This window comes from Ursus americanus, chromosome 12 (assembly GCF_024610735.1).
Source record: "Ursus americanus isolate L20-20 chromosome 12, mUrsAme1.1.p, whole genome shotgun sequence".
Taxonomy (NCBI): Eukaryota; Metazoa; Chordata; class Mammalia; order Carnivora; family Ursidae; genus Ursus; species Ursus americanus.
This window is the reverse complement of record NC_142138.1, coordinates 44,796,839-44,902,055: the sequence shown is the minus strand read 5'-3', so window position 1 is coordinate 44,902,055 and position 105,217 is coordinate 44,796,839. Positions and strand designations below refer to the sequence as shown.

Sequence of the window (105,217 nt, the reverse complement as noted above, 5' to 3'; positions counted from 1 at the left end):
CTGTAACTAGATTTAAAGAGATAGCCACCTAGATTTAAAACAAAACCCACCTGGGGCGCCTGTGTGGCTCAGTCAGTTAAGCGTCCAGCTCTTGATTTCAACTCAGGTCATGATCTCTGGGTTGCAAGATCAAGCCCCACATTGGACCCCGTGCTGGGCATGAGCCGGCTTAAGATTCTCTCTCCTTCCCCACCCCCTTTGCGTTTTCTCTCCCCTCCCCAATAAAAAATAAAACCTATACTAAAAGAACCAAAGTATAAAAACACATAAAAATTTAAAGTCCACATAAAAAGGTCAGGAGAATTATGAGGGAACAGGGTGTGATTAGGGGGATGCAGTGTGTGTCTGGAGTGCTGGTAATGCTTTATTTCTTGACTCAAGTGTTGACTTTCTAGTAACTTAAACATACATTTATGTTTCATGCATTTCTCTGAATGTGTATTTTATAATGAGTTAAAACATTCGTAAAAATATGTGATACCTAGGAATGTTTTCAAAACATGTACAAGAATTTGGTGAAGACTTTAAAAATCTGAAAAGCACTTTAGAAAAACAGGAACATCATGTTCCTAGATTTTAAGACTTGGTATCAGAGATACTACTTCTTAAAATTAGACCTATATGCTCAATGCAATCCTCAAATCCAACAGGATTGTTCAAACTAACTTGGTTAAGATTTTCCTAAAAGTTACATGGCTAGAAACAGTCAAGACCATCGTAGGAAGATAAGATGGGGCGGGGGGGATCTGTTCTACCAAATATAAAATTTCATTATTAAGCTATGGTAATTAAATTGTCATTGGAAATCTGGTATGACAGATGTAACATTGCCATTCAGTGGGAAAAGGGTAACTTTTTAAATAAATAACTCTTGGACAATTGGTTAAGCAAATGAAAGGGAGGGAAAATGGCCCCTTGCCCCCTATCATACACCAAAATAAAATCTAGATGAATTAAGAACTTTCATGTGAAAGGCAAAATCATAACACGTTTAGAAGGAAATCCAGAATATCCTTTTTACTTTGAATCAAGGAAGAATTTTTTTAAAACTGGACAGAAAAAGCATTAACTATAAAAGATTGATCAGTCTACATTAAAACAAACTTCTATTCATCAAAGGATATCGAATCATAATGCAGCCTCCACATTGGCTACTACTGTTCCCTGCCACCTAATATTCACACCCTTCTGTTGTCCCCTCCTCCACTGCACCAGGTTTGCTCTGCCTCACTAAGCACATATGGCAGAAGTCATGGTATGTCTGAGATTAGGTTATAAAAAAATATGGCCTCTGGCTTGAATTTTTTTTCTTGGATACCTCACTGAGGGAAGAAGATGCCATGTTCTGAGCATCCCTATGAAGATGTCCACATGACAAAGTCCTGAGACCTGCCAACAATCATGGGAACGATCCTGGAAGTAGACTCTCCAGGTCCATATGAAGCCTTGAGATGACTGCAAACTTGACCAACAGCTTGACTGCAACCTCCTTAGAAATTGAGCCAGTCACCAGCAATTAGCATCTTTAATGCATACAGAATTCCCATGAATGAATATGGAAAGGTAATCACCAACAAGAAAAATGGGCAAAAGATATAAACTGACTTTTTGCAGAAAAGGAAACACAAAAGATTTTCAACTTCATCAATATACAGGGAAAAGCAAATTAGGACTACAACGAAATATCATTTTCATTCACTGAATTGATAAAAATGGAAAAGTCTAACTCCTAAGTGTTGGCCAGGATATGGAGCATAAGTAACCCTTATACACAAGTGGTAGTTGTGTAAAACTGTTACAATCACTGAAGGAAAATGTGGCATTTTTTAAAAAATTGAAGATAAATATAACTCACAAACTAGCAACACAGAACTCTTATCATCAGTAAACATGCACATGGATGTACATAGCAGCACAAGCAAGAATCAAGAAAAAGTGCAAATGTCCATAAACAGGAGGATGGTGTTAGGTGTAGGGTACAGGGTGATGTAAAGTTATACTACACATACTAAAATGAACTATTCACAAACATGGATAAATTTTAAGAGCATTGAGTGAAAAAGCAAGTCTCAGAAGAAGATACCATGCAATATTTAAAATACTTAAAAGTGAGATGCCAATAATATATAAATCATATATGAACCAATAAGTTAATATACATCAATGTGCAAATCAAGTAAAACAATCCCTTTGATTCTTTAAATAAACTACATAATAAAACCTTAAGTGATGAAAGCATAAATCATTCAGCAACCACTAATAATTTCCAAATTATTTCCGAACAGCTGGGCTGATATAATTTTTTGTTTCCCATGGCTCTCACCAGCTAACTGATAGCCTCATTATCTGACATAGAGCTGCAAACTCTTCCAGTGACTTTCCCCCATTCAACTAATAGTCATTAATTTACTAATGTGCTGTTTGGCACCTGAAGGGACATGCGGCTGATCCCCATCTTACCTCATCAGACAGGATAGTGCCATCTGGGTGCTGGCTACATGCCAAGAGCCAGTGGTAGGAGGTCCCAGCTAGAGGAAGAATGGTGGGGTGGAGGGAGGGAGGAAGTACTAGTTGGGTGGGGATTGATGATCTTGGTTGCCAGAACTGGGAACTTGTGTTTTACGTCTGTCTCATTCCATACCCAGAACTGGGTCCCACGTTGGCCAAACAAGAATGAACCAATGACTGGTGAGATGCCAGTTATGATTCAGGACAAAGAAGGGGAGAGCAGAGAATAAATAACTGGGCAAGTCTGCCAGAGCTTCTGCTGGCCCTGAGACAGAGCAGCTTGGTCAGGCCAGTGAGTGTAAACTTGCAGAGATGAAGAGGGCAGACAAACACGATACTCCTCTCTGGAGACCAGCCAAGGGAAGATGGGGGAGAAAAGAGCAGGAGTTGTGCTATCACCTGGGGAGAGCACACCCTTCTGGGTATAAGAATCCTGGTACAGTCACTCTCCTCACACCTCTTCAGTGCACAAGGCAGGTCACCCTCCACCACAAAATAAGCTGTCAAAATGTTAAAAAAAACAAAAAACAAAAAACTAAAGGGCTATCACTGCACCACAAAAGGCTAAGTCCCTAACACTTGTGCCTACCCACACTCCCAATCTTACCAGCTGCTAGCAGAGCTTAGCCACATCTCCCCTTGAGCAGGATGAGGCACATCTTTGGGAGGATGAACAGAAGAGATCTTCAGCTTGGTTACGCAGGTTCCTCTTCCACTCAAGGGCTTACAAAACCAGAAAAGACTTCCCCAAACCTGAAATAATAGTAAATCTATAGCAAGCCCTTCAGCTTTGTCTCCATTGCTCAAACCAGAAATACATCACAAAGTATCATGTGTGGTTTCTGAGAAACCACATGTACTGGAACTTGATTTTACTAGTTTCTCGAATTACCGTTTACCAATCGGTATGGAAATATTTCAGTATTTAGCATTAACCATGGTTTTATCAGTGTGCACTGGCTGAATATCAGGCCTGCACATACAGAGTATGACAACATCTTTACTCAAAAACATGGAAAGCTAATCAGGTTCAGGAAAAAATACCCCCGTGGTAACATAAAGAGAAACTAAGAAAACAAAAACTAAGAAATTCAGGATAGTGGTTATCCTTGAAGGAGAGGATGATGGTAATTTTCTATTTAAATTGGGTGATAGACTTACATTTATTATGTATGGTTCATAACATACACATACTTTCCACAAGTAGTTTTCCTCAGGGTTGACATTCTGGGTTTACCGTATCAGCTCGTTGCATGCTCCCATTTTCTACAATGCCATCACCATCTTCCAAAAATGAGTAAGAAATCCTGTCAAGTCCTGAAATTGTGCTGAAATAAAGACATTTATGTCTCCTGAGTTTCCCAATTGTACCTAAAGAAAGGAATGAGGCCTATTTGATGTGGCTTGTTCTTAGGATCTAGGTCAGTTGCCCATTACATTTTCTCTTAAATGCTGACAAAATTACCCAGTACTTTTAAGAGTTGTCAAACTTCTCAGAATTTACCGTTTTGTATTTTCAAATGTGTAATTACACATTTTGTATTTTCCCACTCCTAATCTTTTGGCACCTCTTATATTTTCTACAGTTTCTTACTCATAGTAACTATACTCGGGAATATATTTGACCCCAGGTATATGAGCTCATTAAAACAGGTTTGGTGTTTCTTTAGTATTTTTTCATCTAAACGAATACCTTCTCACAAAGAAAATCTATCCTTTTCAACAAGTCTGGAGATCCTTTCTCTCGTTAATATTGTTATAAGGATGTTATCTTTCCCTAGCAAGTAGGCTTTGACTTCCCTGATCTCAATTCAGATAGTAAAAGCCCTTTTCATTGTTCTGAGTTTTTGTTGTTGACACTGTTTTCCTGCTATTTTGTATATGTCCCTACTTCCAAGCTTGGCATGGATCTCTAAATTTTAATCACAACAAATGCAACCCCTCATTGTTCAGGATCAACCCAGAGTTTTAGTATCTTCTGGGGTTTCTAGAAGTTAATAGTCATGGTTTCATATGTGCCCTTTTAAAAAGCTGAGCCTTCTGAAATGAAGACTTCCTAAAATGACAGATGTGGACATTATTGCGACAAACATTGCCTTTCCATGCTTTGAAATGCCAGGAAGACACAGGTGCTCTCTGAACAGGAATTCAAGCAGAAGCACACTAAATGCTGACCAGCACGTGGGTAGCTATGTGGTATAGGGACACTTTTTATGGATGCAGAGGATAAGATGGTGTAAAAGGAAAGTGAGCAACACAGCTATGGTAAAATAAAGATTAAAAAATCCAAATTATTACACTCAATTTAAAATTAAAGAAACAGTTAACTTTTCTTACCTTTAGGAAAGACTGAAAGAAACTGAAACTAGAATAAAATTTCCAAAACTGCTTTGCAAAAAAGGTCACCTGACACAGATGCTTCCACTTAACGGAACTTGTCAGCTACTCTGTATCATCAGGAATTCAGCACATCCAAGAACAAAATCATTACAACTCTTTAGTTCACATAGGAATAAGAGATAACACACTATACACCTTAACTGACCATGAAAAGATTGTTTTATTCCATGAAAATATTCTCAACAGAGAACACGATCTTAAACAAAGCATTTACCATTAAATCAACATGTGCACAAAAAGAGTAAAAATTACTGAAAAATTAAAGACTTCTTTTGGACGATTCACATGTTCAAAATTGAAGAATGATTTAAGAATGATTTAAACTGTGCAAGTACAAATGTCTGTCCTATTGTAATAACCCATGTACAGGTTGCACTATTTCACATGAAGGACCTTGCCTCCTACGGAAGCAAATCCTGCTTTGAGAAAAACAAACAGTAGCTTGAAAAGAACAGTTAGTCCTTACAAGAAAACCTTAAACTTTGCCCTCTGTGGCTGTCAGCCAAAAAAACACAAGCACTTCAGGCTTTGTACAGAGGACAAACACAGCCAGATCACATTTCCTCCTCACTGCTAACCTTTAAAATAAAAATAGCACTAGATTTTAAAACTACTTTATGTAGTCTGTCAGTATTGAATAATGTCACATTATATAAATAACCCTGTAAAGAGATTCAAAGTCTAAACTTTATAGTTACTAGCCTCAAAGGTAATACACTATATGTCAGCTGTGAAACAGGGGTGTACTTGATCTTATGAAGGCATTAACTTCCACACAATTGTCATTCAGCTTTAGTATAACTGGTAGTACGATTCAAATAACACTGGGGAAAAATTATTAAAGCAGTCACACAGCTTCTAAAATATTGCTTAAAATCCAATTAATACACAGACCATTTCACGTTGTCTTCCCTCAAAACAGTAACGAACAAAATTAATGAAGCTTCTGTAGTACAAATACCTCCCCCCACCAACCCATGCCCATCTCCCTATTAAACACCACTAAGAAATTAGTTAAGATACAAGTCATTAACAGAATCACAAATGCGAGGCAGGACAACATGAGCAACAGGGGCACTAAAGACAATTATATTTACAAGTATAAACATACAGAAATTTCCATTTTACAAGTAAAAGTGCACATAGATCATTACAAAGTTTCACTAAATTGTATCTGGTTCAAACAAAAGCATCACTTGGAAACAGACTATCGTTGTAATAATCAAATAAGAACATGGTCACCCCAAATTAAAACACAATGGGGGGGTCCATAAAACTTCTCATAAAAACACTGAGTAAAGTAAAATGGACTTGGACATTTCTTTAGCTTGATGCATAAATTTGAAGATGCACCATCCAACATGGTAGAGCTCTAAAAGCCACCTACCAAGGCTACATCGGCATCCGCAGCAGCGCTGCCGAGTTAAAGGAGGTCGCACTGAGCTGACACATAAAGCCCTTTGTGGGATACTGTAGCGGTAGTGTTGGCAATCAACAGATTTAGGCACTCTAGTTTAAGGCAGCATTTGAATGGAAGCAGCTGACTTCTGACAACAGTTCTTTGTCTTGAGGTGGTGAGTATCTTGTGTGTTTATTATGCCAGGATTTCAGTGCTGACTATAGATTCTTCTCAGACTGAGGTGAAGATGTATCACGTTTCAGAGTTCTTTCAACTGGGCTGTAGGCTAGAGCAGAGATGTTTTCTTTTTCTTATCATAAATACTTCAGGTTCACAAACTACTTCTTCATAATGCCAAAACTGGAATGTTTGCAGTGGGGAAGTTATAGCAGCGTACACGAATACTAGGATGGAAACATTAGTGCTGGAGATGTCTGACAAAGTGACTCGCACTACAAATGTAAAACAAAACAAAGACTTTGACAAGAACAAGGGATTATAAAGACATGCCTGAAAAATCTAGCCCAATCGCTCGAGACATGCAACAGGATGTTAAGCAAGCACAGAGGTGGCGCAGGCAGACGCTGACAAATGGCAAGGGTTCTAACAGACAACGGGTCTAAAAGCCAATTAAAACAGAGCTGGGATAGACGGTCCTGTTGGGACAGCCAAATGTAAGACAAATGTCGTGACAGCTCTGCATTCTTTCTGATTTAGACATCAGTAAAAGAAATGGAAAAAAAGTTAGCCACTTTGGGCTTTTTTCCCTTTATGTGAATAATTGTGAATGAAGAATTTAAGGACTCGTATTACAATGATTCTTTAAAACAATGTATGGAAATGATAATGAAGTTAGTAAAAAAAAAAAAAGTCTGCATGCACTCATGCAACTTGCTTCTCTCTCTCTCTGTTTGAGCCTGACAACTCTAATACCCTCCCCCCTAAAAGCAGCTGCATGTAACCTCCTTCAACATCTTGCCCATTTCCTCAGAAACCCTCTTCAGGAACCTGTAGTCCAGGAGGAAAAAGAAAAGAACAATTACTGAAGACCTTTGGTAAGACCAAAAGGGATGTTCAGTTTAAAGTGTCTGTCCCAAATGTCTAAAATCATTTTAATAGTCAGCTATGTGAGAACACCAGAAAAATCTGGACATGAGCAAAATTAAGGACCAGTCTCTCAATTGCTTCCTCACTTCACTTCCCCACACGACCAGCACTGCACAATCCTAATTATGTAGTATTTTCTAACAAATGCTTATTGAACTTAATTGGAAAAAATAATTTTGAATTGATGATTGAGCTAAAATGAGAAAATGTCCTAAATGGTGATACAGATATAGTCCTGCAACCCAGTTAGTCAAAAAAGTTTCTTCTTTTCAAGGCAAAATTTGCCAGAACTTCCCTTCAAGATTTCCTCTCGGTTTATTTAGAATCTATTTTTCCTATGTATAATTGCTAAATGCTAAATATCACGAAAGTGGCTATTTCCCAAAAGACATTTTCAAGATAAAAAAAATACAAGTGGTAATCTGGAAGGAAGTCTGTACGTCATTGAAAATTACTAGTATACTAGATGAAAATATTTTCAGGTCTCAAAAAAAACCCATTTTATTCATATAAGAGCTAGACCAGGTTGACTTATTTTACAGGTCTCTCGATTAGCCTACTACTAAAATAGATTTATGTTCGAGGTGTTTGTTTTCTTCAAGAAACCAAAGCTAAGAATAGGGAGAAAAATGAAAATAATTGTATTTCCTTTTTCAATTAGCGAACTGTTACTTTTCTTCCTGGAAACTGTAGCTACAAAAATTCAAACTCCTAGGCCAAACCACTCTTTTGGGAGTTAGCTTTCAGAGCAGTTTTACTTATTTGAATTCACTTACAGTCACTGTGTTTTCTGAAGCAAATTGTGTGTGTTGAGGGAGAAGAGCTTCCTATATCTGGATTCCTGCCCAACAGATCAAATTCTATGATTTATAAGGCAGAAAAACACAAATCTTTCACAGAGACTTAAGCAGGACATAAAGCAAAAGGCATCAATTAAGCTTCACACCGACGTCACTCAAATGGTAAAACATCAAGAGAACAGCTTCTTGTGGTAATATTCACATCTTTTAAGATCGAGCCTACACTCAGCTCACATAGTGAACAACGTATCTTGGATGCCTTTAAGTTTTCTTATGTTTTCCCACCCGTTGAGTGTGTTTCCGTTTTGTGTTATCATTCCTATGTCATACACGTCACAAAGCTGCCTGGTTAGTTTAGATGTAAGTTACTGCACCTTTACTGTTTTTCTCTAGAGTTACATCTATGTATGATGTGGGAACGTAGCCTTCTTCACCGTTCTGTCTCCGAGCTCTTGTCCATCCATCACCTTTGTCTTCCTCAATAATGTATAGAACTTCACCTTCTTTCATTGCCAGGGTACCTTCATTATGTCCTAAATGAGAGTTTTCATAGCACAAGCATAATTAAGTGATAATTTCAAATAAATGTTACAAATACAACACAAAAAACATGAAACCCTACCAGATTTCAATGTACCTAGAACCAAGAGCCCATTGACTCTATAGACACTATAGAGCAACAGCTCTATAATGCTTTTGTAGTTTACCCAACACTTTCACATACATTACGTCACTGGAAATGCATAACCACCCCAGGAAACTGGCATTAATATCACTCCCTATGTAAAAGATGAAGTATCTGAGCTACAGTGACATTATATGACTTGACAGGATACTCTCTTATTTCACTACTTCAGCTCTTTTCACAAATTTGAGTGGTGTTGCTATCTAGAAAATTCATGAGATGTGGATCAGGAAAATATTTCTAGACTGTGGGAGGGTGGGAATAAAGAAGAAAAGAATATAGTTTGGAGAGGGAATAGAGAAAAACACAGGTTCAACTCTGGTGATGGTGGATAGTCAAAACCGCAAAGCACAAACTCTTTCTTCGAAATCTCATCGGACTCAGGGCTATCTTTCTTCTCCACTGCCAACCACTTCCAACCTGATTAGCAGTAACAGTTTTCACAAATGAATCTTCATTTAACATATGCTAAATTCTCTAGATAACATTATAGCAAGATCTTATTTAATACTATTTTCTCAGAATGAGGAGTAACTAAAAACTTAACTTTAAAACCAACACAATGGATGGATGGAGAAGGTCCTTAAATCATATACCATTTTATAACAAATGATTTGTAAAAGTGTTACTCTGCTCCTCTGTGAATTGAGGAAAAGGATTTTTCACAGTCCAAGAGAGGAAGGGCAACAAAAAATCTGCGAGAACCACAATGTCTTCAACCATCACAGCGGAAGGCAGTCAGAAGTGACAACATTCTCTCCTTCTCTCACTTGAAAACACGGCCTATAGAGTCTGGATATAGTAGGGACATTCAACTATGCCATGTACCTTGTACCTGGTCTCTCAACAACAGCAAGTCACAAGGAAGAGCTTCAAGTGGCATCTACCAGCTTCCACTTCCTAGGTTGAGCTACATGCTCAAGCCGCTTCAACTATGATGAGTATACGTAGTATTAGTAAGATCTCTGGGGGCAATTAAATTCTGTATTGACCAAAGCTGATAACTAAAATTTGTACTAGGATGCTGATAACACAATTTTCTTTCAGTGTCACGCACAGAAGAAAAACCTCTATTTGCAATACAGTTAAAACAAAAATATTCATACTAATGAGCTGGGATTACAATTTGCTGACAATGAATTATATAACTAAGGACACTAAAGTGCATGATTCAATGCACGTAGACTTTAAGGAACCAGTTTTATCAAATACAAAAGAAAATCATACCATCAAAAGGGTAGATAGCTTTGCAGTGTCCAATAGCAGGCAAGGGATCATCGTCTTCAAATTCATCATCAAACTCATTGTGGTGACCATGTTGTTGGGGTGGCCCACGGACTTCTTGGTTTGCATCATCAGTGTAACTTCCCTCGGGACTATAAAACATAAAAGTATACCTCATCAAGTATCACAAACATGGGAACTTTTTATGCTATCTACAAGTTGAACTCCTCAGAATCAATTCCGAGAACTAATGACACATTTATTTTCTTAAATCTTGATGACACTCATAAATTGCTGGTAATACAAAATGCTTCTCTGTTGAATTTCCTGAAATTAAAAAATTACAATGTTCTAGGCATACGGCATGCATTCAATAAATATGTCTCCCTATCACTGGGTCCAGAGATAAAATGGGAGAAATGTAGGGGTCACTCGTCTTTCATCATCCCAGATTTATCACCTCCTCTTTTGGCAAAAGAACCTTAAAATTCCATAGTGGACCCACCCAGACCCATGTTCAGTTCCCAGGCTTCAGGCAGAGTTTTGTCCTGGCTCCAGAGGGCCCATCTCAGCACAGCACTTGTATGGTCAGAGTGAACAGTTCACAAGTAGGCTTATAACCTGATCAAGTGGAATAGATTCACAGAGACTTTTCTTTAGGACGGAAGAGAAGCTCCCTCCCTGCCTTCTCCCCTGGACTTGAACCTGGAGAAATATGAGACCACAACTTTGGAAGATCATTCTATGAAGCCCTCAAATGAAGCCAACATAGTGGAAGGCAGAACTGTGAGGTGGAGAGAAAGTTCTATTGAGTTTCTAGATCAAGCTCTCCCTAAAGCAAGACAATAAAATCCCTTCTTAGTTTAAGCCAGTAGGGATAGAGTAAAAGCAAAAAGATTTCTAATAAAGTTAACTTCCAATTAATCATGCTAACAAGGAAGTTAATAAAACTCAGAAAATTCAAAAGAGCAGGTAATCCAAAGGTTTTTTTTTCTTTAAAATATTTTTAAAGACAGAAAAATGTTAATTTTGCTAAAGAATCAAATGACTGAATAAGATAATGGGAAAATCGGTATGATTAGAAATTAAAAGCACTTTCAGTATGCCTAGAAGCCATGTTCTTAAATAACACAAACCAGAGATTAGATTACTTTAATCTAGGTTTTACCTAATAATAAAAACCAGTATATTTGTATCTCTTGATATACTAAAGATAGGTACTCTTTCAAAAAGTGATAACATAAGAAAAGAGAAGGAAGAACTAACATTTGTCAAGCACATACTATTCCGAGGTATTTTACTACGAGGTGCTTTATGTACATTATTTCATTTACTACTAATAACCCTGTATGAGAGGTATTTTAATCTCTATTTTATACTTTAAGAAACTGAGGCACAGAGATTATTAAAAATGAACTTATTCAAATTACATTGCAATTAAGTAGTAAACCAAAATTTGACACTAGATCTCTCAAAGTCTCTCTAAGGAATATCTTAATTTGTTAGATGTTAGTGGGGGAGGGGGAAGACATATACACAGAGGGGGAAATGTCACAAATGGTATGGAAACTTAGCAAAATGCCTTTTAGAAGCTCTGATTCAAACAAACAATACAGATTTCTTTTTTCCTTCACAAAATTTGGGCAACTTAACAGTTAAATTCTTCCTTGGCATAAGCCACCCAACTCCCAACTAAACGTTGGAATCTTCCCAGCTCGGAGGAGCCTATGCCTCCAGACTGTAGCTCCATGAATTTTCTGTTCCTACCTCTGTTTTTGGATGCATGACAATCTAGAACAGACCGTCAATAGGAAATTTCGTATTTTACCTGTAGCTACTACAAAGAAACAGAAAATCATTTAGGGTCATAAGACTAATATTATTAAAAGCCAAACCTGTTAAATCAGGGAAGAAGTGTATGAAGTTTAGGACAAAAAGGTGAGAAAACTTTGAGGGAAAAGAAGAAATACAAATAGAATGCAAAAAGTGACCTTTCTCGTCCCTGTGTTACAAGATGATTTATGTCACTGCTATGTCTTCTGTCTCCTCTCCCACCTGTTTTGCCTTCAACTTCAGAGAGCCAAGCCTTAGGAAAAAAATAAGTAAAACTGAGCTCAATAAATATTTGCAAAAGCTCTTGAGATAGTCTACATTTAATATGTGCTTTAAGTTTTCATAATTATGTAATTCTTAGAGAAGAGAAACCTTTATTCCAGTTTGATCAATGATCAACTTTACAGCTGGTAAGAAAGGCATGTTTAGTTTTACATAGTTTTAATTAGGAAAACTTGAATGAGGAACTAATCCCAAAGATTATATACCATAATGATTCCTTTTAGATCATAAACCCTAAAATTAAATAAAAATTTGAAGACGAAATTGTAGCAAAAACCAATCCATCATAATGAAGTTTGTAAAACTGATTTTACCTTAGACAACTGCAAAACAACAAACCTACCTCATTCTTGTGGATTTCCATTCGCAGGCGGTCAATGTTATTCATGGTCTCTGCTAATTTAGGCTGCAAACTCCCTGGATCCCCCATTTGTGGATTTTTCTCATACACATCTTTCATTTTGTTGAGCGCTTCTCTGGAAATGGGAAGGAAGTCACAGAATTAAATATTCACTTTATATGTTCCCAGATAGAAGAGTTTCATTTAATTCTGGGGACTCTCATGTAGCCTAATCTTAAAAGAGTCCTATTTCTTTAAATTTAGTCAAACGTTACCTGCTTAAAGATAATCTGCATAAAAATGATAATGTATACAGAGTTAGTAATATATGAAGACAAGTCTTTTCTCACAGCATCTTTGTCCTCCCACTCAACCATGACAGAAACAGGAATGCCATCTTTCACTTGCCCCTCTCTCAGTTCATTCACCTATCTCTTCTTCATTTCTCTAATCACATCACTGCTGGTTATACCTCAATCAGCACTCCGTGACTCCCTCTAACATCTGACATTATTGACTAACACTCTAATAGTTTTTCCATCTTAATTTTCTGGAGGTTACATTTCCTTTTCCCTTATCACCTCTACAGTCTCATCTCTTTCCCTGAATCCTTCTTTACCTCTGCTCAAATTTTAAATGTGTGTTATATAAAATGACAAAAGGTTTCTTCTCACCTCATCCTACACTCATTTTTGAGAATGATCTTTTTTCTAGTTTTATTGAGATATAATTGACTCTCATTATCTTCAGAGGATACTCAAATATCTCCAGTCTTCTTTCTTTCCTAAGTTCTAGACACCCTGAACAAGTATCTTTTTGTGGTCTGTCTAGTGCTGTGTTTTTTTTTAATTTTGTGCTCTTTGTTGATTTTTCTTTTTAAAATAAGCCCTTAAGTGTAGTGAAGTATCGTCTAGTGTTTCTAAGGGCAAGAAGGGTGTGAGGTGCCTTATGGAGAAAATACATGTAGTTAGATAGGCTTTGTTCATGCACTGAGTTACAGTGCTATTGGCCCTGAGTCAAAGTTAATGAATCAACAATATATATTAAATTGTCTTCAAACAGAAACACACATAAAACAAGGTCAAAATCTGGGCACCTGGGTGGCTCAGTGGGTTAAGCATCCAACTCTTGATTTCAGCTCAGGTCATGATCTCAGGGTCCTGGGATCAAGCCCTGTGTTGGGCTCCATGCTCAGCCGGGAGTCTGCTTGAGATTTCTCTCTCCCTCCCCCTCGGCCCCTCCCCCCAACTCATTCTCTCAAATAAATAAAATCTTAAAAAAAAAAAAAAAGGTTATAATCAATCAGTTGATGAAAATGTGACCAGAGGCTAAATGGAGCCTAAACCTGTATTTTCCATTTTAGTATTCACTAATTCGGTGTTCACAGTGACTTTACAGAACATCACTACAAATAATGAGAATCGACTACATTATAATATTTAAGATTAAACATCCTATCATACCTGATGTACAATTCTTAAGATCAAAATTTCAATCACTTCTACACCTGAAACTAAAGTGACATTGTGTGTCAACTATACTTCAATAACAAGAAAAACAAAACAAAACACTAAATCTGGAATAAAACTGCCTGAGCTGCGAAAAAAACAAACACAAACCCCCAAAAAACCTTCAATCACTGATGCTATAGTTTAAGCTCCAATTTTATCTTCACTATAAAAGCAGATAGTAAGGCACCAATTCACTGTAATAACCCTTTGTTCATCATAACTATGCGTTCATGAAAACAAAATAGAACTAGAGGGAACTTTTTATAAAACTGAAAAAAAAATTACAGCTAAGAATCAATGAATCTGAAGCTGTTAAGTAATCAAGTATTGTCTGCCAACACATTTGCTGCAAACAAAATAATTAAGCTTTAGGTTTCTATTGAACTCAATTTATATATCGAAGCAAAATGAAATGTATCGAAGTATAAGAGACGGTTAGTGTTGGTGAAACTATTCTTGATAATGAATCATCAATCTATTTTGCAATATTATGGAAAGCATAAATATAGACTATTGGCATCCAACAGGTAAGCTGCAACCTAAGAAGCTAACATTTCTTTTTTATGTGTGACACAGCAACCATAAAATTTTTCAAAGTTTAGGAGTTTATTTTTCCCTCAAAAGATATTTCAATTAGGATATATGATTTTTAAACCTTTTATACATCACATTTAAACACATCATTCAAAGTTGACCCCTTAAGGAATAATATGGTAGAAAAGACTTAATGGAAAAATACTTTTGGTCTGATTCTTTTTGTAGTTCTCTGTTAAGTTCATCGATGCGCTGCTGCAGCTTTTTACGTCTCTGTTCTGGTGGAAGATGACTGAAATCTTCTAGTGCTGGGCCCTGAAAAGGGAATCTAAATTATTATAAAAGACATCTTCAGGAAATTTTATTTTTTAAATATACCCACTATAAAATAAAAATACATACCAATTTTAAGTTTACTTTCAAATTAGCCCCCAAACAACCCTTTTTAAGGAGAAATCTAAACAGATTATGTATGTTAATTAAAACTGTATTGAAGAAAGAGCTTGAATTCCAGTCAGTTTATAAAATCATGAAATAAGTAGAAATATAACCAGATAAAGAATATTGATAATGACCACTATCACATTATTTTCAGGTCTTGGCAGTTAAATAAATACATATGAACCTTCTTACAGCAACAACAACAAAATGGAAACACATAACATTTCTCACCTATACAAATTATTCTTTTATAGATAACATCACATTGCCAAATCAAATACTGCGAATGTTGACTGCAAATATGAGTTTATACAAATAAGCAACTTACCTCATGAAGATAATCTAATTGGTGAAATATATTATAATATTGCATAGTCTTTCAATGATTACATTTATTAAGCCACTCTTTAGAACCAAAACATACCTGATTATTACAAAATGTAGAACTATCCACTGTGTGAAATGTAAGTAAGCAATTATTCTAATAAGGAGTTTATTTTCAATTATCCTCTTGTATAACCTAATAATATCCTTCAGTTATTCCTGAAAGAAAGATAATATCCAAAAAAAGATGGGATCCTTCTTTAAGAAAGATGCTTGATGTTTGAAAATTTTTTAATGTTTTAATATACAAGAAACTACCATTTAAGAAAAAGTACTAGTATTTAGATGTAAACTTCTGATTCAAAATATGTCTTTCTCATCTTAAATGTTAATCAGGTCAGTCTTATTTATCTTATTAGAGCTTACACAACAGAGCCAATATTAGCAACTATTGATTCCATTTACTATAAACCCATATTTACATAAGTGTTTATACACTTCAAAAACTGATGACATTTTTCTTTTGGTGATTTTAGGAATATGCCAGTTCATTTTTTCAAGTATTGTTGAAATGAAACACATCCTTGCTCTTTGGACCACTTATGCCTATAACATATGCTAAGTAGCTTTTATTTCACTCTCTCTAAAAATGCTTCCCTGACTTTTAAAAAAACTCACTTTTAGGATGGAGCCATGATCAAAGGTAACATTTAATTAATAAACAATCTCCAGAATTATCCACAAGTTGCCTACACATTATGGATATTTAACAAGCTTGCCTTAAAAAAAGTAGGGCATCTTGTCTAAGTGGCTTTTGTTTTTAATCTACCAGGTAGCAGAAATAAGAATCTGTCAATCAACTAAATCTGACCTAAATAAATGAATGGCAGAATTTCCTATACAAGGTGCCTTTAAATTTAGTGGTCAATTATTAATGTAAGTTGTCAGATTTAATTTAATTTCAGGTACAGGTTTTGAAAACTATTATATATGCGCCAAAGATAAAACTTCATAATTTGTATTTTTAAGAGTATTTCTTAAAATTCTGAAAAACTATTTAATGAAACAAAGAAATATATTTCAACGTGGGTTTTCTGATAGTATTACAATAAACTCATAATTATCTATAAGTAAACCTTCCAGATTTCCACTTATCCCTAATTAAACTTTGTTCTCAAATTTATTAACAGTGGATACCTAGGCATTTCTGATATCCAATTTTGACATATTAATCTGTTCTTTTACAGAATATGAGAACACTATACTTCCTATGGATATAAAGACCTCTGAGCATTTAACAACTTTTCCTACTACAAGGAAAATAATTTCTAAAAGGCCAGACTGCAAGTCTGAAAGAAAGTAGTCTAAAAGAGAGTGGTCTATTTTCCAAAAAATAAGAAACTATGCAAGTACCCAAAGATATGGGGGTTAGGTCTTCACAATGTAGTTTCATTAATGTGTTTAAAATATATAAAGGACCATCACACACATACACACACACACACACACACACACACACACACAATATTTAGGTTATGTGTGCTTTTATTCCCATTCAGTAGGACAGAAGAAGAAAGCACTAACTCTCCAATGAAATCAGTAGGAAATTTTTCTTACTGTTTTGAAAATCTAATGATTCTTGTGATAAATTACAAATAGAAATTAATACAATCTTTTTAAAAGATGTTAAGAAAAATCATTTTTAATTTTCCTTCTGTAAAAATGTGAATTTTGTTCTATCATGTAACTTTTTAAAATAATGATTAACTATAATTTTATGATCTGTAACATGACAAGGACTCCACTCAATAACATTTAAGAACTTAATGGGTTGATTACAGTTAATCACATTATTTTTGAATTTTATGACATCAAGAAGTACTGGCATATATTGGACTATGGAACAAATTATAAAAAGAAAAGACGTATACAAGGTGAAAATGTGGGGTTGTACCTTACCACTTATTTTGAATTTTTAAAAAACAATATTTTGAGATTATTTAATGTTGGCACAGTACATAGATCAGCACATAAGGCTTACCATCTTCACCGACCACTGAATAGTTCAATGGAAAACAGAAAGAAATGGTAAATTATTCACATGAAATCATAATACAGAAGATACAGTAACTTATACTTTTTTGTTACAATATTAAAATAAATCATGAACATTTCACAATCCGAACAATTTTGCCAGAAAAACAATTTTAAGCACATTCTGGGGAAAGTAAATTACTTGCAAAAAAAAAAATACACTGACGATAATGGGCAGATATTTTCTAAATGCAACTAAAACTCAGAAGAAAATGGAAATCATTTGATCAATAATCATTTATTTTCTTCTTTAAAAGATAATTTTTTAGGGGCGCCTGGGTGGCTCAGTCGTTAAGCGTCTGCCTTCAGCCCAGGGCATGATCCCAGAGTCCTGGGATCGAGTCCCACATCAGGCTCCTCTGCTGGAAGCCTGCTTCTTCCTCTCCCACTCCCCCTGCTTGTGTTCCCTCTCTCGTTGGCTGCCTCTCTGTCAAATAAATAAAATCTTTTTTAAAAAAAGAAGTAAATAAAAAATAAAAGATAATTTTTTCAATAAGTGGATTCACTTATATAGCCCTTTATTCGCAAAATACTAATATTCAAAGAGCTGAATATAAAGATCTAATATTAGCCATTTAAAAGATATATGAAGTATTAAAAAATGAAAGGCTCTTCTCAATGCATTAAACAAAACACCACCACAGGAATTTTTATAGTTCAAAATACTATTTTGAATTTAAATATGTTAAGGGTAACATTTCTAAGTTTTTTTAAGAAAATGTACACACACATTAAAAATACATTATCAAAATAATAACTGAGTTACCCAGATTCAAGTTTCCCACACATATTTCCTAATCGACACAACTATATGGGGTCAATGTTGCTTTGAAGATACAGCTTCTATTTTTCAAATTTTATTCTGAAATCCATAGGCTCAATAAGCAACACTAAAAATATAATGGCAATTTTTAGAAAACTGGATAAAATCTCTTTCTGAAAATATGAAATGACATAGGCAGAGTGCTCTCATACAGTATATACACCACTAGTGTATGTGTGTGTGTGTGTGTGTGTGTGTGTGTCTCATACAGTATATACACCACTAGTGTATGTGTGTGTGTGTATGTATGTGTATATATATATATATAAAAATCCACATTAGGTGGGTTAGCAGGGCTCTGCAACTGGCATCGCATCTATCAAGCATTCCCAGTAAACACGTACGCACATATGTGCACGCTTACACACATGCATGCATGCGTGCGCGCGCACACACACACACATACACGCGCGCGCGCACCCCTTGTGACCCATAATACACCATACAGCTTTACAAAGTTAATCTTCACATTCATTGTGTTTGGTTCACAACCTCTAAAACTTATTTTTTCCTATTTTCTAAATCATGATGTTTTAGAGAAGGTGGGGAATGTCAGGTAGAATTTCACATAAAAATTTGAACTTCAATAAATAACTGACAAAAATATCTACCCCTTATCTCCAATGAATCAGCTATATATATTGATGATTATGATGATAAGAAAGATGACATTTACTATCCATTATCTTTCCAAATTAAGCTTAACATTCTTTAGACTGTCAGTAGTTTCAGGGAACAAAACCACAACTTATTTTGGTATCACAAAATTCCTGATAAAAAGACTAAAAGGATTAAATTTTAAAAAGATATTCATGATCTTCTTTAATGTTATTAATACCAAATAATACAGAGCACAAGAAACAAAATATGTGAAGTATTTGAATTTACCTTTTATACTTCTCCCCAGCTAAATAAAAATTATTTTTCCAGTTTCTATATTAGTATGTTTTAAAGAACACATGAAGATGATTATAAGTGAAGTATCAAATGTTTCAGTTTTTAGTTACTCTAGTTTCCTATCAATTAGAAAATTAAGTTATAATTCAATAACCTTAGATTTGGGGATATAAAAAACTCAAGTTCTTTGTAAAAATAACAGAAATATATTAAAATATTTTTAAGTAACTCATGTTCAATGCATAACTATCTTACTCTCATAAACAATTATTATGTACCTATAACTAGAAAATTTCACATACCCCCACACCTTAATAAATACACAAAGGAACTAAAAAGGAAATCAGGCCATTACAATTACTAGATGTACTTCATTTAAAGACAGGAAAATCCTGATAACTGTACTCTGAATAAATAAAAGCTTACAAATGACTCTAGGTTTTTCAGACCATGAATAATTTAAACAGAAAACATGGACTTACTATTGCTAGATAAATCTTCCCACCCAAAAAAGGATTACGCAGCAATCTCAAATGAAATAGTTATAGAGTAAAAATTGTTTCTATATGAAGTAGTTAATTTTGGTGTGCACCAAATACCCCATAATGGTTAGATCTTGATGTCACAGAAGGAAATTATACACCACCAGCCCTCAGAAAAGGTCTACTGGTCAAAAACATCAGTCCAATATAACATTTCTCACATCCTTAAAAAATATTAGAAACTATACATACCAGGTTTAACAGAAAAAGAAAGAAAGAAAAGAAAAGAAAAGAAAAGAAAAGAAAAGAAAAGAAAAGAAAAGAAAAGAAAAAAGAAAGGGAAAGGAAAGGAAAGGAAAGGAAAGGAAAGAAAAGAAAAGAAAAGAAAAGAAAAGAAAAGAAAAGAAAAGAAAAGAAAAGAAAAGAAAAGAAAAAAGAAAAGAAGAAATTATAGTTTTTTAGAAAAGCCAAAAATAGGTATTTAGGAAAAACAATGTAGCAAACATAGTTCAAAACAAGAGTTTCTGATTTGAACAGTACAACTCATCAGCTTTAAGAAACCTTAAGACTTATTTTGTAAGCTTAATGGACTGACATATAAATCCATGTTTAAAAAAAAAAAAACTGGCTTCTTAAAGCTTCTCTTCTTTTTGGATTTTTCTACATTGAGAAAATTCTTCAATGGCAGAAAAGTATCTCTACAGGTTAATTCTGAAACAGAATCTGATAAGCTACCAAATACCAATCAAAATGAAAAATTTCTCAATGCCAAGGTTGTAATAAACTTTCTTTTCTACTCTATGCTCTAATCCCCTAGAGTCAATTTATCATCATATTTTCTACCTTGCATATTGCTTTTTTCCTTTGGTATGATAATAACAAAAGGAAGAAGATTCTGGTCTCCGGGAACTGGGCCCCCCAGAACAATGTACTAATATTTAAAATTAAAGCAGTAAGTGTAAAAAAGGCAAATAATGACTAAGCAGATACTTCAAAGTTCTACAGTTTATAAAATTCCACCTATAAACTTATTCAGTAAGAATGAAGATGTCACATATTTAAAAATTTAAAGATGTCTCTCCAGGGCTCACAGTTTTAACTTCCTGAACTTTTTTTCACAGAACTAAATTTATTTCGTATCACTATAACTATACAGTATAGATTACTGTAACTGGGTCTGGTAGACTCAGTGCGTAAGATACATACACAATTACAAAACTATAGCTATAAATAGTAATTTTTCATGATTTATGTAACACGTAATATTAAGTCTAAATCATCATAAAGAATAAAGAGGGAATTCTACCCTCATAACTCAAGCAACAGAAATCCCAAATATGATTTCTTAAAAGTCCTTCACACAAGTGTTAAGGGGCTTTTACAAATGAATACAGGTACCTGTAGTGCTTGTAAATGTAATACAGACTCATTCCTAGCGACTTTTCAGAATGTCATTAATTACCTATGTCATCATTCACATGCAGAATTAGGTAAGATAGATATAAAAATATTCATGACATTATAGGAAAAACGGAAGTCCGAAAAGGGACACCATCCACTAGAACATGTCTGCTGCATTACTGACATCACTTTGGTTTGTCATATTGTTTTAATGAAAATGCAGAGAATAATGTAATCTTGCCCTAAGCAAATATATCTTGTTCTACATGTGGCGAAAAGAGAAACTCATCTGAAGCAATCTGTAGAAAAGGCTATAAAATGTAATAAAACCAGACAGGCTAGACAGAGAAGGAAAGAGAAGACACGAAAAATAAAGAAAGAAGGAAGACAGAGAGGAAGGGAGGAGGAGGGACAGTGGGGGGGGGAGTGGGCAGCAAGAACAAGAGGGAGCCCAACTACAGTGTACCACCATTAATGATTAGGTTTCTTATGGCGCTGATAGACTTGAGTTCTCACCTGTGGGCTTTCAAACCTATGTTTTTCATATGTCCAAATAAATGCTCAAATTTCATAAATTTATCTAAATTATGAGCTATGACTATTACAAGCACAACCTTAAAATCAAACATATACAAGAGAAATTAGCTTCACTAACATAATGGAATAACACTAATATTTATCAGTAGTATAATAGCTGTTGCTAAAAAATAGTTTAATATCTGCTTTTTACTATTCTAAAATTTTTCATTTACAAAGAATATCTTTAGTTTTAAGTAAACATCAAAGGCTGGCCAATTTTTTTTTTAAAGGAAAAATTCTGGTAAAAAATACTTTCGTTTTAGTTTAAGAACACAAATTCCATGTAAACATTACTCAATATCTAGTATTTTATAGGCTTTTTAATTTACAAAATACCTACTAATGTATTATCTTACTTTGATCTACAATCCTGATATTTAACATGTCTATCTTTAATTCTTTAAATACTGGAAACTGTTTTTATACTTCTAAAAATAGGGCAATTAAAATTGAACTTGATTTTTTATTGTCAACAAAATACTTTATAAATTGGCAGAAGTCATTATTAGTGACAAATTGTTGCATGAGTAACTCCAGTGACAAATTACTGAAAGTCTTAAAAATGTAAATACATTACAAGACAATGGTGGACATATGATTTCACATAAACAAAAAAAAATAGCTAATATGATTGTACCCAGCACCCTCTTTATAATACCATTCTTTTATGGTTGAGCATTTCAAATGTTATAAAGAGGAGTTGTTTTTAACTTGAGGGCAGCTATACTTAATTCTGTGGTGTTTTTAAACTACATATTTATAGGAGAGAGCCTTATAATGAGGGTGGAGAGTATTAAAAGCCACACTACACACACAATAGGCCATCATGCATTTTAACCCATTATTAAACTTACCCCTCTTTTGAGGCTTCTGAAAGAAGGAATTCTGGGCTTCCCTGTTTTTATTTCATTCATACAATAATGCACGGGCTCAATGGAGAATGTGAGAAACTGGGACCCATTAGGAGTACTGGATGTGAATAAACTAGTAGGGGTTAAGGGTGGGGACTGTGGCTAATATGGAAATAAAGAAAGGAATCAATAAGCCAAATGTGCATAGTTTTTTCCTAAATGAAAATTCTATTTTTGGCAACATACTTTTCACAAAATAAATCTCAAAGTTTTCTATAAAAATAAGAGAATTAACATAGTTTTGCCAAAACTGTCATTTTTAAAAAGTCAAATTTACTTTAAAAAATGTACCATTTCATTTGATCACTTTTTACAAGCTGACATTAAGAATATAGAGTACACAAATTATAATGTGAGAGAAAGCAATATGACCTACATAAAAAAAATTCTCTTCTGCTTTCTAGAATATTAGCACTACCTAACTGGTTATACTTAAACTGTACTTGTCAGAGATAAAGGTGGGAGCTACAGGTAAAGTTATCTAAATAGGTAATGTCTATTAAAATATTAAAATTGCAACTATTATCACAAATAAGCAAATTTCATTATGTTTGTGGTTTTTCTCTCAGACTTTTTCTATTTCCTCATTACACCTCATTTAAAAAAAAAATTCAGTAGTCCTTGTTTTTCTAAAGCTCTCCTATCTACTTTGATTTGACTTTAAAAAAAGTCTCACCTCTCAACTTCTCGCCTGGAAAATATTATTAAAAGCATGAATAATGCTTGAGTTAATTCTAAGTGCACTTCTAAAGATATTTATAGGTATATTATAATTTGAGTTAAATTTATCTACATTCTTATGTCAAGAACAGAAAAATGAATTACAATCATGTACTTTAATAGAGCATATCAGATTAAAAGTACATACCTATTCTCAAACTAGATACACTGTTATAATCACTTAACTGGTACGATTAAGCACTCATTTATTCCATTTGCTCATCTGCTGAGCTAGATTTATCTAACATATACAACACATCAAAAAATGGATGTTTTAGTAAACTAGAGACTTTTTAAACTTCAAATAACCACAAACACTGAGCCCTTCCCATTAAATATTCACATGGATGATAAAAACAACTTTATTAGTATAATCTATAAGACCTAATGTGACATTTATAATTGCTGTGGTCGACCATTCATTCTAACAGAGAAACTGCAATTTTAGTGGTCTTATAGTTAAATCATAATGATTCCTTAGAAATTCTGATTGAAACTACAAATAAGTGAAATTTCAAAAGCATATAAGTCAAGAGATATTAACAACTATTTAGTATTTTTACTTATCAAATGGTGTTCAAATGTTAAATCCAGAAATAATTTTTACTATTAAGATATAAAACTGTTTCTAATAACTGAAAAGTTAACTGAATCATTCAAATAAAAATACTTATTCTCTATCAATAATAAGCCATTATCCAATCAACACCTACATTGATTTAAATGACACACTAAAATAAAATTATTAGCATAGAAAAATTTTATGACTTTTACCTTTGGCTTCTTTCCAAAGAGCCACAACTTGCCCTTGGGCTTTCCTACTGTGGTTTTGGAATCCATTTTCCCACTTTCCTGTTTGGATGCACTGATAGTCCCATCAGAAATGGTTCTATAAATATGCTGACTGTAATCTTCAAACGGAAAGTCTCCTGGAGGTTCAAATCCAGACTTGAAGGAGTCTACTACCATTTGAGAGTCCTACACATATGAAACATGTTTTTAAAACCACTTCATTTATTTTTAATACCATTAGCTTTTAAAACTTTACTCAAGAAAACAACAAAAATTTAAAGGAAACAATTCTATAATTATCATTAAAGGTTTAAAGTGAATAATTCCTGTGGATTAGTAATAAACCTTAAATATTTTAATCCCAATAAATATAGTAATTTATAATCAAATTAACACTTTATTAATTTGTAATATTCATGAATGTTTTTATTTCATAGCTTCAACACATTAAAATTCATCTGAGGACAAGTTAGCTGAAAAGAAAGATGTAACTGATAAAAGGAATACAGGAAAAGGTTATTCTCAAGTAGAAATTCTAAGAAGTTTCAAAGGAAAAGGGCTTTTTGCTTTACAGGTTATCTACAAAGAAGATGATCTTTGGAACAAGGGAAAGGGCATCTAATTGTGAAAGAGAGTAAGAGACAAATAGAGGGCTTTCATTCATCCAAAAGAGGAAAGGATAAACAAAATATCTTAAAGAGCTACTTGGGAATGTTAACTGAGCAACACAGAAAGAGCTCATGTATTAAATACAAAAAGCAACTTTAAAAACATAAAGTTCAGTATGATTTCCCTAAAACTTTAAAACTCACATAACCACTATATATTGTCTTTGGACATATCTACCACTATCCCAACGTTCTACTGACACCTTAAGCTCATTATTTTCAAACAGAATACTTTATCTCTACAAACTCCTCCTGACCCGACCCCTAACCACTTCTCTTTTATTGCCTATTTGTTAATTGTGCATTCTGCCTGTTGCTTCGTCAAAAGTTATCCGTAAGTCACACCTTAGTTTTGTCATTAATGCCACCCCTACCAATCACTTGCTAAAGAGTAAAGAAGAATGAGAAAGAAGGGACTTAACTATATTTGTAACCTGGCATCCAGCCATACTGAAATATAAATGTGATCTCTGAATTCCCAATTAAAGAACCCAACAATACTTTTAGTTTTTTAAAAAGATTTATTAATTTATTTTGGGGCGGGGAGGGGGGGAAAGCAGGCGAGTGGGGGGAGGGGCAGAGGAAGAGAATCTTTAAAGCAGATTCCCCACTGAGCCCGGAGCCAGTCCACGTCTCAATCCCAGGACCCCGAGATCATGACCAGAGCCCTGAGCCAGAAACCAAGAGCTGACAGTTAACCAATTGAGCCACCCAGGCACCCCAAATATCCTTTTATTTTTAAAATTTAAGTTAGAATTCTATGTGTTACAGGAAGAATGCTAATTAATATAATACCAACTTGCTACGAAGACTAAAATATGTGGTACATATTTGGTACTCCCCAAGCACTGGTTCTCTTCTCTTGTTCTTTCCTCATAACCTCAGTTTCTGCCAACCATCCTTTCTGGTCACTCGATCAACATTTACTGAGAAATGACCAGGTACAAGAGTCTTGCTAGACCTTAATCAAGATAGAATGTGACAAGATATACTTCCTCAAGGGGAGCAGGACTATGCTGTTCCTTCTACTCATAATGCCCTCCCTTCCTTTTTCCCATGGGCCATTATTCCATACACTACCCACACTTCAAGTGTCAACTCTTATATTAAAAGCAATTCTTACAGTAACACTAGATCTGTTTCTTTCTCTTAATTTTCACTAGAGTAAGAATATAATACTATTTGTAACCTACAGTATAACCTACATTATACTTCTGGAGTAGAACTGAAAATTTAGTGAGGAGAGGAGAAGGATTAGAACTCTTTTCTTTCAGGGGCACCTGGGTGGCTCAGTCATTAAGCGTCTGCCTTCAGCTCAGGGCGTGATCCCGGCGTTCTGGGATGGAGCCCCGCATCAGGCTCCTCCGCTGGGAGGCTGCTTCTTCCTCTTCTCCCCCCCCCCCCCCGCCTGTGTTCCCTCTCTCGCCGGATGTCTCTCTGTCAAATAAATACATAAAATCTTTAGAAAAACAAAAAAAACTCTTTTCTTTCAGAACAACCAGAATTTTAGTGTTCAGAATGGTCTTTAAAACCCAAAGGAGTCCAATCTACGGCCAGACTTCTACAGAATATAATTTAGAATCAGCTACTCATCAATTACTTCACTCCTTTCCTAATTCATTTCCCCAACTCCAGCTGCATACCTAAACCAAATACATTTACTCAAATATAATTATACAGCACTTACTCTTCTTTCATCAACTGATTTTGCGGCGAGAATCATTCCTTCCAAACATTTTGAAATGATAGGAATAACTTTGCGTTCTGAGTCTGCAAATCCTCTGTAACACTCACTGAGTTTAATAGTCCTTCGTTCATCCATTTCTTGTAGTTGCTAATAATCAGAAAATTTTTTTAAAAGGGAATATTGAATTTTCTTTTCATGCTGAAGGAAACCCCCCTCCAAATTAAGGATTCTACAGTAGTAGTTACACTGCTGTTAATACCTTTTCAGTGCTACAGACTTAACAATTCTTAAAACTTGAGACTTATTATATAACAAAAGAAAAAAAAATCCAGCCTTTCAGCACATCTTAAAACCGGGTGACACTGGTTTTCAAGTATTCTAAAGGCATCCCCTAACAGCTCCCTACCTCGTACCACCTCCACCTCTCATTCTTCAGTCAGAGCATTCGTCTATGTGTCCAGGAAAAGCTGCACTTGAAAAGAGACTTCTGATGCCTTTCCCCCCTTTTTAAGCAACTGGCCTACAGCATACATAAATCTGAGACTTCTAAGGCCTTACGTTAGTTCAGACTACTTTGGTAAGATCTGGCTGGGCTAAGGATCCACAGTTGACTGAATACCAACAAGTACTCAGACCTACCAGTCAGTCTACGCTCAGAGTGAAGTGTTAAAGGATTGGGGACACAAGATGAAAAACAGAAAGCCACATGGTGAAATGGTACATACAATGGAATCCCCACAATTCAAAAATTCACTGGCACATACCACTAAGAATTATGCTGAGACAAGTGAAGCCAGTAACTTAACAGCATATTTGACACTTAATATTTACCCACACTACTAAGCCTTTTCTTCTCCTAGGAAGCAGCTACACTGCTCCAATCCCCAAACTCCCATAGCCTTCATACCAGTTTTTCCTCTCTAATTACTTCCCGAAGCCTGTGTGTTTATTACACCCACATTTTCACCAAGGAACTACTCCCAGCATTACAAAATGGCAAGACTGTTCCATAGCAAGGTCCAAACAAAAGGATCAAGCCCCAAAACACAGAAAGTGGTTGATCTGCAACTTAAGGTCTCCCTAAAACATGAAGGCTTAGCTGGAGAGCCTAGGAAAGCACCCAGAGTGAGGACTGGCAGGCTAGATACTCTGGATTAAATGACTGGAATATGATACCCACTCTAGGCCACCACCTCTAACTATGCTCCCTTTGTACTGCTAATTTGCTTAAAAAGAAAAAGAAAATATATTTGGGCTCACAGCTCTTTCCATATAAGCTCTGCTCTCCCAGACACTACTTTCAACACTGTTTCACTTAATCCCTTTTCTCTAATTTCTCGTCTTTCTAGAGTAAGCAGTAACAAAACTTAACCCTCATATAAATTCTAGGTCTTTGTCTCAGGCTGTTTGGCAACTGCTTGTCATCAAGTGATAATGGACGGGATCTGTAAGCAAACTTATGGCCTGAATTACATTTATGGTCTGGCAGCTAGGAAGACAAGCAGGCAAAAACCAGGCTAGCAAATACATTTCATAAAATTTATTTCCGCCACGTGGAGTAATGCCAATGATTCTGGTATAGTGTCAAAAAGCTACATCCCAATTCCTGTCAAGCAGATTACAATGTACAATTCCAGTGAATTCCCCACTGTGTCCTAATGCTCAGCGATATGGTATTAAACTTTATCTAGAAAATGTCATTGTTTTAGTGGACTGTTTATTATACTACTAATAATAAATCTATAGAAAAATTTGTGATTTCAAAGTTAGGAAAAATTTACTTTTCAAATCTATAATCATAAAGGAAGTTCAAATCACCAATCCTGATGACTAGTAAATCTAGAAACATCCTGGTTGATTCCTGAAATTTAATTTTACATTTAAAGAATAGCTCTTCCAACTCTAAAACTACATGAATTTCGTTTATCTAAACTTTACCTTGTAAATCTGAGGAATCACTACGTAGAAATGTTTGTGTTGTTCTCCATTAAAGTTCTGTAACTGTGCTGCATATTCATTTTTATTTTCATCAGCCATATGTGTACGCAGATTCAACTGCTGTTTGGCCTAGAGACAAATTGGTCCAAATCATTACCAACAAAAATAACGAAAAAATTAAAGCTAATTCACTTTTCTAAAAGTTGCACTAAAACTAGACTTTTTCTAACTACTAATATAATTTAAAATTTAAGGAGATGTTTGCAGGTCTTCCGGCCAGAGCACTCTCCTTTGCAACGACCCTTTCTCTTACTGCAATAGTCTTTCCCCTTGCAATAATCTGTTCAAATAAAGTTTCTCCTTACCAAATCCGGATTTAAAAAAAAAAAATAAATGATATTATGGCTTGACTTGGAACAGGATGCTCTTAATCAGAAGGGGAAAACAGTACAGAAATATTTTAGACAGTTAAAAGTTAGCAGTGAAACATTCCTTTAAACACAATCCAGTTATATCCAACTAGAACCACAGTGAAACCAAATAATGATAAAAACTTCAATTTTGGATAAGGTAATACTCAACAATGATTTCCACCTCTATACAAAACCAGAGGTACTTTAAGAAATGTTTATTCAGAATACAGCTCTGCTCATCTCAAGCTCTTAAAGAAATGCTTTTTGAATGCGTCAGGTTAGCATCATCTACATTGATAAGAATGTTAGAATACAAACAACATAAAATCATTAATTCTAGATTTAATGAAAGGGGATCTAAATAAATTTCTCAATTGTTCTAAAGTAATAAGAAAAAAACAAAGTAAGAATTGAACCCAATTTTTCAGTGTTCCAAGGAATAAATCATGTCATACGACAGTGCTTTGGAAATTATAAAGCACACTGTGAATAAACTTCATTATTTTAATTCCATTTTCTGCAAATGTATCTTTAATCTTCTAACAGTAGGTCCACAAGTTAGTTATTCTGAACTCGGAAACAAACTGACCAATGGAAATACACGGTAGCCAAGATACCAAATAAGCTCACAAAAATGCATTTAATCCACAGTGTACTTAAAGATTACAATACTTAAGTACTACGGAAACTAAACACCACAGCCCAAAGTATTTCTATAGAAAAATACATTTGAAGTTCCAACCTGGGACCTTAAGTACACTTTCATTTACCTCTTCCCCCTTTCTCTCTGCTCCCACAAACCATTATGGAATACAGTATTCCAAATTATTCCCTACCCACAATGGTTGTCAGGAGAAACCGCTTCTTTTCTAAAGTCAATGGCTGTGATTCCCAAAGCCTAGGGCAAAGGTTCCGGCAGGGTATGTAGGAGAATAAGGCTAGAAAAGCTAATACAATTGAAGCCTCCTCTGGCATACTGTGGGCTTCATACTAATTGCCTTCTCTCTCTCTTTAATATTGCATTAAAAATCTTTTATATTTTTAATTGTGATACAATACATGTAACATAAAACTGACCATCTTAATCATTTCTAAGTGTACAGTTCAGGAGTGTTATGCTACACTCACGCTGTGCAACTGCCTGCCTTTTCTTAGAGAAGATCAGTAACTGGCTTGCTCCCTCTTCACTTTTTTTTTTTTTTAAACTTTTATCAGTAGTTGCTCAATTGAAACTATGTTCCCTTCCCTCCCTGGTCACTTACAACAGAACTCCTCTACTCTATAGTTCCTAAAGCAAATCCTCAAAGTTTTCCAAATTTTCTAATAAGTAAGGGGATTGCAAACAAATGAGCATAAAAAGGAAACGATAAACATTAAAATTCTTAAGTTAGGTCAAACTATTAAACATGTTATATCTGAATTTCAAAATGTTTAATTAGTCTCTAAAGGTACCTTTACAGACAAAATAAAAAACTAAGTTAAATGAGAGTCCAGTTAAAGAGTTCCTTAACTTGTCTGGCACATAAACTATGTAATTCAATGTTTGGTCAAAGGAGTTCTTAAGGAACCAGTGTAAACCAGCAAGGATGTCTCCCATGTATAAAAGTGCTGTTCCAACTGTTGTGGTCCAAATTTTTATCAAATAACGATAACACATTATGTGCATGATAGGATGCTAGGGAGGAAATGAATATATGGATGATCAAAATCAGGATCCAAAAATCTTAACAGCAGAGTTAAGTCTAATAATCGATACAGATGTACATATGCATTTAAAATACCAACAGTACAGGTTCTGAGACACATGTTCTCAACCACACCATACGTGAAAAAACAATAGGTTAACCATAAACTCAAGGGGAGTCCATCCAAACAATATGGTTGCCCACAAAGTCAATATACATTCAGGCCATAATTAACATAAATTTGGTGTTCAATACAAGGGAGGTAATCAAACTCAGGACCGATAAGACCATACCTGGATTATTACATCCAATTGGAAGTAACATAATTTATGTGGGATTATTGACAAATTAACAGATATCCAAAGGAAAATAGTTATAATGAAAGGTAACTTGAAGCTATTTCCTACATAGAGTAGTTAAAGAAACACAATGGTTTATCTAAGAGTAGAGTATCTGCTACAAATATCTAGAAAGTTATTATGAGGAAATACAGATTTGATACTTTTCTGGTACCTCAAAGAAATTAAACAGAGGATGAATGGGATCAATATAAGGAAATGCTTGGGGGGGGGGAGGAAGAACTGCCTTAAGACTGCGTATTTCCAACGAGACAGAACTTACTATCATTAGAGGTTTAAAGTCATTAAAAATCAGGTAGAAAAAAATAAAAGCTTCATGAGTTATACCAGAAGGGCTTTTTGGTAATTGTAAAATCTGGATTTTATATAATTTTATAGCTTTTAAGTAGTAAAGAAAATGGAATGCAGAAAATAAATTACTCCTCCCTTCCTTTTTACTTTTTTCTTGTTCAAATCCTATAGAGAATTATAAAACCCTAAATTGAAAATATACAAACGGTGGGCCATTGTATATATAAAAATGTGGAGTAAGGTTCACCTGTATTTCAAAATCCCAACATTTCAGCTCTATCACTATGTCAAATGCTCTAAGATAAAGAGCATACAGCAGGGGAGAAGGAAAAGCTAAGCAGTAGCAGTTACAGGGCTGATCCTACAAAAAGTTATGTTACAGAACATCTGACCCAGATCAGTTAGTGGCAAGACAGCGCAGTTTCCCAAAATGAATGAATGAATGAAACAAACAAATAGCTAACATCACACCCCTCTGACACTTTGATCTTGTTTTGCCCTGTGTCAAGTTGGGGAAGCACGCTACCCAACTCCCATTTGCACACCCCATCAACTTACCTTAGACTTTCTATTCTGTTTTGGAATAGGACAGAAACTCATTCTCAATAGGAACCATGTCTTTTCTATGCATTCTGAATGCAGTTAAGACATTATAATAAAATAAAGTAACACATATTAACTATTCTCTCAGACTAACTTGTGATTTTAAGTACACAAATATTTGTATACCTTAGATTTAGACATAGTTTTTCTCTTGGGAAAACTACCAATACAAATATTGTAACTACCCTCCATACCCAAGTAATGATATGTCAATATCAAAGTCAGTTTGGATTATTTCTTACCTTTTCAACATCTGCCTTGGTTGCATTAGTATCATTATCCAATCTTTCGTAACTCTGTTGTGCCTTTTCTGCCTCTCTACATTCTCTTTCAAATTTCTTTTTACTCTGTTTAAAAAATTAAAATATCACAGAGAAATAAAATTATCTCATTAAAAAATAAATTTAAAATTCTGCCACTACTGTATAGAATTACACACTAAATATTTTTTTTTCTAAATTAGAAAAGAGGGGCGCCTGGGTGGCTCAGTCGTTAAGCATCTGCCTTCGGCTCTGGGTGTGATGCTGGCGTTCTGGGATCGAGCCCCACATCAAGCTCCTCTGCTGGGAGCCTGCTTCTTCCTCTCCCAATCCCCCTGGCTTGTCTCTCTCTCACTGGCTCTCTCTCTCACTGGCTGTCTCTGTGTCAAATAAATAAATAAAACCTTTAAAAATAAATAAATAAATTAGAAAAGAATGTGTTACAATCAATCCACATGACTTAAATATCAAACATTATAGATTGTGAATGAAAAAATCATAGGCAAGACTGAGTTAATATTTATAATATACCTCATCATTTGCTAATAAGAAAAAAAATCACATGTATTTTGTAATTTTTTATTATAAGTTCACCTTCAGCAGGACTTTTTTGGTTTGTTTGATGTTTTGTGTTTGGTTTTGTAGGTTTGTTTGGTTCGTTGGTTTTGGTGTTTGCTTGTTTTCATTTTTTGTGGTGGAGTGTGGAAATGTCCCTTCAAAGTGGCTTCATATTGTTTCTTCCAGGTGTCCCAGGAATACCTTTACCCCAGAACCAGGCCTTAAAATTTTTACTTAGTTCAAATTACTATGACTTTGTAAAAGCTATCCACAACAGAGCCATGCAATATGTACCATTATCTCCTTTCTGGCATACTTCTTTTTTTTTATTCCTGGACTTAATTTCTTTTTTTACCTTTACTTAGTTTTCAGCATATTTTTTTCTAATTCAACCCAGTGTGCACAGTTCTTTAAAAATTTCTCCTCAGTTAATTCAAACATATTCAGAATTCTATCCATTTTATTTTCTTAATGAAATCTCTTCCAAAGGCTTTGACCTACTGAAATTTGGACTGCTTATACAAACTAGACCTATTGCATAGCTGTGTCCTTAAAAATTCCCTTCATCATCATTGCAGAGATTCTTTTCACCTTCCCTTTGATTTGAATCTCTTATTTCCCAATTCCACACTTTCCCCTTTCTTGGTTCATTTCCTTATTTTGCTAGAACGCATTCAGCAATAGCTTCCTAAAAGGTTTGCAGGAGATAACTATTCACATCTCCATGGCTGAAAATACCTTTACCATCACTTTTAATTGAAAAAATTTGGCTGGGTAAGATGCTGCTGGAAATTGTCTTCCTTCAGAAATGTAAAAGTACTAGCTAATCCACTATCTTCTGGCTTCCTGATCCCATTCTGATTCTTGATCCTTTGCATAAAACATGTTTGTTTTGTTTTCCTCTCTGGAGGCTGGTAGGGATCTTCTCTCTTTCTCCTAACTGTTCTGAAATTTCATGCAGATTGTCTTGCTGTGCAAGACAATCCACTGTGCTGAGCACCTAGAAAATCCTTTCCATCTGGAAACTGTCTTTCTGTTCTGGGAAAATTTTCTTGAATAATTTTTGTCCATTTTCAATGTTTTCTCTTTTTCGGAATGCTTATTATTTTGAAAATGAACCTACAGGACGAACCCTCTACTTTTCTCGTATTTTCAATTTCTACCGTTCTGCTCTACTTTGAGAGATTTCTTCAATTTTATTTTTTCTAGTGAGTTTTTCATTTCTGCTATCCTAAAGTTCTTGTTTTTTTGTGTGTTCCTTCTTCGACAGCCTCTTATTCCTATTTCACAGACGTAGTATCTGCTCTATTCCCTTTCAGAATATTAATAGTGTTGCAAATGTTTTGCTTGTTTTTGATCTTTCAGTCACTGTCTCTTCAAAGCTGCTTACACACACACACACACACCCCATATTAGTTTTGGTCTTTAGTATTTACATTAGTTGTTTTCTCTATATGTTTGGGGATCCTTGCCTATCTGTTCTAATTTTAAAAGCCAACTGAAAGTTCTGCAGGTGGGACTTGTGGATTATTGTCTCTTCCTCTAGGGTAATATGGCCAGTCAGTTTCCTTGGAGAAACCCTACTATTGTTATCTATAAGTCTTTTCTCTCAAGCTAGTTACTAGATTTCCCAGAGGAGACTCCTCAATTCCTTACCTGAAAAAAAATATCCCTTGCTACCTGTATTCTGAGAATCACTCAGAAGAAAGCAGAGGATGTCAACATTTTCTATACAACCAACCCCCTTATTAGAACAAGTTAGATGTCAACTTTTTATCTTGGGGATTACAAAACTATACGTGGGACAAATTTGGGTTCCAAACCTCGTAATTACAAGGTCAAGGTTTAAATGTTCCACAATTTTTTTCTCGCCTTTGACCTTCAGATAGAGACAAGTTTCTTTGCTGTCTCCCTTGACCAGTGGGCAGAGTTCTTACAGTCCATCTTTTACTAAAGGGTTAGTCCTTTGAAGGTTCAAAAGTTTATACAGGGGTTTCAGTTCCAACTCGCTACAACATATAGAGCTAAAACATCATCTCTGTCCCTCTATATTACAACTTAAGCCCTTAGCAAGGTCCAATAAACCACCACACTCCAATATCTCTGCCTTCATTCTTCAAATGCTACTATATCAGCTCATACACCTACTGCTCTGGCTTCTAGTTTACCCTTAGTTTCTAGCAGTTACAGATCTCCCTTTCTCTCAGCTCTAAGAACTTAAAATACAATAAAAAATATTTTAGCTATTATATCTAAGTATTTGTAGCCAAGAGGTTTCTGAGTTAGCTCAGATTGTCATATAGCTAGAACCAGACACACCCTCACAATTTACATCAAATAAATGTGCTCAGAAAATTTTATAAAATTATTTAAATGTACTATTTTGATTAGTATAAAACATCAAATGAGATGTACAATTTATTCAAAGCACATAAATATATCTGAATGCACATAATATTCAGAATGTCACTTTCCTATTAAGACTAAATTTCCACATTAAAAATAAACTTCCACATTTACTTCTCTGAAACAGTTCAGAGTGGTGTTTTCAAACTGAGTAGCTACAGACTACTAATTTTGTTGCAATGTGGAGCTACTATATAAAAAAGTACTTCTATATTATGTACCTTATTATTTGTGGGAAAAAAAACTATTAATTTCAGAACAACAGCAGAGGAATCACTAGTACAATATTAAAAATACTACTAGTACAGTGGTATCAAAAATACTCCTTCCCTGAAAGATATCACTATACAATACAGGAATATACTCCAGAGAAGACTCTCCTTCCTTTATCCTTTGCGCGACAGACTAATCAACAGCCACTTCTACTCCCCCACCCCTTCTTAGAAGAGCCCACTTCCCAGTGTAAAGGCTGAAAATAGCTGATACTTGCTTTACCAGCCTCCCCACAGCTGCAGCATGGTCAAGTAATCTAATCCTGTCAAAGGCACCCATTAGGAAGTCTGCTGGGGATTTTCTGAAAGTTTTCCCTCCCTGATAAAAAGGAACAGTTAGAAGAGAAATGCCCTCTTTTTCCTGCTTCTGCAGGCAGCTGAATGAGGATGTGGTGCGTGGCAGCTTAAGCTGACTGTTGACCATAAGGGGACAAGCCTGAGGAAAAAAGCCAACATGGTCAAGACGTAAAAAGTGGACAGAGAAAGCAGAAGCAGCTTTAGTGACATCACTGAGCTACTGACCAACTCTGAAACTGCTCCATTTCTGTGCTCTGTTCTCATAAATCTGCACGCTCTGTTACCTGAGCCGCCTGACAGACCTGGCATCTTTGATACTTCTATCTTGGTAATCTCTCACCATTCCTTCAACATCTTCTTTGCAGGCTACTCTATTTTGCCCTCATCTTAAATGCCAGTGTGGCCTATTTTCATTATCCTGGCAACCCCAGGATAACTGTCTTTTTAAACTGTTTTCCTCAATTTTTAATACTCCGTCACTAATTCAGCCTGTCTCTCCCACTTCTTTAAATCTTTCAATTATTTAAAAAATGTTAGGAATTTTGCAATTTCATTTTCTTGATTAAACAGGAAGATACAGAACTAAGAAACAGGATCCTGCCCATATTTCTACATATTCCACAAAAAGTTATATTTATCTGTCTCTCTCACTAGACTGCAGGCTCCACAAAAACAAGGACTATGTCCACTGTTCACTTTTTTTTTTTCACTGTTCACTTTCATACCGGGACTTAGTATATGTTAAGGATGCCTTCAATAAACATGAGGTGAGCTGAACTCACCTTTAATGGTATTGTTAATGCCTTAAAGAAATCATTCCCATATTTTTTTTCGATGCTTCTTTCTTACGACCCCTCTAACTTCTGCTTAGTAACTACCAACCGTTCTAAAGGCAAGTCAGCACATATTAACAGGAATAATTTGTGGCAACACAAGTTTTTAAAGGGAGAAATGACTCACGAGTGTAGGAGTCTGTTATTATGTGTAAATGAAAACACACACACACATACACACTCATTAGGTGGCAGATACTAAGAATGCTAGTTGAGGTAATTTAAAATTTAATAAATGTAAACACTCCCTAAAAGTCTTGTTAAAACCAATTAGAATGAAAATGAAAACTCCCCTAAAAGTCTTATTAAAACCAATTAGAATGAAAATGAAAACAAAAATGAAAGAGACTATTAATATAATTCTCAATCAGCACTAGTGCCTAGAATCTTATATCAATGACATTTATATAGCAGAATTTTATTCTTAGAATATGTAATTTTAAGCTCTGAATATGTGATTTTAAAAAAAGAAAAAAAGGCCAAAACACATATATACATGAGGTTTTTTAATTTCAAACTTAAAAGTTCTTTTCCCAAACTAAATTAATTTAACACAAACTAAATTAATTTAACATGGAAAAACTCCCTTTAGCATAATTTTCAAGGAATACAGTGTCCATAATAAAAATATACAAGTAAAAGAGTAAAGAGTAAGCTGCTTGCTAACCTGAGAGTTCGGAAAGAATATATTTTTTTAAGATTTTATTCATGTGTTAGAGAGAGAGCGAGCCTGTGAGAGTAGGGAAGGGCAGGAGGGAGGCGGAGGGAGGGGGAGAAAGAATCTGAAGAAGACTCTGCGCTCAGTGGGGAGCCCGACACAGCCGAAATCTCACAACCTGAGCCGAAACCAAGAGTTGGACACTCACAACTGAGCCACCCTGGTGCCCCCAGAAAGAATATTAATCTTATACTACAGAATATCATTTGGTAGAGGATTTTAAGGAAAGCAGACAACAATGTTCCATGCAGACATCTTGTTTTTCAAATGACTGTATGCCAGAATATTTAAGAGAAAGCACATTAGCAAACACCCATGGAAGTTTGGGGGTTTCTTTTGAAGATTTTTTTATTTAAGAGAGAGAAAGAGCAGGGGAAGGGCAAAGGAAGAGGGAGAGAAATTCTCAAGCAGGCTCCCCGCTCAGCTCGATCCCAGGACCCTGAGATCACAACCTGAGCTGAAATTAAGAGTCAGCCACTCAACCAACTGAGCCACCCACACGCCCTTACCCTTGGAAAGTTTTTATAGTAAATCATTATACTTTTATAATTTTACCTATAAATAAATACTTCCAAGTATTTTCTTTCCTACAATTTGAATAGTCTATGACCAGGAGCCTAGTATTAGGAACATGTATGTTATTACAGAATCACTGAACTGGAAGAAACATTTCATATAATCTAGTCCACTGTCTTCATTTTTCATATGCTAAAGATGAAATCTGGAGAAATCACAAAACGGCAGAACAAGAATCTAGGTCCTCTCAGTCTCTGTCAAATGGTCTTCTGACATACATCACTATTAATATTCCCATCACCTCTACCCTCTATCAATATTTTATAGTAATTATTGCAAAATCAAAAAGTATATTCCTAAACTTTGAGAGTTATCTGAAGATTATGGAGTTGGTACAAGTATAAAGCCATATGGGAAAAAAAAAAAAGAAAGAAAAATGACAAAATGATCTCATATTCTTTACACCAATGTGAATATGAATAAATATGAATAAATACACTGAGAAATATTAAACTCAAAAGATGTGAAGTACAGGAGAATTTGGGGCTAAAGTAGTCTACAAAACTTTGTAAGCATGAAAACACTGTAACTCACATTATCCATCTGTTTCCAGCACATGTCAAGGTATTGTTGAGCTTTCCGTCCCTCCTGAAGATGCTGAAGATCATAACCAAAAAACAAATAAAACAAACAAAAAATTACATTTAAATACTAAAAGTCTAAAAACCCCCAAAAAACCTTTATTTTTCATTTTATTTTTCAAGGTACTATTATAAAACTTTATCAAGACTTATGAAGAGACTATAAAACTCTATAAAATGCATTTAGTATGTATTATCTGAATACTTTATATCCTTTAAGAAGATATAATCTCTAGAAAAATACTTGACTGCCTTGAATAGGGGCTGACAAATGTCTTCTATAAAGGGTCAGATAAATACCTTACGTTTTGCAAGCCATGTGGTCTTGGTTACAAATATTCAACTTTGCTGATATAATACAAAAGCAGCCACAGGAAATACATAAGTAAATGAGTGTGGGTCTGTTTCAATAAAACTTTAATTAAGTCACTGAAATGTGAATTTCAAACAATTTTCACATGCCATGAAATATTCTTTTAATTTTCTTTTCAACTATCCAAAATATACAAACCATTCTTAGCTCATGGGAACTAAGAAAAACAGGCAGTAAGCTAGATCTGGCCCACGCGCTGTAGGTTACCAAAATCTTGGTCTTAAATCCAAAAGGATCAAAAATTAGCAAGAGTATCTTAAGAGAATTTTAGCTAAAAGAAACTGAAATAGAAAATCAGTTTATACTGTACATTACTTCAAACAGCAAAGTAATTATGTGAAAATATTTCATATACTATATAACTGGAGGAAAACAATAATTACCATTTTTCTTTCAGTTTTCAGATCATGAGCATATCTCATTAATTCACCATAAACTCTGTGCGCCATTTCTTCTGCTACTACTTCTCGCTGTCCTGCATAGTCATTTAACTCGTTAAGGATGTTAAAAAAGGCTATACACGAGGTAAACCTGACAAAAACATATTAAAAAATGGTGAAATTTATGTATTTTTTCTTTACAAATGTTTTCTGTGAGGTATGGATTGAGCCTGACACTTGACAAATTTTAACATACTCAACCTAACTCTCCACTAGTAGCTCCAAATTAACTTTGTATGAAAAGAATACCACATTTAGCTCAAGATGTATATGGTTTGTATATCTTCAAGTAGTCTTAATTTATAAATAAAGAGATATACGGGGTCAAAAAATAGTAAGAATACTACCTGCAGGCTCTTTTGGCATACTGGAATCTCTTAAGTAGCCAACTGACTGGCCTGAGCTGGGGAATGAGCTTGGATTCCTAGGACTGGCAGCTGAACCTGTTGCAGAGATGACGTGCTTTGCTCTCGAGGACAGAACCTGCCAATCATACCACTCAAATGCATCTTGATGGCTGATCTACAGAACAATTTTGCTATCAGCTCTGGACACAGCTGCTTGAATGCCTGCCCACATCCTGAATGGAAGTAAAGTGCCATTATGGTTGGCACCAAAGAGGGATAAGAAGGGGCAATAAGGGTAAAAAATGTGTGTGGAGGGAAGGAAAGAAACAAAGAGAATTTCTGTATTAAAATGTACAGATCTACTCTAAATACACTGCCCGAACACTCTTTTAGTGGAAGGCAAGTAACTCGGAGAGTACTCCATTAACACTAAATTTAAGAATCCTAACAACTAACAATTACACACAAAGTTGTTTTAAGTCTAGTCTCTTTGTTTCTGTATTTTAGAGCCATCCACATATCCCTGTTTAAGACTACCAAAAAGCTCATAAACAATTCCTAAACTTTTATTCAGAGTTCCAAGGTTACCTTGAAAAGCTCATTCCTTTTCATTATCCCTTTAAACTAACCAGCCAAACTGTTTTAATACCTGTAAGAGTAAAAGCAAGAATCTAACAAGCTAATAACTGTAACATAAAGTATGGGGAAAAGACCCTTTTCTTTTGAAGACTAAATCACTCAAGTAAAGTCCCAGTCCACATTTTACTTGGAAACCCACATTTCCAATTATATCAGAAAACTGAGCCCACTGAAATAGTCATTCTTATTAGAATAAATAGTTCCTTATTCAAAAACCTGTGATTTTTTAATTAAAACTTTTAAAAAATCATTATAAAGAGCTAACAGCATATTTAATTTACTAAATAACAAAAATAAAAGTTTTTTATTTTAATATGCAATAATAAACAGGTATATAGTTTACCGTGGTTCTTCATCTTTGGAGGAACGTTTGGGACAGTACTTCTTAACCAGATTTCTACAGGAAGAAAGAAAGTTTTTTAATGTATAAAAAATACTACTGTTAAAACTGAAATATTCTAAAAGTTGCCCATTTCATGATATCAAGAATTTAATGACATAAAACAAGACAGCAACATAATCCTCTATTACCATTAACATCATATGATCCTTACATTTTGTTCTTGAAATACTGATACCTGTAAAAAGAAATGTTATTTCTGTGTTTGTATGAGTGTAATCACAACAATCTGGATGATTATGCTATCAAATAAGAGAAGAAACAAAGTACAAAGAACAGAAGAAACAATTTCCGTATATGAAACTGAGTCACAGCAAAAAGACATGTATTTCAAAGAAATACCATCACTATTTTCTTTTGCAAATCAGGAATTTTAATATGAATAAGGCAAAATGTAAACAGATGCTGACTCAGTAACAAGATAAAAGAACAGCATCCTCCATAACTCTGCTTTTATATGACCCTTAACATTCTCTCTTTTAGAGAAATTAATTATATTTATACGTGTAACTTTCTTTGCCTGCATCCATGTTCATTCTACACAGTCTCAGCCTAAGATGCTACCTCATCTCACCATTGCAAACTCAGAAGGAGACTAGAACATGGACTCTGAAGTCAAACTGGACTACTTGGGTTTGAATCCTAACTGTTTTGTGGGGCACCTATGAGTCCTTGGGTAATTTACTTGCCTGGTTTCCTATCAATGGCTATTAACAGTACCTATACCCTATAGGGTTATGAAAATTAAAGTGGATAATGTTTGTAAAGCATTTACCAGTACTTTGTACAATGCTCAAAATAGGGTCAATGGACAAGTGAAGGTCCACAGACTCTTGGTTACCAAACCACAAAAAGCTAAGTACAGAACTGGAGAGTAAATTTTGTCTGTTGAACCTAATAATAAAAAAAAGGTGCGTATATTTTATGTCTCCTTTTATGTCATTTTCCTAGCATTAAATTTTTACTGTATTTTACGAAAGTATTAATACACAATGAGTTGGAAACTTAAAAACAAACTAGACCATTAACACAAATAATGAGATACACTGCTTTAACCTGTAGGCATTTAAAAAGTAAATGGCCCTATGGTCTTTCAAATAAATACTTCAAAAGAATCACTGTTAATTATTCTCAAATCATTGATTCATTCCACTTAATTCAGCTTATTCTTTCTATAATTACCTACTATATGCTAGGTACTGTGCAAGCTACTGGGAACATTAGAAATGAGAGAGTACCCATGCTTAAGAGATTTATACTCTATTGAAAGGAGATAAGCATATACCAATAATAACAATATACAGCATAATAAATGCACTGATAAAGGTATACAAAGGGTGCTATATTAACACCCCAAACAATGGGGAAAGAACAGGCAAGACACTGAGAAGGGTTAATATTTACCGAATTAATCCAAAAACTCATAGTCAGGGCACCTGGGTGGTTCAGTCAATAAAGCATCCAACTCTTGATTTCGGCTCATGATCTCAGGGTCATGAGAATGAGCCCCAAGTCAGGCTCTGTCCTCAGCATGGAGTCTGCTTGAGATTCTCACTCTCCCTCCCCCCGGCCCCTCCCCCTGCTTGCTCACTCTCTCTCTAAAATAAATAAATAAATAAATAGATAGATAGATAGATAGATAAATAAATAAATAAATAAAATCTCGTTTAATAAAAAAAAAAACACCAAAAACAAAAAAATCTCACAGTCATCATTGGTTGTAAAGTAAGGTACAGGATGAAAGCCTTAGTCCTTACATATATATACTTCTTTATCAAAAGTTGTACTAGAAAGGAGGGAAAGATGGAGAAGAAAAAATCCTGAGCTTCTCTCTTCCCATAACACTCAAAGCTGTAACTACATACAGTGCAACTCATTCTGGGAATAACCTGAACACTAGCAGAACACCTACTATACAACTAAAGATATACAGAAAAAGCCACATCAAAAAGGATAGTAGGAGCAGAGACACAGTCAGGAACCAAAACCCCTTCATGACAACTCACAAGTAGAGATATCACAGGTGCAGAAGTCTTCCCTGAGGAGCAAAGGGATGAAGCCCATAAAATACCCTCCCACTCTGGGGATCTGCACAGGAAAACAAGACCCTGTAACATCTGGCTTTGAAGATCAGCAGGACTTAACTATGGGAGAGCAAGAAGTCTATAGGAAACCGAAACTCTTCAAAGAGCCAGTGAATATCATTCACTGGGAGATACAACACAGAGGCAGCAGTTTGAAAAGTGCCTGGGCCATACGTGAAGGACATTTATTGACTAACTTTAGGAGGCAGAGATTCATAGAAACTTTCTCCAGGAATGGAAGTGCTGGCAGGTACCATTTTTCTTGCACTCCTTCAGCCTACTTGGTCCTCAGCTGGCAGGCACCAGTTTTGAAACTCTCCATATCTACTCTGGTAGCTGTGCTCACCCAGCCCCGTGTTCCCTTGGAGACCCACCACATTCAACCTAACTGCTCTGGCAGGTACCCCTCCAAAGCAACTACCACCTCACCACACCCAGTGGGCAACCCTAGCCAGAAGAGTACCCCTCCAAAGCAACTTCTGCCCTGGGAACAGTTTGGAGCCCAGCCACCCAGGCTCCCACTCCTCAGCATGCCTAAAACAGTAACAGCTGGGACTGGCAGCCAGCTATACCAGGAGCTAACCCCGTCTACCAGCACACTCACAGCAAGCCAGCTAGACCAACTAGGCCTCTCAGCCAGCAGTGCTGCAGCCCAGTCACAACAGGAAGCTGCACAAAACACACACAGGCAATATTCCTGGAGTGTACGGTTCTGTGACCAGGGAAATTGCACTACTGTGTCCCACAGAATGCTTTCTACTTAAGGCCACAGCTCAAGACCAGGAGCCATAGCTGACCTACCTCATATGTGGAAACAAACACAGAGAGACAGACAAAAACAAGGAAATAGAGGAGTATGATCCAAATGAAAGAACAAGACAAAATCTCAGAAAAAGGACTAAATGGAAAAGAAAGAGACAATCTACTGGATAAAGAGTTAAAAATAAGGGTCATAAAGAAGCTCACCAGACTTGAGAGAAGAGTAGATGAACTCAGAATTTGAACAAATTTACTGTATAGTGACTAACATAATATAATAAAAAAAATATTTTAAAAAATAGATAAATGAAGAAGGGGAAAAAAAGAATTTGAACAAAGAGTTAGAAAATATAAAAAAGAATCAATGAGACCTGAAAAATACAAAAAAATGAAATGAAAAATACACTAGAGGAAGCAGAAGAATGAATCAGCAATCTAGAAGACAGAATAGTGGTAATCAACCAAGCTGAAGAGCAAAAAGAATTTTTCAAAGAACAGGTTGGGGCACCTGGGTGGCTCAGTCAGTTAGGCATCCTACTCTTGGTTTCAGCTCAGATCACAATCTCAGGGTCCTGGGATCAAGCCTGGCATCGGGCACCACACTCAGTGGGGAGTCTGTTTGAGGTCTTCTCCCTCTCCCTCTCCCTAACTCTCTCTCAAATAAATAAATAAAATCTTTTTAAAAAATAAATAAAAATAAAAGAATAGGTTAAGGGACCTCTGGGCAACGTCAAGCATACCAACATTTGCATTTTCAAGATCCCAGATGGAAAAGAGAAGGGGGGGGGGAACTATCTGACAAAATAATAGCTGAAAAATTCCCTAACTTGGATATGCAGGTCAAGGGAAGGAAAGAAAACCCCAAAGAAGATAAACCCAAAGAGGTCCACACCAAAGCACATAATAATTAAAATGTCAAAAATTAGAGAATCTTAAAGAAGCAAGACAAAAAAGTAAATATTATGTACAAGGGAACAACCACCTAAGTCTATTGTTTGATTTTTCAGCAGAAACTCTGCAGCCCACATCATGATATATTCAAAGTGCCAAAAGGAAAAAAAACCCTACAACCAAGAATACTCTACTCAGTAAGGTTATCATTCAGAATTGAAGTAGAGATAGTTCCCCAGACAAACAAAAGTTAAAGGACTTCATCACCACTAAACTGACTTTATAAGAAGTGTTGAAGGGACTTCTTAAAGCAGAAAAGGCCACAACAAGAAGAAAATTATGAAAGAAAAAATTTCACTGGTAAAAGCAAATATATGGTAAAAGTGGCAGATCACTCATAAAAGTAGTATGATGGTTAGAAGACAAAAGCAGTAAAATCAATTTTATCTACAATAATTAAAGGATACACGACATAAATAGATGTAAAATGTGTCAAATACATGAAACAAAGAGAGGGGAAGAATGTAGTGTTTTTAGAATGTGTTCAAACTTAAATGACCATCAATTTAAAATAGACTGCTATATACATAGCATGTTATATATGAACCTCACGGTAACCACAAACCAAAAACCAGTAACACATACACAAAAAATAAAGAGAAAAGAATCCACCAAAACACTAAAAAAATCATCAGATCACAAGGGTTTTAAGCAAGAATAAAAGAACCAAGAAGAACTACAAAACAACTAGAAAACTATTAACAAAACAACAATCAGTGTATACATATCAATAATTATCTTAAATGTAAATAAACTAAATGTTCCAATCAAAAGACATAAGGTGACTGAATAGATTAAAAAACAAGACCCATCTATATGCCCCCTACAAGAGGCTCACTTCAGGCCTAAAGATACATAGAGACTGAAAGTAAAGGGATGGAAAAACATATTCCAGGCAAATGGAAACAAACAAGAAAAGCTGAGGTAGCAATACCTATATCAGACAAAACAGCCTTTAAAACAAAGACTGTAACAAGAGACAAAGATACCCATTACATAATGATAAAGAGATTAATCCAACAAGAGAATATAACAGCTATGAATATCTATGCACCCAACACAGAAGTACCTAAACATATAAGCCAAACATTAATAGACATAAAGGGAGAAATCGACAGTAACACAGTAAACAGTAGGGGACTTTAGCACAACACTTACATCAATGGATACATCATGTATACAAAAAATTTGTGGAAACACTGGCTTTGAACAACACATCAGAAAAGATGCACTTAAAAGATACATACAGCATTCCACCCAAAAAGAACAGAATAAATTCTTTTCAAGTACACATGGAACATTCTCCAGGACAGATCACATTTAGGCCACACGACAAGTCTCAATAAATTTAAAAACACTGACATCATATCAAGCATCTTTTCTGACCACAACAGTATGAAACTAAAAATCAATCACAAGAAAAAAACTGGAAAAAACAAAAAGACGTGGAGGCTAAACAATATGCAACTAAATAACCAATGGGTCAACAAAGAAATCAAACAGAAAATAAAAAATACCTTGAGACAAATGAAAATGTAAACTCGATACTGAAAATCTTTGGGACATAGCAAAGGCAGTTCTTGAAGAGGAAAGTTTATAGTGACATAAGAAAAATCTCAAACAATCCAACCTTACATCTAAAGGAACTAGAAAAAGAACAAAACCCAAAGTTAACAGAAGGAAGGAAATAATAAAGATCACAGCAGAAATAAGCAAAATAGAGACTAAAAACAAAATAGAAAATATCAATGAAACTAATAGCTGGTTCTTCAAAAAAATAAACAATTAATAAATCTTTAGCCAAACTCATCAAGAAAAAAAGAGAGGACTCAAATAAAATCAGAAATGAAAGAGGAGAGAAGCTACAACCAACACCACAGAAATACAAAGGATCATGAGACTACTATGAAAAAGTATACACCAACAAACGGGACGCTGCAGAAGTAATGGACAAGTTCCCAAAAAAATACAATCTTTCAAGAATGAATCAGGAAGGAAAAAAGTTTTAACACACTGATTGCTTGTAATTTAACTGACTCAGTAACAAAAACAAGAAAAACTCACAACAAAAAAAGCATATGACCAGATGGCTTCACAGGTGAATTCTACCAAACATTTAAAAAAGAATTAATACCCATCCTTCTCAAACTATTCCAAAAAATTAGAGAAAGAGAAATTAAATAAAGGCTTCCAAATTCATTCTATGTAGCCAGCATTACCCTGATGCCAAAACCAGACAAAGACACTAAAAAAAAAAAAAAAAAAAAAATAGAGGCCAATTTCCCTGATGAACATAATGCAAAATCCTCAATAAAATATGAGTAAACTATATTCAACAATAAATGTTTAAAAATCATTCAACACAATTAAGTGGGATTTATAGCACGGATGCAAGAATGGCTCAACTCCATAAATCAATCAAAGTGATATATCACATAACAAAACGAAGGCTAAAAATCATATGATAAAAGAATTCAACATCCATTCATGATAAAAACTCTCAACAAAGTAGATATACAGGGAACATAACATAATAAAATCCATATATAATACGCCCACAGCTAACACCACACTCAATGGTGAAAAGCAGCTTTTCCTCTAAAATCAGCAAGACAAGGATGACCACCCTTGACACTTTTATTCAATATAATACTAGAAGTTCTAGCTAGAGTAATCAGACAAGAAAAAGAAATAAAAAGCAAAGCATCCATATTTGTAAGGAATCAGTAAAACTGTCACTATTGACAGATGACACAATACAGAGTAAAGTCCTAAAGATTCTACCAAAAACTGTGAATGAGCTAAGAATAAATGAATTCGGTAAAGCTGCAGGATACAAAATTAGCATACTGTTGTGTTTCTATAAACTAATAACAGAGTAGCAAGAAGAGAAATTAATCCTATTTGCAACCCCATCAAAAAGAATAAAATATCTAGGAATAAAGTTAACCAAAGCAGTGAAAGACCTGTACTTCAAAAATTATAAAACAATGATGAAAGAAATTAAAGAGGATACAAATAAATGGAAAGATATTTCAGGCTCGTGGATTGGAAGAATTAATATTGTTAAAATGACCATACTACCCAAAGCAATCTACACATTCAATGCAATCCCTATCAAAATACCAATTTTTCACAGAACTAAACAAATAATCCTAAAATTTGTATGGAACCACTAAAGACCCTAAATAGCCAAAGCAAACTTGAAAAAACAAAGCTGGAGATCTCACAATCCCAGATTTCAAGATATACCATAAAGCTATAGTGCTCAAAACAGTATGGTACTGTTAGATACCATAGATCCACAGATACATGGATCAAGAGAATAGAAGAGAGAGCCCAGAAATAAACCTGTGTTTATATGGTCAACTAATCCTTGACAAAGAAGGCAAGAATATACAATATAGGAAAGCCAGTCTCTTCAATAAATGCTGCTGGGAAAAATGGACAGCTATGTGAGAAAGAATGAAACTGGACCACTTATTTGCACCATACATAAAAATAAACTTAAAATGGATGAAACCATAAAACTCCCAAAAGAAAACACAGGCAATAAACTCTTGGGACATGGGTCTTAGCATTTTATTTTTGGATCTGTCTTCTCAGGCAAAGGCAACAAAAGCAACCATCAACAAAATAAAAAGGCAACCTATTGAAAGAAATGTGCAAATGATATATCCAATAGGGATTAATATCTAAAATATAAAAAGAACCCATACAACTCAACACCAAAAAAAAAAAAAACCAAATAATTTGATTAAAAATGGACAGAGGATCTAAATAGACTTTTTTTCTAAAGAAGACACAGATGACCAACAAACACATGAAAAGATAGATGCTCAACTTTACTAATCATCAAGGAAATGAAAATCCAAACACTGACAAATCACCTCACATCTGTCAGAATGGCTAGTATCAAAAAGACAAGAAATAAGTGTTGGTGAGGATGTGGGGAAAAGCGCACCCTTGTGCCCTATTGGTGGACATGTAAATTGGTGCAGCCACTGTGGAAAATAGTATGGAAGTTCCTCCAAAGTTTAAAAATAGAAACACCACATGATCCAGTAATTCCACTTCTGGATATTTACCCCAAGAAAATGAAAATACTAATTCAAGAAGATCTATGTACGCCCTTGTTTATTGCAGAATTATTTACGATAGTCGAGATATGGAAGCAACCTACCTAAATGCCCATCGATAGATGAATGTATAAAGAAGATGTGGGACGTGTGCACACTCACTCACGCACACACACACACACAGGAATATCACTCAGCCATATAAAAGCATCAAATCTTGCCATGTGTGACAACATGAATGGACCTAAAGGATATTATGCTAAGTGAAATAAGTCAAAGACAAATGCCAAATGATTTCACTTATGTGTGAAATCTGAAAGAAAGAAAGAAAGAAAGAAAGAAAGAAAGAAAGAAAGAAAGAAAGAAAGAAAGAAAGAAAGAAAGAAAAGTGAACGAACAAAACAGAAACATAGTTATAAAGAACAAACTGATGGTTGCCAGAGAGGAGGGAGTGGAGGAGATGGGCGAAATAGGTAAAGGGGGTTAAGAGGTACAAACTTCCAGTTAAAAAATAAGTCAGCCACAGGGATTTAAAGTACAGCATTGGCAATAGAGTCAATTATATTGCAATAACTGTATGGTGACAGATGGTAACTACACTTACCAGAGTAAGCATTATATAATGTATATAAATGTTTAAATCACTATGTTGTACATCTGAAACTAATAACATGTCAACTATACTACAATTAAAAATAAATTTTAGGGGTGTCTGGGTGGCTCAGTTGGTTAAGTGTCTGCCTCTGCCTTCAGCTCAGATCATGAGCCCAGGATCCTGTGATGGAATCCGGCATGGGGCTCCCTGTTCAGTGAGGAACTGGTTTCTCCTTCTCCTCCCCACTCATGCTCTCTCTTGCTAACTCTGTAGCTATCTCTGTCTCTCTCAAATATATTAATAAAATCTTTTAAAAGAAATGAATTTTAAAAGTTTTATTAATATTTAACACATAACTACACTGGTACATGCACATTTATAAAAAATTGTGCATGCACTGTTCAGTTTTTATAGATAAGCAATAAAAAGTTCAGAGATCCCTGGCCTAGAGAAATCAAATATATAAAACACTTTTACATAACATAATATGGTAAGAACAACAGAGGGCTCTATAGAGGGGCTTCCCCAGAGGAGAAAGTCTGAAATTTCTGATTCCCTGACACACCCTGAAGAGGTGAACAAGAACTAGACAACTGGAAAGCCCTGGGAGGATTCTAAATAGATAAGATCTAGAAAGCACAGGCACAGAAGAGAAAAATTACAGCATTTATGAAGAACTATGAATGGGTTCATGTTGCTGGAACATCAACCGTGAACCAAACAATGGTAATCAGTGAGGCTGGAAAGGTATATGGGGGGCAGCAGAGGCCCTTCTATGTCATATTAAGGAAGTCTAACCAAATACCCTTTACCTGTGGTTTTTAGTCATGGTTATCTGAAACACCACCAAAAATCATTTTTGTGGATGAATTAATTTATTAATTCAAACATGAGCAAATCCATGGACTACACATTAATAACATCAGGTATTATATCAACAAAAAGAAAGACAAAAAACTCGGTTAATTAGAACAGGGAAATACACAAAGACAGGAAGTAGATTAGTGGTTGCCAGGGCTTGAGGGAGGGGTGAATGGGGAATGACTGATATTAGGTACATGGGTTTCTTTTTACAATGATAAAACGTTCTAATATTAAATAATGGTGACAGTTCAAAAACCAAGTATACTAGAAACCACTGAATTGTATAATTTAAAAGGGTGAATTTTATAGTATGTAAATGATACCTCAATAAAGCTGTTATACAAGGAGGACTGGGTACAGGATAGCAGTCCATCTGCCACAGGTACATCAAATATAAGTCTAAAATGGAATTTATCCTCTTTATAAACCTTATTCTTTTCTTATATTAACGGTACTACCATCAACCTAGACACTTCAGCCAGAAGTCTGGGAATCACCCTACACTTGATATCAAGTCTCTCCCACCTTAAGGTGTTCAAGTCCTAGAGATTCTATTTCCTAACTAACTTTTTTAACTTTTTTTTTTTTTATAATAAAAAGGAAAAAATTACCACAGAAGTCCCTTCTTCACACTTTGCTACTGCTCTGGATACAGATGTGTGAGGATAGGATGACTGAAGCTACTACCACATCTTGCAACCAAGATCAAGAAACCCACAATACCCGTGACATCACTATGTTCTAGAATCCCATTTCCAAACTTCTTGTTATATGGAAAGACTCTTACTTGAAGAGGAATGCTTCTTAACTGACACTACAGAAGAGCTGAATAAAAATGTCTAACAGGGAAATGTAGTAAGAACTGGAATGCTGAAGAAATTTCTGGGATTTAGATACAGATGTGAGAGTTAACACATAAGAGGACAATAACAAAAACAAGAGCTACCATTTGTCACCCATATATTATTTACCAATCTCCACATTAAGCACTCTATAATCTCTTACTTACAGCAAACCTATAAGCAGGTATTAGTCCTATTCTACAGGACACTGACATGGTCAAATGGCTAATAAAGTACAACGCTAGAGGCGCCTGGGTGGCTCTGACAGCGTCTGACTCTTGATTTGGCTCAGATCAACCCTAACCCTAACCCTATACTCTGGATACAGAGGAATTAACATTGTTCATTGTTCCTTCAGAGGTCAGAGAAAGCTTCTAAATTTAATGGGCATCTCCAAAAATTACAGTATCCCATATATATACCAGTTATATATATGATATTAAATATATCAATTATCATACTACTTAATCCAAATTTAAATTGCTGATTTTAATCTTTTTTTATCCATTCTAGTTTGTCACTTTTTATTTTTGGTTTTAGGGGAAATTATAAAATATCTCAATTTCTCAAAACTTTAATTCACTTTTATTAAAACCACATATTACAGTTAAATAATGGAATATAACATATCTCAAAGATTTTTAAAGGCTGAAAATCACCTCTATACATTTTCAATCTTTCAACATTTGAGAAGCTGACTGAGTTCTAATGCCTATTTAACAGGTGATCAAAATCACACTTATTTGCAACATGGGATACAAATCATACTGTTTCTCCTGGCAGAAGGGTAGTATTAGATACCCGAGACTGATCAGCATCCCTCTTCTTAACTGCCCCTTCCCCCACATCTAACAGTTAACATGCTTGGGAGTTGCCAGATTAATACAAGTGGCCCTATTTGTGGGTCTAAGTTAAGTGATCCAGAGATAGAAAACTGAATCTCACTGGGCGAAGGAGTTTTTCTTCCTGGATTTTTTAAGTCTTGGGACCTGATACAGCTTTGAGGCCAGTATGAGAGTTTAATATCTGAGACATAAAACTTGACCGTCGGTGACTGTATTTTCTGCTATACAGAGAAATCCAGTCTGCACCAAAAGAATAAAGGCAACCCACCAAAAGAAGCACCCCCCCCAAAAAAAATTTTATTTATCTAGAAAAAGAAAAAACAATGGGCTCTGGCTGTGTTCAGGTACTGACTCTTTTTTCCCCTGTGACCTAGCTGCATCCCAGGCCTTCAATTAAAAAGTGAAATAAATAAAAGATATCAGCAAATAAACCAATAAATTTCTCTTGTCAATAAATTTCCCGTTATACTTATCATTCAAACTGGGTTTTCCATCACTTACAGCCACGAATCTTTTCTCATATAGTGTAAAATTAAAAAGAGATCCATGTACAGAAGAATAAAGTTGCATACCCTTACCTTCTACCACATACAAAGACTAACTCAAAATGGATCAAAGACCTAAACGTAAGCCCTAACACCACAAAACTCTTAAGAAAAAATAGGGGGAAAGCTTATTTGGCAATGATTTCTTGGATATTACACCAAAAGCACAGGCAATGAAAGAGAAAGTAAAGGGGCCATCAAATGGAAAACTTGTGCATCCAAAGTCAACATGAACAGGATGAAAAGACAACCAACCAATGGAATGGGAGAAAGAATTTACAACTCATGTATCTGATAAGGGGTTAAAATCCAGAGAATATATTCAAAACACCTAAAATTCGGTAACAAAAAAACCCAAATAATTTCATTTAAAAATTGGACAAAGAACTCGAATAGCATTTCTTCAAAGATACACAAATGGCCTTCAAGCATACGAAAAAATACTCAATATCACTAATTAGAGAAATGCAAATCAGAACCACAATGAGATCTCCTGCCCCTATTAAGAGGGCTGCTATCAAAATCAAAAACAAAGGGCCCCTGGGTGGCTCAGTTGGTTAAGTACCTGACTCTTGATTTCAGCAGCTCAGGTCTTGATCTCAGGGGTCGTGAGTTCAAGCCCTGCACTGGTCTGATGCTGGGCAAGGAGACCACTTAAAAAAAAAAACAACACAAAAATAAAAAGTGTTGGCAAGAAGGTGAAGAAATTGGAAACCTTGGGCATTGCTGGTGGGAATGTAAAACAGTTCACAGCCACTGAGGAAAACAGTATGATGGTTCTTCAAAACATTACACAGATTTACCATATGATCCAGCAATTCCTATTCTAGGTATACACTCAAAAGAATTAAAAGCAGGAACTCAAACAAATATTTGTACACACATGTTCATAGCATCATTATTCATAATAACTAAAATGTCCATTAACAGATAAACAAAATGTGGCATATGCATACAATGGAATAATATTTAGCCTTAAAAGGAAGGAAATTCTGAACATGTTCCAACATGTATAACCCTTATATTATGCTAAGTGAAACAAGCCAGTCGCAAAAAAAGAAATACTCTATTTTACTTTTGAGGTACCTAGAGTAGTCAAATTCACAGAAACATAAACTAGAATTGTAGAGGCTGGGAGGAGAAAATGGGGGAGTTGTTTAACAGGTACAGAATTTTAGTTTTTCAAGATGAGTAAGTTCTGGAGATTGGTTGCATAATGGTATAAATATACTTAGGCACCTAAAATGTACACTTAGAAATGACTGAGATGGTAATTTCTGTTCCCCTTCTAATAATTAGATTTTTTTTTTTTTAAAGATTTTATTTATTTGACAGAGATAGAGACAGCCAGCGAGAGAGGGACCACAAGCAGGAGGAGTGGGAGAGAAAGAAGCAGGCTCATAGCGGAGGAGCCTGATGCGGGGCTCGATCCCATAACGCCTGGACCACGCCCTGAGCCGAAGGCAGACGCTTAACCGCTGTGCCACCCAGGCGCCTCTAATAATTAGATTCTTAAAAGACAACTATATAACATCTTCAAAGTCCAGATTCAAATAAGCAGCTAAATCTGTCTGAATTACCTATATTTTATAAATACAGGATAATGAAATAAACATTTTACCTCATTTTAATCACTGCTACACAATTAATATGGTACAAAAAATAATTTGGAAATAAAACTACTCAAGAAATAATGAAAGAGCCAAGAGATTAATGAAGTGATCTACACAGCCAACACTATTAACACTCAAGTTATTTTTGTAGTTGTTTAAACAATAATGAGGTCTTTAAATCCTTTTCATTAGAAAGTTTACTATCAAAATATTTAATACAACTGATTTGAACTTTCTTTCCTAAGAGCTCTGTGTTTTACTTGCTAGGTTCTGCTTCATCATTTAATTAAAAAAAAAGTCTAAAACATTTTAATACAAAAATCAGGAACAGGGTTTGTGATTCTCATTAAGGTGATGAGCCTGAGTTACTTTACTAGTTAAACAAATCATTCCACATTGAATCATTCCTCAACAGTTTACTGTTGGATGCTTGCTATAAAGAAAATACTTTAAAAGGTCTTAAAAATACAATGGTAACAAATATCATCAAACTGTTGTGAAGATTAAATAAGACAGCAGCATATATAAACTGAAATGGACACTCAAAAACAATCCAGTTATTAAAAATGGAGAATAGTAGTTTGGTGTTACAATAATTAAGTTAGGAGGGCTGGGAACAGGCAGCAGCATTTTAGGTATAACAGCATGAAATGAGATAAAAATAGAGCTCTATGGCTCACAAAAAGTACAAAGGAAGATAGGAGAAGAATGCCAATGATCAAAAAACAAAATATCGAAAAGCTAAAATATGCTAATAATAACTACATGAAGTCCAATCCAAACATATCAAGAAACTCTAGTTACGTGACATTAAAGAAAAGGTTGTTGAGCTGTCATAGTGTTTGCTCTCTAAGTCATCAGGAGAAAAGAGCTAAGACAGTTAAGGAAAATATTAAAGGCAAGAATCAGAGAGAAATAAAATAACATTATGCTATCCCTCACACCAATTTATAATAGGTTATAGGAACAATAAAAGTAAAAAGTATTTATCTTAAATTCTCATAATTAAAAAAACACTTTCAATATAAAGTTTAAAAAATACCCAGAAGTATTCTTTTAAGATTTTTATTTATTTGAGAGAGAGAGAGAGAGAGAAAGCACAACTGGGGAGAGGGGCAGAGGGAGAGGGAGAAGCAGACTCCCTGGTGAGCAGGGAGCCCAGCAGAAAGGCTCGATCCCAGGACCCTTAACTGACTGAGCCACCCAGGTGCCCCCAAAAGTATTCTTAACGTCTCAAGAAGGAAATGAAAATAAACAGGACTTCTTGAAAGGTTTTCTTTCCTTAATGAAAAAAAATTTCTTAAAAGGAAGAAGGACTTCCAAGGTGTTAACCTTTTTTCCTCCCCAACCTATTCTTATCTTTATGGAAAACATACAACCAGACCTAAATCTATGAAGTACATAATTTACATTTTAATTTCTGTTAACTGTAACATTAAAAACAGATGTGTTAGTTGTAAAGACTATGTTATATAGTTTTTAAATAATTTATTATTGTCTCTAGTGAAATATTCGAGACCCAAAGATATCTCAGTGGTACTAGACACTAGTGATAGGGGAAAAAAAAATCCTCAACAGAGAATTATTCATTCTTCCTATGCTGAAGCAGCATGATGTACTATCAAGAGGCCAGACTCTGCAGCTACTTTGAATCCAGCTAACTTTCTTCACCTCTCTGTAACTCAGTTTCCTAATCTTTAAAATAATACTGACATCTCACTGGGTTTTTATGAAAACAAAACATATTATCATGTATAAAAGCACCAGAACAATGCCGATACATTAAATGCCATATAAATGTCCAGTAAATACAAAAAAAGTGCTTGTTCTGTGCCAGGCACTGTTCTAGAAGATAGGAATAAGCAGTATACAGAACAAACAAAAAATCTCTTTCCTTTGTGAAGTTTACATTTATTTTTTTTAAAGATTTTATTTATTTATTTGAGAGAGAGAGAGAGCATGGGCAGGAGGGAGCAGCAGAGGGAAAGGGAGAAGCAGGGTCCCCACTGAGTGGGGAGCTGAGGCTGGGCTCGATCCCAGGACCCCAGGATCATGACCTGAGTCAAAAGCAGACACTTAACCAACTGAGCCACCCAGGTGCCCCTCCTCTCCACCCGCCTTGCACACTTTCTTTCTAAAATAAATAAATCCAAAAAAATAATAAAAATTAAATAATCTCCACTTTCATCAAATCGGTACTAAGATGAGCTCCCTGGGTTCCTGTGAGACTAAATAAAGTGACAAAGAAACAGAAAATTCTGATAAAGAGGCATGAGAAAGTAAAGACTAAATAGAAAATAAAAACTGGTTTTATTTCGATCATTCGGTATCTAAGTCTACCCTAAGTATTTAGGACAGCTCTTAGTAGAACAACCTCATCACAATGATGTACATGACAAAAACTCTAGTATGGATAGAAAGCAGTACTTTGTCAAAGGTTCATCATATGACCAGAGATCCTAATTTCCTTTTATTTTTTTTAAGATTTTATTTATTAATTTGACACAGACAAAGCTCACTGCCAGGGGAAGCAGTAGAAGGAGAGGGAGAAGACGACTCCCGGCTGAGCAGGGAGCCCAACGTGGGGCTCAATCCGAGAACCCTGGGATTATAACCTGAGCTGAAGGCAGCCGCTTAACCGACTTAGCCACCCAGGCGCCCCCAGAGATCCTAAGTTCTCAACTAAACTGAAATACAGATCAATTATTTATTCATTCAAACTTATAGTCACTCAGCTCTAGAAGTACCAGCTATATTGGCCAGGCTTAGCATTGGTACGGAATATAAGATCAAATGGAATTTGGAGATTTCCGTTCTGGTTAAAATAAAAGCAGCTATTAGGCTTCTGTTGTCCAACCTATTTCTCTTCTGGTATACCACACTGCCACATTTGAACCAAAAGGGAATGGTCTGTGGTGGAAGTAGGGGAATATAATTTCATAGAGCAATCTCTAGATGGAACTTAATACTGTAATTATCTTTACTAGAAAAAAAATAAAATGGGGCACCTGGGTGACACAGTCAGTTAAGCATCCAACTCTTGGTTTCGGCTCAGGTCGTGATCTCAGGGTTCTGGAATCAAGCTCTGCATCAGGCTCTACACTCGGTGTGGAGTCTGTTTGGGACTGTCTCCCTCTGCCCCTGCCCCCGCCCCTGTGCCCATGCCCTCTCTCTCTCTCAAATAAGTAAATCTTTAAAAAAAAAAATAAATGATATAAAATGGTACATACCTATCACATTTCAGCTTCTTTTACTAAACAAATTTTAATCTCTGCCATACAAATAGTGTGAGTTTATTAAAAGAATGACCAATTTCAGTTTTTTATTCCTACAAACCCAAAAGCATCTTACCAAATAATATGAAATCATATATCAACAATTAAAATGGACATGATTCAATTATCTCTGTCTCCATACATGACTGGATAGATGCTTTATTTTCTATTTATTCCCATCCTCAAACCACTACCAAAATCAATCAATACCAAAAATCAAAATAAAGTTAAACCAGAACCATCAAAACTGACAAAAGGGGAAAAAGAAAATAAACTGAACGTACTAAAGACTGACAAATTTTAATCTTACAACATATCTAAAATGTAAATGTGTAACATTCTGAATAAAGTTACTATTTAGGAGGAAAAAAAGGCTGCCTCACTATGAAAGATATTGTTTTCCATAGTAGCAAAAACAAGAGGGAGTTAACCAAAAGAATTTTTCCCATTAAAGAAGAGGAAATAAACAAGGCAAACTTCTTCCCTTTGGACAAACAGATACAAAGAGCAGCTGATAATTCAATCATTTACTAAGTATTCAGCCAAAGGAGCAAATCTCAATGTAGAGGGAGGGAAGGGAGTAGTGGTTTCTAGTTAAATATGCCTCCTCCCAATTCTTCCTTACTGGAATTCCTCACCACCTTCCAATAATCCTGCCTTCGTTGAAAATCACTACATCGGAGAGCGACTGTTAAAATGGAAATATGCCAAAGTTCTTTAGTGTGCTGGGACAGAAGAAAGATGCAGATCACTGATCTAGAGCATCTATACATAAGAAAGCCTACTTTCTCACTACAAAATTGTATTTTCCATATCATGTAATTGTGGGCTCTAGCCACCCTTGCTTCAATGAAGTGGTGTTCAAATCAATTTTGACAAGTAAGTGAAAATTATAATGGTTATTATCAGTCACAAAACAGAAAGGCAAAAAAAATCAAATCTGTGATTTGATTAGTCCTGTTACTCTAGTTCAACCTTGGCCTTCCTGAAACCCTTGAGTCCAGAGATACTCTAGATAGTTAAAATACTCCAGATTGCTCAATTTTACCTTATAAACTACCAATTTTTATAATTTGTGGCAGAATTTTCTTTTGAAGTATATCATCTTCTTTGCTTAAGAACAAGTGTTTTAAACTATAAAAATAATATACAATCATTGAAAAACCTTCAGTGTAATTCAAAAGTCTAAGTAAAAAGTGTTTTACGTTCCTTCCCTTACCAACCTCCCACTCCCATTTCCCAGGGATAACCACTGTAAAACAATTTGGGGTGTAATCTAAATCTCTTCAGAATACATACAATTTTTATAAATAACTGTATACACAAACTTGAGTGAACAAGAAGATCTTGCTGTACATTCAGTTCTACAACTTGCTTTTTACACTGATATACTGAATAGCCTTTTAAGTTTATCCTGCTACACCTGATGTGTTTAAACTGCATATTCCATAGTATTTTTCATCATTCCCTTACTGACAAGGTATTTTTAGGTTGGAAACATTGTTTTCACCCGTTTTTTATAATATGTTAAACTTTTCCTTTACTGTCACTTCATACTGCCATCACTGCATTGCTTCTATTTCTTCTCCTCACTTCCATTGAAAAACTTGGAAACTTGGGGCGCCTAGGTGGCACACTTGGTTAAGTCACAACTCTTAGTTTCGGCTTAAGCCCTGATCTCAGGGTTGTGTGATCGAGTCCTGTGTTGGGCTCCACACTCAGTGCTGAATCAGCTTGAGATTCTTTCTCCCTCTGCCCCTTCTGCTATGCTCTCTCTCTCTCAAATAAATAAATCTTTAAAAAAGAAAAAAGAGAAAAGTAAAAAGAAAAACTTGAAACCAGAGAACTAATATGCTAGAAATGAGATCAAATTAAAAATTAAATGAGGGAAATTTTTCATTGTTCACATGTGGATACATTTTTTTATTGCTATTTTAACTTATCGAAAGTCCTTAACATTTCTAGATTCCTGAGGGGTAAAGTTTCCAGATCATAACTTTTAGACAGGTGAACTATCATTATCATTATTATTAATATACTAGTAGGTTCGCTGGTTCATATTTTCATATAGAAAATACCTTGCTTAAAAAAAAAAGAGGAAGTAAATGGATCAGGAAATTAGCATGAAGCCACTTTGTCAGTAAATGTCATGATAACAGTATATATATCATTATAAAAATATTGTTTAAGTAATCTATTCATCACATTAGTCTATTCCATCCCTACACCCAGTCAACAGTGACATATACTACTACTACTGCAGTAAATATATGTGGCTTATCACTCAAATATCCCCCTACCTTCTGCCACCCGCTACCTTAAATTTCTTTAGGGTAACTAACTATCCTCCCCCCTCATTAGCTATAAGTTAACCTAATATTCTCACCTCTGAATTGTTCAGTAGAAGCATATAACCTAACCAGGTTTAACATAACAAAGGAAACCTTCACTGGAGCTTCTGGAAAACAAAAGACGGTGCAGCTTGCACTGCTTTCCTTCCATCCCCCACCTCTCCCTTCTTCTAATTCCTTCTTTCCCCTTTTCCTTTCTCTCTCCTCCCCCAAAGGCACAACAGAAAAGACTATCATTCTTCCCTGGAATGTGGAGGTATGATGATAAGAAATCTAGAGCTAAGGGGGTGGAAAGGGTAGTACTGAATGGAACCTAAGGATAAAGACAACAAGGGGAAGCAGAGCCAAGAAATGGTGCCTGGAAACATTTGACCCCTGAATCAAAATATACCTGAATTTTTTAGTTATGTGTGCCCGTTTTAGGTTGGATTTTTCTGTCACCTGCAATATAAGGAATCTTAACCCTGCTAGCCAGAACTTTATACTGGTGTCTAGTCTTTAAGGCTTCAAGCACCTTTTTTTTTTTTTTTTTTTTTTAAGAGAGAGAGGGAGCAGGGGGGAGGGGCAGAGGGAGAAAGAGAATCCACACTGGGCGTGGAGCCCAATGTGGGGCTTGATCTCAGGACCCTGAGATCATGACAGAGCCGAAACCAAGAGTCAGACGCTTAACTGAATGAGCCACCCAGGCTCCCCCCAAGCACAATTTTTATTAAGTTCTAGCAAAAACTGTCAAATTGTAGTCTAACAATGATTCTCCACTTGAACAAAATCTTAAGATAAATTCCATTTGTTTTAAAGATAAATTTTCCCTTTAAAACTATTATCTTCTAACACCTACTCCAACATCACTTTCATCAGTAATATATATCTGATTTTTGACAGAAACACAGCTCAACATACTTGGATTTCCAAGCTATAGAAACTCTGAAGATCTGAGAAACTGAAGAAGTCTTCAGTGCTTTCAAAAGATTACTAAAGCAAAATGTTACAGGGAAAAACTGTATTACTCAGGTATTTTTCCTAGCATTTTACTTTCTGATTTTAAGATGTTTCTGGAATGATGTCTGTTTATGATCTAGCTAGCCAATATTCCTTGTGGTACCAGCAATGATTTAATTAAATTGATCATTTAAAAAATCAGTTACCTAATTCAATCTAATTCTGACCCAAAAAACCCCACAGAATTTACATTTATCTAATACTCAACTACTTAAGATGTAATTTCATTTCTGAGAACTGAAAAACTTTAACTCACCTCAGTTGTTTCGCATAGTTCTGTTCAATTTCTATCCTCTCTTTAACAAATTTGGCATATCTTTCCAAGAAGTCAATTCCCCATTGTGTATGCTTGTCTAAGCTGTCGAACTGATCCTAGAAAAGAAAGGTAAAAACACATTGAAACGTCTAAAATTTAATCCACAAATATTTTAATCAGCTTCTGATATTTATTCAGAGAGGCAATGAGGTATAAAAGGAAAAAAATCTAGGCTCTTCTGGTCTCTACCCACTTCGTCCTTTAAGATCTATAGAGAAATAGGTTATAAATGCTAAATTTCTTAGAATGCTAAACTTCTTAGCATAATTTACACTAGTTTATGTCTAAACGCCTTTACATATGTGGTTTCCACTGGATGCAACACCCTCCCCTGGTCACCTTTTTACAATTTACTCTTACTCCTCCTTTGAGATTTGGTTCAGGCACTATGGCTTCCAGAAAAATGGCCCTAAATTCTCAGACTGGGTATGTTGGTCTTTCTCTGGGTCTCCAAGGCGCCCAGAAGTTACTATTTTTTAAGTTTTTATTTAAATTCCAATTAGTTAACACACACTGTAATCATTAGTTTCAGGTATACAGTATAGTGATTCAACACTTCATACATCACTCAGTGCTCATCACAAGTGCACTCCTTAATCCCCATCACCCACTCACCTCCCTTCTGGTACACATCAGTTTGTTTTCTATGTTTAAGAGTCTGTTCCTAGGTTTGCCTCTCTCTCTCTGCTTTTTCTCTTCTGCTTTTGTTTCTTAAATTCCACATATGAGTGAAATCAAATGGTATCTGTCTTTCTCTGACTGACTTATTTCACTTAGGATACTCTCTAGCTCCATCCATGTTGTTGCAAATGGCAAGACTTCATTCTTTTTTATGGCGCATATATGTATATACACTATATATATATATATATATACACACACACACACTATATATATACAAATATATATACACTTATATATAAATATATATATATATATACACACACACACACACACCCATCTTCTTTATGCATTTATCAATGGACACTTGGGCTATTTCCATACTTTGGTTATTGTAGATAATGCTGCTATAAACATCAGGTTGCATGTATCCTTTTGAATTAGTATTTTTGTAATCTTTGGGTAAATACCTACTGGTGCGATTGCTGGATCATAGGATAGTTCTATTTTTAACTTTTTGAGGAACTCCATACTTTTTTCCACAGTGGCTGCACCAGTTTGCATTCCCACCAACACTGCAAGAGGGTTCCGGGTTCCCTTTTCTCCACATCCTTGCCAACACCTGTTGTTTCTTCTGTTGTTGATTTTAGCCATTCTGACAGGTGTGAGGTGATAACTGTAGTTTTGATTTGCATTTCCCTGATGATCAATGATTTTAAGCATCTTTCCATGTGTCTATTAGCCATCCATAGTTCTTCTTTGGAAAAATGTCTATTCACATCTTCTGCCCATTTTTTCATTGGATTATTAATTTTTGGGGTGTTGAGATTTGTAAATTCTTCATGTTTTGGATACAAACCATTTATGGGATATGTCATTTACAAATATCTTCTCCCATTCCGTAGGTTGTGTTTTAGTTTTGTTGTTTCCTTTGCTGTGCAGATGTTTAAAAATTACTATCTTATTTACTTGCCATACTCTGTTGAGGGCAGAAGCCACGTATTATTCAACTCTGAACTCCGAAGGCATAAGCAGCATGCCTGGCACCATAGTAGGCACCCAATGAAGCTAAATAAAATCAAATATACCTGAGTTCAAATTCTGGGCTCTGCATTTACCAGATGTTTGACCTTGGGCAAGTTACCAAGGTTCTCTGAACTCTGTCCATCTTAAAATGGGAGTCCCATTGCACACCTCACTGGGGTTATGATGATGTTATTAAGTGTTCTACAATGCAGTAAACATGATACTAATACACAAAGTATCATCGTCCTGCAGAACTCTTTCAATCCCCAAAAGATACTCCCTTCTACCTGTTGCCTAAGAAACCATCATTTCCTATTCTTCAAGAATAATCTCCAGATAGACCAATAACTTGGTGCTTTCTCCCTCTCCCATATCAAGTCTGTAATGTTGATAAGATGTTCAAAAATCATTCCTTTCTATTATCTCTAATTGTTCTTTTCTAAATCACCCATAGTTTAACAGGATTCATTATTTACAAATAAGTCATCTCCAAGTGTTTGCCTTCTGTCTCTTTCCCTACCTTAAATCATTTTAAAATTCTACTTGTAAAAGAAAATTCTACCTAAACAGCAGAGATAGAATTCATCTGGCATCACAGTTTGGTATTGCTACTCTAATTCTATTCTTTCATGCAGCTTTTTCATTAACATTTGGCTTCCAAAGTAGACTTGAAAAGAACAAGAGAATGCACTGCCTGGTGAACTTAACTGGAATATTATTAATATTTCCTATTACAAATTAAATTCCCTTCCAAACTAAAAAACTCTCAACAAAAAACATTCCCCCAAAAAGGAACAGTCTGAAGCTAAAGCAATCACCCTTCATTTTTCCAAAATGCTTCAAAGGCTTCTTCATCAAATTTTACATTAACACTTCTTTATTTTCTAGATAAAATCTTCAATTTTTTTAAAATTACAAACTCCTATCACTGATAGGAAAAATCTAAACAAATACCCCTATTATATGTGGTTATTTATAAATTATATAAACTATACTATTTTTTTAAAAAGATTTATTTATTTGACAGAGTGAGAGAGACAGCCAGCAAGAAACGGAACACAAGCAGGGGGAGTGGGAGAGGAAGAAGCAGGCTCATAGCGGAGGAGCCTGATGTGGGGCTCGATCCCAGAACACCGGGATCACACCCTGACTTGAAGGTAGACGCTTAATGACTGAGAGACCCAGGCGCCCCTAAACTATACTATTAAATTATGTAATTGTGAAATCCACAAAAGCAAAAATCTTAAAAAATGAAAATAATTATTAGCTTTAAACAGTTTTTTTAAACTTATTTAACAAACAAAAGTCTTTGGGCCATGACTTTTTAAAATGTTAACAACAATTTTAGTGAGATCAATGAATTAAACATGTTTCATTATTTCTAAAATCTTGGCATAATACTTAATGGCAGAGCACCTGTGTGTCTCAGCTGGACTCTTGATTTCAACTCAGGTCATGAGATCATGACCTGAGTGGAGCTCTGAGCTCAGTGTGGAGTCTGCTTGTCCCTCTCGCTCCCCCTTTGCCCTCCCCTGGCTTGCCCACACACGCACTCACGTGCACTCACTCTCTTAAATAAATAGATAAAATCTTAAAAAATATATATATATATATATAATGGCAAAAAAACCTAAAGCCTTGGTTCCAAACTGTGACATTTAGTTTTTAGTGGTTGTCATAGTTGGGGAAACACAAAACACCTCACAAAGATCTAAAGATCTAAGTGGAAAAAAATCACTACTGACAATACTTTCCAAATCCTTTTTCAACCTCATTCACCAATACGCAACAGTTTGTGTTAAAATTTGGCTAAAAAAGGTCCTTAATGTTAGTCTGTTATTTTTATGAACTAATCAGAAAGCATTGCATCTTTATATTTTTAACACATAAGTTCAAACTCCACTGAAACTGTGATGTAATTTTGTGTGTCAATTTGGCTAGGCCATGTTGCCCATAATTTGGTCAAATATTATCCTGGGTATTTCTGTGAAGGCATTTTTTTAGATGAGATTAATATTTAAATTGGTGAATTTATAATAAAAGAGATTACCCTCAGTGATATGGGTGGGCCTCATCCAATCAGTTGAAAGCCTTAACAGAACAAAGACTGACCTTCACCCTGAAAGTAAAAAAGTCTATCTACTGCATTGTAAAGACATTATTTTTATAAATAAATGACCATTTTTATAAATGAGCATAATAAAAATATGCTGTAATATTCTGTGAACTTTTGGCTTCACTTTTTCTTTTTTTTTTTTTTGCTTACTAATAAATGACGAAGTGAATAAACTACAACCATATCCCAATTTCCTTTTTAAAATTCCAGTCAATGCACTGCTGTATCACTGGTTATATGATTTCGTCATAAAACACTGTTCAAATCATTTACTATTAAGAATAAATCTTCAACACATCTTTCCTTTAGTGGTTCATTAAAAAAAAGTAGTTCTAAATACACTTCATTATTGAAATAATCTAAAAACATACACTGAAATATCAGAAACATCTACACCTTAAACTGTATAACCATGTTTTCAGCATATAATTTTTTCTAAAATATTTCTTTAGGAGTATTTTCTATGAGCCTTCTAACAGTATTTGTTGAGATTATTAGTCTGTCACCATGTTGTTTTACATATATTATATCACTATTTTTACCACAAAAGGAAGAGCAAGTATATTTCTAAATAACATGCTTTTACCCACTACGTCTGAAATCTGAAGAGAATTCCAATACATTCATGTTCATAGCAGCATTATTCACAAAAACCAAAAGGTGAAAACAACCCACATGTCCATTAATGGATAATGAATAAACAAATCATGGTGTATACCCATGGTAGAATATTACTCAGCCCTTAAAAGGATATTCTGACACTATAACATGGATGAGCCTTGAAGACATTATGATAAGTGAAATACTCCATCAGAACAAATACTGTGATTCTGTTCACATGAAGTGCATAGAGTAGTCAAACACATAGAGAAAGTAGAAATGTGGTTACCATGGGCTGAGGGGACCATGGGGAATTCCTGTTTAATGAGTAGAGTTTCGTTTGGGAAGATGAAAAAAGTTCTGGAGATTGAGGGTGGTGATGACTGTACAACACCGTGAATATACTTGATGTCAATAGATTGTGCACTTAAAACAGTAAATGTTATCTGTATTTTACCACCATAAAAGGAGGGAGGCTTTCAAACATCAGCAAATTCAGTGAAATTCAGTATACTCTTGATCATGTGACTTTAAATATCACTAAGAATGACAAAAATTGACAAGGCAGGAAACAACAAATGTTGGAGAGGATGTGGAGAAAGGGGATCCCTCCTACATTGTTGGTGGGAATGCAAGTTGGTACAGCCACTTTGAAAAACAGTGTGGAGGTCCCTTAAGAAGTTAAAAATAGAGCTACCCTATGATCCAGCAATTGCACTAGTGGGTATTTACCCCAAAGATACAGACGTAGTGAAGAGAAGGGCCATATGCACTCCACTGTTCATAGCAGCATTGTCCACAATAGCTAAATCGCGGAAGGAGCCGAGATGCCCTTCAACAGATGACTGGATTAAGAAGATGTGGTCCATATATACAATGGAATATTACTCAGCCATCAAAAAGAATGATTTCACAACATTTGCAGCAACATGTACGGGACTGGAGGAGATAATGCTAAGCGAGATAAGTCAAGCAGAGAAAGACAATTATCATATGGTTTCACTCATTTATGGAACATAAGAAGTAGGAAGATCAGTAAGAAAAGAAAGGGAAGAAGAAAGGGGGGGTAATCAGAAGGGGGAATGAACCATGAGAGACTGTGGACTCTGGGAAACAAACTGAGGGCTTCAGAGGGGAGGGAGGTGGGGGAATGGGATAGGCCAGTGATGGGTATTAAGGAGGGCACGTATTGCATGGTGCACTGGGTGTTATACGCAAGTAATGAATCATGGAACTTTACATCAAGAACTAGGGATGTACTGTATGGTGACTAACATAAAAAATTATTATAAAAATAAATAAATAAATAAATATCACTAAGAAACTGCAGAGGTCACAATCTGCATTCTTACTTTTCAAACTCTTGCTTATTTTGATGGCTTCATATTATTATCTATCGTAAGACACAAAATACATTCAGGGCAAGCTTCATTACTAACAGTAACAGATCAGTAGTCGTATTTCAAATAATCTCCTTATGGGAAACCACATCTAGTTCATATGATCATGATACAGCCATTGTATCTTTTTTCTTTAATAAACATTGTTAATAACCATTGTTTATATTTTTTCTCAAATGTATTAGGAAGAGAAGCATCAGCCTTGCCATTTCTTATTGTTTGCCTATGATCACATAGTATTATATTTAATCACAATTTCTTTATACGAAACTTTAAGTCAAAGACAAGACTCCGATATCAATTCATATTTAAAATACTAGTAAAGCATCACAGGTTTTCTTTTTTAGATAACATATATAAATAGAAATTCTAAGTTCTTTTCTCCTTATCTCAGTGGATCATCTTGTGTGCTCTACTTTGAAGACCCTAGCTTAAGTTATGCATTATCATCTGATCTATATTAAGTCCTCCCTAATCTACTATACGGTCTTACTGCTTTTTGTTATCTTTACCTTCTCTTGTATCCACATAGAATTCTAGTTTTCTATTTTAGTTAATCACCTTCCAAATTAAATTAAGAATACTGGTCCAAATTTACATATCCCCCAGGTCTCTTTCAAGCTCTTTCAGGATTCCCAAAGAAAAATCAAATCATCTAAAGAACTTCATATCTAAGACCTATATCAAACTGTATTAAAAAGTTAAATGTCATTCCTATTTCCTGCAATACACAGAATCATTTATGTTATAATTCCACTGAACAGAACCTTGGACTATATATATTAATTCACCAAAAGGTATTTTTAGAGTCGGTCGCCAGAACCAACCAATTAGAATATTAAGTATAGTAAAACTTTATTTTTCAGCCACTGAAGGTTAAGTCACAACCTATAAAATCTCTTTTGATAAAATTTTTAATTTCTGATTTTTTTATATATTTGAAAATATCACTGGATAACTGTACAAGTAGAAAATCAGACATCCAAATAATTGAGTTAAATATATTTAAGATTTTCATATACCTATTAAGTAAATAGGTCCAAATAAAGGCCAGCTATAAAACATACCAATCAGCATTAAAAGGCAGGATAAGGCAAGATATACACATCTGAAAGTGAAACAAAGTTCTCTGTTTTTTAACCACTTTGGGGGAAAAAATCTGAATTGAAAAAAAGTACCTCTGAAAGGCATAAGTCTTAAAGTAGAAAATTTTAAATACTATTACATATATACCCATATTATAAATGATTTTTTTGCCTCAGTCAATCCATAAACTGTAAATAAGAATTTATGTCAAATACAGATTTAATGTTATGACATTTAAAATGCAGAAGAAACACTTATTTTAAAGATAAATTTTATTTAATCCACTGAATAACATATCTGGGTTTTCAACTAGACATATTAATTACACTACATTAAGAAACAGTATAAATACCATAGACTCTAAACATTCGAAAATGAGTGATTTAAATTCTGAAAGTGAGCAGAGAAAGTAATTTAGTAATATTCATACAAATAATAAAGAGGCAAAGTAAATAGCAGAGATCCAAACAGGATTCATGGTTGAAATGTTAAAATATTCAGTGAACAAATGTTCATTTTAAATTCTGTAATTTTACCAGACATTTTGCTTTTTCTCTAAGCAGAACTCAACAAAAAACCAATTATAAAACCGCAAAAGAACTTCGCCATAAAGTTGTCTCATTACTCTGAATCCAAGAGACAAAGTATAAGTTTATTTTTCATTTTTATATGCCAGTTTTCAAACAATTATTTCAATCACTTCCTTTGTTAACAAAGAATTTAGTATTTTTTATGGGATTCAATGACTTAAGAAAGTTAAAACCAGGGATTGATAACAAAATTAACCTTATCAGACAGCCTAGAACATACACAGGCACTTACTTGCTGATTGAATAACCATTCTATTTACATAGTACTTCTGAATTTACAAAGTGTTTTCACATACATTACCCAATGTTATGTACAAAACCCTCTTGGACAAGGCATTTTATAAACAAGGAAACCAAGTTTCTGAAATCAAGGAATTCAATCACTTTGACTCCAAACCTCGTTTTCTTTCTACTATAACACACCACTGTTTGGTAAGTAAGTTTAGTAATTAATGTTTATTAGTAAATAATGGTCCCAAACCCTTGGTTTTACAAATGTTTATTTGGGGGGGGCGGGAGAGAAAGCACAAGTAGGCAGAGCAGCAGGCAGAGGGAGAGGAAGAAGCAGACTCCATGCTGAGCAGAGAGCCTGATGTGGGGCTTGATCCCAGAACCCCGAGATCATGACCTAAGCAAAAGGCAGAAGCTTAACCAACTGAGCCACCCAGCTGCCCACCAGTCTTATATTCTTAATAACCAAATGAGTAACTGTTCTGAATACTGTTACTAAAAATGCTGCATTTCTTTTACCAGGAGAGAAATACATGGTTTGAAAAAAATTCTGGGTTACTGGGGAGCTTTGAGCACCATGAAAGGAACAAACGAAAAAATCTCAGTTAAAAACTGCCTAACACAAACACACATTGAATATTTAAACCCTCTTTACAAGATCCCTGGTAAGTTGTTCAGCCTTTTTGAGTAGCCATACCATAAGTGGTCAGAACAACTCCAAAAGCATGAGAGAACATGGCTGGACATCAAGGAATGCTTTTTACTAACACAAAATAAAGTAGAAAACTCTTAAATCAAAAAATAAGAATCAATCATAAAGCCTTATGTGTTCATAGGTAATACCCTCTAATCCCTTTAGTTTCAAAGCCTGGGATCACATTTCTCCCCAGTTCATGCCAGCAAATACCTTGGACTATATAGTGGAAAATGTCAGGAAATGCTCAAGACAAACTAAAGAAGTAAAATTAAGCTGTATTCTGAAACCACCTATGGATTATTATTTTTTAAGATTTTATTTATTTATTTGACAGAGAGACAGCCAGCGAGAGAGGGAACACAAGCAGGGGGAGTGGGAGAGGAAGAAGTAGGCTTCCCAGCAGAGCAGGAGCCCCATGCAAGGCTCGATCCTAGGACCCTGGGATCACAGCCTGAGCTGAAGGCAGACGCTTAGCGACTGAGCCACCAAGGCACCCCCTGAAACCACCTATGGATTATAAATAATATTAAGTTATCAAAATAGGCAATTTATCTTTACTCCCCCATTCTACCTTTAGCATTGCTCTTATTTCTATGTATTTACTCTAGATTACTAGCAGAGTCCAACTTCTTCTTTTCCTTGCCTTCATTAACCCCTCACTTCCTTTTCCCACACATTCCTTCTTACACAGCTTCTGTGAAATGTGCTCTCTTTCCTCAGTGGTATGCCCTAATTAAATGTTACCTCATATTTGAATTCAAGAAAGCTATTACTTTGTTTCCTTCAGGTACTGTTTTTTAATTCTGTAAAATGTTTAAGGTTATTTTACCTTATTCATTTGGGAACACAAGGAAAACATTCTAAATTAAAGTTGGCATCAACACCAACTAAATGTCCACACTATTCAGCATAAATCAAATGAATTCCATGCTGCTCCAAGGTTCTACTATATAGTGGTGTGTGGTAATAAATACTAAATTTATTCAGTCATCTTACTTTTATCTATAAAATTATATCTTTAATGCAATTTAATTAAAAATAAGTACTTTATGTATCACAAAATGTTATAATTTTTTTCAGAAGTCACTATTTTATATTCAATTCTTGTTTTTCTAATTACTTTGACACAGCCTTGCATCCAAATGAAGTCCCAATAAAGTACTTTTGGTAAAGCACCAAGGGTCACAACTATTTAAAAAAAAAAACTTTCTTCACTAAAAAGCAGAATAATGACTTTGCTGTCCTAGTTTGGGCTTACTCTATAGCTCTGATTTTCTGCCAAAGTTCCTCCAGCACTTCTGAATACCAAAGTACTACCAAAAACATTTTTAAGATCTAACACAACTGACTTTTCTCATTCTTGGATTCATATGAAACTGGAAACTTTTTTTTTTAAGTCTCATGGAGCTAAAAAATCAATTTGTAATTCAGGTCAACAATATCTACCCCCAAAGTAAACAGGAATATTTTAATTTTAAATAAACAACTATTTGGATTTGTTTCCCTGTGGTTTTATTTGGTGTTTTTTTTTTTTTTTTAAGATTTACTTATTTGAATGAGAGAGAGCAAGTTGGGGGAGGGGGAGAGACAGAAAATCCTCAAGCAGACTCCCCACTGAACAAGGAGCCTGATGCAGGGCTCAATCCCAGGACCCAAGGTCATGACCTGAACTGAAATCAAGAGTAGCCACTCAACTGACTGAGCCACTCAGGTGCCCCGTTCTTAAAAAATAGATGCAAACTTCTGTATTTGGAAAATTTACCTATTACCTTTTAATTTTCAATTAAATTTTAAATTAAGCTTTCAGTGACTTCAAAATCTATACATATAATCCTTCCAATACCCTACTGCATATTATTTTACTTCTCTTCCCATGACTTTCTCTTCCACTGTATCTCAGCAACTCATTCAAATGGTCATCACCATTGTTACTAGCAATAACTACAACATCTCCTCCTCCAATAAATTTTAAGACTCTCATTCTTAGATGGCTAACCCTGTCTGCCAACTCACAAACTCCAGTACCCCAAGCAAGGCCAGTAACTTTTGTTTTGTTTTTTTAAGTAAGCTCTACACCCAACATGGGGCTTAAACTCAAGACCCGGATATCAAGAATCACATGTTCTACTGACTGAGCCAGCCAGGTGCCCAAGGGCCAGTAATTTTTGACCCCACAGAGGCCTCAATCCACTGATCCTAACAAATTATTTCTATTGCTCATCCCCTCCTGTCTGCATTTCCATCTTGACACAGCTTGAATTCCATAAGCCATCACTGTAATCACTCCATGCAAATAGCCTCAACTGTCTTTGCCCTCTCTTGCTTTGTCAAATTTCAGCCCTGGTTTTATACTTAACTCTTTACCAACCCTTCCTCATGCTGCTGGAAAAAGGTATAGTGGGAAGAAGGAAGGACAGACACGCAGGGGAACCAACCAACCAACCAACCACACTAACTGGTCATACTTAGAAATGTGTGCTTAGTAACCCAAAAAGGCTTAAATACTACTTAGCCTGAAACCCATTCACCATCCCATTATCCCAGCCAACTATTTTAGACCTTCTTTAAGTTTAAATTTATACCACTTCCTCTCCATTTCACTCTCAGCCAATAACCTTGCTTTCTACCTGATTAAAAGACACAATCAGAAGATAATTCCTCATTCTCCAACACTATTTTTACCACGCACACCTATGTGCTTTTATTCTGCCCTCCTGCTTATTACTTTGGATACACTATTCACAACCTTAGTGCTTCTGCCTACCGGAAGAATGAGTGCGATTTCAGGTTTAATTGTTAAAATGTTTAAGACCCTGAGCCTGCATATGCGTGATGTATTCCAGGAAGATTAAGAAGCTGAATAAGCAAGCTACAAATGAATGAACAGAGGGAAGAGTAGAAGTTAAAACGGGAAGTGTATGGGGTCCGAATGCAGATATCTTCCACCATAAGGACACTGGTTGGCTTTAACACTGATTGAAACGAAAACACATTGGAGGTTTTTTAGCATAAGCCTGGCACTACCAGACTCAGAATATTAAACAGATCACTCTGGCTTCTAAGTTGGTTTAAAAAAAAAAAAAAAAAGATTCAGGGCAAGGGAGACCTTTGCGGAAGGCTACTACAATAATCCAGACCAGAGATCAGGTTAGCTTGGACCAGGGTGGAAGAGCAGAGTCTAAAGTGGTAAGATTCTGGATATATTCTGAAGGCAGTGGCAACAAAAATTTCTGATGTTTTCAGGGTGGATTGTGAAAGACAGACATCAATTTTGAGCACCATGACCTAGAAGGATAAATTTGCTTTGAACTAAAGAGGCAATTAAGTAAACAAGTCCGGTCAAGGGGAAGACAGAGTTTTGGTTTTAGACAGTTAAGTCTGTGATATCTTTAGACATCTAAAATATGCTGAGGAGGCAGTTAGATACCTATATCTGGAATTCAACAGAAGTGGTCCCCATGAAGATATATGATAAGACATGATCTTAAACTCAAAAAGAATGAAGTCATACCATCCATCTTTTCCAACCACAAGCTATGAAACTAGCTATCAACCATAAGAAAGAATCTGGAAAGAATACAAATATAGGGAGGCTGAACAACATGCTACTAAATAATGAATGGGTCAACCAAGATATCAGGAAGAAATAAAAAAATACATGGAGACAAATGAAAATGAAAACATTCCAAATCTTTGGGATGCATCAAAAGCTGTTCTAAGAGGAAAGTTTACAGCAATACAGGCTTACTTCAAGAAGAAAAATCTCAAAAACCTAACCTTACACCTAAAGGAGCTAGACAAAGAAGAACAAACAAAACCTAAAACCAGTACAAGGAAAGAAATAATAAAGATTAGAAAAGCAATAAATGATATAGTAACTGAAAGAACAAATAGATCAATGATGAGGAGCTGGTTCTCTGAAAAGACCAACAAAACTGAAAAAACCATATGGGGTGCCTGGGTGGCTCAGTCATTAAGCATCTGCCTTTGGCTCAGGGCGTGATCCCAGGACACTGGGATCGAGCCCTGCATTGGGCTCCTCTGCTGGGAGCCTGCTTCTTCCTCTCCCACTCCCTGCTTGTGTTCCCTCTCTCGCTGGCTGTCTCTCTGTCAAATAAATAAATAAAATCTTTAAAAAAAAAAAAAAAAAACCATAGCCAGACTCATCAAAGAAAAAAAAAAAAGAACAAACTCAAATTATACACAACACAAAATCAGAAAAGAAAGAGAAGAAATAACAACCAACTACACAAAGTATTATAAGAGAATATTATGAAAAATTTATGCCAACAAATTAGACAAGTTAGAAAAAAAAAAAAGGATAAATTCCTAGAAACATATAACCTCCCAAAACTAATCAGGAAGAAACAGAAAATTTGAACAGAATTACCACCAATGAAATTGGATCGGTAATCAAAAAACTCCCAACAAACAAAAGTCCAGGACCAGACGGTTTCACAGGTAAATCCTAACGAACATTTAAAGAAGAGTTAATACCTGTTCTTCTCTAACTATTCCAAAAAATAGAAGAGGAAGGAAACCTTCCAAATTTATTCTATGAAGACAGCATTACCCTGATAGTAAAACCAGATAAAGACACTACCAAAAAAAAAAAAGAACTACGGGCCAATATATCTGATGAACATAGATGCAAAAAACCTGAACTACTACCGAACCAAATCCAACAAATATATTTAAAAAATCATTCACCACGATCAAATGCAATTTATTTCCTGAGCTGCAAGGGTGGTTCAATATTTGCAAACCAATCAACATGATACATTCACATCAGAATAAAGAATAAAAAAATAAAAAAAATCTCAGTAGATGCAGAAAATGGATTTGACAAAGTACAATACCCATGCATGATAAAAACCTCAACAAAGTCAGTTTAGAGAGAACATATCTCAACATAATAAAGGCCATATATGAAAAATCCACAGCTAACATCATACTCCATGGTTTGAAAAACTGAGGATATTTCCCCTAAGATCAGGAACAAGGCATAGATGTCCACTCTCACCACTTTTATTCAACATAGTACTGGAAGTCCTAGCCACAGCAATCAGACAAGAAGAAGGAATAAAAGACATCCAAATTGGTAAGGGAGAAGTAAAACTGTCAACCTTAACGGATGACAGGATACCATATATAAGAAACCCTAAAGATTCCACCAAAACCCTACTAGAACTGAAAAATGAATTTGTTAAGGTCGCAGTATACAAAGTCAATATACACAAATCCGTAACATTTCTATACACTAACAATGAAGCAGCAGAGGGGGAAAAACACCTCCATTTACAGTTGCACCAAAAATAACAAAAAACCTAGGAATAAGCTTAACCAAGGAGGTGAAAGACCTGTACTCTGGAAATTATAAAACGCTGATGAAAGAAACTGAAGAGGACACAAATAGAAAGATATTTCATGCTTTATAGTAATTAAAATGTCCATACTACCCAAAGCAATCTACAGATTTACTGCAATCCCTATCAAAATACCAACAGCTTTTTTCACAAAACTGTAACAAATAATTCTAAAATTTGTATGGAACCACAAAAGACCCTGAATAGCCAAAGCAATTTTGAAAAAGAACAAAACTAAAGTATCACAATTTCAGATTTCAGGTTATATTACAAAGCTGTAGTAATCAAGCAGTATGTACTGGCACAAAAACAGACCCACAGATCAACAGAACAGAGAGCCCAGAAATACACTCACAATTATATAGTCAATTAATCTTTAGAGGTGGCACAATATGCAACAAGAAAAAGACAGTCTCTTCAACAAATGTTGTTGGGAAATCTGGTCAGCTACATGCAAAAGAATGAAACTGGACCACTTACACCATACACAAATATAAACTCAAAATGTATTAAAGACCTAAATGTGAGACCTGAAACTGTAAAAATCCTTGAAGAGAGCACAAGGAAAAATTTCTGACACTGGCAGAAAACATCTTTCTAGCTATGTCTCCTGAGGCAAGGGAAACAAAATTAAAAATATACTATTGGGACTATATCAAAATAAAAAGCTTCTGCAAAGTGAAGGAAACAATCAAGGAAACTAAAAGGCAACCAACTGAAGATATCTGCAAATCATGTACCTGACAAAGAGTTATTATCCAAAATACATGAAGAACTTACGCAACACCAAAAAATCAAATAATCCAATTAAAAACAGGCATTTCTCCAAAGAAGACGTCCAGGTGGCCAAGAGACCCATGAAAAGATGCTCAATGGCACTCATCATCAGGGAAATAAATGCAAATCATAGCCACAAATGAGGTATCACCTCACACTTCCCAAAATGGCTAAAATCAAAACACAAGAAAAACAAGTGTTGGTGAGGACATGGTGCGAAAGGAATTCTCATGCACTGCTGGTGGGAATGCAAACTTGTACAGCCACTATGGAAAACCATATGGAGGTTCCTCAAAAAATTAAAAATAGAATTACTGTATGACCCAGTAATATTACTTCGGGTATTTACCCAAAGAATACAAAAACACTAATTTGAAAAGATATATGCACCCTTATGTTTATTGCAGCATTATTTGCAATAGCCAAATTATGGAAGCAGCCCAACTGTCCATTGATAGATGAATGGATAAAGAAGATGTGGTGTATATACACACACACAAAATGGAGTATTATTCAGTTTTTAAAAAGAATGAAATTTTGCCATCTGCAACAACATGGATGGATCTAGAGGGTATAATGCTAAATGAAGTAAGTCAGTGAAAGACAAATACTATATGATTTCGCTTCTATGTGGAATTTAAGAAACAAAACAAATGAACAAAGAAAAAGAGACACAAACAAAAAACCAGACTCTTTAATAAAAAGAACTGATGGTTACCAGAGGGGAGACAGGTGGAGGGAATATGGGAAATAAGTGAAGCTCCCTGATAATGAGCTTATCGTGACGAGCACTGAGTAATGTATAGAATTGCTAAATCACTATACTGTATACCTGAAAATAATACAGCACTGCATGTTAATTAAACCAGAATTAAAATTTTAAAAATTAAAAGTGGCCATTAGAATAATACACAATGGGCACAAAGGAAGCAAATGATGTGATTCTTTGGTAAGTCACACTAGAAGGGTTTTTTTAAGCTACAAATTTCGAAAGAACAGAGCACATACAAAGCCTGATCCAAAATATTTTCAGAAAAGTGACAAAATTTTAAAACCCTTATTTTATATACTTCTAAAATAACCGAATTCAGAAGAGCATGTGACTCTTGATCTCAGGGTCGTGAGTTTGAGCCCCACACTGGGTAGAGAGATGACAAAAAAATTATAATAATAATAAGCTTTAAAAAAAAAGAAATGAAAAAATAAAATAAAATAAAATAACCAATACACAAAATTTCTCTTTTCTCTGAATACCCAAATCTAAGGTACAGCTTATGCAGTACATTTCTTTCAATTATATATTTTTCTTTTTATTGCAAAATATACCCACATGCAAAAGAATGAATGCAATGAATACATAGTTTCTACTACAAAAGTATTTTCAGAATTTACTTAATACTAAAATACTAATTTTAATACCAATATTTATTTATTTTGGCATTTACTTCATTTACCATAGAAACATTAGTTTAATACCAGTATTTTGAAGTGTTCACCATTTAGTAACTCCTTAAAAAAAAAAAAAGGTGAAAAAAAGATCAGTGAAACTAAAGCATTTAAAATATAGACTATGGGAGCACCTGGGTAGCTCAGTTGGGTAAAGGTGGTGAAATCGAGGCCCACGTTCCGTTCTGTGCATTGTCTGCTTGAGATTCTTTCCCTCTACCTCTCTCCCCTGCATGCACATGCCCTCTCTAAAATAAAATCTTTAAAAAAAAATTTAAATATAGACTACAAATACATTTTTATAAATACAACACTAAACACAAAATGGCAACTTTCATAAATATACATCTACAAAACAGAATGTAAAACACACATGGTTATTTTTAAAACCTTGAATATTTAATAAAAATATTCTAAAATAAACTCAACAGTATATACAGTGATATTCACTTAATTATGACACCTGAAAATAAAATTTCATTTGACTTTTTTAATCTTTCATTGAAAGAGCCAACAGCAATTTTTGTTGCGCATATTTTTATGAAATTTTCCAGCTGCTGATACACTTCCTGCCTGAAGAGAGCAGTGAGGAGATAGCTACAAGCTACCACCACTATTTTCCTATGATGCTTTAATCTTCAAGTAACCTCATCTCTTGAATAGCTTTCAAGAAAATCTTTTGAACTGTCTTTTGTTTTAACAGGAACTAAAATCGTTTTTACTGTTAGAAAGCTCTAGGTTTTACTTCAAAAAAACATTTGTAGATTGGTCTTTACCTCCTTTAGTTTCATCATGTAGAGATGGAGTTTCCAACACATTTATCTATACATCATTTTTAGTACTTTCATGCTCATATTCTCTGAATTAAATTACAATTATCCTTGCTACAGAGTTACGCTTTATCAATTATTTTCATCTTTCTCTTGAAAATTATGTAATTATAGAAGACTGAACTTTGTTTAATCTGAAGTTCTAATGTGGAGTACATATATAACTACCTGGTTACATCTCAAGATGCAAATGATTCAGATATTTTAGATTCCAAAATAACTGTTTTATACTAACAGAAATAGTGGCACATCAATGCTTTAAAATAGCACACGATGGGTGGGGGAATGGGATAGACCGGTGATGGGTAGTAGGGAGGGCACGTGTTGCATGGTGCACTGGGTGTTATGCGCAACTAATGAATCATCAAGCCTTACATCGGAAACCGAGGATGTACTGTATGGTGACTAACATAATATAATAAAAAATCATTAAAAAAAATAAAAAAATAAAATAGCACATGATGTATCAGAGCAAACATCAATACTTCAGTAACTATGCACAAAGAGACTACTACTGTTTCCTGTGTTCACTTAAAGAATTTATTCAACTTTCAGTAGACGACAAGCTCTAAGTGCAGGATCTAGCTATAATTTTTTCTTTTTAAGATTTTATTTATTTATTTGACAGAGAGACAGCCAGTGAGAAAGGGAACACAAGCAGGGGGAGTGGGAGAGGAAGAAGCAGGCTTCCAGCGGAGGAGCTTGACGTGGGGCTCGATTCCATAACGCCGGGATCACGCCCTGAGCAGAAGGCAGACGCTTAACGACTGAGCTACCCAGGCGCCCCTAGCTATAATTTTTGTATCTCCCACCTAGACTAGTATTTTTTTTTAAAAGATTTTACCGATTTGAGAGACAGAGAGAGCAAGTGCACACGAGTGGGGGGGGGGGCAGAGGGAGAGGGACAAGCAGGCTCCCGGATGACTGAGGAGCCCAATGCGGGGCTCCACACAGGGTTGGATCCCAAGACCCCAAAATCATGACGTGAGCTGAAGTCAGACGCTTAACCGGCTGAGCCACCCAGGTGCCCCCCACCTAGACTAGTATTATTTAGTAGCTCTTGACCTCTGAGCCTCAGGTTCCACAACTGTAAAACTGGTGTAATTACAGGACTCCAAAGTGAGAACAATAAATGATATAAAGCATTCAACACGGTGCTTGGCAATGGTGTCTATTATTATTCATTTATTTAATTCAACAAGTGAAAGAGTGCTAAGCTTGGCAGTAGGGACACAATGTGAGCAAAAATATACTTAGTGGGAAGGAGAGTTAATTAAATAATCACAACTTCTCTTTAACTTCACTGGCTAGTATTCTCAGAATAATACAATTAAATACTGCAGTGATGGTTAATTTTTAGTGGTCAGATTCGTATATCTAAACATACATCAACATAGGGGTTTTAGGTCTTTAAGCAAACTCAACATATGAATGCTGTATTTACGAGACACTTAAATTACAAGATAACTTTTCTGTAGACCTTTAAAATGAATTTTTAAAATACCTTTACAATGATTCTACTGATCCAAAATAAATTCACATACTATCAGAACATATCTGTTCTATGAAACAATGTTCGAAGCAAGGACTACACCTGTAAATTATCTAACATCTTCCTTAATTCTACAATTTCTGACAACACCATAGCATCCATATTGATGATTCATCTTCCCACCTGTCCCTCATTTCATATTTCTTTTTAATTTGAGGATCCTACTGATTTTCACTTGCTTCAAATTAGCCTCTTGTTTAGCACTGCTCTGCTTCCCAAATCTCAAACTTGAGCCCAGGTCACTCAGTGGTTACTTAAGGGTAAAGCTGAGACCACAGAATAGGATTAACTATTTCAAATCTAGTTTTATGTTATACTCTTGCCCTGGCTCAGATTCTCTGGTCACCAACTTTCATCCTTGTCCTTGCTACTTACTATCCTGGACAACTTCCTGCCACCGTTCCTCTACCTTCACACCAATAATATACAGTATCATTCCCCTGGAGCAGACACTTTCTCCTCTGAGACCAAAGAACATAATTAACAAAAGGCAGAGTCAAGAGCAGAACCAGTCCCCACGTATATGCACTCAAATTTTTAGTATGAACATTCTCTAGAACAGTACTAAGCATCCCTTTACATAATCTCTCTTTGATTTCTTGGCTTTCTTCCCCTGGAGCTCATTTTTCTTTTTATCCTAGCTTCTTTCCCTTTCCCCCATTTCAGACTCTTAGATCTAAAATTGTGAGCACAATTTAAGTATGAAATCTAATCACAGATCATATGTCTAGAAGGAATATCAAAGGTCAGCCTCTCTACCGATGAGAAAACCGAAGCCAAGACTACGCTATTTGCCCAAGGTAACAGAGCTGAGTAACAGCTGAATTAAGGATAGACATGTCTTAGTTGTTCCTGTTTCGTTCCTTCAAATCAGTACACTTAGGGGGAACCTGGATGGCTCAGTCCATCGAGTGACTGATTCTTGATTTCGGCTCAGGTCATGATCTGGGGTCATGAGATCAAGCCCCCTGTAAGCTCCGTGTAGGGCACCTCACTCAGCAGATTGTCTGCTTGAGATTCTCTCTCCCTCTCCCTTTGCCCTCACCCCCTCACTCTCTCTAAAATAAATAAATCTTTATGGGGTGCCTGGGTGACTTGGTTGGTTAAGTGACTGCCTTCAGCTCAGGTGATGACTCTGGAGTCCCAGGATCAAGGCCCATGTTGGGCTCCCAGCTCAGCGGAGAGTCAGCTTCTCCCTCTGACCCTCCCCCTCTCATGCTCTCTCTCTAATAAATAAAATCTTTAAGAAATATTTAAGAAATATATAATTGTATTTAAGAAATATATAAATAAAATAAATCAATCTTTTAAAAAAATTAGTACTCTTAATTAAGTTAGTGCTCTCAAAGATTACACTTATTATTTAGAGAGCAAATGGGCTTCCTGGCCCTAAGCTAATCTGAAGAATCACTTAGTTGTTGGTATATTCATGGGTATAACGTTGAAGAGTGACCTCATACTATTCTTAGCATATAATTATGGTTTAAGTACTGAGATAATTTAGCTATACCTATATGTGCTCTATTATATTTGGAAGAAGCAGAACTGGACCAAACTGAACTTTTATGGTTTATTTTATAAATGGTATTGGAAAATCTTAATCCATAGAATCAAGAAATTATAACTGTTAATATTAAATTTTTGTATGATACAAAAGTATTGTACATTAATCTACTCAGAAGAGTCTCTAAGATCCAAAAGCAGGAATATTCAGAAAACATATATTATAACTTAACTATTCTTTATTCTTTCCTGTATGCTGTATGTAACGAAATTATATTATTGGTAGTAGGCACTGAGTAAAAGGGAATGGCCAAGTAAATGAATTCTCTTGCATGTCAACATAAAATAGGCACTATTAATACCACTTTAAATTTACATGGCCATCTTGCCCTTTTCATATTGATTCTATAGGATTCTTACTTCAACCTCAAAAACTGGCCTGTGAGCAGGTGGGGTAGCTAATACTAGCTTTCATTTCCATATACTATCTCTGTGCATAGTACTCTGAGTAATACATGACTTCGGACTTTTTAAAAAACTTCCTGTTTAGATTTGCTCCTTTTTTTACTCCTAAAACAGCACTGGAGTAAACCTTATACTGCACATGAAGATGTACTAACAAGTATTGTATCTATGAGATAAGTTTAAAGAGAGACTGTTAAAATTCTTACCTAAGCCTTTAATGTCTACAGCAAAATGACTGTCAACAGAAAAGGAATGACTTGTACTTGTTAATGTAAATTACATCATATATTTAGAGTAACAATTAAAAGAGGGTTAGCAGCTAAGAAAAGGTGGAAATAAGGCAAACAAAAAATTTTCAGGTTAGCACTATGTTTTTCTGATAGATCTGTATTCAAATGGAACAGACAGAAATTTTACACACAAATACTTTCCCCTTTTTTTCTCTCAATTTATTTCTGTACTTCTGAAAAGGATTGAGGAAAATGACCAATATTATTCAGAATTAGACAGTTTATTCACAGGTGGCAAGGAAAATACAATAAAGTGCTAAAAAGATACTATAAATGGACAGCAGTCTTTTTGTTGTATTCCCAGCTTAAAGGTAAAATCTGTTTCGAATCTCAATTTCTCTTGGGTTTTACTATGCCTTCATTTAAGCACAGAAAACAATTAATTATAGGCTTGTGTGACTTAATAGATTAAACATTTTTGAGAACTGTTATTTTATCCCATAATTAATGGCCATTAGTTTCCTGAATTTTTCCTCTTAAAAATTCTTAATCATTTCAGCCACCAATACTGTCTTCCCTTCTGATAGTATTAATACCAAATGACTATTGACAGGCTGGTAGTGCTAAAGACTGGATCTAAAGTGTGCTTTCACTAAAAGATTCAGAGAGTAGTATTCAATAAGTGACTGAGATTTTTAGCCAAAATCTCTCATATAGGCCTATTTAAACTGAGGCCTGTCTAACTGCTTATACAAAAATTAAGAAGTCTGTTCTACAATATGGAGAGACACCTGCAACAAAAGAGGGGAAGCTTCAGCTACTTAATGGTTATGTATTTCTTCTACTGTAGCATTTATTTGGAGTGATTCTATTGTAACACAGCTAAGATTATTAATAACACACATCAGAAGAAGTGATCAGGATCATCGATTTTTTTTCCACAGTTCTACCTTAAACCATTATTTGGTCTTGTGCTAACTGGAAGACGTGAAATGTAGTCTGGAAACTTTATTATGTAGAAACCTGTTTTAGAGATTTAATAAGCTGCTTCTTTAAATTAGGAGGACTTAGAATTAAAAGATCCTGAGAGACCCAACTTGTAGGGCCCCCAGGGTTGATGAGTGTGAATGTATAAAGATACTTGAAGGGATATACTTTCCAATGCCCCCAAAGCATGGAGGAACTTTATGCGCATTATCTCATTTAATCCTCACCCACAACCCTATGAAGTCAGTGTTATTATCCATATTTTGTATAGAGAGAAATGGGTTCTCAGAGGTTGAGTGGTTTGTGAGGGGTACAAAGTTGGGAGTCTTTCCATTTGACACTGCAGGAAAGACAAAAGCATTAATAATTTGTATTTGTATTTAGACTCAGGCTGGTATTATGTGCATGGAGCACGTGGCTAATAGAGGTTTACACATTTCCCCTTGCTAAATGGTCCCGAGTTGAGTAAAATCATAAAATGTGAAGAACTGCAGTACTTTAGGGAAGTGTGAAATAAAGAGATTTAGAAGAGTTACAAATCTTGATGTGTGATTCAATGGCTGTCTTTTGGAAAGCAAACCTCAGTATGTGTCTGAATCATCAAGTATCTTTCCTGTCAATGTGACTGTATGAAATAAAGAAAACCTGAGTCAAAATTAAACTTTCCATAAAGAAGAAATATTATTTCTGGGAGTTTTCTAAATTGCTATATAAATCTCAGCACTCCCCAGGAATTTCTGAATGGCTAAATTCTGTGTAATGTTTGTGTCCGCCTGACTTGGGAAGTTCATTCTCCTTCACAAAATTGCTAAAAGCTGAAAGATATAATATCCAAATCTTAGTCTGGATTGGGGCCCTAAACCTAATAATGTAATTCTTGGTAACAGTCAACTCTATAAAAGTATTCTCTCTCTCTCTTTTCTATGAATATAGTTGATTGCATTTTTGCCACTTTTAAATTTAAATTTTTTAATTACTAAAAATTCATTTATTTCACAGTCTAATGATCATCACTGTTATCGATTTAAAAATGTAAGGACCTATTCATATTTAATTTCTTAACATGAGGTTCCCCCTGTAGAGACATTTCCAAGTTTTCAAGTTATAAAAAAAGGGGCATAGCTCTGAGGCTATCTGGAGTGCAAAGCAGGAAGACTGAACAGCCAAGGCAAACTGGGGGAAATGGCCCCTGGAAAAACTGCCTGGGTTTGTTACTTGTCCAGGCAGTTGAGTAGTCTAAGACATGGGGTTCCTGGACTTTTGAATTTCATGGACCACTACAATTTCAGATTAGATTTGGGAAATGACAAAAGATTGTCAACCCTGTGTGTGTTTTACATTTTTACTTTAAAAAATAAAATTCAAAAATTACTGCCTCTATTTACCATCATTTTATAAAAGAAATAATACAACCCCCCCAAAAAACATAATTTCAGAATAAGAGTTCTTTAAATCAGTATTAACAACTTATATTTTAAAAAATCACCATGTAATATTTTTCTCATTTTATGCAATATTTGTGAAATGTTTGTTGTGAGACCAGCATTTCAGAATCAACAGTCCAAAGCAAAGATTCCCAAATATTGATCGTTAGTTAAGAAGCACCTAGGGAGTTTTAAAAATAATGAATCCTAGGACTCAACCCCAGAACTACTGAATCAATCTCTGGAGTTAGGTACCCAGTAATTTTGTTGGGTTTGGGAACATTGGTCCAAAATATATATAAATAAGTACAATTTTTTTTAAGATTTTATTTTTACTCCAGAAAACGAATACTGAACTGTATGGTAAGTAAAATTTAAATTGAAAAAAAAAATTTATTTTTAAGTAATCTCAAAACCCAACTTGGGACTCAAACCTACAACCCAGAGATCAAGGTACACATGCTCCATCAACTGAGCCAGCCAAGTGCCTCATAAACGAGTATAATTTAGGCAGTTTTTCATAACAGTTATGTCCAATCTGGTTAATGCAGGCAACAAAAGCTCCAGGAAGAAAGCCTTTGTGAAATCAGTGGAAGTGGTGCTTGGAGTTCAGTTATGTTTATATGGCAGATATACTAAGAAGAGTACATCTATCTTACCTCAGTGGGTAAGGTGTACTAAAAACAATAATATGCCAGGAGCCAGAGTGTTGGCAGGAACTAGGAAAGGTTAGTAGGGCCATAGTTCTCCAGCCCGATTAAAGTACTCAACACAGGCAAAATAACCAAGAAGAAACTAAGACAAAAATACAGATTTTTCACTGGGATGTCCATGGCATACAGTATTGTTACTTAGAGTTACCATCTCAGCAAATTCCAAGTTTGGGATTTGGAAATGTCATTTGTTTTAAACCCTGTGATTTTAAGCTCCCTAAGGATTAGCTAACAAAGTGCTTGACACAGTGTTCATGCATAGTAAATGTTCAATATATATGCGCTGAGTAAAGTCAATTTTTACTTTAAGACATTTTTTTAAACTGTATTTTTCTTCCACACTTGGAAAAGGTTTTGAGATTCTGGAAAATGTACATAATTTAAAATAGGATAGGGTTAACAGGTTTAATATATCACATTCATGAGTTCAGAACAAGGACCTTTTCCTTGCAGAAAAAAACATTCACAACAAAAGTAATTAATACACAGATCTTAGTTATCAAGAGTTGTAGAAAAGAACAAAAGTGTTTATAATTTTGTTAAGGCCCTAATATTTGACTCTGCAACACCGTTAACATTAAGTTTTTTTATTAGGTTTACGTTCCAAACATTTTTCTTCAACTGGTATCTACATTAATGTGCTTTTCAGTATATACCAGTTCATTTTGGGAGACCTGGTTGGCAGATGAAAGTTAACCCAAGATTGAACATTTACCACCAGCAGTATATGTAAGGACATAGAATAGCAGAGCAGTCTAGAATTCAGGTCCTGAAGCCAGACAATCCGGATTTGAGTCCCAATCCCACCTCTTACTGGCTCTTGCACATTGCTCAAACTACTGAGTCTCTGTGTCTCATTTTCCTTATCCATAAAGTAGGGAATAATAATAATACCTACCTCATAGGGTTTTTTATTAAAAGTAAATGAGTATGTGTAAAACATATATGGTAAGTGTTCAATATATTGCTTCAACTAATTTGGAACAAGTACTGACTCCAGTTTTACAGACCTTTCTGACTTCTTTTTTAAAAATTATTTATTTATTTATTTATTTATTTATTTATTTATTTATTTATTTGAGAGAAAGAGTATGCAAGCCAGGAGAAGGGGCAGAGGGAGAGAAAGGGGAAGCAGGCTCCCTGCTGAGCCCAGAGCAAGATGCAATGTGGGGGCTCCATCTCACAACCCTAAGATCATGACCTGAGCTAAAACCAAGAGTCGGATGCTTACACAACTGAGCCACCCAGGCATCCCTGTATATGCAATTTCTTTGAAGAAATTCAGAGTTTTTTAAACTACAAAAACTAAATGGACAAACTGAGTTCAAGCCCCACAGTGGGCTCCACGCTGGGCATGAAGGTACTTAAAAAAAGAAAAAAAGTTCAACAGTCCACAATATGGTTCTCAGCTAGGGTCAATTCTGACCCCTCCCCACCCAGGCGACATCTGACAATATCTGGAGACATTTTTGTTTGTTTAAGTAGGCTCCACACCCAGCATGGAGCCCAACACGGGGCTTGAACTCACAACCCTGAGATCAAGACCTCAGCTGATATCAAGAGTCCAATGCTTAACCTACTGAGCCACCAGGTGCCCCTGGAGACATTTTTGGATGTCCCAACGGTGAGAGGAGGGAAGGGGGATTGCTACTGGTTTCTTGTGGGTGGAGGCCAGGGACGCTGTTAAATCTCTTATGGTACAGAGGACAGCTCCTATTCTGCCTCAACAAAAAATTATCTAGCTCAAATGTCAATACAGCCAAGTTTGAGAAACCTAGTCTATGCTTCTTCTAGAAGATACACTGGTAATCTTAAGACTGGAAACCGAGATATTATACGAAAACTACATAAGAGAACAGGAATGCTCTGAAGTGACCTGGGTGCAAAGGACACATGAGAGAAGCAGGGTGTCCCCTTTATGAGCCCTCACAGGTTTAAAAGATACATAAATGAGACAAAGCCAAGAGAGTTTTAAGTTAATCTTTAAAGAATGGAAAATGAGGGTGATGAGATTCTGGGTCAGATGTTAAAGAGAAGATGACAGCAGCCAAAACTTGGAATTGGAAATGTGTGGTAAGTACTGAAAACCAGTAGTAAGGGAGGTGTTTGGTCTCCATGATAAACATTTTTAGCACAAAGAAATAGAATTTGAGAATCAAGGATTTCAAAATTGTAATATAACCAGAGATACACCATTTAATGTTTCTGCCTCAAGATAAAGGCAACAGGGATGTTAAAAACAAGACAACTAGCTCAAAATGGATTCACTTATGCTAAGTCCCACATAACCAAACTGAGACTTAATTACAGTTTTGGCTCTCCCAGAAATGAAATCTTAAACTGGTCAATCAGGAATCACTTGATCAACATTAGATAATCTGCCTGATAGACCCCTGTCAATTCCCTAAAGGAAAGTAAACTTGCAATAACCAATATGCTATTTTGACTAGTGTAACTTCCTTGTTCCTGCTCCCTTCTGCCTATAAAAGTCTCATTTTGTGCAACTATCTGCTAGATTGGATCTTGCCTGACTCATGAACTGTCGAAAAACGCCAGTAAAATGTGAGCACTGTGGAGGAAGTCAGTTAGTTACTGCTGGAGAGAACCCAACTACTTACCTCTTTTCATAAATCTTACAGGTAAGCAAGCCAATGTAAAGTAAGTCCCCACTTCCGATAAAACATCAAGGCGGAGAGGGTCAGTGTTAAGTAGTCTCATTCGGTCTATCACAATAATCATTTCCTTGTAAGCATCCTCAACTCCTTTCCCCTTCTCTTGCTTTGTTGTACTTCTGAAAAAATCCAACCCTGGTTATATACAAATGTCTAACTCCTCCATAGGCCTGTATTGAGTCAGCTGAACAGAGTTGGAGAAATACAGCCATCCATATTACTTGGTCTCACTTTTAAATTTTTGACCACAAAACTAAGGAGGGCCTTCAGGATTGCCCTTTAATCCTACTACATTTTCCTGATCTGTTCACTCTCCCACTCTTCACAATTTGCCACCTCCTCTTGTTCATGAAACCTCCAGTGCCATCTTTCCTCATTTTTAACCAGTAATGTAGATTCTAGTTTCACTAGGAAAATTGAAGCAATCTATAATTACCTCATCTTCACATTATTAAACTATCAGCCTGCGCTCTACCTTCTCTCTCCTCTTTTGGTCCCCGCTCCTAAAGTCAGTTTCTTCATTTGTGCACTGACCCCATGCCATTTCTTACTTAAGTACATTCTAAAATTGTACCCTCTTCCACATTATCAATTCCTCAATCCTCTAGATCTTTCCTATTCATAAACATACATCCCATTAATATCACCCGTTAAAAAAAAAAACAAAAAACAAGAAAGTCCCTTACTCCACTACCCCACCTAGTCCCATTTTATGTTTCCTTTCTTAGCAAATTCCTCCAAAGAGCTGTTTGCATACTTGCTGTTTCTACTTCTCGCACCTCCCATTTACTTTTTTATCCTCACCCTCAAATTCTTTACTACGTATTTTCTACAAACATGGAAATTCTCCTGCATGAAAATATAACCATCAAAGCCAGAAAACTAACAATGATGCAATACTGCCATCTAATTCTCAGACCTCATTCAAGTTTTGTCAATTGTTCCAACAATGTCCTTTAAAACAATAGGACCAGGCCTAGAATGATAGGTGACAATACTGTCATGTTTCTTTAGTGTCCTTCAATCTTTAACAGTTCCCCAGTCTTTCCTTATCTTTAATGACCTTGACACTTTTCAAAGTTTCAAGCCAGTTATTTTGTATAATGACCATTAATTTTGAGTTTTTTGATCTTTCCCCATGATTCAGATTAAGCATCTTTGGCAGGAAATGATGCAGTCTGCTCATTGCCTTCCGTCAGGTGGCACATGACTTCAATTAGTCCCATTACTGGTGATGCTAACTGATCACTTAAGGTGATAACTACCAAGCCTCACCACTGTAAAGTACTCTTTTTCCCTTTGTGATTAACTGTGAAACTATGAATTACCTTTTTTATCAAACATTCAATTTATTTATTTATTTTTGTCAGTATGGACTCATGGGTTCCTATTTTATTCCATGGATTATCATTCATAACGTCATTATTTTGATGCTTAAACTATCCCACATTTGGCCAGTGGGAGCCCCTTCAAGCTGGCATCTGTTTGACATGTCCTCACCATTCTTTGAGCATCTCCTTACCTGTAGAACAAGATAGTTCAGGCTCATCTTGTACTTTCCCTGCCCTACCTCCGGAATTAGCTATTTCTCCAGGGAGCTCTGGTCGCTTTTAATGGTGAAAGATGTATCAGATTCTGATCAAGGAGGTGAGAGTAGAGCTTGGGAGTTTGTTTTATTGTTACTGCCTTTAAATTCCCAAGAGGATTCTAATGGTCACCCAGTTAGTTTTAAGGTCAGCTAATTAACAACAATGTTTCTCAGCCAGGGGTAGGAACCACAATCTCCAGCAAAGTTTTATAAAACTCCAGATGGCTGACCAACCAACACCCCCACAATTTAATGAATCAGAATCTCAAGCCAAACCGGCCAAATAATCAAAAGCTGAGTGAAACTAGAGAGGAGCTGTTGTTGTTGTTCAAGGGTATGTAATCCACAAAATAAACAATATCCTCTGGACAATCAGAAGTTGCATGCAGAAACAGATCAACATTTTACCTAACCAAGAAATAATTAGGATAGAGGAAAAGAAAAAAGGAAAGAAAAAAACCCACATACCTTGGTATTAGACCTAGCTAATATAGTCAAAATACTAAAAATAACAAAAATGTGACTTCAGTTAACAACTAACATTCTATCTACAATAGAATAAGTAAAAAGTAAATAAACACTACTGAAGCATTTATTACCTCGCATCACTAAAAAGGAATATTGCCATTAGTCTTTTTAGAACAGATCTGAAGAACAAAGTTATCTTAGTTCCAGACATTAACTAAATTCTGCAGTTAAAATTAAAAATTCAAAAGGTCATGTATGAATTATATTGAAGTTTTCATTACTTTTTTTTTTAAGATTTTATTTATTTGACAGAGAGAGAGACAGCCAGCAAGAGAGAAAACACAAGCAGGGGGAGTGGGAGAGGAAGAAGCAGGCTCCCAGCGGAGCAGGGATCCCTGATTCCTGGGATCACGCCCTGAGCCAAAGGCAGACGCTTAACGACTGAGCCACCCAGGCACCCCTGAAGTTTTCATTATTTTTAAATATCTCCTAGACTCCACCTTTCCTAGCCTTTCATAGCTGAAGCTACTGAGATCAAACAACACAAGGTTTCTACTTGAAAATGACAAGTGCCACCATCATGGTCAGAGCTAAAGGAAGAAAGCCAAGTGGGGTGCCACTTAGCTGAAAAGTTTCCTAAACAAAAAAGAGAGCATGGCTTAACATTTACACTTGGATTTTAAGTTTCTCAAATTAAATGCCAAAATCAAACATCTCTTAGTCTGAAAGAGTGGCTGACAAGTTCAACGAGAAATATCAAATATAAATACAGTATCTTCTTAGCATTGCAATTAAATTTTTTTTCTTAATACAGCACCACTGCCATCAACACTGGTTTTTATTTATATTTTACTAATACATAAAACCACAGCAAATTAAGATGAACAATAACTGAAACTGAAAGATATTTCTCCAAAGAAGATATATAAATGCACATGAAAAGATGCTCAACATCATTTGTCAATAAAGTAAATGCAAATCAAAACGCAATGAGATATCACTTCATAGCCACTATGATGGCTATAATCAAAAAGTCAGATGATATGAAGTTTTGACAAGGATGTGAAGAAATCAGAATCCTCCTATTTTGCTGGTGGGAATGTAAAATGCACAGTTTGAGAGTTCCTCAAACAGTCAAACACAGAGTTACATATGACCCAGCAATTCCACTAAGTATATGCCCAAGAGAAATAAAAACTTATGTCCACACACAAACTTTTCCACCAGTGTTCATAGCAGCATTATTCATAATAGCCAAAAGCAGAAACAACCCCCATGTCCATAAACTGATGAACACGTTAATAAACTGTGGTATATGCATGTAATGGAATATTACTGAGTAATGAAGAAGGTGAATTTCAATGATACATGCTATAACATAGGTAAGCCTTAAAAACATTATGTTTATTGAAAAATTCCAGTTACAAATGACCATATATTATATGATTCCATCCATATTAAATGTCCAGAATAAGCAAATGCTTAGTGAAAGGGAGTAGATTAGTGGTTTTCTAAAGCTGAGGTTGAGGGCAAGAGAGAAATAGTTACCCCTAATGGGTACTGGCTTTAAGGTGATGAAAAGTCCAAAGAAAGATCAGTAGTCAGAGGTTAGAAAGAAGGGAGAATAGGTGGAGCACAAAGGATTTTTAGAGCAGTGGAAATACTCCGTATGATATCAGAATGGCGGCTATGTCATTATAATTTGCCTAAATCCATAGAATGTACAATATCAAGAATGAACCCTAATGTAAACTATGGATTTGGGTAATAATGATCTGTCAATGTAGGTCCATCAATTGTGACAAATGTACCACTCTGGTGGAAGATGCTGATAATGGGGGAACCTATGCATACCTGGGAGCAGGAGACATATGGGAAATCTCTACCTTTATTTGGCTGCGAACCTGAAACTGCTAATTTAAAAAGCCTATTTAAAAAAAAAATCAGTAGTTGGGTAGGGAGGGATGAACAGGAACAGCACAGGGTTGTTTTTTGTTTTTGTTTTTGTTTTGGTGGAGGGGAATAAAAATATACATAAGACAAAATTTACCATCTTAATCATTTTTAACTGTACAATTCAGTGTTAAGTACATTCATATTGTTGTGCAACCATCACTACCATCCATCAGCAGAATTCTTTTCATCTTCAAAACTAAAACTATACCCATTAAACAATAACTGCTCATTCCCTCCTCCCCTCTGCCCCAGTGACCACCATTCTATGTTCTGTCTCTATGACTGTAACTACTCTAGGTACCTCACGTATGTGGAATCATACAGTATTGTCTTTTTGTGGCTTATTTCACTTACCGTAATGTCCTCAAGGTTCATCCATTTTTGCAGCATAGGTCATCATTTCCTTCTTTTTTAAGCTTAATAACATTCCATTGTATCTACATACCATTTTGCTTATCTATTTATCTGTTGATCAATACCTGGACTGCTACCCTCTAGCTACTGTGAACAATGCTATAAAGGTAGTTGTAACAATCTCTTTCAAGACCCTGCTTTCAGACCACCTGACTTGCTCAGTAGGTAGAGCACGCAACTTGTGATCTCAGTGTCATGAGTTCAAGCCCCACTTTGGATGGAGAGCTTACTTTAAAACAAACAAGACCCTGCTTTCAATTCTTTTGGTAAATACTCGGAAACGGAATTGCTGGATTATATGGTAATTCCTTGGTTAATTTTTGAGCAACCACCATACTGTTTTTCACAGTAGCTGAACTATTTTACATTCCCACCTACAGTGCACAGGTTTCTAAGTTCTTCACATCCTCACCAACACTTGTTTTTTTTCTGTTGTTTTCACAGTAGCTCTCCTAACAGGGGTGAGATAGGCCACAGGGGATTTTTAAGAGGTGAAACTATTATTTATGATCTTGAAATGCTGGATACATAACATTATACCTTTGTCAAAACCTACAGAACTTCACAGCACAAGGAACGAGCCTTAGTCTATGCAATTTTATTTTTTGAGAGAAACTACAAGCCGGGGGGAGGGGGGAGAGAATATCTTAAGCAGGCTCCACACACAGCCTGGAGCCCCACATGGGGCTTGATCTCACAACCCTGAGATCATGGCCCGAGCCAAAATCAAGGATGGACACTTAACCAAGAGAGCAACCCAGATGCCCCATCTATGCAATTTTTAAAAAAATCACTGAGAAAGTAAGAGGATCCCAAGAAAGAATGCAGACTGAGATTTAAAAAAAAAAAAAATTCTAACTGTATTATAAATGTATGAAAAAAGTTCACTGAAGGGGATGAGGGAAATAAATGGTGCTGACCTAAGTAACTGAAAATTAAGAGTCTGTAGAACTAGAGGGAAAAGGAACTGCATATAAATACTGTACTCTAGTTGATAAAGTTGTTTCCCAGAGGGCCACAGGTTAATAACACTGATATTGCTATACTACATCTATACTGAAACGGAACTATTGAGCAAATGGATGGCAGCCAAAGGGAGGTGTCCCAAGTGGGAATTTACAGATAAGCAAGAAGAGGCTAGAAGGATATATACAAATGGATTAGTGTTAGAGACATCATTAAATATTTAATTTAATATATAGACGGTTACATATAGAAATATTTATATATACAGTACACTTACACAGCTTAGTATATACACATATATTTCTTGGTTTTATCAGCTGAAAGAGACTAAAAGAATAAAACTGCAGTAGCAAGCACATCTACCTCCTATATCTTGGTCTCTAATACCATTCTCCAATAAAAGGAACCAGGGCTCTTTGGAGAAATGGCCGATTCAAAGACTGGGACAGAAAATATGCAAGATGAGCCTGGAAGTAAAGTTGTTCTTTAAAAAAAATCTTTATTGGGGTGCCTGGGTGGCTCACTTGGTTGAGCATCTCCGACTCTTGGTTTCGGCTCAGATCATAATCTCAGGGTCCTGGGATCGAGCCTCGTGTTGGGCTTCCTGTCGGTGGCGAGTCTGCTTCCCCTCTCCCTCTGCCTCTCCCCCTGCTCAAGCACGCCCGCTCGCTCTCGCTTTCTCTCTCTCTCTCTAATAAATAAGTCCTTACTGATGGAGATGTGTTACAGTGCTGTTACGGCAGCCAACTGAAAGCACTCCCAATGGTCACAGCTAGAACAATCTGAGCAACAAAATAAATGAAGCAGCATTGCATTATATCCTTGAATCCATACTGCTATAAATGAATGAATAAATTAATAAATGGGGGAGAAGAGATAAATTTTCCATGCAAAAGAATTCCAAATAAATTATGTAGCTACTCCAACCATAAAAAAAGGGAGCATAACTCCTTTCTCTTTAAGTATGGGCTACGACAGTGACTTCCTTCCAGAGAGTACAGTATAGAAAGAGAGGGAAAAATAACTTTATAGTGAAGAAATCTGACAAACACTACTTCAGCCAAGTGAGCAAAAACAATATCGACAGTAATAAATCCTGTTGATGATATGTACCTTTGAAACGATGTGATAAAAATGGCACATCATCATCCTCCCCAAAACCGTAACCCCAGTCTGATCACAAATAAAAACATCAAACAAATTCCAGTAGAGGCACCCTGCAATATACCTGACCAATACTCCTCTAAATTCTCAAGGTCATCAACAAGGAAAGTCTGAAAAAATGGCAGACAAGAAGTACCTAAGGAGACATGACAACTAAATGTAATGTAGAACAGAAAGACATTAGGTAAAAACTAAGGAAATCTGAGTAAACTATGGATTTTAGTTAACAAAAATATATTAATATTCATTATCTGTAAGAAATGTTCCACTCTAATGTATCAATTTAAAGAAAGAAAAAAGAAAAGAAAAGAAAAGCCAAGTGCCCGTAACTCCAAGCTGAGGGCCTCTTACTTCCTGGAGTCAATTTTATAGCTTGATATTATACCTACATGACTAAGAGACCCGGGTCACTACAGGAGATCTTTATTGTTTCCAACATCCAGGAAAACTTTCTCCCCACAAAATAAACTTCTGGACTTCTTCTTCAGTCCCTGCAGTGCCTTCCTTCACTCAGCCTGAGGTTAGGTAAACTTCAACAAGCCCTGACCATCAATTCTGACCATTATGCAAAACACCCATCTATTCTGGCAGGTGATGTCACCACGGCATGGTATGGCAAACGAAAGGTGGACCATAAACTCCAGGTAAAACACATAAGCCCTTCACCACCAAGCTCTTAAAATGGTGGTGGGCCATGTTAGACTCTGAAAGACCTCAACTCTAAAATATCTGCTTCATCACTTGTATTGCTGCCTCTTCTTAACCCCCTTGCTATTATTCAAATATCCATAAATAAATATGCATGTGTGTGTTTTGCCTCTATAAAGCAATCATTAATTCCCTGAGGACAAACACCATAAATTCTGTATTTTGGGGTACCTTATACTTATTCCCCTTTTCTAATAGAACCCTACTTTTGTTCAGGTGGCAATGTGCCCAGCTTTGGACAGTGAGACCTAAGGGGAAGTTTGTTGTAGAAACAGTGGGAAAACTTTTGCCTTCCGGACAAAGAGGCAGACATATTTGATTTTGTTCCTCTTTCTTTTTCTTACTTTTTTTTTTTGGCCTTAAATACAGACATGATTGTTGGAGCTGCAACTTGCAATTGAGGGAAAGTCCAAAACAGTCCTGAAAGTGCTAAGTTCATAAACCCAAGCCAGTGACTACCCCCCAATATCTTGTTATATAAGTCAAATAAACTGTTTAAACACCTGTTTAAAAAAAATCAGGTTGTGGCCCCCAGCACCATAAACAGCAATGATAAATGTGACTTCAAAAGAAAGACTACAGTATACCTCCTTAGCTTTCAGAATAGGCTTGGAAAGGAGGTAGAAGATCTAATAACAATCCCAGGGGGAACTATTAAGCAAAAACCCTTAAAGGGATCAAAAACTTCAAACAGCCCAAACTCTAAACTTAAAGGTAGGGCATATCAGAACTCAGTATGCCCTAATCTTGACAGACATCTTTCCAGGATCCTGGGATCACAAAATATTTAAGGAAAGTCTCTAACATGAAAAACAAGAACCAAAACAAGCAAAAAGGGAAAAAAAGCAACTTAAAGGCTACAAATAGTATGCAAGGATAAGAAAACTAAACACAATAAAGCAAAAAACCTATTTTTGGTATACACGAAGAACTAAAAGAAGATAAGCAGAAGATGTTATGTTAAAAGTACATTGAGAAAACAGGGGCTCCTGGGTGGCTCAGTCGGTTAAGCATCCAGCTCTTGATTTCAGCTCAACTCTTGATCTCACGGTCATGAGTTCAAGCCACACACTGGGATCCACACTGGGCATGGAAACTACTTGAAAAAGTGGGGGAAAAAAAAAAAGTACACTGAGAAAACAAACAAAAAACAACTCTTAGAAATTAAAAATGCAATAGCAAAATAATTAAAAATTCCATGTAACAATTTTCAGTTTCCAGTAGTAGCAGGCTAGGTTTTTTGATCACCTATCACTATACTACTGGATAAAAACTTTTAAATATGGATAAAATATATTCCAAAAATGTAAAGCGTCAAAGACAAGCCAAGATAACAAGGAATTACAAAGTCACAAGCAAAAAATGAGAATCCAAAAAGGGAAAAAAAAAAAATAATAAGCATATAAGCTACTTTGGCCCTGAGGATGTTTGCCAATCCTGGAAATCAGGATCTTTGTTTTGATATCGTAGCACAAGATAGGGGGACGGAAATCAAAACCCGACAACCACACAAAGGAATTTCAAGCCCTGGTTTAAGGTGGTCCCAGACTAGGAGTGACCCCAGGCACACAGAAGAAAACACAAATCCTACAGAAAATGAAATACCACAAACTAACCATAAAGGATGATTCTCACACACAACATGTTAAATGAAAGAAGACAGATGAAAAAAATATACATATATATTGCATGATATTATTCACGTGAAGTTTAAAAAAAAACCTACAAAAGTAGGGGCACCGGGGTGGCTCAGGTCATGATCCCAGCGTTCTGGGATCGGAACCCACATCGGGCTCCCTGCTCAGCGGGAAGCCTGCTTCTCCCTCTCCCGCTCCCGCTCCCCCTGCTTGTGTTCCCTCTCTCACTGCCTCTCTCTGTCAAATAAATAAATAAAATCTTTAAAAATAATAAAAATAAAATTAAAAAACCTACAAAAGTAATCAAAGGCAATACAAGACAGAATAGTGGTTACTTTTGGGCAGATATTTACTGGGAATGGCATGAAGGAAACTTCTGTATCTTGATCTTAGTGGTAATTACATGAATGTGTTCATTTTGTTTAAAAATCTTAATGTTGTACTCTAAGATTTGTACACTTTAATGTATGAATGTTATATCTTAATGAAACTTTAAAAGGATGAAGGTAAAAGAAGGTCATTTTCAGATTCAAAAAGTTAACAAATGTTGATTATATTCAGCCTTGGCAAACAGTAAAAGATGTTAATTTAGTTCATTATCTAAGTCTAGAAAATTGATTCAAAAGTTATAGTTTGTATTTATTAAAAAGCTGTTTGCCATAGCTGTTGCAATAATTTTGATTTTTATAATTTGTAATGGAAAAAAAATCTCAACCACCACTAACATTTGCAAAAATCTCTCAGAATCAACACTTGTACTCACTAAAAACCAATCTTTTATGTCTTCCCAATTCATTAAGTCTCAGACAATTTACATATTACTCTTACATGATCAAGAGAATGTTAACTGTTCTCATTTTTAGAATCCAAAGGCTTAGGGGCGCCTGGTTGGCTCAGTCAGTTAAGTGCCTGCCTTCGGCTCAGGTCATGATCTCAAAGTCCTGGGATGGAGCCCCACATCGGGCTCCCTGCTCAGTGGGGAGTCTGCTTCTCCCTCTGCCTCTCACTCGTTTTCCCTTTCTCTCGCTCTCTCTCTTTCTCGTGCCCTCCCTCACATAATAAAAAAATCTTCAGAATCCAAAGGGTCATAAAATAAGCTATCACTAAAAAATAATCATTTGTACTCAATCAAGGAAATGAGAATTCCAGACCTAAAAGAGAAAATTTTCATATGAAGAGGTACAATCAGTTTTATTTCCGGATTATAAAAAGGATCCCTAAAAGAGGCACCTGGCTGGCTTAGTCTTTAGAGCATTGACTCTTGATCTCAGAGTCATGAGTTCAAGTCCCATACTGGGTATGGAATCTACTTAAAAACAAACGAAGGATCCCTAAAGTTAAACAAAGATAAAAAACTTACATCCTGGGGGAAAAAACCTAAATACCCTTAGTATTAAAAACATAATCTGAGGATAGAGTTATAGCAATTCATTGATTTCCTCATTCAACAAATATTTCAGTGCCTATTATATGCCCATTACTTTTGTACAAATTAGGTATACAGCAGGGATACAGCAGAAACGAAACATAGGACTTTCACTCTGGAAACAACAAAATAATGGTGTGGGGAAAAACAGGAAAATCTGACTCTATATAAACATTTGTATTTTTTCAAACTACAATACATAATACTAATACTTCACATATTTCATGAGGCATTGTGAAAGTCTGATGATTAGTTTTCTACCAAGAACTTAAGGAAAAATTGCTAAGTTCCAAATATTAATAACTAATTTGGATTCAATAGGGACATTTTACAAAACTTTTATTCTTATTATTCTAGATTTCTTTCTCTTGGGCTCTATACAATTCTAAATGCTGAATCCCACGTTACAAAAAGCAATCAGACATCATCTTACAATGCCTTACAGCAGCTCTCTATTGTGTAAAAGAGGTGGTTTTAAAGAACTAGTCTATGAAAATCCTGTAAACATAATCACAGAATACAACTTACTATAGGGAAAAAAGGAAAATGCTTAAAAGCACAGGTGACAATATTAAAATTAACTGTATCAACAGATTATTTTTAAGTACAATCAAATTTTAGAGCACACCATCAATTAAAGGTGGTATTTCAAAATATTCCAAAATACTTTTGTTATGTGAGAAAATTAGTGCATAAATCAGCTCATGAAGCTATTTATCAGAGCAAAACTGGGAGGACCAAAACTTACTACATTTCCCAATGAACACCTCTCAGCCTCAGAAAAAGCACCGGAACTAAACTGATACAGAAGTAAAAATATTAACTCACAGATACGGGAGAGAAGGAAAAACGGTATTAACAAACAGCAGAAATAACATATATTTAAAAAATACAGCTGATATCAAGGCCAATAACACATTGTTAAAAGAACGAACACCCTTCAAATATTCTTGCAGAGGTGATAAAATCAATAAATTTTCATCTTTTAAAACCCAAGGGGATTCTTTCTCCTGCCACCAAAGCATTTAGAAGGAAGAAATAATCCCTTCTACTAACACAAAGTACAACTTCCTTCTGTGGATTTTTAAATGTTTTTAAATGGTCTAAAAATTGAGTTTATCATATGCTAATAAATAAGTAACACACCTCTCTCTCTCTCTCTCTTCCATGAATGTAAATCAAGCATTCAGCCAAATCAACCTCTTAGCCTGGTCCCACTCTACCCTGCATCACTACTTTCCAGCCATCCCATACTCAGATTCAAGCCAAACGTAACCACTACACTCAGGTCAATCCAGCAAACATTTACTAAAGATCTGAGTAGCAACAGGCTCTATGCCAGGCAGTGTGCTGACAGGGGAAAATATAGCAATGAATCAGACAACGATTAAGCAATGAATAAGACATGATCTCTGCCCTCTAGGAACTTAGGCACCTATATGCAAAACCCTCCTTAATTCCAAAGCCCATGCTAAGTATCTTTTTGTCATATCTGATATACATAGCCTGGACTAATACATGGAACAGCTTTTGTTTCCTATAAAACAAAACCTTTATATAATCTTTTCCCACTAGTTTTTAATAAACTGTAGGTATGACTATGTTCCCCAAAACAGAATTTTTTTTTGCTATTGAGCTAAAAATGTTTAAAGACTGAAGACTAATAAATAAGACAGCACTTGTAGGTGCCATAATTATGAATCATTACTATTCTCTTATTTTCTGCCGGCAAACAGGGGCTCATATATAGGAAAAAGTAGGTAAAATAGGTTTTTTTAAGAATTTTATTCATTTATATGAGAGAGAGCAAGCGAGCATGGGGGCAGGGGGAGCAGACTCTCCGCTGAGCAAGGAGCCTGTTCCCAGGACCACAACCTGAGCCAAGGCAGATGCTCAACCGACTGAGCCACCCAGGTAAAATAGGTTTTTAAGTGTCCAGCCGAACTCACATTTATAGACTGGGGAAAGGAGAAAGAAAGTGAGTGTTCCAAAATAAAGGCAGGGAAGGGGAGTGGAACTGAGTGGTTTAAGGAAGCGGCAAATGCAGAGGAGAGGGATAATTGGTTAGAGGCCATTCTCCAGCTTCCACCTTAACACAGTCAGGACAGAATGGTGGCATAAATAGGTGTCTTGATTCACTCTCAGCCTCCTTAACTAAGAATAGCTGTAATACAATGTTGAACACAACAATTTCTATCAACAAAATGGAATATAATATACAAATATTTATACCATGACTATTTTTCCAAAGGTTTGAATGTACAAGAAATAACTATAACATAAGGTGGTAGTCCCATAAGAAAGATATTATCCAGAATGTGCACTCTGGAGAAAAGGGGGATTCAGAAGAACTGGTCAACAGAAGACATTCTGCACAGTTATGCCAACATAGAGGAGTATTGTGGAGTTAGGAAAGAGTATCACCTCAAAATGACTCTAAGTTTCCTCACGGCAGGACCAATATTATGAGCCTTCATAAATTTCACCATACATTCACAGTGCTCCCCATAACAGACACTCAATAATCACTTTATTGTTTAAACTAAATTCCTATAGCAATTTCATGGCCTTTGAAAAAAGTAATACCATTAATTAACAAGGAGCTTTCGTTGTCAACCTCCTCTACTTGGGTGAACAGATTTTCCAAAAAATGTGAAGTAATGTTCAAGTCAGTATTACAGAGACAGTCTAACCACTATGGACTACCATGGAACTACACTGCTGTCTTCTAGACAAATCTATTAATGTGGTCTAAGATTTCTTCAGCTATTTCTGCAGTCACATCACAGACCTGTAAGTCAGATAAAGTCACAGAACTACCTTTAGGTCAGTTTTTCCCCAACTGTAAAAAGTTTTTAAACCAAACACCTTAACTTCATAATCTTGGTTTCAACTTATTTAGACATTCTTAAACCGTTATCTAGACCACTTTCTATCACCAGCTACAAAGGCCTTCAGAACCATAAAGACTTCCTCCAGGATGCACTTTTCAATCAGTAATCAATGTTCTGGGTAAAGAACTATTAATCCAATTGGGCAAAATACGCATGATCACCTACAGGCATTGTTTTAGTCAGTGAAAACAGAGAGATTAATCCCATTCTACACTCCAAGACTCAAAAGTCTAATTCACTTACAGCACAGATATTAAATAAATTCTATAAGGACAAAAATAAAGAAGGATTAAGGGTTAAGACTGGGGTATCCAGGGGCGCCTGGGTGGCACAGCGGTCAAGCGTCTGCCTTCGGCTCAGGGCGTGATCCCGGCATTATGGGATCGAGCCCCACATCAGGCTCCTCCGCTATGAGCCTGCTTCTTCCTCTCCCACTCCCCATGCTTGTGTTCCCTCTCTCGCTGGCTGTCTCTATCTCTGTCGAATAAATAAATAAAATCTTTAAAAAAAAAAAAAAAAAAAGACTGGGGTATCCACTAAATCTATTATCCAATTCAAATTTTTAAATTTCTTCCAAAGAGTATGAGCGGGGTGCCTGAGTAGCTCACTCGGTTGAGCATCTGCCTTTGGCTCAAGTTGTGAGACTGGAGTCCAAGATCGAACCCTGAGTAGGGCTCCCCACTCAGCAGGGAGTCTAGCCTGCTTCTCTCTCTGCCCCTCTCCCTGCTTGTACTCTATCTCTCAAATAAATAAATAAAACCTTGAAAATAAAAAAAGAGCATGAACTTTGTCAAACGCACTTAAGAATTTAATGAAAATAACAATGGCTTTTAAATTACACACTCTTAAAACTAAGGGCCAAAAATCACATAGAGGAAACTAAGGCATAAAAAAAGTTTATAAGACCCAATAAATTAAGTCAGATACTGAAAGCTACCTTCTAACTTACAGAAGAGTCACCTCACTTCCCTTGGGGAGCAAATTTCTGAATAAGTCATGATATGAATATAGCGTGCTCAGCCATACTTTTTTCATATCTATATACACACAATCCACGCACGATTTTTTTTTTCTGGCAAAATTTGGCTCCTCAAAACAGCAAAAAATATCTCCTAATAAAAAAAACTTCTTGATTAAACACAAAACTTTTCCAACTCTAATTTTCTTCCTTGTAAAAAGAGCTAATAATTACAAAATCTGATTTGTGAAATCATTGATTCATACTCGGACTCTTTTTGATCCAACCATTCTTCCCATGATGATAAAAAAAAAAAATCAATACAATAAACAACACTTAAGATGCTATCTTTTAATTATGTTGCACCCTGAAGAAATGAAGACACTGTCAATCTCTTTGATATTACGCAGAACACAGAACCCAGAACTAAGTCTCTAGCATATATTCAATGCTTACTTAAATGCTTATTTGGAACACATGAAATACCTTGAAGCACAGCTCAAATCAAGTACCAGCTAATTCATTTCCCCTCACAACCACACACAGCAAAGTCTGACATAACCCACTTAGCCTATCACTATTAGTTCTGTCCCCCAGAGTATTTAAGTGATTCTCTGTTTTATTACTTTATTCTCAAATTTAACATAAGACTTAAGAAGCATTAAAATAGCAATGAAACTCCAAAGAATATAAGAAAAAAACTTAAGTTTGAGTGCATAACTGCATTCATATTTTTGTAACATATTCCCAATAACTAAATCTTTGGGATAGTAATGTGATCCTAAACATGAAATAATAGAACTGGTTTCTAAATTCAGAATTTCAAGAGAATTCTCCTAACCTCAAATTCCTCAATGACAAGAGCACAGTATAGGTGTTTGTTACAATCCACTGGAAGCACAATATCCTTATTCAAAACAGAACAGTAAAAACAGAAAATCCAGTCAAATTTTTCTAAGGTCTTTTCTGGTCCCAACAACAGCCCTCTACACCAACTTCTATTTACCTAAGGTTTAAGCATCCAGATGATACTAGCTGATTCTCTATCATTTAGTTTCTAATAAATCTTTCCCTCAAATCCTAAAATCACTAAAAAGTTTAAAACATGGTGCATTAAACTTTAAGAGGAAACAATTTAAAATCTTTTTTTCATAATTTCCAAAAGGATACAAAATAATTTTTAGTTAACAGAAATTCCCATCTCTTCTACAGTTTACCTTTCCAAATTGCTGAGAAATTATTCAAATGCTTAAAGTAACTAACCAAATTACGGGGGGGGGGGCGGTGGAGATTGCTAATCACTTCTGAATGCATTATATTCTTTAATTATATCTTTAAAAAAACTTTTAAAAATCGCGTTTTAATCTTCACTAAAATACTCTTTCTCTTTACAACTGTTTTTCTGTAGTATGATAGAAAATGCTTTTTAAATCGAAAAGTTAAATCTAAATATTACTCCATTCTTCCTATGTGTACTTTAAAAAAGTATTCTGAGTACATTTTTGCTTCCTCTGAAACGTGGATCATTTAATGTGTAAAAATAAAAATATTTACTAATTATAAAAATGGAAAATAAAACTATATCCATCACTTTAATTTATGACGCACTATAGTCAATTATAAAATGTACAAAATCAAGGGAAAAGACCAATAATGCTTGAGAATCTAAAGGGTTAAATTTTACATAATTCATTTACTACATAATCCTCTCTAATATAAGAAAAATTAATGCTATCTAAGAAACGAATGTCTGAGGTATTTTCTCTTGGGTGGTGTGTTTACAGACTGGGCAAACACTTGTCTTGAATGTTGCAGGAGATTCCTGGGCTGGCTAAGTGTTCTACGAGATGAACTCTAAAGTCTCTTTCAGTTCTAAGATTCCCAATCCGTGAGTAAGAGATGAAAAACAACCGAAAAAAACATTTTGCCGTTCAATTAACCAATCTACCTTCATTCGCATCCTACATGCTCCTACCGAGACAAAAAAAGTTCTTTCTCCCCTCTCTCTGCAGTGGTTTCACAAGACCCTCGTTAACAAAAGGCACGGAAATGTACACAGGTGGGATAAAAAGGGGAGTGGCTGAAGCCAGGCGGCTCTCGGGACAGCGCCCCCACGCCCCGGGTCTCTCGGCTGCACCTGAGAAATCACTGCCCTCCACACCTCCACCCTTGCGAAGCGGCGTCGCGAGCGAATTCTCCGACCTATAACAGTCTACCCGCACCTTGGCCAGACACTGGGCATTGTCTGAAACCTTCAGCGCCCAAGAAAGGCAAGGAGGAAAGAAAGAAAACGGGGAGAACGAGTGAGAATAAAGAACAGCGGAAGGGGAAGTAAAGCATTCGGGAAGCCCTACGCTCCTTTTGGCAAAATTGGCTTCCCCGTCGATACATCAATTTAATTCAGATTCCGAAAGCCAACCCACCCCCCCCCGCCCCCAGCCCAAGGCAGCAACCGGGGATAACCCAGCCGGAGTCCCTGAAGCCACGCGCGGGTTCTGGGCGCGCACACACACACAGGGAGAGGGAAATGGGTTTGGGGGCTGGGCCTGGCTGGCCGGAGGCCGGGCTCGGAACAAAGCCGCCTGGCTCCCCCTACCTGGGGCGAGGGCGGTGGGCGGCGCCTCGAGGCTCCCCGCACCTTCCTGGCCCGGCGACGCCCTCGCCCCAGGGACCGTCGCCCGGGCTGGGGGCCGCAGCGGGCCCCCCTCTCCGCCCGCGAACAGCGCCCCTTCGGGACAATGGGCCCCCTCCCCCGCCTCGGGGCGGAGAGATACAAAGGGAGAGGAGCGCGGCCCGGCAACAAGCCAGGCGTCCGGAAAGTGAAGACGGAGGAGAGAGACAGGGAAAGGGAGAGGATGGCGGCGGACGCGGGAGTCCGCGGGTCGCTCTTCCCGCCGTCCAAGGCGCTGCCCTCAGCCCCGCCGAGGCGGCAGAGGCGGGAGCGCAGACCAGCAGCCACTCAACCCCGGCCGAGAAGGAAGAGGGGTCTGCACACAAAGAAGAGTGGAGCCCCCACCCTCCGCTAACGCCAGAGGCAGGGATGGCCCAAAGCGCTCTGGCCGCCGACGGTCAGCGGCGCCCGCCCTGCCCGCGCCCCTCGCCGGCCGGAGTCCGCGCGGGGCGCCCCTCACCCAAACTCACCCACAGCTCTGTGCCCCAGCTCATGGCGGAACTTGAGGCGACTCGGGCCGTCTGGCTGCTCCGCTGTCCGTCCGTCTGTCGGATCTGCCCTTAGTCTGTCCGACCTCCCACTGGCTGGCCGACGGGCTCGCAGCTCCACCGCTCGAGCTCCGAAGGTGCCGCCACCGCCGGGCTCCCCAGTGAGTGAGAAAGACGCGACTGGAGAAGCCGCCGCCGACGCCGCGTCCCCGCCTCCCAGAGCCGGCAGGGAGGGGGCCCGGGCCGAGGGGAGGCGGGACGCGGAGAGGGGAGGGGGCAGGGCGCGGTGCACCCTGGGATCGCGGCGGACCCGCGCTCGCCGGGCCTCCGCGGGCCGAGTCCCCTCGCGGAAGGGTTTCCCACGCTGGTGGTTCGCCCGCTAGGTCTCTTCCCGCCTGCCCTTTGGCGCTCGGACAATCCCACCGCCGCCGGCCCTCGCATCTCTGTCTTCAAGGTGGAAAGGGAGAGAAGGGAAAGACGCCCACCACTCTTCTCTGCCCTGAGACCGCTTAGATGAGGCAATTCCAGTCACCATTCCTTCGTGCCTTTTGCGTCCTCCACCTGGAAGAAATCCTGACATAGATGCCTCTTACAAATCCTTGGGTTTACGTAGTCGGAGATTTTTATTTTTTTTAAAGTCTCGATTGGTAAGTTGATCTTGGGAATCACCAAAATGTGTAGAGGTTGAACGTCAAATGTGAATGCAACGTTCCACGATTCTATTTTTAATAAAACATTTTAATTTTATAAGTTCTGTCAGGAAATCATAAAAAGAGGCAGATCTTTTCAGCATTCATTTTGGGATGTTGCCATAACAAGAGATGAAAGACATGGACCAATGTGAGCCGAGCTGTCACCTGCAGGAAACGAGAACTGAGCTTGCCCCAGCTGCAGGTTGCCCCAGCGGAGGAATGGGCACGGAGGAATGGGCACCTCGTCTGTGGAGGCTGGACAGGAACCAGATTCCTCTCCGGTAGTGCAAGGAGCCTATTGGAACT

At 36.0% G+C, this 105,217-nt stretch overlaps 1 protein-coding gene across 3 annotated transcripts; it reads right to left on the bottom strand.

The window, feature by feature from the left end:
- Positions 1-5,049: 5,049 nt before the first annotated feature.
- FNBP1L (formin binding protein 1 like) lies at positions 5,050-104,443 on the bottom strand. Of its 3 annotated transcripts, XM_087866108.1 has the most exons (17): positions 104,202-104,443; positions 60,490-60,605; positions 40,375-40,428; positions 38,989-39,136; positions 38,186-38,248; positions 31,974-32,078; positions 28,381-28,509; positions 26,443-26,589; positions 24,070-24,273; positions 22,519-22,677; positions 17,430-17,444; positions 14,829-14,938; positions 12,582-12,714; positions 12,115-12,209; positions 10,127-10,275; positions 8,589-8,747; positions 5,050-6,593 (listed from the first exon to the last, which is right to left on the bottom strand). In XM_087866108.1, exons 1-17 carry the CDS (start codon positions 104,223-104,225, stop codon positions 6,526-6,528), a joined length of 1,878 nt encoding a protein of 625 aa, XP_087722234.1. In that variant the 5' UTR covers positions 104,226-104,443; the 3' UTR covers positions 5,050-6,525. The 3 variants fall into 3 exon arrangements, with proteins under 3 accessions (XP_087722234.1, XP_045657717.1, XP_045657716.1); XM_045801761.2 differs by lacking the exons at positions 17,430-17,444; positions 22,519-22,677 and having other exon boundaries at positions 5,050-7,315; positions 104,202-104,439; XM_045801760.2 differs by lacking the exons at positions 17,430-17,444; positions 22,519-22,677 and having other exon boundaries at positions 5,050-8,747; positions 104,202-104,439.
- Between the last annotated feature and the right edge of the window lie 774 nt (positions 104,444-105,217).

Bases quoted from the DNA above. Each gene is read 5' to 3' on its own strand.
- FNBP1L (XM_087866108.1), bottom strand. From the start codon at position 104,225: ATGAGCTGGGGCACAGAGCTGTGG. The intron at 60,606-104,201 runs GTGAGTTTGGGT...TTTCTTTTCTAG, and splicing joins GCTGGGGCACAGAGCTGTGG to GATCAGTTCGACAGCTTAGA. The intron at 12,715-14,828 runs GTATTTTTCCAT...TCCCATTTCCAG, and splicing joins CAAAAAGAATCAGACCAAAA to AGAAGCGCTCAACAAAATGA.